Source organism: Amphiprion ocellaris, chromosome 6, assembly GCF_022539595.1.
Source record: "Amphiprion ocellaris isolate individual 3 ecotype Okinawa chromosome 6, ASM2253959v1, whole genome shotgun sequence".
Classification (NCBI taxonomy): domain Eukaryota; kingdom Metazoa; phylum Chordata; class Actinopteri; family Pomacentridae; genus Amphiprion; species Amphiprion ocellaris.
In genome coordinates, this window is record NC_072771.1 from 30,700,402 (window position 1) to 30,819,219 (window position 118,818).

Genomic DNA, 118,818 nt, shown 5'->3' on the forward strand with positions numbered 1-118,818 from the left:
TGAAGAAGCCTCTTGGATGAGAGGTGAAACGTCTTCAAGGAACCTTCTTAAAGTCCAGTTGGATTGATTTAAACAACTTTGGATAACCATGACCTGGATGAATGAGAAACTACACGGCTGTCTCAACATGTCTTGTTGAGTTTGAATCTGAATTTGCAGTTCTTCTTCTTCTTCCCTTTTTCTTTGGAATCTCATTCTTGCAGTATTTGCATTTTGTGTCTCACATTTGTGGTAGTATTTTTGATGTCAGGCTTTTTTTTCCCTTCTCACTCCTATATTTCGCTTAAATCTATTGTCTGTCCTGTTTATATGTACTCACTTGCTTCTGTGATTTATATTTTATTTAAAAAAAAACAAAAAAATCTGCTTTACTTTTATCCCCAGAGTGACACTAATTGGTGGAAAGGGACATGCAGGGGAAGGACAGGACTAATTCCAAGTAACTATGGTGAGTAGAAAATGTAAAATATCATTACATGTATGTGGTGATAAAAAAAAACAGTAACATGAAGCGTAACATAGGCATCATAAAGAGTAATTCAGTCTTATCAGTGAATGTTACAGAATATCCTGATTAGGCATTACTTAATTGTCATCCAAGTAATTGTGATTAATTATTTAATTATCTTTTTTTGATCATTTTATGCTTCTGTTAGTTCCAGATGAGCGATTTTAGCTCCTTTTATGCTACCTTTTTGGTACAGAACTAACTAATGGCCTCTTAAGTTTTTGGACTCTTTCATTTGGCTTACATTAAATTTAAATACATAATGTTAAAGACTTGATGCTCACTGAAATGCAGTAGGATAAATTTTAAAAGTTAAGTTGATTATGTATTGAATGTGACAGGTTTCACACTGAAAATCTTTTGTTTTTTTTAGTGGCTGAGCAGGCCGAGTCTATTGACAATCCAATGCATGAAGCAGCCAAACGAGGTATGATCATGTAAAGATTTAAAGATTTCTTTTTCTTTGTTTAAATTAATTTATCATCTTTTGTTACATGTCTGTATTTGGATGAAGCAATTCCTTTCATCCAAGACTGTTCTCTCTTTCTGGAGACAATAAAAGTATTCTTGACCTTTTTGTCCCTCTGTAAACATATCCTTTCCAATGTGTGTGTGTGTTTGTGTGTGTAAATGCACATATTTGTGTATTCAAACAGGGAATCTGAGCTGGCTGAGGGAATGTGTGGAGAACAAGGTTGGAATCAACGGGCTGGATAAAGCTGGAAACACTGCCCTCTACTGGGGATGCCATGGAGGACATAAAGGTAACAGAAAAAAAAATAAATCTCTTTTTAATGATAATGATGGGATGTTTGTAGGGGCTACAGCAGCCAAAAGTGAAAACTTCCTTTAACAAACACAAAAATTTTGTAATGGCGGGCTGTGATGTTTGAATTTACCAAAGATTTTAGTTTGACAGATTGTGAAACTGCTGAATCAGTGACTGAATAAATATGAAATTGTGACACACGAGCAGATTTGTTTTGAATCAGAAAGGAAGAACACAAAAACAGGAACTTGGTCTCAGCTCTCCGTTACTCTTGTACGATTGTTACGTGATAAATAACAATAAATCTGTTCTCTGTTTTTTCCCTGTCAGATGTGGTGGAGCTTTTGCTAAGCCAGCCAAACGTGGAACTCAACCAGCAGGTGAGATGGGTTTAAAACTTCATTCAGACATGAAAGTAACTTCACTCATCGGCGAAAAAAATCAGGGTTATAGTCCCACACTTGAAATCACGTGGATTTTCCAGACAGATCTCACATTGCAAAAAGAGAAGCAAGGTGATGTGGTGAGAATGGAAAACCCTGTACAGCCACGGGATCAAGAAACAGCGATGGCAGAATCAGCTGAATTTTCATCGAGTCAGACCTTAACGGTCGCGTTAACACTGTCTTTCAACCCATCTGCACAGAGAAATATCTATATCTTGTTTATTTAAATTGAGTAATGACTTTAAGGCACTAAAGCGTCAAACAGTCAGACTGCCAAAATGAACACTCCATAAGGTAACGGACTGATAACAAAATAAAAGAAAAATGTGGGAAAAAAATGGTGAGTCATAACAAATGCTTCTAGGCAGGACACAAGGGCTCATTCAGTGGTTTGATTAGTATAAAATGTATGGAATTTGTATTATATCATAGGCTATGCCCAATGGAATCATTAACAAAACACCAAATTATGTTTTAGAAGGTTGTTTTTAGAGTTTTAGGAAATGTCAGCGGTCTGTTTCAACATGCATTGAAGCTGCTCTGGAGGCTGTCTGCTAATTTATTTTGCCTGCTATCTGTACATGTGGAATCTTGAACTATTTCAGGAAGCTGAAGTCACAGGAACTACAGTCACAATGGCTTTTCCAACTATGGAAAAATGACAAGCTACTAAAACTCTGTCCAGAAAACATTTTTTTTTTTTTTTTTTTTTTTGTGATAGCACACCTTTCTGCCAATTTGAAAAAAGTAAATTTCCATAGCATCTTGGATTAGTGTCTCGTCAGGGTGTTTGTGAGTAATGATGATGCTTTGTGTTTTAGAATAAACTTGGAGACACTCCGCTGCATGCTGCTGCCTGGAAGGGATACTCTGACATTGTGGAAATGCTGCTTAACAAAAGTGAGTACAGAACCATATGTCCTATTTGATTCTGTAAAAAACGAAACTGACCAGAACATTATCTACTTGATTTGGATGGAAATCATAACTGAGCAAGCAAAAGATTTTTATCAAAGGAGAACCAGCTGACTGCACACATTTTGTGTCCTCACATGCATTAAGTTTTATCTTTCTGTCTTTTTGTATTTTTCTTGCTCTCTGTATTTTATTTTAGCGTGATCATGTTTGTTTCAGATGCGAGGACAGACGTCCGGAACAATGAGAACAAGTTGGCTCTGGAAATGGCCACCAACGCTCAGTGTGCTTCACTTCTCAAAAGGAAGCAGGGAAGCAGTAAGTACAGCTGCCACTAGGGGGCAGCCTCACAGCACTCACACATACAGTGTCATAAGGCCGAGAACAGAATAAACAGGATTTTAATTAAGCTTCCAACTAAAATTTACAGTCATTGGAAAGGAACTGACAAGCAACAAGCTTAGATAATCTCCCTTCAGATCAGCACCTGCATCAAGGGTCTGTTAGTAGTAAGTAAATAGTTTGCCATGTGTATGATGTCTATTTAATTCCAGAAACTTAAACCAGGTAACTGGAGGCCTAAACTGACACTTACCTCAACAAGTGGTAGGGTTCAGAAAGCTTAAAGTTTAACTGAGCTTCTGCACAGAGCTGCTAAACTTTATCAAACACAAGAGAAATGGCACTTTGGTGTGTTGTTTGACAATCTAATATTACATTTTTGTCCTGTGAATGCCATGTGGGAAGAATGTCACATTAGTCATTCGTGGTTAAATGGACAAGTAGTGATTGCAGGCTTCTTAGTTTATTGTAGAGCAGTTGTTAGGAGACATACTGTTTTGTCTATCTCCTATTGCTGTGTCTTGTGCAAACAGCATGCAATATTGATATCGCATTTAATTAGATTTTTTTTTGGTCTCGCAAGTACTTGTTTTAAAAGGGGCAAGAGATGAGAATGATGTTACACAACAGGATCCTTTACAGTAGATGTAAAGCTTCAGTTATATTGTCAATAGTTTTTAGTGCAGCTAAGCTATAGAGGGGTCACCAACCTTTTTGAACCCGAGAGCAACTTCAAGGGTACTGAGTAGCACGAAGGGCACCTTGTTTGATACAAACTTCCTCAATAGCAAACTTGCGCCATCATCTTTAAACAATAATAATCATAATGAAAATAATATGTAAAAAGACTGTCTGATCACATTTGTTAATTATTCCTTACAATAATTATTAACAACGATTTCCACAACAATGACGGTAGGAAACACACACACACATATATGGAAATCTGTTCCAATATTTAAAAGTCAGAGGTATCCCATCTCTGAAACTTTGGTAAATATCTTTCTTGGCAGTTTTGTATGAATCAGCATATTTGCAGCATTTTGTTCAAAATCACACCAGTTACATTTCTGTGCAAATTGTCACTTCTAACATTTTTAGGAAATCATTAACTGTCATCAAATCATGCTTCATTTGTGCAAACCACTACCTTTGTAACATTTTTGAACAATTCATGAACTCTGTCTCATGTTTGTACAAATTATCAGTTATGTAAGAAAAAAAATCAACTCTTTCCCATTTTGAAATGAATCCTATCACATTAGTACTAATCACCAGCATTTTCCACCAGCATTGCAACATTTTTAACAGATCATAACAACAAATCATTACATGTTTTCAACAAATTATTTTTCACATATTGTGTAATGGCACGGTGTTTTGAATGACAACATATGTTACCTCTTTCTTTGTCTGTAAATGTGTGTTAGTGGGAAGCCTGGCATTGCAGAGCTTATCATGTCTTACCTTTACCTTGCAGCTCACAGTTCAGATGGTTCAGTTTCCCAGTGATGTCCGTTAAAAATGCAAGGAAAGAATCCACTCAGTGTCCTCAAGCAGCAAGGTGTCTTCCCCTTTGGATTGCATCAACTCTTTGATTTCGGCCAACAGTGACAAAAAACGCTGCAAAACTGGTCCCTGCTGATCCATGGGGTTTCTGTGTGTAGTAACAGGTCATCATGTTCAGCTGACAGCTCCTCCAGCACCTCCTTCAATGTCCTGGTTGTTTGGCTTTGGAGCCATTTATGATCTTCACGACACGAGTCATCACATGATCAAATCCAGCCACTTTTGTACATACGTATGGCCTGCTGGTGAATGATGCAGTGGTAATGTAGGAATGTTGGGAAGTCTGGATCACCTCTGCATCGTACAATGAAGCCTGCATGCCGACCCGTCATGGAGGAGCCCCGTCAGTCGTCACTAAAAAAAGCTTTTCTAAGGGTACATTTTTCTCCACGAAGAAACTTTTCGTCGCGTTGTAGATGTCAAAGCTGCCTTTAAGTCCTGGGTTTTCCTTTCCGTAGTGCGCATCCAGTCTATGTGCGCTACCAGGTGGCTAGTTAGCATGGCTAGTTAGCATGGAAGCTTTGTAGCGGCTAAAGCAGACTCTCTCCACATTGTGCCGCTTTGCCGAAGCAATAGTCGCCCCGCAAATAGGACGCATACATTTATCTTTCACTGTCGTGAAAAAGAACTCTTCCTCCCAGTCATCGTGAATAAATAGTGTTTTCTCTTTCACTTCTCTGTCATGTTTTGGGGGTAAAAACCACGTCTAGCTTCCCAAAGTGTCTGCGCCCGGACGCTTCAGCAGAGTGACGTGTTGTTTGACATGCGCAGTGAACTTTGACTCGGACAAGGTCAAAGTTCATTTACACCGAAGACATTTTTTTTTTTTTTTTTTTTTTAAAGAAATTATCATAAGTATTGTAATTTGAAATCTGCATTAATGTAAGTATTTTTGATTTAAAAAGAACAGCAACTATAATTATAAGGAATTTCATGGTGATGTGTTATTTTTAGAATACGTGTTGCGGGCAACTCACATGGTCTCTGTGGGCAACCAGGCGCCCGCGGGCACCGTGTTGGCTACCCCTGCTATAGATGCTTAGAAACCTGATGTGCAATAGATGCAACACACAACTGGCAACTATTGTTTTAAGGCAAAGAGATTTTGCTGATTCATATGAGCCATAAAAAATTGCAACATTCATACCATTAACTGTCTATTTATCTTGTTTCAGACATCACCCGCACACACAGCAACGCTGAAGAATATTTGGATGACGAGGACTCAGACTGAGCCAGCCCGTTAAAACATCATCACTGTCTTCCATTGGGTTTGGAGTTTCATTATGGAGCTAAAATGGATTTGCTGCAACTGTAACTCCATTTTAGTTCAATTATTTTGTTCAAACACCTCAGATCTCAGCCCTCTGCGTCACGCCAGGGTGAATGTCAGAAGCATTGAATTAATGCGTTTTAGAGTTCGCCTGCTTTGCCAAGTGCATTTCCACATGCAGGGAATTTGTCTTGGAGCATCGGCTTGCGTACAGTGAGCCGAGGGGGCAGAATATATGTGGTAGTGGAAAAAGGACCAAAGCTCTAGAAAAACACATTCCAAACATACAGATTATGTTTAACCTATTAAAGTGGGAATTAAAGTGCCAGTGCAGATTAAAAGATTGATCTGCTCTGTATCTAGTTAAGTTTTCAAGCTACACTTTAATTACTGGACTACAAATCTGACCAGAAATAATTGGAAACACATTATCTCTTGCAGCCTGGAGCTTTATCACAACTAGACACTGTTTAGATCCATTTATGTGCATTGGGAAGGCAATGAACCATATATTTAACCATAATATTTCCCCTTTAAATGGACGTTTTCTTGCGTTATCATCTTATCACCTTAATTAAGGGCGTCAGTAATGTACATAAATGGGCTTAATGGGGGGAAAGTATATGTAAACTGTCTTTTATGGCAGTAATCTCATGACACTCACCTGTTACTGTCTGTACTGCATGTACTTTGGTCTGTGTCATAATATTGCCGCTACCTGCTTTCAGTTCAACTAAAAGAAACATTCTGCCCCGTGTAAAACAGACTTTACTCTATAATCTTTCAAGCTTTTGATGGTGTGATTTCCATCCTGGGAGCAAATTTCTGGTTTTGTTGTTGCTTTCTGACATTTAAAAAGTGCCTTAAATATGTGTTACAGAGTATGTTTGTCTATGTTGGTTGTTTTTTTTTTTTCAATGTGTACATGTGTTTCTGAGGTTCTAAATTTCTTAAGATGATTCTGTTCTAGATTTCTATCTGCTCTGTCTTCAATCTGCAATAAAGATTTTTAACTTAAAATGTCACATTGAACAGATACTGTTTGAAATCAGCAAAATAAATAAAACATAAAACAAAGAATATCATAAATTGTCTGTTAAAAGTATCTTTAATTACAGAAGTAATACTAGAGATTTACCATTAATTACTGAAATCCTCTCACAAGCCAAATTCCCCTCATTACAAAGTCTCAAGTGTTCAAACAAAATATGAATTTCCACTGAAACACTCACAAATCACTACAAAAATATGTTCAAAAGTCAAAGAATTCCTTTATTACAAAGTCAGCATGTTGATGACATTCCAAGAAGGCAGAAAGGGCAAAAATACATGAAGAAACCGAAAGTACAGCAAGTCTTTGATGAGAGATTCATGCTACATTAACTGCCAGACCAGAAAAAAGGAGAGAAAAAGCTCTGAAAACGTAGAAATGATTTCCTTTCCTCAACAGAAACGGCTACTTCAGGAGGAATAAATTCATCCTCTTTGATGCCAGAAAACCCAAAGAACTATGCATCTTGTGAAACTCAAACACCTCCCTGTACTACACAAGTACATATACTACGGAGGAAATGGAAGAAACTGGTATTTATCAAGAGTAGAAGTGCTGACGAAACAATTTCTACCCGTCAGGTATTAAAAAAACGGTACAATTATTCATCCGTGTTGGGAGAGCTTGGATAAACAAGAAATCTGGCCTCTTCCCTTGTAGAAAATGTGAAACTGTGCAGCCAAGTAAAAGAAAGTGACTAATGGAAGCTACTTAATATTTGTCAAATGTGTCTGAAGTTGGGTTCGCCTGAATGTCAATCTGAGAGATTCCTACAGCAGCAACTACTCAGTTAAAGGATGCAGAGGAAGGAGGCTGCTTCTTCAAAATAAAAAACATCCTTCCTCTGGTAGTTTTAGTAACACTGAGCCAGACTGAGCAGCAAACAGCAGGCAAATGGTGTCTGTTACTAGGATTTTCACTGTTTGGACTACCAGTATAAAGATACATGCTTTGACTTTACAGTACAAAAATGCTAATAAATACACTGCCCTTCAACAATAATCAGCAGAAGATATAAATTATGTCATTTGTGGCCGAGAGGGGAAGAGATTAAAGAAGCTCTGATTCTCTAATAGACCTGCAGAAATACAAAGAAGGTTCTGCATACTTGAACCACACAAGCAAATATATATATTTATATATAAATTAATTACATACTGTCACACATCCACACAAACATGGTCAAAGTTAAACAAAACAGCAACATTTGGTTCCATTTTCTAGCAAGAAGTTCAGTTAATTCTGCAAAAATGAGTAACATGGAGTAAACTAAAATTCGTATTTTTGTCCGATACATACAAGGTACAAGGCAGCAGCAGTTGTTAGCTTACCTAATAACATTTATTTCAATTTAAACGTTTGTGTTGTGATTCTGTGCCCATTAATGGCACAATTTGCAACACTAATCCATTTGCACAAAGGCAAAATTAGGATTTAACTTTCTGATTTTTCAACACGAGATATATCATGTTAAATAGTTGAAGAATTTTTTATTTCTCGGACAAACTGGAGGCTAGAAAGCACAAATTTACCAAAATGCTGAACTATTCCTTCAATTTCCCAGTTGTGAAATTAAACACTTCAAAAATAACTCATACTTTAAGGAAAATAGTTTTTTTCCCTTCCAGATATGATGCTAAATTAATTTCAGCAAACATTTCCAAATCAATATGCAGCAATATGGAATGAAAAACCTTCATATCTTCATAGGAAAACAAGCAAATCACAGCCAAAACGACAAATACCAGTCTTCTTTTAAACAGTTTCTCCTTTGTTCTGTGATTTATTTCATCTGACAAGAGCAGTAATGGATGACGATGCCGCCCTTTCAACAAGGCACATTTGAGCGTAAAACTTAGCCGTGTAATAATAAGGCCTTTTCAAACACATTGAGCTTTTAAGGGAGACCAATTAACAGAATCCCAGAATCATGTCAGTAATGACTGACTTTACTCAGTTTTTTTTTTTTGTTTTTAAGCCAAACTTAAATTAGAAATAGACATACAAAGGAAGACTTGCACTTTTTCTTCATATGGTGTAAAAAAAAAAAAAACAAAAAAAAACAGCTTACATTTTGTTACTGTCTCCAAAATGTCTTTTCACGAGCCAAGAAACACAGCCCTGCTTTTAGCTAGGAGACGATGCATTTTTCAGATAATACAAAAAGCTTTTTAACGGTTTGTGTAGCCGAGAAATAAAAGGTGAACATTTAATCCTTCGTTTTATCTGAGGGTAGCAAAACGAGACACATTTGACTGGACAGCGATGATATATTGCACTGATGTTTGCAATTTTCTTGAAACTCATGGTTAATGCAGTCATCTTGACATGAACACGTTTACAGAAATAATTCTGCATCATCAAAGGAGAATTCACAACAGACTTGAGAATTTCTGAAGCAAACAGAATATGAGAAATAACCAGAACTAAACAAGACAACATGCGTTTTTAGCCGTTAAAGTGCTGATCCAGCATGGCCTCATTCGAAACACCTGAACACGAACCCCTTCTTTCAACCCCTCTTTGAAGAAATAACATCAGATATGACTGAAGGACTAGAGTAAAATTGTGTAGTGAAGCTTTCACTCTGATCAATCAATGATATGACAGCAATTACAACTAAAGGGTGAGCGAAGGGAGGGAGCACAAGCTGGTATTCAGACCACTGAAATGAAGCAGGAAAGGTCCGTGTTCGACAGTAATACTGCCAGATTGGATGATCTCACTATGAACACACATGCATTCATTATGAAAACATGATTACATTATAGTCCTATTGCACTTTCAGTAGAACATCAAGTTATGAGTTTGAAATCCAAACAGACCTTCCTACTGATCTTTTCTGTCAGAAAAACATTGCACCAAAAATGCTATTTTTTGTGTGTTTCTGCTTGAACCATTCTTGTTCTGAGAAAATCAAAAATACTAACTATGCAGGTCTGAATTCCACCAGTTTACAACTTTACATCAAAGCAATTCAGAATGTGTCAGTTTCACAGATCAACAACTTAAAAAAAAAAACAAAACACTGGACTTAAGACATTTCAGACTCACAGCAGAAAGAAGAAAAACAGCCGATGAAATGATCTGAAATGGTTCATTTCATTTTACTTGCTTGACTGAAACTTGGGAAGCTGACAGACCAAATCATCACTTTATGAGTTGACGTCGGAGTTTGCAATATGCATGTGGATTTGGTCGAGTGTGAAAGTTCATTCTCAACTTTGGAGGCATCTGATCCAAAAAAATAACCCAAAAAGTCTTAAATAGAGCTTTTAACTGCAACTACAATTTCTTTTAAAGAAGACTGTAAGGTGAAAGCTCTGATAAATGAGACTGTTTCCAAAACATCCAAGTAAGTCAGAAAGAAAAGCCTGTTCAGTCCACTTAGATATTTTTAGAGCCGTCGTTTACCAGCTTTTAAGAAATGGGTTGCATCAAAATAAGCAATTTTGGGCTGCATTTTATTTTATGAGACTTTCTTTGCCTCTGGGTTCATTCCTCCTCGACTTCTATGCAACAAAGGAAAAGTTGCACAAAAAAATCACAAAGATCCACCTGTAGATTCAGAGAATGTGTGGAAGAACAAAGTCACATTGCAGACAGGTTCTCTCGACTTAAGAGCCCACTATCAAGCTACGACTAAGGTATAAAATAATGGAACTCTTTGTTTCAATAAATAAAAATTCTTAGGATGGTTAAAAATAAAATGAAATAACGGGGATAAAACACATGACATCTTGGATAAGCTGGACAAGCAGCTAATAAAAATTCCCTCCCAGAAAATAATTTCTTTCACAGATTTTTCTCTTCTTTTATCTTTTTTTTTTTGCAAAAATGAAAATATAGTTTTTTTTCGTGTTCTTTGCATGTGTCCTTTTAAAAAAAATTATAGTACCAATGCGTCCTCTTTGAAATATATCTACAGCTGTACAATAGCTCTTGCAATAGGTCAACAATAGGTCTTGCAAGTGAATTTATGAAAAAAAAACAAAAAATTTAGCGCTTCATTTTACATAAAAAAGCCTCTTTACAGATATGGGTTAAAAAGGGTCATAATAAACAATATAAAAGGAAGACAGAAAGACAGCATTTGCTAATGAGATTCTTGGAGATTCGTCTTCTCTTCGATGGCCTGTTTCACTATTTCAGCCAACTTCAAGCGGTCGACTTTATCAGAGAAGGCTCGTCCTGCAACAGAAATGCTGGTGGTTAAGAACTGGACAACTACACAAACAGTGAAAACTGATAATAATTAATGCTTTTAACTGTAAAACAGAAACAACTGTATTGTTCTGTAGTGTTCAGCTGAACCACCAGCCAATTGTCGAGTTTTTTTTTCCCCACTTAATCCATTATTGACTAAACTTCAACCACCAGAGACAATTAGAAAGAATATATTCAGTGTTTTCTGTTGATGTTTGGCAAACAATGGAGCAATTGTGGTTTAAATAATTAGGGCTGCTCAGTTATTTATGCGATTATTTTACCCATTAATCACTCTGTCTTGGAAATGTCAGGAAATGCTGGAGAAAATTCCTCCTTAGTTTAAAAAACATAATACAGTGGTCCCTCTTCTATCACAGGGGTTACGTTCCTGACCTCCCTGCGACAGACGAAAATCTGTAAAGTAGCGGCCATATTTTATTTTACTATTTTTATATATTTTAAGGCTTTATAAACCCTCCCCACACACCGCAGAGCAACACTATGTGCAGCGATCAGACGTCTATGTGAAATGGACAAGGTGAAAGCTGCTACACAAGGGAGACAGAAGACCGATGCTACGGACCGCATTTTATTTCAATTAAATATTCTTTTAATGCATTTTAATTATTACTTTGTATATTTTTTCTATTGTTTTGATTTTTTTAGGCTAGAAAATGCTTATTTTACCGCAAAATAATTAAACTAATGTAGAGATCGCAGAGCCGGTCGCTATGACTGAACTGTTGCGCTGCAATGCACCATGGCAGTTTGGGATGTTGGGGGTTTAAATGTCATTATTGTGGTTTCTGTTAGTGTTCCAGTGTTATTAGTGTTTGTGTGTTATTGTGTTTTTGTGGTTTAGTCGGCCTAGATGGTTTGGTTAGGTGTTATGTTGTGAGGACCGTGAGTGTGAAGTGTAGTGCGTTTGATGACTTCCTGCCACATTAAATGGTACCAACCATCCCAGCTGAGCCCCTGCAGTCCGTCTCTCAGCAGCTTACAGTCTCTGTTGAACCTCCAGGCTTCATACATCACCTCATTCAGCTTCTCGTCCTCGTTCTCTCCTGCACAAAGAAAGCATTCACATCAGAAGCTACTCTCCATCTCTTTGTCTCAGTGATATTTTGCACTGGGAATAAGAATAACTTCACAGTCATGCCTTACATAAGTTCTAATATATCAGTACCAGTCCAGCAATGTTTACTCATTATACCCCTTCTAACATGGGTGACTTCCTCAGCATTTCAGAAAGCCAAACTCAATTTGTAGCCAAATAAATGTGGGAAAATAGAACATAAATAATAGCTGATAATCTGTTTCTGGAGAATGTGTCTTTGTTTTGTTTCCATCATCATCAACTGGCAAAATGCTTCTTAGTTGAATAGAAATGGCTGAAAAGCAAATCTACTGAAGACACATTTCATTGCACTCATCAAGAACAATGGAAGTAAATCATTTTTAGAGCACTGTAATGCAGCAATTTCTAGCGTTCAGTGTACAAAGTATGCATTTTATAGGCATTCCTACAGTAAAATGCCATTTGCAGTGTGAGTTTACTGACCAGCTTGTGGTAGTATACACTGTGCAATGACATCTCGTAATTTTTCCAGCGCTACGTTGGAGTCCTCCCCTCCGTTCTCCGGATCATGAATGAAGAAACCGTCACTGGGCTTGGGGCTGTAACATGGACATCACAACATATTTTGTCAAAAAACCTTTTACCAAATACAAAGACCCCTTAAATCTATCAGAAACATACTATAACTTATGAGTTCGGTGATTATTTATTTAAATTTAAAATAGACAAAAAATGAAGTTCAAGAAGTAAAATTAATACAATAAACTCAACAAAAGCAATCATACCCCAGTAGCTTCCGCTTCCTGAGGATTGGGTTGTTGACAGAGTTTAGCGGCTTCAGGCTCACGTTCAGATCCTGAATTCTCATGTTGGCCAGCTGCTCTGCGTGGGCCTGCTGGATACCTGCGACCACTGCCTAGAATGCACAGAACAAACAGTAAAGCTGAGCTGATACTACTGCATTAAGGGGCTGCACCGTATCTATGGTGGCTACATGCATAGGTTCCAAGGGTAATCCCTAAGCAACACCATAGCTGACATTTGAAAAATGTATCTACATGTTGGGTCAACAGAGAAATCGCATGGGAAATAGAAGAACTGTGATCGATAGCCTGTGATTTCCCCTGCTCCGTATCACAAGTCAGTGAAAAAAGCACAACAAGAGCATATTATAGAGTTAGTATGAACTACAAATCAAAACCTGCAGCATAAGTACATAAGATTGCATTCCCATTAACCCTTGGCATAGATTATAAATCCATATTAATAACAGGAAGATGAGGTAAAGATACTACATCACAATAAGTATTTTGACCAACTTTCAACAGTGGTCTAGGCTGGTCAGTTCATTCAGAAGCAGCAGCAAGACTGGAGTAAACCGATGCAATCCAAGACTCACCTTGTCCATCATCATCTGTGCAGATGGCAGCACATTGTCGAGGGCCTCAGTGCAGTTGAGCCATGGATGAGCCAAGACTCCCTCAATAGTCAGCCTCTCCTCTGGCTTCACCTTCAGCAGCCTGCAGGGAGCAGATGCAGAAAGGAGGAAGCATAAATTAAGGGACAGAAAGAAGGATGAATGAGGGAGCATAACAGAGGGATGGGATGAATAAAGGTAAGGAAGATGAAAGGTGACATGAAGAGAAGCAAGGCAAGTGGAGATATTAAGTCTAATGAGTCTGCTGGAATGACAAAACAATGTAAAACACTTTCACATATCTAGCTGTTTGTGTTATTAAAGAGTCTGAGAAATAAAATCAACCTAATGGTTAACGCACAGCATGCATCCCTATCTCTCGTCTTACATTTTACTGCCTTTATCGCTACTGCAGCTATCAAATAAACAGAAAAAAACTAAAATATCTGTCTTACATGATTCAGCTGTTTGAGCAGAGAGAAAAAAGATAAAGACTTACTTGCGTACAATGTCCTTGGCCATCTCAGAGATCTGGCTCCACTCATCTTCAGGAAAGTCAAAGCTTCCCGTCATAATTTTCTTCCTCATGTCCTTTGGGATGGTGCGACTGTGGTGCTTGGAGTAGAATGGAGGATAGCCGCACAGCATTACATAGATAATCACACCGAGAGACCACAAGTCACAGCTCTGCAGACAGAAAAGAGACAGTTATCTAAAAAATACTTCAGCATTAAATCAAGCTTGTAGCACCTAAAAAAAAGTCAGGAAGGCCAGGAGTCTTGCCTTGTTATAGGTGTAAGGAGTGGGTGAGGTAGGTATAATTCCAGACTTTTCCTTCTGGTGTCTTCTTTGAGCCTCAAGTACCTGAACAAGGAAGACAACAAGATAATATGCATTCAGTTATTTTTCATGTACTTAAGATGTTCCTCATGCTGGGCTCACAATACAGGAGTAAACGTATTCGACGGATGAAATCTTTAATAAAAAATGACATTGTGCTGAGCACAGACATGTGTTATGCATGTGCACGTTATATATTTATACCAAATCGCATGTAAATTACTCTTAGAAAGGTCTGGTGATCAGTTGATCACTTTTGGCAAACCTTTGTTTTGCTAGTGTTAAAATAACCGTTCTGTCCAGGATTTAATTTTGAAGGAGTATTTTTAATGTTATGGGCTTTTATTTTGTAATCATTCCAGTGGCACAGGAAGTGTTTCTCTAAGAAGCGGTTTCGTGACATGACAAAGACGCTGCCGAAAAGTCAGAAAATTCACATAAAGATGAAAGAAAACGGTTCCACGCTGTTGCTGTCTAGCAAAGGATGTGTCTAAATTTATAAGCATCTAGCTGGAATGGAGACAAGCTCCTATGGTGAAGAAAGGAGTGAAGGACAGAAAGGTGAATTTGTCTTCAAAATAAGGCTGATGGCTGAACGTAAATAAAGTCTTTGTGAAACACCAGGAGCTTCACCATTGTCTGGCTGGGGTTTGCTACATACATGACTTAAATATGTAGCGGACGGCAGGAATGATGGGGCTCAGAAACACCCCATGGTTTACTCATTTATTCCTTGTATGATTTCCAACCGATAAACCAGTCAATTTGTTGTAGGATCACAATTATGTGATCATCAGCAGGTAACTGACACAGTGTTCACATCATGTTTACAGCGACACCGTGCCGGCAGCTATATCTCGCAATGGGAAATCCTTAACAAATCCGTGGATCCAGATTATAAGCTGCATCACTGCCAAAAGTTAATGAGGTGGTCCTTGTGTCATTTCTAACTTTCCCTGAAAATTTCATCCAAATCTGTTGTCCAAATCCGTTTTTGAGTAATGTTACACAGACAGACAGACAGACAGACAGACAGACAGACGTACGGCAATCGTCACATAACTCCGCTGTTCCTTGGCGGAGTAATTAAACTGGGCAGAACATTGTGAGGTGTGAAAGTCTGTGTAGTCTGAGCTGAACATTAGCAGTGAGGAAGCAACACATCTTTAGTGAACTCTATTTTTTTTCACCTGAGGTGCTACGTAGTAAGGAGTGAACTGAGGGGTCATCAAGTCTCCTTGATCAATTTTGGCAAAGCCAAAGTCACACAATTTCACAGGTGCATCCTGCAGAAAAGACAGAATCACAGAGTGAGACATATGAATGTGGAGCGAGGACAGAAACATATTTTAGCAGCTTACTTTAAAACATGTCAGGTTGTTTATATGTCAGAGGCTTCACTTGATGAGACCCATTTGGGATATCACTGAAGTCACTGCCAGAGCAAGAACTGATTTCAAAGTCTATCACAGCAACTATGGATTGGATATTTCTACAAAATCTTGGCCAATTGCTGCTAGATATGGCCAAGAAAACTTCTGTCTTCCCAGTTTGTCATAAAGTCCAGCAAAGTTCCCATTCCTTTGTAGTATATACTGTATTTTGTGTGCAGACTTAATTAGCTGAAAAGCATCACCCAGAATGGCTGCAGTGGTGCTGGTATACTTTTAAAACGGCAGTAATTATGTCTGAATATGAAATGAAATGTAACTCCAGCAGCTTACCAGAGAGTTGTCCTTAAAGAGCAGGTTCTCTGGCTTCAGGTCACGATGTGCAATATTTAGGGAGTGACAATGTTCCAACGCTTGACTGATCTACAGGGGAAAAGACATCAGACTGAGACACCAGCTACACGGGTGTGTGTGTGTGTGTGTGTGTGTGTGTGTGTGTGTGTGTGTGTGTGTGTGTGTGTGTGTGTGTGTGTTGAAGCCCTTTTAATCAGCCTCGAGTTGAGCTGCTGTGTGCTGCTTCTTTTGACCACATGCCCGAATGCAGCGTGAGCAGCTTGATCCAAGCAGGGGGCTGCTAATGACATGGAGAGGCCGCCAGACATGTAGTTACCCACAGAAATAAAATGTTTCACAGGAAAAGGCAGACGAAGCACGACAAAGCCCGGCCAGGATTAAATATTTACAACATCACATTCTGGAAAAGTAATAGAAAAACAGTCTGTAGTACACTGAAGTGCGTGCTTGTGGGTGTTTTCATCTACCTGTTTGGTGACCTGGCTGGCCATCTTTTCGGTAAAGTGCCTGTGCTGACTGATTCTGTGGAACAGCTCACCGCCCTCCATCATCTCCATAACGATCAGGAGCCTCGCTCTGTGGAAAAAAATAAATTACAAAACAGATGAGGATGGTCTCAGGGATCAGTGAAAGAGAGGGGACAGAATTAACATACAGAGCACATAAATAAGTGCTCAGGATTTTCCAAAAACAAATTCACACACAGAGCTCTTTACCTTGGGCTGGACTCATGCGGGAATTGGACACTATTTGCGTAAACCTCCAGAATTTGCACTATGTTTGGGTGGTTGGCACACATCATATGGAGCCGCACCTGTAATGGAGAGAATCAAACACTGTATATAAAATAATTCACTTGAATATTTTACTTTTTTTTTTTACTATAAAGCCATGTGAAATAACTGCAACACAGAACAGCATCATGTCCTCAACACAGTCTGTTTGTCCTAATAATACTCTGGTGTGGGGTTTGCACATTTCCCTGCTTAAAGGAAATGATAAAATGGCAACTTAACATGAAATCAATGTGTGTTTAAACAACACACAGTTTGTTAAATTGTTTCACCTCTTTGCTTTCTGTCATTATGGATGCTTGGATCATTTAGTATTTACTAAGTGGGCAAGTCAGCGAATACATATTCATACCAGTCAAATAAAACCAACAGATTTAACAAATGTAACTACAAATTATGCAGCAACCAATAAAGTGGAGCTGCCAAGTAATCACAATGATCCAAGTTATGCAGCGTCAGACAAAGCAAAAGGCTGTTTGCTAGATACACCAAATAAACCTTTAGAAACCCAACACATAAACCTAGTCATCATTATCACTTAAGAAGATGATATAAGAGCCTGGAGAATATGTTGTTCAGTAGTAATAATCTCTGTGTATTTGCTTGTCTGTTTTCGCAGTTCAGCAGCTGGAGCTTGTGCGAAGCAGGTCTGTGTAGCTTGTTTTGACTGCATGTCTCGCTGCTTAACTGCTGTATAAGCTGCTTGATCAAAACAGGGGGCTGCTAATGACATGGAGAGGCTGCAAGACAAACTGTTCACTGAAGGGAGACAATGCCACGGACAAAGAAGTCTGTACAAACAGACAGGAGACAGATTGACAAGGAAGGAAAAAGAAGAATTAATAAAGAGTGAAAACAAGCTGGCAAACAGAACAAAGCATATCGACACAGCCAAAGACAACAAACAACAAGCATTAATCACAAGCAGGACAGTGTTTCCTCTCACCTCATTTCTGGCCTTGGGCCGATCAATCAGGATCTTCAGGGCCAGGCGTTCCTGAGTTGACTTCTTTACACAAACTCTGGACAGAAGAAAATAAAAGTCAATAAATATCTCACACAACACAAAGTTTGCCAATGATGTGATCATATCAAGAGTAAGTAAGGTCGTTTCTGTAGTCAGGCAGGGATCTTCTCAATTTCTATTATCAGTCAGTTGTTCTGTTTGTCAATGATGATGCACTTATCCGAGTCACCTATTCTAAATGCCTGTCGGTATGACGTACTCACTGTGCCTGCATACAAAACGGCCACCAAAATATCTGCCAGTATTCTTGTCCAAATGATAAAAAAACATGATCAATATCAAGTGAAGTCTGACTTATTCATGTAGGCCTAAATCCACAAATTTATCTCTGAGGACATTGCATGTGTAAGAAATGCCAGACGGTTTCCAGTCTTTACAAGTACAAAACACGGATTTCAATGTTGAATTGGGGCTGTAATGTGTATCTTTCAACTTAACATGCCATTTGTCGCATTTAAATGTTGCTTTGAGGTTGATAAAATCATATTATTTGACAGTTTCAAATATACATTCTTTGTCAGCCTGTTGTGATTTGTTTTAATGATTCAAATATCTAGTTTCTTTTCTGGGGCAGTGCAACATATCACAAAGCAGATGCACAAAACAGAACAGAGTTATCCTTCAACTTAAAAAGGAAGCCTTCGACATGAAAAAATGAAAATAAAGGTCAGTCATTAACTCATTTACATTCCAGCTTCAGCTTAAATTAACATGCAACCAAAGCTGATCCCTTTCCTCTTCTTTTTCCCCTCACTGTTAATTCTTCCCAGCATGTGTTTATATGACGAGATCTTAATCATTTCATCGGTCCATTCTTTTACAGTGGGGGGTTTGGGATCTTACAAAGCTGCACTGTAAGTTTTGCAGCAGAGATAAGAACAACTTTTAAAATACTACATTTGTAATAGCTGGCAGCACTACCTGATCACCAAGAGGATAAAGCTGTGGATGTGAAAGGCAGCGAGTAACCCAACCAGTTTCCCAGTATTGCAGAGATTTTACACCAGAACGCGTAAACTACAGAACACCCCCAGATTAGGTGCAAATATGTGCCCACCTCCGTTTTACACTTCCAACACACAGTATAAAACAACCAGAAAATATTCCCTTTTGAGTGGCTGCAAAGAGGGAATTGTCTGCCATTTACTGCAAGAAATACTTCATCAATATGCTATTAATGCTGTAAAAGTACATTCAATTTCTTCTTATCAACGACTAACCATGTCAGTATTTATAATCTCTGAACATCTCTGTGTGAACAATGCTTAGGTGCAGAGAATGAGTTTGTAATACTTGTGTAGGTGTTCATTTGCAATTTTCTATGAATGAATTTAAGCTTTACTGACAGTTTCTATGTGCTTAGATATTGTTCTTCAGCTAATAAACATTTGCATCCCTCTTTTATAGTCTCAGTAACATGTGCTCTAAATTTGACCTAATACAGGCACAAGAACAAGACAGCAGCCGACTAGCTGGAGTTAAGAACTGTATTTTGTCAACATCACAGTTTGTTATGGGAATATAAACCTTGTCCGCATCTTTGTAACTAGAGTAAAATCAAGGAGAAAACCATCTGTGCATGTCATAATTCTCATGCGTTGTGGTTGAATTAAACTGAACGACTCCTGAGAAAGTTTGTTCAAACTACACTGTAGGATAGCACTAGAAAACAGATTAAATATGAAGCATGCTGATATAAATGATATTTTCTAAGAAACATAACTCTTTTCCACACTCTTCTCGTCTGCAAGGACTCAAATATTCACTTTAAGAAGCCACCTCTGGCCCTTGAACTCAGATTACACTATTAAAGCATTACTGCAAGAAACATTCTGCTTCGGCCAAAGTTCACTTCACTGGGAAGCAATACCAACCTAATGAATCACAGAGTTAGACAGAGGGGGGTTGGGATAGTAAAAGACCCAAATGTTCTTCTCTGTGAGACAGAAGGAGGTGAACGGAGAGTGAATAACACCAACAGCAAGTCTCCATAAAATCAGAGTGAAAAACAGAGTCAGAAAAATAGAGACAGGGTGAGCAAGAGCTGCTCGAAAAAGAAACTGTACAGCATGAATCATAGAGTGTGTTTACATGGAGGCCTGATGAGTCAGTTTCTCAGTATTCTTGTCACTTGAGGCCAAAACTACGCACATTAGGAAATAACAGGTTGCTGTCTCCGGATCCAGACTTGTGATGCCTTTTAAAGTGCAGAATGAGCAGAAGGAATCAGTGACAACCACTGCTATATTGCAGCCTGTGTCTAGCTGGAATCAGTAGGTCAGACAAACTTGCACAAAAGAAACTGCAAATAAAACAGATTTTGAAACTGCTGGAGCGGCCACTACCTCTCTGTGACGTTTTGTAGTCTACAAACAAAAATAATTCCTATGAAGGGATTATGCCAGTGATGTAGAGCAATGCAGAGGCTTCTTGCCTTCAAGGTCCACCAAACTTCATGAAGTTTATGTCTTAAAGTCACGTTTAGTTATTGGTAGTATTTCAGAAATGTGCACTTTCCTGAGACAGAATACTCCCCAGTTGTCAGTGGAAACTATTAGAAGAATGCAGGGAGAAGTGCACAGATAAAAAAAACTGCTGAGTTAAATTACTGATCCCTCATGAATCCAGTAGCATCAACTATTCAATCTGAGTCCAGCCTTTTAAAGGCAGGTTAGTTTCATCTGTACACTTTTCGAATAAAATCTCCAAAAGCCAAGGAATTAGACATGAATAACTTTTTTCAACATAGTTACACATATGTACACAAGATTTTCAACAACAGGCTTGCTTGCACAGAAGGTTTGGCTTGGATTCAAGGCAAGGATTCTTCAGTTACATGTGTCTGAGCTGACTGAACCACCACCAAGAAAAATAAAAATGGTGACCACGCAGCCGCAAGGTGTGACACTTGCACACTAGTAGTTGGTCCAGTCACTTACAGCAGGTGACAAGTCATTTCAAATTCTAAAATAAGTATAATGTGACATGGATAAGTTCAAGCTGTGCTCATGAACTGGTGCCACTGTGAACATGATGCAATAAAACCACAGGAGAAGTAATGAGCTGCAAACATGTGGGAAAGTTTTCTGTGGCAGCAAACACAAAGTCTGACCATTCAACGGTTAACAAATGATCTAAATCTGACATCATCTCTGCAGTAGCATCCACAACAGTGATTGAATCATGCACTGCAGGGGTCAGGGAATATAGCAATATTCATCTCGCAATCACATCAGGGGGTTTTAGAATATTCTGAGTCACAATACACTATTTTCAGATCAAAACTAAACTACAAAACAATCTCAATGGACCATGACGCTGCTCTCATAGCTGAACTTAAGCCAGCATGTCAGAATCAGATTTCTCTCAGTGTAATACTGCAGTCCAAAACTATGGTGGTCAAAAATGAAAGCTGATTTATGACAGTGACGTATCTCCACAGACACCAGCAAGACAAATTAACAGCTGATTTCTCAACCATGATGATGTGTCCTGCTTTGGTAGAACAACTTGTTCTGGTCATAGTTCAGTAAAATAACCTTGTTCCAAGTTCTGGTAGCACCAGCAGAAATACACACAGTTAATTCAGCAGAACAGACAACATTTTAGGACAGGAGGAAAGTCTTAATGCACTCACCTGACAGGTCCACTGATGCCAGCTCCCAACTTCTGTGTCCAGTTTATGTTGTACTCGTCCAGAATGGATGTCTCCTGATTGTAAGACAAACCACACCAGAAAATGTATCAGACATTTGAAAAGAAACAAAGAGGCAGACTTTTAGGATATACTGGAATCAATTACAAACCGTGGGTTAAGTTTTTGGAATTCTTTTACTTTTCACGAATGCCAGCATGGTTGATGTCATGAAGTACAAGCAACAGCTCAAGAGAAGGGAAATAAAAACTACTGCACAAGTCAGACTGCTTCTAATCATTGCTAAAACTCGGGAAATGATTTCCCAGCACCCAGAATGTAACTTCTATCTCTCACAATATGGATTTCTCACGTAATGTTGAAAAGAGCTTGGCAAATGTTACTGACATTCTACTGCAAGGGTGCAATGCATTTCCCCCCCAATGTGTTAGCACTGGGTTATATAACAGCTATATATCCATTATCATCTCTCTTGGTTCACAAAGGGCTAATCCTTAACACAGAGTATTCTTAGAAAAAGACAGCTTGGTGGCCATAAAATACATGCATCTGGGAAAGCTCAGCCACTGCTGCCAATAAAAAGATTTGGGGCACAATCCTGGAAGAAGGGAGACAACGTCAGCAATCACCCGAGCTGAAAACCCATCATCTGTTTGTACTGTAAGTTACAAAACCCCTAACTTAAGAACACAAAATAAACAAATTAGCCTTTTGATTCTTCTCCTACAAATATATTGGTCTTGGCCACTGCAGTACGATTTTGTGCCCCTGCCAGCAGCCACCATAATGTCCTTCCACTGCCCTGGCCAGTCCAATCTGCTCTGTGTAAACACAAAGACGCTGATGATAACTGGGATTCATTCACGCGGCATAGCACGAGGGGCTGGTATTTAGTACACAACTACTCAGCTGTCTGTACCATAAACTTCTTATCTTTGAATGACCCGACATCACTATGCCCGGGACAATAAATCTAACAATCAATTGTCTCTGTGTACTCTGAGCAAATTCTGATGGAAGACGCAGTATTTGTAAATACAAGCCAACCACATGCACTATCAATAAATCAGTAGCAACATATTAAATATGAGGCATGGTTTAACTGGTGATTCTTGTAAAGCAATCAAGGAGACAAGAACTAAGACACTTTGATCCAATGGGCCGAATTGATCCTGTTCTGGAGCAAGTTCCTTATTCATCACAGGTTACCATGATGATTTCTTGGTTCACCATGAAAAGGAAATTCAAGATAACAGAGACACTGCATGAAACCAAGAGTTTGCTAGTTCACCAACCAATCTGTCTTTACGGTAGAAGGCACAGTGGACAACCAGTGTGTGCTCCAGTACTCAACTTCTTCTCTCCCAACTGTGAAAGTAGAGGCCAGGGCCAATCAAGATCACATTTTATTGCTATCATAGATGCCAGCGCAGTGAGACATTGAGGAGAGCAAGCCAAGAACAAATCCCAGTACCGGGTCGTATGGAAATGTTGCTGGTTAATGACCATTAACGAGTGACCAAGACCCAAACTCGACAGTCATGTTCATCATGGGAAAACTTTCTATAATACATTTTACATATTTCACAAGTCCATATGTCACAACTAAATACTTGAGCTGTCATGTGTTGTATCAATCTATGGCGGTCTCATAAAACAAGATCCAAGTGTACTTATAGCGTGTCTTCATTGAGCAATATACAATTAACATCACGTTGACGAAAAAATTTAAGTGAAATACGTTCTCAGCTGAGAGATTGTTTTTAATCTTCAAAAGCAGAAATGCAGAGATAGAACATTTTCATCATCAATGTAGATCACTACCAAAATGTCGACCACTAGATTCACATCTGACTGTAAGATTACCTTGATGAACTTGTCTGCGTTGTTATCCTCCGACATGGCGGTCTGCTCTGGACAGATCAAGTCTGCCTCGGAAGTCTCAGACAGTAGAAACACAGAAGATTTCTTCTTACAAAGTTTCGATCTTGAAACCCTGGACCGCACCAAGGCTTGTTATATTACGACTGATGACAGAACAAGCCCATTAGGGTGAAATGATATTCGGCCACCGATTAGCCAAGTATCGTTCCTCTTGAGACCCGAAGCCCAGCAGCCGGTACGACTTAATGTGAGATCAGCCCAGCTCGGCTCACAACCTCGGGGTCCGACTCGCTCTTCCAGTCGCCTCAAACTCACTGTAGTGACCATGTAGAGTGCCAAACTGCGAGCAATGTAACCAGAAAAAGCCGGACTAGTCCACCACTTTTGGAGGTGCACCTAGCATGGGAGCTGAAGTGGTATTTTTAGCCAGCGCAATGAGAGCAGTGCCCTGCTAACGCTGTGAAGACACTGGGGACTGGCTGAGCGGTTAGCTCGCTGGCTAGCAAGTCAGCTGGTGCCACTTCATCTCACGGCCGAGGCAGATGATTACACAAAAAGGCAATCGTAAAAGAAAAAGCAGACCGATGAGACTACCTGAAAAACACAGATATTACCCTGGGGAAAAGCTCGGTTGATCTGACACAGCAAGCACACCGCGTTCCCAAAAGCACAGCAGCCTATTATGTCGTCGAGCTTTCTAACGCGCTAGCGAGCTAGCAGAGGCAAGTTAGTTTTCCAGCTCTGCTCAAATGCCACGAACGTTAACATTCTTCAATAAGACAGCGTGAGAACTATCGGAGGTCGTATGGAACAATACCACTATGACAGTAGTGGAGGGGATAAGCGAAGAATGTTTTCAGAGGTGACCAGGGAGATACCCGCATCTCTGGACTATTTTGCTAATCCCATAGCTTCTTGTCAGAGGAACACACAACCCCAGTCGGCACTACGCAGTAGAAGTCCGAGCAGAACGCCTGATTAAAATCATCGACGTTTTTGTAAATTTGGACTATTTGTGCATGTCCATTCTTTACCAATCAATAAAAAAGTATCATTCATGCTTTTAAGTATAGCTCTACTATCTATATTTTTTAACCTGAAATGTTTAACATTTTTATTCGACACGGTTGCAATGGGCAGACAGTAATGGGTCCTTACAAAGACCCAGCTTTCAATGCGGATTCAAGGGTTAAAAATGTGTAAGGGTTTGATATGTGGTTTGGCGAGCGACGGTTCATTTCTTTTCTGCAGTTTTTTCTAATTTCTAGCAATCGATCACAATAGCCTTGCAATACACAGGAGAAGAAAATAACACATTGTAAATATACTCAGGAATTAGATTCAAGTAAAATTCTGAGGTATTTGTATTTAGTTTTTCCATTTGATTCTTCTTAATACTGTACCCCAGTATAATCCACTGGTGATCATTTTCATCTGCTTAATGTATTTGACAACTGTACAGACTAGCGACATAAACATTATAAATATGTCAATATATTACTCAACTAAGAGTTAACCTTCATGGATCATTTCCTGAAGGTACTTTTTTTTTTGAAATCTATAAAAATGAATCATTACCAGAAAACAATTGAACACTTAGGGAACATTTCACAAATGTTCATGTAAGGTACAGAAAATGTTCACTACATGTCTTTAATGAATGTTCCCTGGCTGTCATTTTGGAAGGTTTTATTGACATCTGTGGAACATTTACTAACGGAATGTTCCCCTAACACATGTTGCCTGAAGGTTATTTTGTGAAAACTTCAGAAGACCTTAAGGGAACAGTAAAAGAACATTAGTCAGGAACAATATCCTCAACTCTATAGGTTCAGGGAACAGTCTGCAAATGTTGAAATCATGATTTTTTTCCCCAAAAGCAAATGTTCCAGGCACATCAAGAAGTCTTTCCAGGGAACATTTGCTAAAGAGTTGCAACAAATATTCAATGGATGTTCCCTGAATGTTCCATTGTTTGCTAGGTATGTCGCACTTTATAGGTTAAGATGATAATAATAATAATAATAATAATAATAATAATAATAATAATAATAAACTTTATTTCTATAGCACCTTTCAAAACAGGGGTTACAAAGTGCTTCACAAAGCATTGCAGCACAAAACATTAGATAAAACAGTAAAAGAACTAAAACATCAGACTGAGATAAGACTGAGGGAAATTTCCAACCTACCCAGCAGTATGTGAAGTAACAAAAATGAACCTAACCATCATCAGCTGCAGCAAATAAATGAATGAACACATTACTGCACTAGTAATACTTAAATTATCGTTATTTTTGTTGTCAATTCTTATGTATTTATTAGAAGTCTTTTTTTGAATGTTCCTATCCTGTTATTTTCCTATCTAGATTGTTTTCTTTTTTAATTATTGTCATTACTTTTTTAATTTAATCTAATATAGCCACAGCTTTTGAGATAATTGTCTTATCTTCTATGCCATTTTAAAAAAAGAAAAGAAATACATATATCATGCAATTTGTAACTTTCAGTTCTCATCTTTGCCTTAAAAAATCAAACCATTAACATTTTAAATGTTTCTCATGTGGTAATGTGCCATCACGTTTTAATATGTTACATAATAAATGATGAAATGAAGCCTGAACTTAAATTGCATTACAAATCGCAGTATCTGCCTGAGAAATCGCAATTAGATGTTTTCTCCACCCTGAATTAAGATAAAATGGAAAATTAGAAAATCTTTAAAAAATAAAGTATGCGGTTAATTTGGTAATAAGGATGACATGTCATAACAAAGTAGGTAATTCTTAGTGGAAACGATCTTAATGTTTGTAGCCATGCTGGTGTTCATCAAAATAACCTCAACTATAGTATGGGCTTGGTGTGAATGGGACATTTGAGTTGTAAGTTATACGTGTAATGTATCTATTATTATTGTATTATTTTGTTAGCTTCTTAGCTGCACTTTTAAATTTGAAAAACAAAACACCTAGTGGCTACATCAAAAATAAACAGACATGAAAACCAAAAAAATGGGAGAAAATAAGGTTTAAAAAAAGAAGCAATCACAAAATGTTTTAATCAGTCATATCAGAAGCTTAACTTATGTGTTGAGAACAAATGACAGAGTAAAGCTGTTTAAATAGCATTTAATACCCCCCACACACACCCCACCCCAGCTGCACAGCTTTAACCAGGTATAGAGGAAAACATCATTGTAGAGCTGCAGTGATGCATACATAAATTGATTACATGCCAGCTATTAGTCATCAACAAATTTGATAATTAATGAGAATTATTTATTAATAAAAATCTAAGTTCTCTGATTCCAGCTTATTAAATTAGGATATCTTCTGGTTTCTTTAATCTTCTATGGCAGTAAGCCTAATATCTTGGGCTTTGGTAAACACTATTTGACATTTTCTCCATTTTCTGACATTTTATAGATCAAACAAACAATCGATTAATCGGAAAAATAATCAACAGATTAATGGACAATAAATACCCTTATAGGTTGCAGCCACAGTTTTGCTCATGCTGTTTGGACAATTTAATTGTGCAACCATCTCAATGCATCTCTGTGCAGCTCTTGTGAAGACACACCACTTCTTTTCAAGTTGAGAATAAATCAAGTGTCGTCTTGGCGCTGCTAATTGTGATCAATCATGTTCTAATGGTTAGTTGCCATCAGTGTGCACACGTTAGCGGCGTGTAAACAGTGTCTGCGCCGGTGTGTAGTGCGTTCGCCGGCTCACGTGGATGCTACTAAACTGCCGTTGAAGATTCATGGACTTCCTGAAAATAGTTCCATGGTGGCTGTGGTAACTGTAAAACCAACGAGGGTTTATGTGTTTGTACCGGCGGTCTAGATAAAAAAAAGGACGCATCTGTCTGTTTAGCAGATAGAGGGTTGTCTGTAAACCCAGTTTATGAATGTCCAGTTAGATGTTATGAGCCGTTACGCCTTTCATATATCCCTCCGCTGTTTTTTGTCCCCTTTCAGACTGTTTTGGTCTTTTCGCTGTTAGCAACGGAAAGAAGCTGAGATAGCTGTAAACCCTATTTTGAGATAATCGAATTTTTTTGATAGGCTTACGCAACAAATTGACAAGAGGAGTAACACTCATGTTTACTTTGGAAGAGTTATTGGAGCGTGTTGTCTTTTTTAAATATTATTTTTTTCAGTTTTAATAGGAATTGTACAGATTGCTAATTTAGCTAGCAACTGTTAGCCAGCTAGCTAGCTGTTTAGCATAGCATCCTCTTCAAGAGGCACGTTGACATTAGCTTGCTAGCTTGCCAGATCTTCGGTTTGCTAACGTTAGCGAGCTGTCACAGAACCACACGCCGTCTCATCGTCAAGAAATTGCGGTGTGAAACTGGTCGCTTTAAGACACTGTCTTTTATGGGATCACCATGTCAATGAAGGCCGGTGGAAATCGCAGCAAGCCCGGCGGTGGCAACACCGCTGGTGCCGCCGCCTCCGGTGCCGGAGGAAGCGGCGGGGGAAGACAGAATCTGGGCAGGTCTGTGAATTTATAACGTTAACATAGCGAAATAAAAACACAGCAGCGAGGGATGACGTGGTCGTTTTAAGGTACTGAGACCCAGTCACCTCCAACAACAGCAGTTTGGAGAGATGACATTCTGGTTAAATGGTCCAAAACTAGTGCGTGTTTGTGAACGTTCTGCGGGCCTTGCGACGTGTTGGTCACCAACTGTAACGTTATGCAGTTCAGCTAGCGAGGCCTGTCGGCTTGCTCCCAATAATGTTGCAACTTCGACGTAACGTTACCTCCTCTTGCACGTTAAATAAAACATACCATCTGGTGTCTGATTACGCATTTCGATTTGTTTGGGTGGAGAAATACCATTTCCCACATGTGTGCAGCAGTGACGCCGCTTGCCAAGTTGCTGATATCAGTTTACCATCAGCTTGGAGTCAATGTAGCTAGCGGTAATTAGCCGTTTGACAGTCCATGCTTGTAATTCAGTGCACTTGCCTCATTCAGCATTGTAGCGGTTGGCTAACGGGACACATCCTGGCCACTTTACGGCCAGAGCGATAAAACAACTGCGTTTGTTTTCATTTCACTACCATGTAGCTTGGTACGTTACCGCAACATTGCTGCGACGGGGTTGCCAAGAAATTGATATAAAGCGTGTGGGCGCACGAAAGAAAGGGGCGGGTGTGGAAACGGGTGAGGAGAAGGGGGAATCATAGACCGACGGGCTTTCAACCTTGACGTTGCTGCTCGTGAGAAATAGTGTCCTTGAAGCATGACTTTTCTGTACATGTCGTCCTAAGACGAAGCTAACACACATTGTCGGTGCAGGAGCTGCATGCATATTGTGCTTTTTGGTGGTGTTAATTTCGCCAGGCTTCTATCCACCGGTCACTAGGACAGTACGCCCCATTCATTGCGTAGGTTTCATCTAGTAAGGCCGAGCAAAGACGCTGTAATTCAGCACTGGATCAGTTGGACTCATCCACGCAAAACCCGCACCATATTTCAGTTCTAAATGAGTCAGATTTTATTCAGAATTAAGTGTGTTTTAGTTGGCTTATTACTGATATACTACAATGTAGGGATGGGTGATCGTTGCTTATATTAAATCAAATGGGAAGTCCTGGCTGTGTGCCAGTTGCTGAACATGGTGCATTTTAGGACATGCTTGGAAAAAATGTAGGCTGCTGAGTGTTTGGCTGACTGCCCCTTGAACCTCATTCTCACCTGCAAAATATTGTGGAATTTGAGAGGAATTTCACAATCTGCACTGCATTAAAATGTCCCAAATATCCACTTGCAAGACAGTTGGGTTTAGATTAAGCTGAATTGTTTGTGTTTGGGATCAGCTTCCCCTTTCACGTGCAGCAGTAGTTCTGTGTCATTTTAGAGAGTTGCACCATTATCTCTGAAGATCATTCAGTCACGCAGACCTTGGTTTCAGTATGACAGGAATTACTTGGAAGCATTAATGATGACGGCAAGTTTGACAACAACACCAATTTTTTCTTTCAGGGGAAGACACAGTGGTAAAGGTCCTTCACCAGTAAGTAACCTATTCCCTCTCTGAAATCAGTGTAGAATGACTTCTGTCCCACATAGGCATGCATCATCAGATATTGTGTATCAGAAGAAAGATGCATTTGAGAATTCACACAACTGATAAATACTTCTTTTTGCTCCATCTGTTCAGAGTTATTTGAATTCAGTGTCACGTTTTTAAGGCATGCAACTTGACCATAGAGAAACCTAAATCCAGTGGTCACATATCTTTCTGATTTGTATGCGTTATGAATGGAACCAATGTCCAGTAGGTTTTACATGGCTATTAAGCCCTATATTACTTAATCTTGCCTTTCAATTGTGAAATTTCAGAGGTTAATTGTATCTTTTCTTTAGGTCATTTTCAATGGTGTATATGCAAATATGAGGATGGTCCATGTCTTGACTTCAGTGGTGGTATGTTTATTGGATGTCTGCCTTGTTAAGTTTTTTAAGATGTTTAGGTTCCTCTGAATTGTGTCTTCTGTGTAAGACGCGATGATCAGAGAAATGAGCAGTGTTGCAAAATTCCATAGATGGAAAAACCCATATGAATCATGTTTACTGTAAATGAATTAGTAACAGCCATATTTACTGCAGTCTGTCTTTCACCACATGCTGTTTCTTCACAATGTCTACACTGCAATAAACAAAGCCTGTTTGTAGAGACAGCTGGCTACATAAACAAAGCAGAGATTAATCAATCATCTGTCTACTTCATAGCAGATGGGTTTCTGAACTTGATTTTTGAACGTGTAAATTGACATTGGCACTTTATTGAATGATTGTTGCATACAGTGAATAACGATAGGCCTGTTTACTTATAGGGGACCAAGTGTGAGCTGAAAGTTAAAAATGGAGCAGTCTATGAAGGAGTATTTAAGACATACGGTCCAGAGGTAAGGATCATGCATGGTGTAATGTTTTTATAATAGGGAGCGAGATCTGTTACTTTCTCAGTAGCTGTACTGATGATTAAGCTTAACTGTGATAGCGCCCTGCCAGCACTCAATAGCAGCTTCACCCTGAGGTGGCTTAGACAAAGATTGCACTTTCCGTCTTTCCTTTTATGGTGGAGAGGTATGTTGCCTTTCCTCTTCCCTTTTAGGTTGAAGTATTCCTCAATCTTTCTTCTGTGGGGGAAAAAATATTTTGTACAAATGCACGGCTTAACCTGAGCAGTTGAGGGGGTTCCTGTTCAGTTCATATAGTAAAACTTGGCTTTAACTTCAGTGCTTGATGGGATGCCAGCAACATACATTATTCTGTGTTCACACCAAGATGTTTATGTATGTTATATCACCTAACTCTTTTACAAGGTTGTGTGACTGAAATGTGAATAAGGCTGGCACGATATCAAAAGAAAGAAACTGAATTTGGTGTGCTTGCACAGGCAAACAGTACTTTGTTTTGAGACCAAAACAAAGCTTCACATTTGGCTTTTATTACCACAGGGTGTGTAAGTCGAACAGTCAAACACGCTGAAATATTCACATGTTGCCCTTCTGTACACAGTCTCTTAGTACACACTGTAGTGTTTGGTTGCAGGGCTTGAGATTTCAATTCTCTTCCATCGTGTTATAGTAGTTGTAGTACAATGTATAATTTCGGGTGAATATGAGGCCTTGTCAGCTCTCAGTGCTTCTCAGAAACTGCTTCATCTGGCATTGATGCCAATAATTGAGCAGGGCTAAATAAACAGATGTTACTCAAAAAAAGACATAGAAGGGATTACCTTTTTGTTTGGTCTACGCAAGCATGTTGATTCTTGACCAAGATTGCAGATTTTTTATTCCATCAAACACACCAAGGGGTTTGATGGAATAGGTGCTCTTTTCTCCAGTTGTGCTTAACAGGATTATATTTATTATCCACTAATCTATAACTTATTAATTATTGATTTGTTATTATACAAAAAATAGTCATAGTTAAAAAACATAGTTGAGGCAATCTGCCACAATTTTGTAGGGGCCAAGGTAACGTCTTTGCGATGCTTATTTTGTCTGAAAGTCTAAAATGAAAAGATGTTTAATTTGTAAAAAATATGACCAAAAATTCCCATTTCGTTGCTGGAAAGAGAATGTCTTTTTTTTTTGTTAAATAAATTTCCTTAAAAGATTGCTAGATGAATTGTTGCCAGTTAATAAAGCTTTATGGGATAAAACAGTTTTGCAAGTTAAAATTTTTACAGTATTTCCAATTCCCCTTTAATCCAGTTCAACATAACTATCTCCCTCAGTGTGACCTGGTGTTGGATGCAGCCCACCGAAAGAACCCAGAACCAAGCATCGGCCCCAGGAAAGAAGATATTGTGGAGAGCATCATTTTCAAGGCCTCCGATGTTGTAGTGGTGACCTTCAAAGATGTGGACCTGAATTTCGCCAGGAAAGGTACTGCATGGTGTTTGTGTCTGCAAATATCATGTAGGTACATAAATAGCAGCCTTTATATACCTAGTTCTTATAGATACTGAAAACTCTTGAATGATGCACAATGTACCTGGATGAGTTTGTCACTCTGCATTCATTGTACACACAAACATAGACACATTCCAGAGTGAATGCACATCGGTGCACACAAGCAATGTATTGATCTTTTTCAGTCTCTATTCACTCCCTTGATGTCACAGAGACTTTGCCATGAGTTAAATCTTGTGTGTCTGCTCTGAGTGGCCGGTCATTGAAGACTAATTTGATCTATTGATTGGTCCGAAGGTTGCCCCAGCGCAGCAAGGACACTCAATAAAGGCTGAATGACTCTGCTTCATGTAATTCATCTTGACCCATATAATTCTCCTTCTGAACGATAATGGACTGTGTGGGAGTTTTATTGTCTGAAAATGAACAGGTGAAAAAGCGAGAGGGTTTCGCCACATGATTTGAAGACACTGGTGCCACTTTTAAAATCAAATCATTACAGCATTTTGTGAAGTGAATGGAAATATCACATTGTTTTTATGGGAAGGCAAGATATTTTAAACACCACTGCTCATCTGCATTTTAGCCAAGACGGTGAATTTAACAGTTTTTGAAAAACTACAGACTACTGCAGATAGTCTTCACTTAATAAGGGATTTGAAGAGTCTGCTAGACATGGCTCGACGAAAAATGCTGAAAACTACACTCAAGATGTTAAAAAGGAGACAGTTTATTCCTTTAAAGTTCATACAAAGTAGAGTCATAATCTAAATATGTAAGGTAGGAATCAACTGTTGGTGTGAACACCAGTCAGTCATTTTCTATGTCAGTCCATCTTCTGACTCTGTGTCGTCTGTGTGTCTCTCCTTTTCAATGGTCTAGTCTCCTCTGACACAGGTAATATTTGGCTGTTTTCTCCTCCCGCACATCTCTGTATGCACTCAGACATCCACACTTTGACTAGCCTTTCATTTAAAACACAAAATGAATAACATTTGTAATGGTTTGGGCATGATCTGTTGCCAGTTGTTGCTGCATTTTAATTCCAGTTTGATGATAGAATCTGCTTTCATCTAATCTAAAAATAAGAATCTGATATATGATGCAGGTCAGGCTTGCTCCATTTATTCACCAGATGCTTTTGTTATCTTTAGAATGGATGTTGCTTTCGGTGGAAGAATTGCCACATGACCATTGTACGCTGTTTAGCTAAGATCTTACCTGAAGTTGCTCAAAGTGAACATTAAGTGTTTGGTTTTATTCATGAGGAATCTGAAGATGTGTGAGAGATACATCACTAAAGTTACTATATTAAACATTTTAGTGTTAGTTTATTTGTTTTAAGCCAAAAGAACAGAAATCCTTCTATTCTTTTAGTTACTTTTAATGCTAGTTTTAAAGTGCTGTTTGAAGTTAAATTATAAAATATTAAATGCAATTTAAGCTAATTTTATCATCGTTGAGCCCCAAACACAATTGGGGCCTTTATATCACAGATCAGTAATGGTGCACTTGCAGCATGACCCACTCTTAAAGGAAGAAGGATATGATTATTATTTTTGTTTAACTCATCCCTCAAAGCATTATTTTTACTAATGTAGGGTTCTGCTGTGTGCGATTCCATTGAAAGCAACAGATTACGAACTCATATTAAGCACCAGCACTTGATTTGCTTTCTGAGTGTTGTATTTAAAATTAAGTTATGTACGGATGTTTCATTTTGTTTGGCCCTGAAGTGCTTTGAGGTCGTATTATTGACTGCAGTCTAAATGCATGTTTGCTTACCCCTCACAATGCCCACATTTGATCTGTAAATTTCCCTTCTTTTATGTACAATTCCTTCAATGAACAGTGTGCACATAGCATGCCAACAACCTCTAGAAATATAAACCAGTCCTGTCAGCCCAACTGCCTGTATTTGCACCAGTCTAGTGTTTCTGAACTTGCTCTGTGCCAGAAATGCTTAAATGCCCTTTGTATTGTGAGATGAGCTGGGATGGCCGAGTTATGCAACTCCAGGTGGCTGGTATGCTTTATGCACACAGTCCATTGGTGCCAGCTCTGAGAATGTGAGAGCAGACTTGGGCTAACATGAGATTAGATTTCCTTTCAAACATAATTGGGGGTTGTCTTTGAGCATGCCTGCCCGTGATTCACTTTGTTGACCCGAGGTATTCTGTATGTTTACTTAAACCTAGTGAATGAAAGACAGGAATGTCATCAGCCCCAAGTAGAGTTTTATTTATACATGCGAATGCTGCCTTTCAAGATGTTGCCATGGTGATGCTTAATAAATCAAGTGGGGATAATTGAGGTAGACACTGTGATACCTGAATTTAATTTCTGACAAAAGTTAGCCAGCTGAAAATAATGTAGCACTATTTCTCTTGATTTAATGAGTGCACTATGCTACAAACTATGATAAAGATTGAGGACTATTTTCCCCCCTTTTCTTTACAAGGTAGTATTCATGGTTTTGCTCATGCCTTCAGAACGATTTATCCCTCCCAAGGCCAGCTCAAGCAATAGCTCAAAATTTTTTTTGAAAGGATTTTTTCCCAATCCGGTTGGACCCATGTCTGGATGTGTGGGTGTGCCTGTTGAACCACCAAAACCTCCATATAGACCTTTGCTGTGAGAGTTTGTGGTAGAGGCTCGTGAGGCATGAGCGCTTCCCTGCATAAACAGTGAGAGTACAGCCATGTGACCGCATACCGTCATGAGCTTCTCTCTGCATTTGTGTATCGGTGTGTGCTGTACATAAATGTGTATTCTTCATGTATGTCGCAGACAACTTCACAGATGCAGCAGTGAGTGGTAGGATCAATGGTGAGCATAAAGAGAAAGATCTGGAGCCCTGGGATGGAGGAGAGACCCACAATTCTGACAGTCTTGAGTCTCTGGATACAGATGTGGTGAGAACACGGACACAAAGACATATATACTACCCTTTTTGTAAATGACATGAAATCTTCATAGGTCTTTATATGATGATAAACAGGTTGTGCCATCTGATACAGAGTGTTAATAATTTGTCTATAGGCCTGTTTTCAATTTTTTTTCTCTCTGCTGCTCTTTCTCTCTTCATATCAGTCAAACGGTTGGGATCCCAACGACATGTTCAAGTACAATGAAGAGAAATATGGAGTCTTATCTACATATGACAGCAGCCTATCCACATACACGTAAGCTTCTCCATGCTTTCCACATGCATTTCTTTCTCCTTACTTTTTGTTAATTCTTTTTTTTTTTTGCCTTAATTCAGTAATCTACATGTCATGCTCCTCGTAGAGGAGATACTGGGTGTATATTTTTTGATATCTCTGTTCAATAACCTACGATGTATCCTTTCAGTCATGTTTTAGTGTGACCTCAGACCCTCTTAAGTCCTCTCTTGTCTGACCTGAGCTTTCTTTCCCAGAGTCCCCTTAGAGCGAGACAACTCAGAAGAGTTCCTGAAGAGGGAAGCGCGGGCTGCTCAGCTGGCGGAGGAGATTGAGGCCAGTGCCACATACAAGGCCCGTGTGGCCCTGGAGAACGATGAGCGCACTGAGGAGGAGAAATATACTGCTGTGGTGCGAGGGGAACGGGAGACTCACACTCTTAGCCGGTAAGACCAGGATACAACCTTCAACAACCTTTAAAAACTTCAGGCTAGTACATACTTCTTGTGCTCGTGAGTGTGTGCCAGTGCACGCCATACAATTATGTAATTATGGACTGTGTTTTCAATCCATATGTTCAGATTTAATTTCTTCTCATTGGTAATTGACTCTTGATATCATCTACAATGTCAGCTCTTTTAAAACATAGCAGCACCACAATGCAACATTAACTTAGTGTGATTTATTGTGGTTTATACTTAAATGTTATCAGTAAATGTACTGTACATATGTTATGGAACTTGTCTGGCCAATTAAATGAATCAGTAGATTTATTGCTAATGTTAATCAGCTAAAGATTTGTTGGAACATACATCATTCATGTTTTGGTTTTATAATCAGTGAAAAGAGATGGATGTACCACTGTGGCATATACTATATATTTCTCTATACTAGCATGTCAAATGACACACGTACAGTATGTATATATTCACAATGCTTGCATACGGTGTATTTGTGGAGTAGAAAAACTCAGGCACAGCCTTGAGAAACATATTTAAGTCTTAAAGGGAGACAAAGTAGTTCCAGCAAATTCACTAAGTAGACAGCAGCTGTTCCCAGAATAAGTACTTCATTGGTAATTAAAGAAAACATGTTCATTTTGGCTGAGGAGAAGTACTTAGTCGAATGTAATAGAGTGTACAATTATTTCCTCAACTTGCATTGTGTATTTAGCTGAACCATCTGCCTGTATTGTTTGTGTGTATGTGTGTGGGTAGAGAGAATAAGTACATTCCTCCAAGTCAGAGGAACAGGGAGGCGATGTCATGGGGGCCAGGACGTCAGAATTCACCTCGTCTGGGTCAGAACTCAGCTGGACCCTCAACTCCTCGACCAGGACCTCACGACTACAGTCCCAGCTCTGGGGCCGACCAGAGGGTGGTTAATGGAGGTACGTTTAACACGTCACTCACAAACCTCTGCTGTTACTTGCTACACTCAATAAACACAATACTTCTGCAGAAGCGCAGTGGCCCATCTTGAATGAATGTAAAGCTAGTGTGTTTGGGTTGTGTATATCTGTTGTTCCTGTTAATTTTATTTTCTGCATTTATTTCACTTCACTCAATTAGGTCATTTTATTCCTGTCTTGCCATTCTTTCTCATGTTTATTAATCTCCCTCGTCTTTCTGTTCCTGCTATACCTTTGTTTTTTCCCCAGCTTTAACTGGTTGTCATCCTTGATCATTTGTCCTTGCCTCTTTTAGGTTCATCCCATTGGCCCTCACCCTGTCCGTCTCCTTCCTCCCGTCCCCCCTCTCGTTACCAGTCTGGCCCCTCCTCCCTGCCTCCTCGGGCGACCACGCCCACCAGACCACCCTCCAGACCCCCCTCTCGACCTTCCAGACCTCCCTCTCATTCATCCCACCCCTCTTATCCCTCCTCTTCATCCTCCTATTCCCACCATGGGCCCACGTCGCCAGCATCCAATCTGCCCAAACGCATGTCTTCAGAAGGTACCCACATCACTGTGGAGTAGACCTGGGCAAAGGCATGAGCTGAAGGTGGAGGGATTGAACTCAGTATTGAAATTATATTCCCAGTCATATTGAAAGCTGTCAAAAATGTCTTAATGTTTAATGAGGGAACTATTTTCTAAAAGACATTTGCCCAGGTCTAGTGTGGAACAACACAAATAGGTGAAATTGCTCCTTCAGACTGATTTTTGGGTCAGATTTGCAATTTCCATGCAAATGGAAATTGTGAGGCTTTAGTATTGCACAAAGCTGATCCTTTATCAGTGCATCTGACAGTTTCACCTTGGCATGTGGGTGCACCACAGTGTGTGCTGTGCTTTCTACTAGTAAGGCACCGAAAATTATAGTCTCTCTACGTGTTTCTTGACAGAGCATTCAAAGAAAGATAATATTTGCAGACAGCATAGTATTTTAGTAAAAAGAAGTAGAAGGCTGTGTAAATACGTGAATGAAGTCTTAGAAAGATGCTCACAGTAGTTTGAATGGCCTCTTTTAAAAGAAGACACATCATTGAAACCAATGTAATTCGTTGGTTCTCACATACAGTGCTTAACATTTTCTGATGCGTTGACTGTATTCCAGTACATTGGATTTGGAACGTATCAATGAAAATGAAAACTCAAAGCTTTAATTTGATTTTATTTACAACCGTATTGGCTACACTGTATGAATACATGTCCTTTTACACTTGGCTTCTCAGTTGCATCAGACCAAAGTTAACATTCGACTTGAAATCGAGCTTTTAGGCCTTTTGCTATGGACTTTTTCTGCTTAAAAGTACGGCAAAACAAAACACCCATCATTACTGTTGGCCACTAGTGTGATGTGTCGCACACTAGGACAGCAATAAAAACAAAGTTTAATAAGAACATCATCAATCAATCAATTGAATAATTTACTTAAAACTGGAAATGAGCCCTAACCTCTTGGATCTTGTTTAGAGTTGAGTGAAGTACTGGGCTGCATTGATTAAGTGCCATTGTTCAATACTAGTGGATCAAGTTTACTTTACGAATATATTTCTGGAAAATAGAAAAATGCTTGAATATTGTTCAGCCAAAGATAAATTTTGCATTGGGCTGTCACGGCACAAATTTTGCTAAAAAAGCAGGTCCTTTAAATAGTGGTATCCACCTCACCTTATCACCTCTGTTTTCCCTTTTCTTTACCTCTCATTTTACTTGGTTGTGGTTTGAAAAGTGTGGGGTGTTGTTTGATCACTGACAGAATCTCCTGCAGTTTCTCCACTAACACGCATGCCAGCAAATAACATGACTCTTTGACATGTCATTTAATCCTTAGAGTAGTTCAGTTCAGAAGTTTGGGTTTTTGAAAGCTTTTTTTGTTACACAAATAAGAAACCTTTACAGCATCATTATAGCAACAAAGCGTTGTTACTTCACTGCTGCTTTGTGCTTACTGAGTTCTATCTGTTTGTATTGTATTTTCTTCATCTACAGGTCCACCAAGGATGTCTCCAAAATCCCAGCGGACACCTCGTGCTCACAGAGTGCCACCCTGCCGAACTAGTGGAGTGCCCCCAGGAGTGGACTTAATTTCCCACAATGCCCCTGGTGAGGTTCCAGCGACTCCACCAACTAGGAGTAGCTCCTCTGGAGGGACGTGGTCTTCAGTGGTTAGCGGAGGTAAAATCTTTTTTTATTCCTTGTTCCTTTACTCTTTCTGTGTGCAAAGGTGATTAGAGATTATGGTTCCACACCACTGGATGAGATTTTTATCTTTCTAAGGTTCTTGCATTGTGATGAAACTCTAAACCTTGAAATACTTCTTTTTTTGGCTAGTAAACCAAGATGAGTGGATAAGATTTCAGTATATGATCATCAAAATCTAATGTCTTCATCCCCTCCTCAGCTCACAGACCTCGCTCCCCCCGACAGAATAGTATTGGTGGAGCTTCCCCAGGCTCCTCATCCCTCTCTTCACCACAGACAGCAACAGCTCCTGTGGAAACTGTTACTACACCAACATCAGCTTCCTCTCCTACTGCTGCTAGCCCCGCCCCCAACATGGTTGCTTCTCCATCAGGAGATGGTAAGTTTAAAGTTACTTCAGATGCATATCTATTTCATGAGAAGGGTGTGCAGGAAATGCCCTGCGTTTATGCTGGGAGTAAGCAAACTGTTTTTTTTTTTTCTGTATAGCAAAAGAGTGTCGTGTCCAGGAGACAAGGCAAACATCCCCCTCAGCAAACAAGGAGAACATCAAGCCTTTGGACAGCTCACCTAGTATCACCAGACCAGTCTGTAAAGGTACAGTGTACACTGGACAACATGAGAAATTGCTGTGTCAAACTTCAGATTGCTATGAAGCTCTATCAATAATATTGTGTAGAAAATACCATTTGTTGAGACACCCGTTTCTCACCTGTTTTTAATAATTTATTTGTCGTAATGTAACTTAGACTGTTGTGAGTCATAAAAATAGAACATTTTGGAATCTAAACTCATTTCTCTCCACTTACAGGACCCCCTTCTATGGCACCAGACCACAGAAAACAAATAGATAATTTAAAGAAATTTAGTGTAGATTTTAGAGTAAGTATCTTTCATTCATAAGGTATAGAAATAACAGTCTGACTTACCTAGCAAAGCATCAACTCCTGTTTCTGTCATCGCTCTTCCAGTTGCAGTCTAGTTCAAATCCAGACCCTGCCTTTGACCAGATGATGACCAAGCCTGTCAGAGATCCAGCAGACAAGCCTAAAGACCTTCCCCTGGACAAGGCCTCCACAGTGGGGCGGGAGGGCACTGAAGATGGTGTTGTAGTGATTGCCACTGGCACGTCCGGTGGCGCCCCTGCTCCATCCACTACCACCAGTAACACGAGTAAACCTGGCAGCCCTGCTGCACTGTCTCCATCTCCTTCAGCCCCAGAACAGAAGAGGGCGGGCCTGGATGTGACGTCACAGGGAGTTCAAACGACCGCCACGTCTTCATTCAGTGGACCCAAGCATGAAGAAAAGGAGGAGAAAAAGGAGGCAGTACAAGAGTGAGTCGAATGGATACCTGATAGAACTTTAATACATGTGGTGACTGCATATTTGTTATCAACAAATCCTAGGGCAAAGACCAAAACCAACACAGACTTGATCCAAACAAGTATTTTTTTGTGCCTAGTATGTTGTATTCTTCTGTGCAATAGAGATCCATTGTAGTCCAAAAACAAGAAAACATACACTCCAGAGCATTAAATGTGTATTAATCTGCTGCTGAAAATACAACAAAAAGTTTAATCTTGCCTTAGTAATGTTGCTACAAAAAACTACAATGCTCACCTGTTTAAGAAAATATGTACCTTTTTGTCATAAAAGAATACAAAAACGGGCACCCAGATAGCTCAGCCGGCTGAGCAGGCCACCCATAAACAGGGGCTACAGTCCCCGACGCAGCGGTCATGGGTTCAAGACTGACCCATGGCCATTTACTGCATGTCATTCCCCCACTCGTCTACCCACGTTTCCTGTCTCTCACTCTCTACTGTCCTATATAATAAAGGCAAAAACACCCAAAACATTACTTTAAAAAAAAAAAAAGAATACAAAAACTATAATCATAATCTCAGACTAATCCGTTAAATGTTAACTTCTTCACCGTTCTTCCCCTACAGTCAAGTAAGAAAATCAACTCTGAATCCAAATGCCAATGAATTCAAACCCAGGTTTAATACACAGGTCAGTATTCCCCACTGCTGCCAGACTGCACAATTTACATACCACAAACTGGCATTGTTATTCAACTCATTTTATCTCTCTGACTGTGTCTGTCTCTGTCTTTTGTATTCTTCTTCTTCATCATCAGCCCAAACCAGCCAACACTCCAACGCCTCCCCGGCCTCAGGGCCAGCCCAGCCCCTCCATCGTGGTCCAGCAGCCTCCGACTGTCTATGGCCAGACAGTCTGCTTTCCCCAGATGTACCCACTCACACCAGTCAGCCCCGGAGTGCAGGTGAGAGACACTCCTGCATGCTGAAGTGTGCAGCATGGAGACAGGTGTATTTACTTCTATTGAGTGCGGATCACCCTGAGCATCGCATTGCATTGGCATAATATGCAGGGTTCATTAAAACAAATCCCTAACAAGAGTCACCACGAGGTCTCCGAACATGTCTGTGTATGTCTGCCTTCCTTCATCAATTTTCCTTCCTTTTTCTGCCTTTGATTCACCAGATTTTTTTTTATTTCCAAAGTGTATTTTTAAAGACACACCACACATTACTTACAAAAAATATTTCTTCTTTAATACACAGAACATACACGTCCTATGTCATCACTTCACTTTCCTTTGTCATCTTCCAGAAACTGTTGCTTGAATTATTTTTGATGCATTCATTGAAAATGAATAGAAATGTTGCAGAAAGGAGTGTGTGTATAAAATTTGTGCATAATGATGTCAAGATAATATTTTACTTGGCTCTCAGAGGGCTTATTAAAAGTTCTGAGCATATTTTTGATGAAAGCTGTTGCACTTGTAGTCGCAAATCTGCATATTTCCTGTGTTGCTTTAAGAAAAACTTGGTGATCCAACATCAGACACGTGCAAACGATAACAACTAAAGAGTGGTTCTTTTTCCCTTTTCTCCCCCTCCTCCTCTCTCTCTCGCTCCATTAGAAAAGCATAATATGGAAGGTTTGTGAATTTTTCTAAGATTTCTATATTTATTTTTTAAATCTTTTTTTTTTTTTTTTAAAAGCCCAATCAGTACTGAGATGTTTTGCTTGCTTGTTGAATTAATGCCATCAGATGTTGGTTTGCCAACTTCTTATTGCAATTCATTTTAAACTGTCATCACAGATGGACTTTTAACTTCATCTTTTTTTCTATTGACTTCATCTGTTTCCCAAACAAATGGCTGCAAGCTAATAGGAGTTTAAGCCTCTTTCTTTTTACTGCAGTACTGTTTGTAGTAGAAATGCATGGTGTATAATGTTAAGGACTGCAGGAACGTAAGTGACAAGCAATGTTTAGTTTATAATCGTAGCTGTACAACACCTTTTTTACCCAATGATAGACAGGTGTAGAAAATGCATGTGACCCCAGGTAAGAGATAATTCTCAAATGTTGCTAATGTATTTTTTGTTTGTGTTCAGTGAGAGGATAGCTGCTGAAGCTAAACAGTTAAAAGCTAATTCATGGCTGTGCAGCACAAATAAGTTTTAATTGACTTATTTTTAGGTCAGGGCTTTTCATTCTTATAGGGAAGATGCTTAAGTTTCCTGAGAAGACTGAGTATAAACATGTTTTCTTCATCTGCCATCCTCATTTCCCTCACCCAGTCTCCAGCTATGTACCAAGTTCAGATGCCTCATATGACGGTCAGCCAGTCTAAACCCTACAGACCAGGTAAAGGTGAGAATAACTACCGCTTTCTTTCTCTCATTTCATTCCCGTCACTGTCTCTTTCTCTGTCTCCAAACTTTAAAATATATGTTTTGAAAATTACCCTAACAGTCACCAGAGTAAATTTTATCTTCAAAGACTTTAATGCATTCATAGCTTTATACATTTACAGCCAATATTTCTCTCTGAATGGTGCAAATCGTACTCCTCCCATTACTTTGAGGCAGAGACGTGTTATGACTTTTTATTGGTATTTACTGATGCTTGGCTAGAAATCTTGAAGTCTGTTTTGTACGTCTTTTCATGATGACCAGTTTTTTAATCTAGGGGAGTTTCTAATGGCTTAATTAACACGCCTTGTTGCCACACTGAAAATGAATTCCTGATCAGTGAAAAGAAATGGAGAGCGACTTCTGACAAGTTTCCTTACAGAAGCACACCAGGGAACTGAATCATCTGTAGAGCAGTCAGAAATTACCGAATGTTTTGATGAGGAGTCTGAAATTATTCACATCACTGCCTTAGGCCTCACAGGAAATCTAACTGATTGGTTGATGAATTAATGAAGTGTATTATTCCAGATGGGAATTGATTTGCTGTGTTTACAAATTTAAATAGGCACAATAGCAACACATGCTGTAAAGTGATAGTAAAGTGACTTCTCAATAGTAGTCACACTGTATAGCGTGTTATACCACACAGGTGAAAGGAAATATTAGAAGCTGATGTTGACATAAAAGGAGCGTTCTTCACCTCACTTTTACAAGAGAAATGCTTCAGAAATTATCTTCCCATGGGGCCTAATCTGCTCAAGTGTTTCTCATCTTCAGAGAATTATTTATCATGGACAGATGCTGGAAAAGGTGGCTTATAATATAATCAGTTCAGTAAATTTCACTTGCCTCTTAATGAACCAGCAGGGCTTCTGTCACTCCTCAGCGACTCTGTTTAGTTCAGATTCACTGAATAATAAACCCACTCTTCCCCATGTAATCTCTTAATATGACTCTCTAGTACCCAACATGCCCCAGCAGAGGTCAGACCAGCACCACCCGCCGGGCACGCCCACCATGATGCACCCAGCGACGGCAGCAGGACCACCCATTGTAGCACCGAGCCCCGCCTACTCTGCGCAGTACTTCACCTGCAGCCCACAGCAGTTCACCAGTCAGCCGCTCGTCCAGCAGATGCCACACTACCAATCACAGGTAAGATTTACCTTCGCGGCCAGGATCGGAACAATGCAACATTTAGCAGCTTATTCAGCAAGGCTCAGCCCAGGAGGCTCCTCTATTAAGAACCATATGTAACCATTACAGTTACTGTGGTACCATCAGTTAGTACTGGCAGTCTTTATCTCTCCCAGCTGTTCAGCAGTCAGCGATTTGTCTGACAGATGCCTGCGGTTCAGCGGCTTGACGGGATGCCAGCCCGATGCCAGTGTTTCATCACTTCTGATTTGGAGAGCTGACTGCACACTCCTTCCTCTTACACCTGAAGTGTTGTTACCTGTTTGCAAGCAGACTTTTATCAGACAACTGAGAGACGGATAGAAGTTTGACATAAGGTTGATGTAATGGCCTTGTATTTATGCGTGATGAGAATTTCATGCTATTTTTTTGGCATGAATGGAGCCGACTACACAATTCAGTTGAAAGAATAGGTTGAAATAATGGGAGAGAAAGGGAGGAAAACTGAAATGTCAGTATAAGGTACAAATTTCACTGTTGGACAATATAAAATCACTTGATAAATCCTCTCTAATGCAAAACTGTGAAGCTCAAACACTTTTTGAGCAAAACCACAAGGCACCAATTAAAATTTTTTAACAAAAGAAGTCAAACCTCAGGGGCTGCACAGTGGCGTAGTGGTTAGCACTTTCGCCTTGCAGCAAGAAGGTCCCTGGTTCGCGTCCCGGCTTTCCCGGGATCTTTCTGCATGGAGTTTGCATGTTCTCCCTGTGCATGCGTGGGTTTTCTCCGGGTACTCCGGCTTCCTCCCACAGTCCAAAAATATGCTGAGGTTAATTGATTATTCTAAATTGCCCGTAGGTGTGAATGTGAGAGTGCTTGTTTGTCTTTGTATGTAGCCCTGCGACAGACTGGTGACCTGTCTAGGGTGTCCCCTGCCTTCGCCCGAGTCAGCTGGGATAGGCTCCAGCCCCCCCCGCGACCCTAGTGAGGATTAAGCGGTGTATAGATAATGGATGGATGGATGGATGGATGGAAGTCAAACCTCTTAAGAGTCGCGTAATGTTTTAACAAAAACTGGTACTAAAGGCTGAATAAAATATTTACTAAAATTAGTAGAGATTTATATATAAGTTGGGAAACTTGATCAGATCAGACATTCCAAGCTGACTCCTAATATGTGAGGTTTTGTCCTACATTAGTCAGTACCAGTAAATTGAGGTTAGATACTGTAGCTCTAGGCAGCGATGAATCTTAGATGGACTCTAATGCTGATGTCTGTCTGTCCTTGTCTGTCCTCCAGGCGCAGCATGTGTTCAGTCCGGTGATGCAGGGCAGTGCCAGGATGATGGCGCCTCCTGCACACGGCCAACCCAGCCTCGTCTCCTCCTCAACTACACAGTACCCAGAGCAGACACACACCATGTATGGTACGTCACGCAACAGGTGGCAATGTGTAGGTAATGCAATGTGAATGTTTTAATACATTTCATAGTTACTGACTCTGATTCCTGTGATGCAGTGTCTCCAGGGCCAATGCCTCAGCAGTACCCCCACCACAGCGCCACCTTGCATCCTCACCCACAGCACCCCCAGCCCTCTGCGACGCCTACGGGCCAAGCACAGCAGGGTGGTCCTCCCCAGCATGGAGGTCCTCCTAGCCACCCAGCTGCCAGCCCAGTTCAGCACCAACAGCACCAACAGGCAGCAGCAGGTCAGCACTCCGAGGCTAAAAGCTAGCCTAAGTCTTTTTTTGGTTCCCGTGCTCTTCTTTTTGATTTTAATATTTTTCAAATGGGGCACTTTGGTCATGCATATGTGTTTCTGTGTGTTGAAGCAGCAGCAGCAGCAGCCCAGGCCCTCCACCTGGCCAACCAGCCTCCACAGCAGCAGATGTATTCTGCTTTGGCTCCTACGCCCCCCTCCATGACCCCAGGGCCCAACCCTCAGTCTCCCCAGGCATCATTCCCCTCTGCCCAGCAGACGGTTTATATCCACCCACAGCAGGTGCAGCACGGCTACAACCCCAACCACATGGCACACGTGCAGCAGGTAGGTCACGACGTGGTGTCATCTCGTTGGACAAACAGCCACAGTAGCACCAGCCAAGCCGCCACCTTGGCTGTGTTTCCTGTGCTGTATTTAAATGTGGGAGTGAGAAAGTCTTGAATCACTTCCAGCAGATGTTTAACTTTATGAATGGATCAGATTTGGGTGGTGATAATGTTGTACTTGCTGTGGATCTTTTGGCAGCCTGATTAAATTTAAATTAGTTTGAGGGAAAAACATATTTCATTCAGTGACTATAAAACAGTGCTTCTCAAGTTTTTTCTGCCAGGCCTCAGTTGATCATTTACAAGTTAAGTTAAAAAGGAAGTTTTTTTTCAATCTGTTTTTTGTTATGTGTGGAGCTCGATTCAGGTCGTAGTTAACATAGATGAACATCCAGGCTGGTGGAAGGGAGGCATCTCTTCCAAAGTGGTGAAAAACCATCTCCCACCACCTCTAAAGCTGTACAGAGTGGCCTGCTAGGTTTATATTATGTGTTTGTTGTGCATTTTGAGGTGTGGCTTTAAAAAAGTTAATTGAAATGAAAAAATATATTTTAAAAGTCCTCAATTTCACAAAAAAAGTTTTCACCTCCGCTTGAGGAGATTTTTGACTTTTTCGAAGTTTTTTTTTTCCAAACATTTTCTCCCATAGAAAACATTTTATTCACGTGACTTTTCTTTCAATTTCTTTTGTTGTCTTCAGACAGCGTGAAACATGAGAATAATCACAAATTAGACAACTGAAACAAAATTCATTTGACTTCTTTCCATTTTTCTCCCGTTGAAGGCAAAAAGTTTTGTTTTATCTTCTTCCTCAGTGTTTTTGGTAGTTGGAAAACAGCTGGTTTTGTTTCTGGCTTCTTCTACTCTGTTTATTACAGTTGTGAGTAATGTTGCCTGTTTCATGACTATCTGACAGTACTACTGAGGCTAATTTATTTGCTCCAAAGCCGTTAATGGAAACAAGCCTGATCCTTTTGTAAATTTTTGCACCTTTTTCGAAGTTGCATCAAATTCACTTGACAGGTTTGTGAAAACGCAGTTGCTGTGTGTAGACTCCCTGGATCTTGCAGTGATGTTGCCAAGTTTGGTGCTTTTTTCACTCTACAGAGGCTCTTTACTCCACAAAAAAACATGCTGGGAGGACTAAAGAAATAGCTCCGGCACTTCTAAAGTCACAATTTATACTCTGTGTGTGCTCCTTCAATTAGTCAGCTTTATAGATGCAGGTATGGGAACTTTAGACAGTCACACTAGTGATTTCCCCCTTTGCTTCCAGTGTTTTACTGAACTTGGCTGATTGCCTTCAATGACTATGTCTCCAAATGTATTGCACAAGAGACTAATACTGTTCCTATCTCACTCTCAAGAAGAAAGCATTAAAGTGCATTTCACTAAAAGTTGATCTTTTAACAAATGTACTCTTGTTGGCAGAAAGCAGACCGTATATTTAGGTAATGTACTACCTGTTGTTTGAAAGCCAAAATGCCTCAGAGCGCTTTTCTTACAGGGACTATACATCTTAGTCTCTGTGGTTATAAATGAGCAAACTTGTATTTACTTTATTCAAGAGCTTGATGGGATGACAGACTTTGAGCCAAGTTCCACAGTCAGTTAGTTTGTATATTAATATTAATCATGTGTTAGTGGGATGCTGTACTTTATACTTTCATGATGCACCAGTGCGCAGTTTCAGAGCGGATATTATTGGCTTGTTGTGGCCATTACAGACATTTTAACTTATGATATTAATCTTCCAGGTGCAAAAATGTAAACATAGGTTTTTTGTGCATAGAGGAAAAATCACCAGTGCAATCGAGAATAAAAATAGCAATTCAATTTTTTAAGCTTGTTTTGTTAATTGGGGTTTCATTTAATCAAGCATAATAGACGTTTTGTTTATCAAAAGGTCAGGAATAACAGGAATATGAATGGATTCTTTTTAAATCAGCTTACAATGAGTCATTTCCTCGAGCCTGGAAAAACCCCAGAGAAAGAAAATAAAGATATTTTTTACACTGATTAGTATATTTTTCTAACACAACAATATTTAGAGACCCTTGACTGCCTCTGGAGTAAAGAATATATGAATTTATTTTAACGTTGTTTTGTAATACTTTATTATAAACTAATGTCAGACCATATCTTCTCGCTGTCAAGCATGCATAGACTTCAAAAACATTAACTTGACTTGCTCTCAGGCTAAATATTATCTAAATCTACTGAACTGCACAGTTTAGAAAAGGCTGTGAGCTTTAACACTAAACCTGTGAATAGTTTTGTATCATCATCCTCCAGATTCACAGCTGGTAGAGAGGAGGGCCCTGCTTGGCCTCAGCCTCAAAGTCTGCAATTGGGGAAACTAATTTTTAGCTATGTGGCTAGTTATGCTGAACTAGTCATATCTAGTTTGTGTTTACATGGTTTATAGGAACAAAGTGAGGTTTGCACTATGAAGTGAATTAATGGGTTTGTACTGTATGCTGAGGCTAAAGCCAGAGTATTATAACACAAAAGTGTCTCTCTTTAAACTAACCTGCTCTTGATGAGGCTCTGTTCGATGTAAGATTCTACATCTTTCACCAAATCTTTAGCTGACGATACAGATTCTCAGCAGAGGGAGTACATTATATCAGCAAACCCATTGAGCTGTATGTTAGTAATCCCAGCGCAGCGCTTGTTAGCAGGTGTTTGATAAACTGCTTGTAGTGTCTCCTTTAGTGGCGGATTTTGTTGCACACATGAATAACAGGCCTTGCCGTCAGCAACCTGAGTAAACTAAGCTAAAATGTGGCCTCTAAAGTCAGAGTATCTCCATGTGTGTTTGTCAGCCGTGCCTTCATGTAAACAGGCAGTGGCACAAAGAGCAGAGGAGTGTCAGAGAGGCGGCAAAACAACCTTTCAGAACCGCATTTTAAGTGGTGTCCTTAGTCTGATGCATGTTCACCGTCAGTTGTTATTATCAGCTGAGAATCCATATTCAGAACAACAATACACTGCAAAAACTCAAAATCTTGCCAAGTCTATTTGTCTTATTTTTAATCAAAATGTCTCATCCCACTCGATTTAAGATAATTCACTTAACAAGTGACATTTCAGCAAGATGCAGGGACTTGTTTTAAGACGATGCATCTTAAGTATCTTGTTAAGTCAAGCAATCTTGAAAATATCTTGTTTTATGTTTTATTTTACAAGAAAACTCAAAATAAGTTCAACCCTCGTATCGTCCTGTGGGTCAAAATTGACCTGTTTTAAAGTTTGAAAATGTGGAAAAAATATATTTCCACAGTGAAACTTCTGATGTCCACATTTTTGGAAAATCTTTGAACATTTTTTGGTGGAAAAAAAAAAAGAAATGTTAAAAATGTTTCTTAAGACCATTCACATAAAAATCAACCAAAATCCAGCAAAATTCGCTGGATTTTGGTTGATTTTTTTGTGACTGTTCTTTAAGAAAATGTTAGAAGTTTTACTGATATATATGTAATCACTTTAGATATTTTTAGGATTTTTTTGGAAGATTTTTACTTATTTTTTGAAAATATTTACAAGAATTTTCTTGCCAAATTTGGGGGATTTTTTTTAAATAAAACTTTCAAGGGAAACTTTTAAAGAATTATTGGAATATTCTTCCTGAAGGTTTTGCAAATTTTCAGAAATTTGGGGAGGTTTTTTTGCAGAATTTTTGGAATTTTTTCAGACAAGGAAACAATATTTTTGGTGACCGTAAATGAGGACAACAGGAGGATTAATACATCTCAAATTAGGAGGTTACATGAAAGCAAAAATCTATTTTTGAGTGAAAAACTGCTCTTTTGTTAGCATGTCTGGCTTATTTTAAGACACCTAAGCTTGACAATCCTGGTAAAAATGTAGCTTAAAATAAGTTTTCCCAGCTAATTTTAAGATCTCAATATTCTAAATATCATATCTCTTTCAAGAAATCTTACCAAGCCATTTTTTCACTTGTTCTATTGGTAGATTTTTTTTCCACTTATTTCAAGGTAAAAGTTCCTTGAAATGAGTTTTTTTTTTTTTTTGTCTTGTTTTGAGAGGGGCATTTTTTTTTTCCAGTGTAGCACTTTATTTATTTTTTTACTGTTACGCCAATAATATATTCACCACCACTGATAAACTGTCTGCTGCAGCCCCCATGCTGCTCCTGTCGGCAGCAGACAAGCAGGAGCCGTGAATGTTGCGCCGCTGACGTCCATCTGTTTTGTCTTTTTAACTAACTTGTCTCTCGTCCTTCTGTTTGACTCTCACTTTCTGTCACGCTGTTTGTTCTCACCGTCACACACTCACTCAGGATTTATCTCCCTCCTAGGCCCATATGCAGTCTGGTATAGTGCCGTCTCACCACCCGGCTCCCACCCACCCCACCATGATGCTGATGGCCACCCAGGGTCCTCCAGGCGGTCCTCAGCCCCCCATGCCCCAGACTGCCCTCAACCCCATCCCTGTTTCCTCCACCACACATTTCTCCTACCTGGCACATCCACAAGGTACTTCAGTTAGTCAGCATAGTGAGGAAAATGTCCGTGTTGCTGTGTTTGTTTTCTGACTTGTGTTCATGCTAATGTATGTGTAAACTGAAGCACTATTAACCCTGTATGGGGCTGATTGGGTTGTTTTGACAGAATTCAGATTTTTTTTTCTGCACAATGTTGCTCACATTGAGAAAACGAGCTAATATAGAGATAGAGGATAATCTACCAGAGGAGCAGACTGAAGAAAGGCTGCACACATTTATGCCTTCTTCTTCGTCTTCTCCTTCTTCATCATCTTCTTCTTCGTCTCCATCTTCATCGTCCTCTACCACTTCTCCTTCTTCCTCTTCTCTCTTCTTCCTCTTCTACTTCTTTTTCTACTTCCTCTTCTTCGTTGTCTTCTTCCTCTTCTCCTTCTTCTTCCTCTTCCTCATCTTCCTCCTCCTCTTCCTTCTTCCTCTTCTTCCCTCTCCTCCTTCTTCCTCCTCTTCTTCATCTTCTTTGTCTCCATCTTCTTCTTCGTCGTCTTCTTCCTCTTACCTTTCTTCATCTTCCTCTTCTTTGTCTTCCTCCTCTTCTTCGTCTTCCCCTTCTTCCTTTTCCTCCTCCTCCTTCTTCTTCATCTTCCTCCTCTTCTTCTTCTTTGTCTTCTCCTTTTTCCTCCTCCTCCTTCCTCTTCTTCATCTCCATCTTCTTCTTCGTCTCCATCCTCTTCCTCCTCTTCTTCCTCTTCCTCTTGTTCATCTTCTTCTTCATCTTTGTCTTCTTCTCCTTCTTCCTCTCCATTGTCTTCTTCTTCTCATTATTCTTATTATTATGATGATGAGTTGAGGCCGTGGCAAATCACCAAACACTTTTTATAGTCTGCCCCTCTCCACTGATGGCTTCAACGGCAGCTGTGTTGTAGTAGCAGCACGATGTGTGTCAAGAAACAGCGGGAGCAGGTGATTCAGTGACTTTCAGCTTCCGTCCTGTTTATGCAGAAGATTATTAAAGTGGATGTCCATGCTCTATTTAGTTGAAGCATCTGGCGCTGACATTCTTCAGCTGTCGAGGAAAATGTGCAATATGCATAATGATGACAGACTCGCAAGTGGACAGTTGAGCTTCTCGCATTTTTACAAATAAAAAAAGCCCCAACATTTTAAAGGATGGTTTTGCATTTATCTAAAAGCAGTGGTCGCATGCCTAAAGTTAATATTTAAATTGAAAAAAAAGAATTTTGTGTTAAAAAGGCAGTCAAAGATGCACTCTTGATTTGGATTATTTAGATTTCTGTTTAACCCTTCTGGACCCCAAAACCAGCTGGTGAGTTGGAAAAGCATACAGTGTTTTTACAAAAATCAACAAAAGTGCACAATTTCTCAGAGCCAGAAACTGTAAAAACAGAGAGACTTACTGGATTTAAAACTTTCCAAGGATTCTTGAACTACTCGTCTGTCACATGCTGTTCGGTTCAGAAACCAAACTCAATCTAAGCTAAAAATCAGATTTCATCAAAATCACTTTGTTCTACATGTCTCATGTAAAAGTTTGCCAAGAGTAGTTTGCTCTAAGCAGATTCTGCAAAAACAAACAAAAAAAAAAAAAAAAAAAAAATCCAAAAAAATCTGCACTGTGATGCAACTGGGAAACCATTAGTTGTAGCTGTGACCAACAGTCATGGGACAGTCTGGGTCTTTCTGGGTGATCTGCAGACCACCAGTTAAACATGTAAGTAGTAAAATATCTACAATATGTAGAGGCTTTTTTTCCCCAGTATTGGCAACACTTGTGGACCCTTGGAACCTGTTATGTATATTCAATCAAAGAAAATCAGCATTTGTTTTTCCTTTTTTTTTTTTTTTATAATTTATGGCATTATTGAAGTCCTATCAACTTGCAGTCATAGTTGTGCCGTTTCCATAGAGGTGCAGAACTTTATGTTGCAGGAAAAAATGAGCCCACAGTGAGGTTTTAGCAAAATCACTGGAAGTGCTTGGGGTTCAGAGGGTTAATCTTAATGTAAACAGTTGGAACGGCATCAAAAAACTGGTTCGCTCTTCCTGTAAATGTGACTTATGTTTAAGACAACCGGTGAGTGTTTGTGATGTGATTGTGACTCCTTGAACTTTCCCTCATTTCGTCTCGTCCCTGCAGTGCAGCCTCATCATCAGCAGCAGCTGTAGATAGAGGGCGCCAGCGAGCCGAGGGACCCGCTCTGCGCCACGCTTTCTCAACCAGAGCCTTCATAACCAGGCGATGAAGAGAACGAGAGCCCTCCCTCTCCTCTCTTTCCTCATCCTCACCAGACATGCTTCACATCAGCTTTTCTCCCTCCCTCCCTCCCTTCCTCCCTCCCTCCCTGACTAGGCAATAAGAGAATGTTAACAGGTTGATGCAGTGACATGTTTTAACGAGCTAGAGAGTTTTAATGGACAAGATTGCTCCTATTCAGGCCCTGTTCACACACACGCTCACACACACACACACACACACACACACACACACACACACACACACACACACACACACACACATACACAAAAGCAAAACGCCCACACACACTCTTTCAGGGGTCCCAAATTGCAACTTAAGTCAGCTTGCCAAGTAAGACATGAAAGAGAGATTGAGAGTAAAGAAGAAGAAAAATTCAACTGGAACTTGTATTTTGTCTGCACCTTGTTATGAAAAAGAAATCTTCCAACTTTTAGACAGTATTAATCTTACTGTTTATTGCTGCTGCTATGTGCTGCGTTTGTTTCCAGACTACACGACAAGTTTCTAACCAAACTAAAAACGAAAAACGTGACAAGAAACTTCCTGTGAAATAAACTCGTGGCAGCCAAGAGGACAGGGGAAACGTTATTTATGAAATTATAATGGCTGAGGTGATCAGATCCCACTTCTCACCTGACCCTTATGTAACTTTTAAGTTAAAACTTTTACTTTGTAGATAATATAAATAATTTAAAAAATGAGCAAAAAAATTTAAAAACAATAAAAAAGTTTTAAAAACTGAACAGCTTCCTGTGGTTTAATTGTGTTGTGGGTTTTTCCATTACAATTAACATGACGTTTGTTGTTTCTCACGCAAACCCTGCTGCTGCAAATACACAATTTTGAAGGTATTTATACCTGGAAGCAAGTATTTGAGCTTCAGAGTCTCAAGATCTCTTTTAGAAAAAAATAAATGAGAATAAATTGCATGTGCTGACAGGTGAAATAAATAATGATTAATTTGTTAAAAAGGAACCCGTGAAGGGGGAAGACGCAGCAAGTGACCAGTCAGATCTAAGCAAACCTGGTAAGTAAACCTCAGAGATTAGGTTAAAGTGCAGTTTATTTTAGCATCAATGTTTATATATTACTTTCAAAGTAAGTTATGTAGAAAAGACATGATCAAAACGGCTGCAACAGATTCAAAATTATGAAGCTACTGTTTCCAAGGTCTCCATGGCGACTAGCGGTTGACAGATATTTAAATGTGTGACTCCATCTAAATATATATTGCGGAAAGACAATGCCGGGAGAAACAACACTTTTTCAAAGCACTAGTCATTTATGTTTTTTTTTAATTTGGGTCATTCTGCTCTCAGCATTCTGTGTTTATTTTACTACACTTGATCTGTTACACATTAATGCCAAGGAGTGCATATTTAATTTGATCACTTGCAAATTAAAACAAAAGTTTTTAATGCTTTTCAAAAAAAAATTTTCACGTTAGAAGGCATCTGGACTCCAGATGACTTCTAACATGAAAATTAGCAATCAGATGATTTAGCATTAAAAGTATATTTCACAAAAGTTTAAAAAAAACAGTAGGTACTAAGCCACTTGAGATGTGTATATGATTTAATAAAAACTGAATCAAGAGTTAGGACTTTGGCGGTATTCATCTTTGGTTCTACAGAAGGGACTTTATGTAAGTTTACTTGTTTTACTATATTTAATTTACTGTATTTCATTTCTTCACTGTGTGATCCATACAATTATTATATTGGATATGAACTTTTTACAATAATAACTTATTAATTACTATTATTATTAAGGATTATGATAACCATAATGTGAAAATGTAGACTATTGGTGTTAAACACAGACTTTTGAACCAAGGCTGATATATGGCTGCTGATGTAAGCTAAATGAGTAAAAAAAAAGCATTTGTCTCTGTGCAAGCTGAACCTATGGTGGCTATACATTCTCCATACATTTGTTTTTCTACTGAAGAAAGTAACATACGAATATCAAAATAAAGCTGACAATACTGCTCAATATATATTTAAATTACAAAATAACAGAGGTAAATTACTAAGACTGATAAAGTAGGTGTCAATATAAGCACACTCACCGAAGCCTATGCTCTCTTCACCCTCATCTGACTCTTCCTCTGAGTCTGACTCCGTCCACTGTTCATCCTGTTCGTCTCCTGGACCTCCTGGTTGGGCCTGAGGAACGCCAAGGTCTTCATGTCGAAGCATCCGCACGCACCGTTATCTGTCACAACAAGCAGCACTCTGTCTTCTCCTATATTCCATGCATCTAAAGTCTGATCGACGCAGCGGGCAATGGCCTCCCCGCTATGTGGGTGCTCCATTCAGTGCAGGTTTAGCATTGCATGGTGAACTTTACCTCCAGGCGGATAGTAGAAACAAGCTGACACACCCATGAAAGATGCTGTCAGTCCTCGCTTGCTCCAGCCATCTACACATAACATTAGCTTTCTCGCTTCCTTTATGATCTCTTTAAGTTTCTTCTTAGCCCTATCCATTTTAGCCCCAGTAAGATCATTTACTCTTGCAGCTCCGGGTGTTTTGACTTCCGGTTCGAGCGAGCTGCTGAACTTCCTAAAGGAAGGCTGCTCACACAGTCGCGTAGACATACCTGTCTCAATGAACAGGTTTACCAGTGCTGCTTCTCGCTTGTGGTGTTCTTGTGAGTTTACTGACCAGCAGCTATCGGGTCGCCGCTGGAAGCACTGGACAAGTGTTTTCTGTGATGTTGTCTCGGGCTGCACGATGTTGCCTGGCCGGGAGTTGGACTGTGTTTCCGTCGAGGGGGGTCGGGCGGCTTCAATGTAAGCTAGGTTAGCTAGGTAAGCTAGGTTAGCCTCCTTATGCGAACTTTTTAAATGCCCTTTAAGATTCGTGGGGTTTTTACCTTTCAGAAATGCGCCACAAATTTCCCCACGTTCCACCACAAGGCATTTGCTCTTATCTGACACACAGTCATACTCAAAATAATCCCAAATAGGACTGTGGCGCTTTCTCCCGCCTCTCGCTGCCATGCTGCGGGTCATGCAGACCCGCCTGTCTGTGACCGGATGGACGGACGGCAACACGGAGACACACACACGTCACGTGATGTGCTGTTGTCTCCTGCTGACAGTTCACAAATAAGAAAACTACAGACAATTTCTCTATAATTTTAGTTACTTTTAGTTTTGTAAGGACTCTATTACACTTTCAGTTAGTTATCGTTTATTAATAAAGCTTCGTTTTTATTTTTATTTCAGTTAACGAAAATGTTTTATCATTTCTAGTTTTCGTTATTTCGTTAGTTTTTGTTAACGATTGTAACCTTGATCTGGAGCACTTTGATATCTGTAAGTTTTTAATTTCACCCAGCGATAGTGGTTTACATGAACACGTTTGGGATTTTCCAACACTTTATGTAGCGATTTAAAGAGGAACAAAATGAGAGCATTTTGAAGCTGGCTCAGTCCAAAGTTTTGATTTCTTTTCTGGAAATGAATGCAAATTAGCACATACTTGGATACATAATGTATCATTTCAGAAAACCTAAAAAGGAAAACAGTAAATGTCTTAATGTAATCCGAGTTAAACTTCTCACCCTAATTATCTTAAGTGTTCATTCATAGTTAGTTAGTTAATTTAGAACCTAACTGGGATATATTTCAATGATACAAGAGAATGATGGATTCTTATTTCACTTTTAGAACAAAGTACAAGAAACTTCTCAAATCTTACAAGTCTTCCCTTAATTTAAGTATCTTATTTTGACTTTTAATACATTTTTGCAGACTTATAAGCACACCAGTTTTATTTCCTAGTATCAGATGCTCTAAAAACCCTGTCAAAAAAAAAACAAAACAAAAAAAACCCCACCATTTATCTGTAATCTATGGTGTGACAAAAAAAATTTAACCACAGAAGGAAACAGGAGACTGGTAAGGGTTTTTTTTTTGGTTAGGTTTATTTTAAAAAAGTCAAATATACAGTTGATATATATTTAATATAATTTAGATGCTTATAACTGAAAGGGATGCAAACACAATGACAGATGGTAGAAGCTGTTGCGGTTTTCATTGGCTGTCGAGGGGATGTTGGGTTGAACTGGAATGTTTACAGTGCTAAGTTAACAAACAGGATGAACAGTATTGAGAACACATTACATTCATCAACTGGACATTTTAAAATAAACATACTGGAAGGGGGCGGAAGGAGACGAGAGGTGTTTCTGGAGCAAGATGCTGAGGATCAAAGACACCTGAGGTACACGGGGATCTTCTTTAGCATTAACTCGATTCTTGCAGGCAGAAGCCGTAAAGCGACAGAAAAACACGGCGGCTCTGGTGGTGAAAGTAGCAGGTTTTCTGGGAACACTTTTTTTTCCCTTCAGTCTATGAGCAGGTGCAAACGCTGAAATTCTCACTCACTGAATTCATCGACGGAAGCCTCTGATTGCTCCCTACGTACGTTAAAAAACTGTGAAGCACGGGGCATCTCTCATATTGCACTACACACTCAACGCCCTGAGCTTCGAATAAAAAGGGGAAAAGCAACAGCAGCTTTCTGGCAAAGGCACAGTCATTCTGCCAAAAAAAAAGAAAAAAAAGAGTGATACTCGAAACAATTACTGTTACCGTTGCTTTCATTTAGCAGAGATGAAACAAGAGAGGTGATGAGGGATTTGTTTAGACTCTGGCGCATAAAAGGCAGGAAGACCAACCGTACTTTTGCCAAAAACATCCTTGTTTTTGTTCCCCTTAAAAGATGTCAGTCTACAATACAATAAAGAGAACGACACAACCATTGTAAAAAAACAAAAAAAGCTTTTCTCTTAAAAAAATAAAGCAGGATATTACATGTTTAGGAGACAGAATCAGGTGTAAACCATACATAAAGCACAGATTCACTGAAGGCAAATTGAAAATCATCTGCTAAAGTTAGTGTTAAAGCGAGTTAGAAGACAAACAGACGAATCCTAGCACACTATTTCCCAAAGGCTGCTAATCGAACGAAAGCTTCAATTACAGAAAATCTGATATTTCATTCATCTTTGGTGTGTCACGTCCAAACTGCTGCTTTTATGTTACCAAATGTTACGATCATTTTCTGCAGGGAGAGTCAGAAGTGCGCAGAAACGACATAAAGTGTGGGTTATGAATCAGCTCTTTGGATGCTTTTGAGGAATCTCAGATTAATGAGATGAAACACCACAAGCAAACTGGTGACTGGATCAAAATCACTTGCTTTGGTAGAGGATTTATTTTTTGGACGTCAAAAAACCTCCAATAAATGTTTCTTAAGTCAGCAAGAAAGGTCACACCTGAGCTGACACCTGTTGCAGCTTTAAACTGGTGGTTTAGGTGTGACGACGAACTCACACGGCCCCCGAAAAGATTGCTAAAATCCAGTTAAAGAGCACAGAAACATGAAGCTGGAGGATGGAATTTCAAAGCTTTTGCAAACTTTGCTCTCATTAAAAAAAACATAGAAGTTCTCCTACATATAGTGTAGCTGCTGTGATGAAGTTACACAGAAAGAAAAATAATTAATGCTATGAGTGAAGAAAAAGTAGAGCTGGAAACATGATGCAACTCCTGCAGAAAATACATGCTAATACGAACAGAGGCACTTGTGTTTTTTTTAGGAGCTGCATCGTGTCATCGCCTACTTTCCTGAGCCCTTTGAGGGTTTCATCCACATTTTCAAACCATGGCAGACGTGATTTGAGCCTGGCTTGAAGTTTCCAGCGCTTTGACCCTCACAACTGAAAGGACAAATCATTTAGACTGAGTCGAATGCCCGCCTGGTTTTTGGTTTCGGTCTGTACGTGCAGCGCTTCCCCTCTCATGCTCTTTGGAGTGAAGCTGTTCAAGCTTACGTCTTCTGTTGGATGTGTTTTTCTGATTTATGAGCACAAAATGAAGACCGGGGAGCGCCAAGTCTCATTTTTACACAATCATTTTTTTGCCACAAAAAAAGACAAAATGGAGTGGAATTATTATAGTTTCATTTGTTCGCCATCGATCACTTATAATACCTGGAAATAAATTAACTTTATGTACTGTGTCCTGTGTTTCGAGAAGCTTCTTCTGTCGTATGTCTACACAAAACAACAGACAACACAGCAGAAGTACACTTTTCTGGTATTAATTTAGAGGGACAAAACTCTCAGAAGTACGATCCTAATATCCATCCATTTTCTTAACCATTGTTCAGGGTAGCAGGGTGGAAAAAATATATATATTATTGCAATTATATCACTCCAGGTTCCTTGATTTTGTAGCAGAAATTATTTCTTTGAGGCCATTTCAATTCATTTTGTGCACATAACACTTGATTCTTGAAATTTAACACTACAGAGACACCTGATGACACAACTTTACACACACACAATTCCAAGACTGAGATCAGCATTTAATACACTGAATGACTGAACTTCTACTCATCTCACATCCACCACAATGGACACATGCAGACACACAACACACACTGAGCTTCAGGTAAAAAAACAAGTGCTGCTGAAAAGCTGATCTTGAATCATTTCTGTGGTTCTCTGCAATAGCTTCGGTGAAGGTTTGAAAAGCGGTTGCTGGATCAATTTCTGGGAAAAGCTTCCCGGCTGACTTTAACCAAGTTTTCCCCTCTTTTTTTTTTTTAACTTTATTTTTTATACTTTTCTACAAAAGAATCTGTGTATAGAAAAAATACACAGTTTCCAAAGTGCACTGAAAGCGATATGCACTTAAATATATAATAATAATGCACAAGAGGAGGAATAGCTAATGGAGCGTAATAACACTCGAAAATAGAGTGTTTTTGAATTCTGTTTGTGTAAAAAGTTGGGTTTTGCTCCACACTGGCATCTTTGTGTGAATATTTTAAAGGAGTACTTCCTTAATAATTTTTTTTTTTTGCAAGCAGTGCTCTCCCATCAGTTCAGGTTAAGTGCCAAAGAAATGAAATTAAGTGCTCCGGTATGAATTTACCAGAATAGAAATATTGAAAAAATAGTTTTTTGCTCAGGCTCGAGGACTTGCTGCTCATGTGACTCTTCCTCTCTCTCACACACGGAACCTCAACATCCATAAAACAAGAATAATCACCTTAGTCAACACTGTTATAAAACTCCTACAAATACATTCACTGTGGACACTCTGGGTGGAGGCTGCGAGGGTCTGACTCTGGTAAAACACACACCCAGCACAGATATGAGGAGTGTGTGTGTGCATGCTTCGACATACGCAGACCTACGCGTTCATCGGACAAAGAAGCGTTCGCTCGAGTTCACGAGTCTGCTGTAATCAGGTTAGTTAGATCTGAGAGTGTCACGCGCCCACATGGAGCTGTGGGCGGTGTGTGTTTGTGAGCATGTTGGCTTCACAGGTGACTGTCGGAGGTGATGGTGGGTCAGAGCAACATGTACTGGTTGTCTATCGCCCGCTTGCGACTCCGGTCAGGCTCCAGCTCATAGTCTGAGTCCCGCTGAGGGATGATGGGAGTGTGAGGGTTGGCGTGGCGAAGCAGAGGCCTCCTCCCCACCGATTCGCTCCGGCGCAGAGGAGGCGGCGCCAACGGAGCGGGGTTGGGGGCGGGGTTCGTGCGAGTGAAGGGGTGATTTCCCGGCTGGGACGCGGAGCTGGGGCTGGAGGTGGTGGTGCTGCTGCTGCTGCTGGTGGAGCAGGAGGAAGGGGGCTGACTGGAGCTGCGGGCCAGACTGCAGTGAGCCAAGCTGGGCTCCGAGCTCCACCGATGGAGGGAGAAAGGGACGAGGAGGGCGCCTGAGAGCTGACCTGAGGAAAGAAAAGAGGAGAGGAAATGAGAGTTCTTGCGTCTATATCGAGCAAAAACTCCGTCCTCGACATTTCTGCTGCATACCTGCTTTTCATGACAACAGCAGAGGAGTGCACTGATGTAACTAACCTCCTGAAACCCAAAAGGTTTCAAAGACGTTTCATTAAAAAATAAAAAAGCAAAAAAACTAACAAAATCAGCAAATTTGCTCCAATGTTAAGAGCAAGAAACTGTAAAAACAGGAAGAAAGGTTGGATTTTCAACTCTCTGCCAGTTCATTAACTCTCCATGTGTGATTTCTGGTTTCCAAATCTGAGCTTCAAATCAAGCTCAAATGCCTCAATTTAAAAAAATTGTTAAAAATATACCATTTGGATTAACCACACTCCGAAAAAAAAAAAAAACTTATCGCCCACCTTTGCAACCAAAAAGTCTTGATTGACTCAGCTGTGACTAACCGTTAATAACAAAAAATCTGGGACTTTTCAGCTCAACTGCAGGCTGTGTTTACACAGAGCACACAGGAGACAAGTATGGAAACACATTCAAATTGTATGTTGTAAAATATCTATAGTATGTAGAGCCACCTTTTCTCTTTTGCTGTATTGTTAACCCATTTGGGCACCTGGAAAATGTTGTAGAGGCTCATTCTGGGTTTTTCAATTTTTGTAAAATGAAAAATCAAAGGAATTATCTTTATTCATTTATTTTTTTAATGATTTAAGGCATTTGATCTTTGTTATACTACAGAAAATACATCTTTAAATTATTTTTCTCATTCTAGCCATGATTGTGCTGTTTCCATAAAGGCGAGGGACTTCATATTGCAGTGAAAAATGAGCTCACAGTGAGTAAAAATGTGACAGAAGCAAGAAAAAAAACACCCACAAACTGTGTAGAGTTCAGAGGAATAAAGTTTATACTGAACCTTATTTTTGAAGTTTAGATTATTGTTACTTTTTGGAATACTAAGACTGGTTGATCAAGATAACTGCTAAGAACATGGCAACATCACTTGATCAGAAAATAAAAGTAAATTATTTCTCAAACAGTCGGATATAAACATCCATCCAGTCCACATTTGACCTGGCACACTTGCCATAGTTGTGCATCCAAAGTTTTCTGTGCAGTAAAGAATTCAGCAACATTATATGTTTTCACTCTTTGCAATACTTTCAAATTAAGTGATACTGATGAATCTTTTTTGCCTTGTAACCCCTTAAAACAAAGCAGCGTCTCATAGTTTTTTTCAAAATGATGCAGAACTTTTCAAACAGGCAGTAAAGAGAAGTCAAGAAATGTTGAGCCTCTTGTGTTTGTTTCCCAACTGGACGCTGAGCTTGAGACATTACCACAACCTTTAAATATTATTCCGAAAATTAAAAAAATAATTTGTTTTTCTGTTTCATAAGGGGACAAAAATGAGGGCCAAGTCTCACCCTGTGATGGAGGGCTGGAACCCGCCACTACGAAGCTGGACAACGTGACGGCGCCTGCGGCTCCACACTCCAGCGGGATGGGGAAGAGGCGGAAATGACTGAGCATGTCCATAACAGAGGGGAAGCGCAGGTGCTGCACCCTGCACTGACCCCATTCTGTTAGAGAGAGGCGCAGGTGCTGCAGGGAGACGGACAAGAAGAGCGAGGAAAGAAAACATGGAGAAAAGACAGTGAGATTTCCGCACTTATTGAATCTGAGAGCAAGAGCTGAACTGTGCCAACTCCATTTCTTAACCCCAGCGGTCAGCGTTTGCACTTGTTTATGGTCGTTGTCATCAGCGTGGTGTCTGCCTAATGCTTCCTCATTTAAGTGCTGACCACCGTCAGCAAATGAGGATCGCACCAGTTTGATGTGCAAAAAGAAGAACAATGTGGGTTTGGAAAAGGAATTTATTTGTGTTACCAAATTCTTCGGTGAACCACTTCCGCATATGGACTGAGCTGCAAATGCGAACGTGGCCTCAGTCACACAAACAGCTGAAACTGCGAGTCCGTACCTTTGCTTTTCCCTGGTAGTTGAAGGTGAGGACGTAGTCTCCCCTGCGGGTCTCGCTCTGTCGGACCAGAAACACTCCATGTCCCTCCGGTCCAGAGCTCTGGACCAGGTGGGCGGCCTTGACCCGAGAGATGGGCCCATGGAACCAGGGATAGGAGAACAGAAAGTGATCAGTCTTCTGGACCTGCTCCGGTGGGGTGAAGGTGACGGGAGCTGGAGGGGTGAACAGAGGAATAAAGTTTTTAAGTAAACAGAGCTGGCTGTGAGAATCAATATATTTGCATTGACTCTCTGAACCTCAGATTTAAAGTGTTGTATATTTGCTCCTGGCACATTTCACTCACTGTGGGCATATTTTTCACTAATATTTGAAGTTGTGCAGCTCGAAGAAAAGAGCACAACTATGACTAGAAGTAGAGAGAACTCAAAAATGTTTTTCTTCAGTAGGATGAGAAAGTTGTAATGCTACAAATCATTTTTAAAAAATTGAATGGCTTTGATTTTTTTTTTACTAAATTAAATATACTGTGGAAGTTCCCACTGGTGCTACTAATACTGGGAAAACGGCAGCTGTACATATGTGACATATTTCATAACTTAGATTTTTCATTTGTTTCTATAATTGTGTGAACACAGCCTGCTATTGACTGCAGTTCAGCCAAAAAGTCCCCGAATTTTTATCACGTGACTGTTGGTTACAGTTAATGGCTTGTCTGTTGTGCTGAGGAGCGCAGAATTTTTTAGTTTTTCCACAGAATCTGATTAAAGGAAACTGGAAATTTTCAACAACGTAGAATAAATTGATTTAGATCAAACATCACAATTTTAAGCTTGGGCTTGATTTGTTTTCCCAACAAAAAAATGAAAGTCACACATGATTAGTTAATGGAAAGTTAAAATCTGATGATTCTTCCTGATTTGTACAGTTTCTGCCTCTGGTAGACGGTATAACCCTGGTGTTTTATGTCATGACTTTCAAACCCAGCGGTGGGTTTAGGAGTTCAGAAGATAACAATGGGTGAAATGATTGCATGCAATGTGAACAGTGTCGCTCATATTGACAAACTCAGTGAATCGTCACACAGCTCTGCATGTCCTCTCGGATCTACAGGACGTTTGTTTCTTTCAGCTCATTGTTTGGCTGTCTGTCCTCCGCTTTACTATTTGTTTCTGACTCGCTGCTCTCATCAGAGCTGCTGTCAGCCGGAGAAGGCCACAAATAAGCTATTAAAAACCCACTGCACCCTACATACCTACCTGAAAAAATACCAGAGCTGAAAAGAGACCCAAACATGACTCCAAATAAATGTTAATGTGAAAAGGAGACAGTTTGCTGTATCATCACCTTAAAAGATGTTAATTATTGTATTTACTGATTGCACTGCTGCTCCAAATTGTCCAAAATAATCTGAAATTATTAACTAATCCCCCACTTTTAAAAGACAATTCCTGTTTATTATAATCTGGATGTATATAACACAATCATCCATCAGTTTCGGGAATAATTTTACTATTTTTTGTTGTTTCTCTTTCAAATAACCGCAGCAACCTGCTTTTTTAACAACCTGTGTCATGCTGTGGCTTCCTACCCGCTGATTACGATGGACAACAGGATTTTGCATTGTTTTTAAGCAGATAAATCTTCCCATCAATTTGACATCTGGATGTCAACATCCACCACTGGGACTGTAAACCTGAGGGGTTTTGAAACTGAGACACAACTTCACCCTGACAGTCAGAGGCTGTGTCTGATTTTTATTTAGGAGCATCGTCACCTCATGTCACTACTCACTCTGACTTCCTGGCTCTGAGCTCCCTCTGTGATTGGTTGGAGCAGAGCTGTCAGCCGGGGAGGGGAGGGGCTCCAGATCCACGTTGCCTGACCTGAAGGACAAGAGCAGATTTAGATTACACACTTTATCACCCACAAAACATGTACGTTATTCTCACTCTGGACCCCGGTTAGGTAGGCAACAGATACGTTCATGATTAACTCCCTTTGTAGTTTTTATTTTTTACAATTAGGTTCCACCATTTATGACAAGAAGTTTCTCAGTTTGAATTTGTCCTTGAACATCAGCATCTTCTTTCCAGTTTGTGACCAAAAGCTGTTGAAGCCGCCGCAAAATTCAGCGTAGATGCTTCATTTAGTAACTGTTACTATACCTGTTCTCAAGAATAAATGTGTTATTGATCAATTGATGCTAACTTTTGTCATAAGCAGGACAGAGCCCAAGAAAGATGTGTGTATGTGTAATTGTATGGCTATCTTTGCAAGGACCAGCTTGTGTTTGTCATAGGGGTCAACAGTTATGTTCAACCGTGGGCCAGTGTTTCCAGCATTGCATAATAACGTGCAGACATAGATTTACAGGTGCACATCTACTCTGTTTCTTTCTATTTCATTTTAAGTTTGTTTCAGGATTACATTTGAGTATAGAAGCACATTCTGAATGCAGAAATAAGGGCTAATGGAGCCTATTTAACCCTCTGAACCCCTAAAACCCATCCATGGGTTTCAAAGGAATGCTATCTTTGAAAAAGGCTAAATTACACCTTTTATCAGTCAGAAACTGTCAAAACAGAAAGAATTGCCAGATTTTCAACTTTCTGACACACATCAAACTTTAAACATGACACATGCCATCAAAAATCTAAGCTTAAAACCGTAATATTTCATCAAAATAACTTAGTAACAGTGGTGACTATATCAAGCAAAAGCTCTAGCATCCTTGTCAGTTCTGCTGCATTCCTGCTCCATTACACAACAGTAAAGGACAGTTTTAATTTTACTATCCCTCAATAACAAAGCCCTCTGGCACTTTTGAAAGGTATGTTATTGAACAATAAACACTGCCAAAATTACACTGATTACTAGAGCAAGAAACTGTGACAGGAAGAATTGTCAGACTGTCAACTTTTCAATGGTCCATGAACTAATCGTGTGTCACTTTTGTTTTTTGGGAGATTAGGTTTAACTAAATATAAGCTGAAAATCAAGATGTTTCCTAAAAATCTCACACCTCATTAAAAAAATAATTGTTAAAATAAAGCGTTTGCCTCAGTCACATTCAGTAGATAACAAAAACATCTGTGCTTCTTGGTGCGGCTGTGAAGTCATGAGTTGTGGTGATCAGTTGTGAGAGTTTTAGGCTGGAAACTGGTGTACATGATAATTACAGTTTTTTTTTTCAGTTTTTGTGAAAAAAAAAGTGAAAGAAAGGCAACTTTGTTTTTTTTCTTTTTTATGATTTATGCCACTATTACTACGTTATACTGCACAAAATGCAGTATGGTTGTGTTGTTTCCATAGAGGTGCAGAACTTCATATTGCAGTGAAAAAATGTAAAAATCTGACAGGAGCAAAAACAACCAAGAAACTTCTTAGCGCTCAGAGGGTTAGTGGGGTCAGATTTGGCTCATTTGCCACCACTGGGCTAGAAAATACATTATGCCAGTGAGGGTCCTCACAACAATAGACACACAAGTGTGCATGTGTGTGTGTTGTTGGGGGAGTCTAGTGAACATGGAGGAAACAGCAGGCTGCAGGAACACAAAGACACGGAGCACAGACAGGAAGTGAGTCCAGTTCACCAGTTCAGATCTGAACTAAGACTTACTGTTCTTCAGTTTCACTGCTCACACTCTCACACAAACACACACAGACGTACACACAGTATGTGTTTGCAGTAACATAGCTGAGAACGGGAAGGTTAAACAGGGAAGCCGGAGCAAATCCTGCTTAAATGCTGACTTGAGTTTGCAGCGCTCCGAATAACAGGAAGGCAAGTCTCCCTTCTCCTCACTGTGTGAGCGAGTTCTTGTTCTTCTATCTTTGTGACAATCATTTTGAGTTTAAGTCTCGCTAAGCAGACATTTCAGCCAGTCAGCAAAGCTTTACGGATTAGTGTCAAGCCGTCAGTATGCTTGAAACAAACTACACCTACAATATCCGACCACATCTAAAGGGAAAGTATTTATACCAGTCTTACTGCCTCCTGGAATTCGGTGCCTTTTGTTTTTTTGTGGGCCTTTGTAGTCTCAACAGGATGAATCACACAAATCATGGTGCTTGCATTTGCACAACAGGCCTTTTTCACAGCAGGCAGTTTGACTTGTCAGGGTAGGAAAAGCTCAGGTGTTTCTAATAACACTAACAATAGCTCAGTTCTGTATAAGTGACAGTGAGTCGGCATGCATCCTGTCAGGACCCTGAAAGTGAAGCAGCTCAATGGAATTTATTATTACAGTGAGTGAGTTTAACTGCAGAAATATTCACATTGCAAAGTAACGCAACAAAAATGTAGACGTTCATTTAATTCATCCAAAGCAGCACCTTGGAGGAAATAGCATTGCAGCTAAAGCCTGAGTCTGGTTCAGATTTTTTTGCCAGGCAACCCTACTTGAGGTACTCATCATTTACTGAAATACAGCTCCAGAAGAGAGGAAGCTTTGGTAGGAGTTGAGAGTGAGAAAACACAGGTGCATCCAGCACAGAAGTCTTTCATCGAGTGGTATGATGTGTAAATGCTTAACCTTTGTAGGTATTACTTTGATTTGACAGGGTGAAAGAGCAGTTCAGCACATTTTACTTTAGGCGATATGTCAACTTTTTGCCAAAGCATCCTGCAAGTCCATTCAATTAAATGAGAACTCGGCCTTAAATGATAAGACATGTACGTTATTTGCAGCACCAGAAGGCATGTACGATCACAATTAAGATTAGATGAACACCTGGCATGTAGTGATGCTAATTTTTCCGATATGGAAACATTTGTATTGAATTCAGACAAAATTAATGGCATCCTTTGTCTAAATTAACCAAAAACGTGTGTCTTTTTTAGTGTGTGTGTGTGTTTGTAATTTCAAACATCTGCAGAAACAAGAAGGATCCTGAGATTCTCTGAGTTTCAAACCTCCTCCACACGTGCTTTTGTAGAGAAATACACACTTGCATACACACAGGTTGGATCGATTACTCTGTAACAAGAGAAGAAGTTCAGTTCTAAGTTGTGTTACATTAGTGAGTACTCCAATGAGTATTACTTGTATTGAGTGTTTCTATACACACAGTCTGACATTTTGTCGATCCTCTGCATGGCTTCATACCTCACCAAGAGTGTTTTGTAGTGTTTTGTCTACCTAATGTTGTTGATTTGCTAATTTGGTCCCGTTTCCTTTATTTTTGCATTTCTATTGTGGGTAAGTAGTTAAATGATTTCTTCTTTTGTGTGTTTTGTGTGTTTTTTTGTGTTATTTCCTACTTTGCTGTGCTTGAACCTACAAACAAATCGAACCCAGTTAAGTCCAGTTACGAAGACAGATTAAAGATTTTCAGTTATCCTTGTTTTTAAAAATCTACTCACCTTCATAACTACTTCATTCCTGTATTTGATATTTAGTGCCTGTTGGGAGGAGGAGAAATCCTTGCATTTCTTCTCCCCCTGTAAAGTTTGAGCCAGTATTGGAAGCAGCCTTCAAACAGCAAAGAAGACAATATCTCTTTGTGGCTGAGCTGAAGTTGAACAGCCATCACCACTATTTTCACAGCAGTGCGGAGCACATATTTTACGAAATTTTTAAAATTGACCAGATACTGCACGCCTGTCCTGTGTCACAGATTCCCCCCCAGCTAGATCCGCTCTATGCAGCTTGACGTGGCGTCTGTCAAAAATAGACCAAGCGCATATTTTCAGAGCAGAGTGCCGCTTCTGAAATGTGCTGCGGTGCATCTAGTGGAATCACAAGCGGCCTCGATCAGTTCTGTAAAGCAGCTGCCTCAGTTAGAATCCACGGGTTAAAGTACACGCTGCTTCGCCTTGAAGAAACAACTAATATTTGTTCTGGTTTTGCTGCATTTCTAGTTTTTTTTACCTTGTTACGTGTATATGGTGTTTTCTATAAACTAGGCGTCATATCGTTTGCAAAATAAGCAGCCAGTGCCATCACTGAGCAGTTCCACCTTAAAACAGTCAGATTTAAATTGCCTGTATTTCATATAAAGCAAACCTAAGGAACCAATTATGCCAACTTACAGGGTTCTGTATCACTATTATTCTTCAGAATCAGTTTGCAGTTGTAACGTGCAGCTAAATTGCTCCAGTATTCAAGCAGAGTTTTAGGTGAGCTGGTGTGCTTGAGCTACAGCAAGTGGGGAGAGGTAAAAAGGAAAGAAAAGTGCCCTGCATAGATCTGCATATTCTAGGGGAAACGCCAGCGTAGACTCATATTTAAGACGTTTTAAGGCAGGAGGGTATCGTTTCCAAAAATATAACTTTGATGCACAGAGATGAGTTTCTAGAGGGTTAATCAATTTCTTCATTTCCCTTAGTGACATGTATCCTTTAAGATTTAATTTCCGGGGTCTTGAATAGATGCCAAACACCTCAGTGAACAATTATTGTAAAAAACTAAATTAGGTGACAATTATCATCATATTGCTGCATAGCAGTCTAATCTGTTCTTGGTGGATTTAGTAATCTGATCTATGAAAAATAGTTTGATCATTCAGGTAATTAGAATTATTTTCTTTTTACAGTCCTCCAATAATTTTAAGCGTTTTTTTTTTTTGCTTGTTTTGGTTTTTGAAGAGGTGATAGGAAATGAAAGGAGCGAAAGAGAGCACGTGTAACAAAGTCTTCTGTTAAGATCGAACCAGAGATGTTGTGATCACAGTAACCACCAGGCCTCCAAGACTCCCACACGTCTCTCACACTTGAACTCGGTTTCAGTTTCAAGATTACATTTACTGCAGCTCTTTTCAAGCCCGAACAAAACATTGTCCACACAAGACACATTGCCTCTCGAGGGTTTTGTGTAAATATTAGATTGACTGATGAGCCCGATGACTGATTATTTCCAGGAATATTCCAAATATAACAAAACTCAAACTTGCTCCAGTCTGCAGAGCCCGAAACGAATGCATGCACAGACTTACACAAGAGCAAATGCAAACGGTAAAGCTCAGGAGTAGACAAACAAGCACCGGCGCACACACTCATTTATCCACACATTCACGTTATACGCCAAAAAATATTCTTACTTGCATTTGCAAACACATACCAGAGCACGAGTAAACATCCAGCACACCCACAAACACTAAAAACAGTCAAGTGTTAAATATTTTCGCTTAGAAGGAAAATGCTGCATAATGAGGGCCGAATACCAACGCAGGCTGCTGTTACACTTCTACAAGTTAAAATTCTGCATTTTAAAAGTTTCCTAATGAAGCAGTTGGTTTAATCTGTGATGCTGTGAAATAAATATTGAGAGGAAAGAAGAGAAAACACAATTCTGCTTCACAAATTTGCATAATTTCTTGGCACATGTCCCTGCAATCTTGAATTTTGTATGAAACATTGCAAAATTTTACCTATTTGAGCCTATTTTAATGAAACCAAGATCATGTTTCACAGACATTAGAAACATGAACTCTCAACTAGATATAAGCTCTAGTAGCTTATCATGTGCTTTTTGTGTAAATTCTTGTATGACATGTAAGTAACTACAGCTGTCAAATGAATAAGAAGTAAAATACTTCCCTCTGAAATTTACAGGTGTAGAGGATTAAAGTAGCATGAAACTGACACTGAAGTACCTCGAAACTGTACTTCAGAAGAATGTTCCGGTGAATTTTACTTTCGGTAGCTTTCAGTTACTGAAGTGATGTTGTGGTTTTCACTTAAGACACACACATAAAAAAACTGCAGTATCTTCACTTTACTTTTTCCTACCAAAAAACAACATTTTGGAGATCCCTCAAATTTGAAATCCCTTGTGTTCGACTGTGCTTTGATATTCGGGTCATATAAACATGTATCTTTGTGCTGACGTGTTTCTCACCTGTTGCTGATACATTCTTTTAGCTCTGTGGTCCAGGAGCTGACCTGCTGGTCGTTGTCCGTCTCGAATATCAAACTACCTTGATTAACCTGCAGACAACAAGATACTTTCAACCATACCATCCACATTACATTAGCCGGTAAAGTGTACTACAAAAACGAGTGGACTAACAGTAAACTGAATTGCTGTTTTGGCAGTGGCTTACCAATTTTAGCTTATTTGAACTACAAAAAAACAGGGTTACGTAATTTGTCATCTTAGACCTTCTGAGTTTACCTCCATTATAATGATTCATAATGCAACAGGAAAGACAACACACATTACAGTATATAAATAAAACTATTATGAAAACAGACATATTGTAGATACACAACATAGCATTAATAAGTTGAAAATAAACACAACTTGCAACCTACAGTATTAAGGGGTTACTGCTAAGAAGTCTAGTAGGTCGTCTGCTATAAGAGGACATTTCCTCAAAGAAAAAAAAGCAAAAGCTGACACACTCTCCACAACATATGTGTGAAACTGTTATCAAATACTTGCTGATGTTGTTGTGAAAACTTTGCAGTTCCCTTTATTACTGTGACCAAGGGTTGATGTTTGCTACACTGGAAAGCAATAATTTTCACAGCGAAAAAATTTATAAATCAATAAATTTTCCATAAAAACACTTCTGTAGGATAATCCACTCCTCAGTTGTACTCAGCAAACAAAGACAGTTCAACTAAAATGCTGCAATACATGCATTTTTATAAGTTTTCTAAGTTATCAAGGGCAGTAGTGCAGCAAAAAGGAGTGTGTTTGGTAAAACACAGTTGATAGAGCATATGGATGGACAGCAGAGAAATCTCTGGATATTTCACTTTTTAAATTTTTTTTAAAGATTAAAAGTGATGAAATTTCGGTCAAACATCCTTTCAGTTTTAACCAACAAGGTCTAAGTTGGGGCTATTTAGTGAGTTTTGCATCAATAAAGTGCTTATCCCGTTTCAATTTTCTGTTGGATTGAATGTATAAGATCTCAGTGGTCAGAGTCTGTGAAATATGATTTGGAAAATCTGGAGTTCAGAGAGTTCCTGTGGAAGTCCTTTTATTTCCATCTGTCTGAAAAGCTGTACATACCTTTAAAACAAATGTGTTTAAGTTGTCGGGCATCTCCAGTCGGTTGCAACGACGGACTTCTTGGATATCTGAGCAGTGAGTCGTCAGTTTGGGACTGGAGGCCTGAAGAACACAATAAAGACATTGTTACTGATGATGATAGCAGATGAGGTGCTAACCTCATGATTTGTTCTACGTAAAGATACAGAAACAGACGGAAGGAAGCAGAACCTGGAACACTCTCATGAATAAAGGTAAATAAACAGAAACAATATGGCAGAACCTGTAATGAAGACACAGGATAAGATTATGACCATCCTGCACTGAGTCGAACATGAGGGCAAACCTTCGAGATAATGAATAAACTCTTGTTAACAGGGAAATGTTTTTAAAAAATGGGTTGTGTAAATAATAAAACAATATAAGTCTTCAAACCAATTATATCTAAGGTGGCTCAAGCATGAGCTGAATTCTCCTTATGAAGCATGAAACGGGCTACTTGCTGGTAATCTGTGAAGAAACATCATTTGGTAAAATGTCAAGACTGAGAAAGAAATAAACAGTTTTCCAGAGGAACTGGGATGGTGTTTCTGGGAAGACATGTTTTTTCTTTTGATTATCTGAGCAGTACAGGAAAGAAAATTCATTCACTTTGGCTCCACAAGGTGTCTCAGTGACAGATATCTCAGGACCTTGGCAAATGAAACCCAAACTATCTGCATGGATGGATACCACTCTGGAAAGTACTGCAGGAAAAAACTAATGTTTGAGGAGATTTAGGTGAATTAGCTTTTTAAACCTGCATCTAATTTGAGGTAAATTGTGGGCTCAGTATTCTCGGTTGAAATACAAACTTGAGTGCTGAGTGCTCCAGCAGTCAACTCTCACAGTCTTTATAGATTTATTACTCAGTGTACATCAATGCAGTGAGGTTTGTACATTTCTAGATCAATGTCCTTGAATAAGAAAGATATCTGCATACCTCCTTTCTTCCAGTTTTATTCAGATATGTACTACGTTGAAAAAAAAACAGTTTGCACTTGCTGCTGGTTGCTGACGCCACTCGACTGAAGCATGCATTATTATGAAGCTGATTAATTAAGCTACAGATTCCAAAGCACACAGTTTATTCACGGACTCGTACATGTGTGCAACACAGATACTGTTTGCTGTCTTTACACTTAATTAATGGGAACCAGATGGTGCACAGAAAGCCCGGAAACCAGAGGCAGTTTGTGTGATGTGTTCGAGTGTATGTATGTGAACACATGCACAGTCTCTACATGCCCGTGTGAATATGCTGCTAAGCCTCCCTTAGTATGAGAAAACGCAGTGAACTGAAGAAAAGCATGATGGAAACTCTCGTGACGGAGCTCCAAGGTTGACCACAGCAGAACAAATTGTATTTAAAGAAAGCTAGATGAGATACGAGGGGCTTCCTGGTGGCTGTTTGACCTGAAGCACACAGCACTAACTCAATGTGTCAACCACCAGAGTTTTGCATAAGAAAAGACACTGAACTTTCTACGGGTGTAAGAACACTTTTTAAAGTCCTGCTCCACACAGGTAAACCTGAGATGCAGCTGGACAGAAGGATGTTGGTGTGTGTGAACATCTGTGGGCGCACAACGACAGACACATGCACCCAAAGTAATCATACGTTACTAATACAGCGATGAAGAGCTTCGATACAAACAAGCGCTAACAGAGCCGCCGGCATAAACACACACAGATTCACACACACGGATGGATGACTCGGCCAGCCATGTGTACAGGCCTGTGGCATGCTGGGTCACAGGTCGGCTCGAAAATGAAGCCTGGCCAACAGCTGATAGAAACATGTGGAGACAAAGAGAGTCGGCAAGCGTTGTTAACAGTTTTGGAACCAGCGTGTGTGTCGTATGTCTTAGCTGTACATGCTTTGTTGTGTTTGACAACTAAAAATGTCAAATCATGGCGCAGAATAGAGATGTGTTATGAGGACGGGAAAGGCTCTCGCTATCATCTGATGAGTGCTGATTATTGTTGCCGGTATTGTTATTATTTTTTATCCTTGAAGGTGCTTGTGGCATACAGGAGAGACTGAAGGAGACAGAGGATGCAAAGTAGTTCTAAGATAAATTAAAACACAGGAAACAAAAGATATTTGTCCTCTGATGACCTGAAGCTCACGGTGATTGTGTGGATTAGCTGGTTAAAATATAGTTTTGATAATTGGCTGCAAGCATCATCAGGTTACCACTCCTTAAATCTGGGTATTTGTTGTATTTTTAATGTAAATTTAAAGGATTTGGACAGATGGTTTTATTTTAAATTTTAAACTCACAACAAATTCATATTTTTCACTATTTTCAATCACTTCAAAATTAAAATTCTTATTTAACAGAGTAGTTAGTTCAGAGAGCAAACTTTTAGTATTCGTTCAACACCATTTTCATCAGAAGTCAGAGAGAATGAAGCAATTTGATATCAGTAAAATAATGAAAGATGACAATACTTACTGTGTGGTAGCGCTACAACATTGATTATTTTCATTATAAATAAATTCAGTGGCCCATTTCTTGATTATACAAATCTTTTTTTGGTTCATAAAACAACAGAAAAGCAAATCACAATTGCACTACAATCCAAAGTGACTGTTCACTATGTCTTTAGTTTGACGAACAGTCCAAAAGATTAAAAAAATATAATTATACAGGAAGAAAAAGCAGTAAATTCTTACAGATAGGAAGCTGGAACCATCAAATCCTGAAAAATGACTTATTCATTGATTATTAATGTAGTTCCTAATTTTTCCGAGCTATGCTAATCAATTAATCCACCAGTGTTTGCAGCTGCGCTAAAATTTCATTATATAAAGTTAAAATCTTTCTCTGTGACAGATTCATTTCGACTATAAACACAACAGCTTTATATCATCACAGTTATTACTATCATATTATCACCACCCAGCTCGGGATGGAGCCCCCTAAAATGAATATATTTAAGCTACCATCAATTAACGTGACTTGCACCGACTTCCCAAACAAACAGAGCGCACAGTGGAAGCTAACAAGATCAAACCCTGTGGGACAAACACATGCAAGAAAGCAGAACAAAGAAGAAGGAGAAAAAAAAAACAGCGGAGGGGGTGAACAGCGTGAGAGAGCAGAAGCAGCAAAAGGAAACAGACGAGACAGTGAACGCCACGGCGTTGGGTGGGAGAGAGGGAGGGATGGAGCGCAGGGAGGACGGATTCCAGGCCTTTGTGCACCGGATGAGTTTGAGTCCATGTGACAGTGTGTGAGCCTGAGGAATGTCTATGTTAATCCTGTACACACACATTCACACATAAAAACAGACAGGAGCACGAACATCAAAAGAGTAGATTCTATTATTGCTCTGCGCTTCGACCACAGTGTCTAATATTATCAATAAAAAACACGATGACGCACAGAGAAGAGGGATATGACTCATTTGGTGAGATCTGAGTCAGTGAATGAGGAACTGACGAAAAGTGAACTCACACCAAAGTGCTGCCACAGCTGAATTTTAGGCCAGGGTGTTCAGGAGAATTTGTTTGTGCTGCTTCAGGTTCAGGTTAAAACTTTTTTAAAAAACTCTCTTCTGTGGAAAGACTGAGACAGAGTGAGAAAGATAAATGTACTTTAAGATGACGCTTCTTCGTCTTTTCCTTCACTTTTTCATATGTGATGCTGCTGTTAAGTCATTTTTAGTCTACTGGTGTACTGCTGCACATATTCCTTGGACTCTGTGTGCCACATTTCTATGTTTTGTTTGCTCATTTTTCTACTTATGTATATAAAAGATGTTGTATAACTGAAGGAGGCATTAGGCAAGAATGGGAATTGGTAGCCTTGACATTCTGTACGTAAAAGAGAAAATAAAACTCTTCCTGCCCTTTATATTTGGGTTTTGGCCTGCTGTTCAGCCCACATCAGCCAGACAAAACCACACATTTAAAGACGTCCCATTATAATGACAATTTTTCAGTACTTTCTAACATTTACTAGACTACATAACTAAAGACAGCAACAGGCAGATTAATCGCGGTCACAGCCTGACGTGTGAAATGTGAGTTAAACCTTCACCGTCATAACTCCACCGGATATGCTACAGCTAATGATATCTGCTACTCTCACTCTGTGTTTGTCGGTGAGTATTCGAGCTGAGAGTGACTCATTGAGAGGAATTCATTGTGAGAACGTGAATGAGTTTCTCACTAGGAGCATCTTTGAGGAACCATGTGTGTCTGTGAAGAGAGAAAAAAAAGAAGAAAAAACATACACCAGATGTCTGACTGGTTGAGCAACAACATAACAGGATTGGTTTCTGTGAATCAGCTTCATCAGGGGAGCAAGTTCAAGCTCACAGCACATTTCCTATTACTGCAAGACACCCGCACACACAAGCAGAAGCACACAAATACTCAACTTTACTGTGTTTTTCCCCCCTTCTTTGATTTTCGTATCTGCACTGAACTCTTTCAAGATTATTTCCTTAAACAAAACCATCAAGAAATGTGGGGAAACTGTGTGACCATTCATGAGCTGTGCAAGTGTTCATGTTTAGAAGCTTTCAAGCAAAACCAGAGGCATACTCCCCCTATTTCTTACTGCTTTCCACTGGTGATGCCCTACCAGATTCAGACGGTGGCAGGTAGGTGTCTTGCAAGCATAATAAATGGATTACAGTATGAGGCTACAAGATAAAGGCTGATCAGGCCTCGGTATGGAGCAATTGTTGGCATTTGATGTTGCAGAAGCAAAGAAACAACACTGAAGAGAAGCAAAACGAACACAAAAGGCACACATATTCAACAGATGAATGCAAAATGTCCACAAATAACTCAACACGACCACAAACAATCACAAAGATGCAAAATTACCAATAAAAGACACAAAATTTTATGCAGAACGGCACAAAAACTATGCAAAACAACTGAAGAGAGACAAAATGATGCACAATCAGATGATCAGAAAGACATGCAAAATGGCCATAAAGAGAACCTAAACAACCACAAAATGGCATAAAAATGAACACAAAACAGATGAAAAACAACAGAGTCAAAAAATGATGACATAAAAGATCCTGAAATATAAGGAGACTAAAATAAATAAATAAAAAGACACCAAATGCAAGAGAAATGCAAAATAACATCCCGCCCCTGATTTGGAGTTAGAAATACCTCTACTTAATAATATTATTTCATACTAAAACACTCAAAGCGGTTTATTTGGCATTTACTATTACACTGAATAAACTTTGTAAACATGGCTAGTTTATAATTGCCAGAACCAGAGATTGTATGTCGTACCATTACTACTAATTTTACAAATGCCTCCTTCCTGCCATTTAAAAGCGTCCATGCAGGTGTGTGAATGACACCTGTTTGTCTGGAAACTACACGGCCTGACCCTTTACTGTAGAAGGTGCCACAAACAAAAGCTGAGTTCTTTCAAACTAGCGAGACACAAACAGGTCCAGACGTACGCAACCAGAGAGAGCGAGCATAATGAGTCTGTAAATATACAGTAAAACCCTCGGGGGAAGCTCTTCATTGAGGTCTTAAATTACTGCTCTCTTTGTCTCAGCAGCTAGTAGCCGTCTTGTTTAGCAGCAGACCTCAAATCTATGTCCCATTCTTCACCCCGCAACTGTGGAAGAAGTGACGGCATGTCTCAACACAAGGTTACGGCAGCTTCACTGTATCAATAATTATTTATTCAGGACAACTTTTTAACATTTAATGTCTCCTTTAGGGAACAAACACAAGGACATCATGTCCACATGTTGAACTCTGTAAATCATTGATGCGTCTGAACTGAGTATGAGTGGAAACTGATTTTAAAATGGATTTGCCACAAAGTAGAGAGAGTTTTATTAGTCAAAAAGAAAAGAACAAAAAACAACAAGCAGGAGCAGAGCACAACTTATTACAGAGATCTGACAGCTGACTGGAAAGAGCAGCACATCTGTGTTTTACTTGTCCTTTTGGTTTCATGACTCCGTTGGCCTGATTACATGGAATTTTTTCTCGTTTTGTCTAAAAATGTAACTACACTTCGCTGGTGTGGACAATCTGTTTTGACTGTCGTGCTGCAGAATGAATTCTGGACCAATCAGGCTCGAACTCTAATCATCACAGGTTTTACTGTTTTCCTTTTAGTTTGCTTTGAGGATGAAAGTCATCTTGTGCCACAATTTTCAACAGAATCAGTTATATCTTTCCCTTGTATGCATATGACATTTATATGCCAATATTTTGTACTTTTTTAACTGACATCTCTTCTCATTTTTCCAAAACTGATTCTTTTGAAACTTTTTAAAAAATCGAATTTTTTTGGTCTTTAACAATATTCAGCTGCACACCACGAGTTTGTATTTGATATCCAGATGATGGTGAGTGGGACAGAATAGGATGTTTAATTTATCAGAGGGTTAAATATCAAATATTCATTGAGTTGAGTAGCTTAAGCAAGATTATTTTTTAAAACTTTTTATCACTATAAAGTGAATATGAATATTTGAAGAGATTCCCAGCTTTGTAAAAATCTAAATGCCAGATTAAAGACAACATATTAAGTGTTAATGGTAATTATTCTTAGTTACAGTCCAACTTAAGCAACCTACAATAAATTACGTGCTAAGTGTTTTTTTCTTGCCTCAAAAACATAAACGGGCATCAGCAAAATCAGCTCTGTGAAATATTAAGCTGATGCTGATCTGTCCCAGTAATATTATGACCCTGCAGCGGCTTTCAGTTTTCACTCCTGGTTCTTTTCAGATTGAGTCAACTTTCACTACTATGTTTCAACATCAAACACATTCACACACACAAATATCGTGAGTACGAAACACAGATATGCAACAATTGCAACACGGCCGACATCCTGGCAGAGCAGTGTTTTGAATGATATTTGCTGCAAATGATTTGAGAAGCAAATCTGAGATCTCTATGACAATTAAATATAGTTTTATGAGTTTGATTATAAATGACGAAACTGCATCTGTATTGTGAGATTTTACAGCATTTGTTTTTTCTCCATGTTTTGACATTTTATACTCTAAATAATAAACTAATCAAATATATCAATAAAAAGTAATAATAGAATTCATTAAATTATTGTTGAAAATAATTCTAATGAATGAGATTTATCATAGTGTGCTATAAATTACTTTTTTTCTATTCTTGGCCACTTAATTTTGATGGTTAAGTTACATGAATGATCAGTATTTAGGCCAAATACACTAATGAATAAAACCAAAAAAAAAATTGAACATTTTAGGAATGAATGTCATCTGTAATATCTGCGTCACACAGGTTTACACACTCGGCAGCAGACGTAAACAGCCGATGAAAGTAGCGCACAAACAACAAGCAACAGATGCAGCCATGCAGCCTCTCACCCACACAGTCACAAACACATCTACAGTTTGAGCGCACACACCCACACACGGGTGACACACAGGATGTTTGGAGTCCAAAACGATCTTCCCAGGGTCCCTTTCTCAAGGCCGTCGCCACGGCAACGGACTGACACTCAACATTCCTGTATCCCTCCAAGGGTCACCGTAGCCAACGCTGTCCGGGGTGCACACATGAGTGAGTGACTGTGTGTGTGTGTGTGTGTGTGTGTGTGTGTGTGTGTGTGTGTGTGTGTGTGTGTGTGTGTGTGTGTGTGTGTGTGTGTGTGTGTGTGTGTGTGTGTGTGTGTGTGTGTGTGTTTGTGAGCTAGACTGACCTTAGACTCTGCAGGGTTACCAAACCGGTCTCTGGAGAGATTTTACAGAAGTGTGTATGCACAGTTTTCTTGCAGACACACACACATTTTAAACAGCTACAGCAACACCCATCGGGGCCTCCTCAGCCAGGGGAGGCCATGACCTCAATCACAGTAACCAACACATCTGTCTGTACTTCCCCTGGTTTCAGGTTGGGATCATAGATGTGTTTCTTTAGTTTTGTTGCTGCATATACATGAGGGATAAGTCTTATTTTCAATGCATCCCATGCAAAGCACCAAAAGCAAAAGCCTCATTAGCTGATCTCCGTGTCACCAGACCTCCACTGGTGTCCAACAACTATTGAAAACACACCTATAAACCACACTATTCAATATTCCATCCAAATGTAGCTCAAAGTTCAACCAAACTTGCAGAAAGTCAGTATAAGAAAATGAAAATCCCATCCACTACACTTTGTGCACTTAATGCTCCATTAAGCCACTGCAGAACCAAAGTATGCCTCTGGATGTAACAGTTAAGAGTCAAATGGATTAAAACTGTGTATTTTCATCTGCATAGTGCACATGCTACATATATAGAGTGATGTTTTTTTGCCAGCTGTGTTTACATTTGTGCTACGTCACATTTTTCTTCTGTTGACACACCCAACTTTTCCATCTCAGGCACTACTTTTTACATTTCCACTCACGACTTTTTCATGCGCAAATTGAAAAATTGCACTGGAAATCCCCGGTTACATGGGGTGAACGTGGTCATCTGCAGTTAGTCTGAAAGATTTTTCCAAAAACATGACCGATATTACTGGCTGATAACGACCAGTCAGAGATATCGTACAAAGCCTCTTTGTTTTTGTACTGAAAATAACAGCACAAAAAGATACTTGGGTTAAGTAAGAAATGGTGTCATCACATGGTTTATCCATCAGACTGGCTCTAACCTCATTCTTTAAAATATTCTGCTTGCACTGCACCACTTGTAGCAGAGCAGGTATCACAGATGGTGGTGCAGTCACATGCTGTCTTTACAGAAAGCTACCAAGTAGTTTGTGAAATACATTGCTGGAAACTTGATAAACAATGACCCCATCATTTTTCCGGTCTCAGTATTATCATAATATTTATCTATGTATCCATCTATCTGGCTATTATAAAATCTGTATCCCTATCAACCACAAAAATCCAGTATAGGTCCGGTTCTTCTAAAAATTACAGTTCCCTGCTGCTGTTTTAGGCAATTATTTCAGCTTGCCTGAACTTTGAAATCATTTAATATACATTTCATTTAAATACACATTTAAATCATCAGCAGAAACAAGATAAGTAACACAGGATGACTGGAAACTAGGAAAAGTATTTAGACATGATCTAACACACTGTTGGTTGTAGTCCTGTCGTGACATTTGTTGACAATAACTATGCAAAATGGCCAACTTTACTCTTTACACTGATCACTGCTTCACATGCCAGTACAGTGGGGGGTATTTTTAACCAGTCGATGTTACGGGGTTGTTTTTACAATCTGGTTTCAGATTATAGCTCTGCTTCGATCGTTGCTACTGTACACAAATTCCTGGTATGTTTGTAAAGAAAAATGTGTTCCTATTTTAATATGTTTATACAACATCTACAGCTGCAGCTAATGGTGATCTGCAGCAGCTGGCATTGCTTTCACTCTCCACTGTGCTGCCAGACTTCAGCACCTGTTGCTTGTGTCACACAGATAAACACTCCTGAGGTCTTCCTCCAGAGCTGCTGGGACAGAAATAGACTGATCCCAGATCGCTCCTGGTTTGCTCATTTGTGCAGGGTCTCCTTTGGTATTCAAAGCACAACTTGATTCAGAAAGCAGATCCAAAAAATGATAATATTGTAAAAAAAAGGAAAAGTTTAAGGCCCCACTGGGGATTACATGCACGGAAAGCAGCTGTAATCACAAAATAGCACATTACCAATGCATGAAAACGGAAGCATCTTTGAAAATGCAATTTTGGGGTCAGCTATTTAAAATAGCTTGGTTAAAAATGTAGCTGTGATATTATGTAAAATAAAATTCTTTCAGTAGGGCTGCACATTTAATTGAATAATAATCACGGTTTTGGCTTCCAGAAACAGCCCGTGTAGATATCTTACATTACAATTCACTATTTTACTCTTTTAAAGGTAATTTTTAGCCACACACCTGCCTTGAGTTGCTGTAGTAGCTGTGTGTGGAGACTGGAGGCTTCTCGATGCACAGCTGTCCAGCTAGCATCTACTGTAGCCTGTCAGTGAGGCGTTTAGGGAACATCTGTAAATTGTAGTGGCCACCAAAAAAATGATATTCAGCAAGTAGGGCATTGTAAGTAAAACTTTAGTTGTTTTTGGGTTTTTTTAGCCCTCTACAAGTTACACTGAATTTGTGTGAAAATGCAAAGATTTGTACATTAACTGGAATGGAGCACAACATGGAAGTGAAAGCAGTGCTCTGTTCAAATGAGAATGTGCATTAAAATATTTGTGCATCACTAAAATCAATAAATAATTGTGATAAATTATAATGGCTTCAACACTGATCTAAATAATGGAGATGATCCTTCTGGCTTTAAATCATGCAGCCCTAACTCTAGGTTTCACTTGTGCATTTTAACGGTTCCTGGTTTTTTTTTTGTTTTTTTTCTCAGCTCAAACCAAGAAAATATTAAAAAACATGCCTCCTCTGAGAAAAAAAAAACTCTTACAGCTACCTCTGTACACACTAGTTTCGGAATCAGACTCAGAGATGTTTATGATACGTGTTCATAGGTGGAGTACATGCAGCAAAGAGATCACTAGAGCTGATCACATTCACAATCAGCTCTATCTGTGGCATCTCATGGAGGATGTGGGAAATGCACACACACATACACCGAGCACTCGTTGTGGGGTTACCAACACTGATAGAGATGACTGTGTTCTTGGAAACCTGTCACAAGCTGTAGCCCTCTGTAATGAATAAATGTGTCACTTCACTGCGCTGCCCTCCTTGCACACTTCTCAGAAATACTGATACACAAGCAAAATGTGAAGTTAAGAGAGCATACTCAAGATTCACAGAACTGAGAGCAGTTCCTCGTAAATGAATTAGCTGTGGTTTTGCACTCGAGAAAAGACCAATTAGCAAGCCTGACGGAGCAGAAAAAAGACGAAGGGAAAGCGGCAACATCTTTCTCAGGTCTTTCTCAGGTTTTTTTCTCTCATGAATATAATCAAAATGTGACAGCAAAATCAAAATGACAGCTAATTTAAGTGCAATGTAGTAGAATTTTTGCCACCTTACTAAGCACAACCTAACTCTGACAAATATTTTTCCAGCAGATAATCTGAAGGGCTTTAAAGTCATGAAAACACACACTAATATTTACCAACAACTTAATAAACAAGGGAAGTGTAGGAGGCAAAGCAGAAGAATCAGATCAGAGAACAGCACGTGTTGCACTGCTACATAGCAAATTTTCAAGTTTGTACATAAACGACAACATTTCTTAGAATCAGTTCAATTGCAAACTATTCAGACATTGCACATGATGCATAGATGTATAATTGTGCATCAGATTATGTGTTTATTCTCATGCTGCTTAAAGAATCAGCTTATGCAGGCAACAAAGAACCATTTCCTCATTTAACTCTCTTGACATCTCTTCTTGTGCAGGCCGTTTCAGGTACTTTATCCCAGAATCTTTTGAGATATTCACCAGTGAGACATCTCTGGTGACTGAAATACAGCAGAGGAGGATGGTATTTCATTTGTTGTGCATTTGGCATGCATTAAAAAACAGCATTTGACAAACTCATTTGAAACAAAGTATGTATCAGTTACTCAAGATAATCCACAGGCCTGACTGAGAACAGTTTTCGTTGGATCCTTTTACTACTGAAAATGTGAATTGTTTTAATTGGGACTGTTTTGTCACTGAAGACAACTGACAGCAAAGTCTACAGACACACTGGTTTTGGAAAATTATCTTCCTTTGACAATTCAATCTCAGTCGTACAGCACTACAAACACTGTATTCCCCTCCAACACAAGTGAAGGCAGCATAGTGATCCTAAACCTAACAGCAGCGTCTCTGCATGAGATATCATTTCCAGGGTGTCTTGGTAGTCTGATGATCTGGGATGTTGACCATACGGTCACTACTTGCCCAATTTGAGTCCCACTGGGGCTTCCTCTCTCCCCTCTCATTTCCTGTCAAAACTTTAATGTCGCTATCAAATGAAAAGACAAAAACAATCCCCAAAATACTTAAAAATAGAAGTATAATTTCCAAACTCTCTGTGGAGAAATATCTGCTGATATGAATGACAAGATGTTACCAGGTCATTATGATAAACGATTATTTGTTTGACTCTGACCACTGTTGCAGTGTGATTATTTATTTAATGTCCTAATCCTCAATTACCCAATTCACCAAAGATAAGTTAAGTAAGACACACTGTCGTCATGAGTGGAACACCTTGTTCTAATGCTGAAATATCTTCAAAAAGAACTCGAAGAAGCAGATTAGTTTACCGAGAATCAGAAAATAGATCATGTGATTGTGTGTAGTGGTGAGCAGAGCGTGAATCTCTCCACATGCACACGAGCGGTGTTCGTGCAGCTGAGTTTCCAAGTACTTAAACCGATTCTTTTTTTTTTTTGCATCAATGACCAATATCGTGCAAAAACATTTTTACATAAGCATGAGAAGTTTTTGTGAGTGAAGACTTTTTTTTAAAAAATCTGCTTCTTGCCTAAAGACAAATGAGGAAAAAGCTGCCATAAACCTTTTTCATGATTACAGCGTTCACTTTGGGAAGTGCTTGGTGTGTGTATTATAAATTGGTAGCAGGAAATATAGACACAAGTTTGAGAAAGTTTGCACAACATTCCCTCAGCAGCGGATGTAAAATTGTGTGCATGCATGTATATGTGTGTAGGATCTCACTTGTGTGCTACTAATCCACATGTGTGAGACGTGTGTCAGTTATGGGTGTGTGTGTGTGTGTGTGATGGTCAGTTAAGGGTGTGTTGTGTGTCCAGTAACTGTGCACATGTGGAAAAGACTAGTAAACATATTCTTCCCCAGCATGTAAAACATTTTTCTTTCTCTAAAATCCAGTCTTCCAGTCTTCCCTCCCTTCCTGCTCTTTGTTTTTGTTGTAAATTACTCACTTGCAACTGTGTGCAATTCTTAAACTAACACATCAAAATTTGGCCCTGAAATTGGACACACCAATCACTAAGGACTTGTTAGAGCCAGAGCAAACTCTAAATGTTTACAACTCCGGAGCAAAAGGGACGATTTAGTCCTTAGTGAGAAGCGCTACAGGCACAGATAGTGAAGAAATGCTTGCTGTTTTTGGCCTTGTAATGGAAACCAGGCCAAAGAGTTGCCCAGAAAGTGTCGGGGGAGGGAGTTCAGCAGAGTTAGAGATGTGACTAAGAAAAAGAGTCAAGAGGAAGAAAATAGAAAAGTGTGGAGTGACAAGGAGAAGCCAGAGGAAAGCACCAGATACATATGTTTAAATGTGGCTACATTTTTTTTAGACTGGCCTCCCCAGAGTCCTGTCTTAAACCCCATCTATAGTCTGTAGACTGATGAAGAAACAAGTCTGTCAGAAATCCATCAAAATGAGTTGAACTGCACCAATTCGTTCAAGAGGAGACGTTAAAGACAACCAGACGCTTGTAGACAGCTGCCAAAAGTGCCTAATTGAAGTGAAATGGCCAAAGGACATTTATCTGAATATCAGAATTGCTGTATGTATATTTTTGACCCAGCAGATTTTGCCACATTTCAGGAAGATCTGCAATAAATCTATGCAAGAACCAAAATGCATGATTGTTTTTGTGACAAAGACATGCTTTTCAACCATTCAATCATGGAAGATTAAAGGATGCACTGGGCACTCCAAACTGCCAGGGTCTTTAAAGGGTTAGTAAACTTTTGTTCACAACTGCATACAGACATGAACACTTGGTTCTGCAGCGTTCACCAATTTAACCTTCTACAGCCTTGTACAGAAAATCTTCCAGGGATGTTTTTGTATTTTTTATTTGAAAGCAACACGCCTCAACACATAGATGCGTGAAATTAATCTTACGTGTACCTGCACGGGAGTATATTTTGGGCCTAATCAATCAGAGTGCCTTGTAATAAAAACCTGATCATTAATAAAGTTACACTGAGAGCTAATGGTGTTTACATGACTTTTAATAAAGCATACACCTAATCATACTGCAATTGTGCTTACTCAAACCATGACATAATTGTGCTTAGTAACACAATAACGTTTGCAGGTGTGTGTGTAGGTGTGTGTTTGTAGGTCTGTGTGAATAAGAAGAACAGAGGCCAATAGAAAACTGTTGGGTGAGGGTGTTGCACAGCTTGGGGGCTTTCCACATGCTACTCAGCAAGGTCATGTGCACTGGCACTGTGGTTGTACGTTGCACACACACACAACAAAGAGGTTATGACAGCGGGAAAACGCACACATGCGAGATGCACAAACAATTAAATATTAGCCACCACTGAAGGGAAGCCATGTGATGACCTGCACATGTCTAATTTTCATTAATGCAGGCAAATGGAGCAAGACAAGCCCTCCTGCAGAACAAGACACAGAACTAGAAAGAGGCAGAGCAAGAGATCTGACAAGCATCTTGACCACATGACTCTAACCACTCCACTTCCTTTAGATGTTTCTCTAGATTTTTGTCACACACACACACACACACACACACACACAAGGAAGCGCACATGCATTTTCAACACTGCCAGAGAAGTTTTCCACTCTGCCCGAGAAAACACGTTTTCTGTGGGTCTCCTTTCGACTAAATCCAAACAAAAACAGAAGTGACAAATGATGTGAAAAGCTTTGTTGCTCACCACATCTTAGCTCAACTTCTCTTGCTTTTCTGTCAATTTTCTTTTTGGCATATAGCATGCACTTAGACCCTTCTGACACCGCAAATTTGGGAAATGTGTATATAACGATATACACAAATGTTTCCAGTTTAACATCTTTATCCAGACATTCACTCATCATCGTTCCTGTCTAGTCGCAGAGGCAGCAGACTATGCTAGAAAGCTTTGATTTCTTCTTCCCAGTCATAACCTCCAGCTCTTCTTTCAAGATATCAAGGCATTTCTCAGGCCCAGTGGGATGCGCTTTCCTTCCAGCATGTTTTTAACCTGCCTTGTGATCTCCTACAACTTTTACTTGGAAACATTATCCTCAAAGACAGTATCCCATTCATGCCAGAGCCACCTCTACTGGCTTTGTCTGGTTGAAATACCAGAAATTTCTCTCTGGGCTCCTTCTACATGCCACAACACCAAGCAAAGCAAGCAAATTTCTGCAGTATTAACTCACATCTGCTTGTAAATTTCCTACTCCATCTGAAATTTACTAATAATAAACATACTCTGACCTGAAAAAGACTTGATTTTGACGGAGTACATGGGCTCATACTTGGTGGTGCTGGCTCCTGTCCCCACAATGTTTCACACTCCGCCTCAGTTCATCAGAAGCAATCTTGAGTTCATCAAACCGTCTAACCTCCACTGCTGAGCTTGCTGTTGAGATTTGGCTTCTAAAAACTGGCAATAGGGCAAAACTTTGGCAAGTCCCAACAAAAAGGTGGCTGATGTACAGCTCAGAGGACACACACATCTTTTAATAAAGACAGCCCAACAACTTTCACTCATCGAATTCCACAGTACAGGACCGCATTCAGACAGTCTTGAAGAATCAGTGCACCAATTTTTTTTTGCACCATCATCTGGCAAGGTACTGCATTGATCAGTCACATTCATGCAAACACACATTCCTTGTAGATGACTTTGTGAAGTAAAGGCCGTATTTCTACCATTTACCTTGCATTTATCATGACAACAGATAAAATAATAGCAGTGCAGTTGTAAAAAACTCTCAATTCACAGATCCATTACCAAAACATGGCTTTCCAGACTGTATTTCATCGTCACATTGGTATCTGAAGCTACCTCAAACTAAGCGCCAGGCAGCTTTGTTTGAACGCAGAGATGAACTCAGTCTGAGCTCCCTCTAACTCAGTGACGTCCACCAAAGACCAAAGATAAAATGTCTGAAAATGCCTGTGAACATTATCAGAGACTTGAGCTGATCAATTTTGCAAGCCTGCTATACTTGACCAACTGCCCGAAATAAAAGATGTTCAACTTCCTGACTTCTGAGAAACTGGAACCAACATGTTTGGTTGATCTTTCTTGAAAACTGCCTAAAAAACCGGAAGCAGTCTTTTTAACAGCTCCTATCATGTTTCAGTCTTGGAACCATAGATATCACCCTAGTTATTTTTCTAAGTGAAGGTGGGTCTCAATTCTCCTGTCTCTAAGGGCATTTGTGCATAAAAACTTGATCAGTACATGAAGACTCCAAAGAAAAATCTCAAAATACAGCTAAATTTGTGCCTTTAAAGTCCATTGATGCTTCTGCTGCACTAAGGAGACAAAAACTAGTAGCAGATGGAAACATCAAATCTGTGGACATCAATGAAAAGAACATTCTTCAAATTAATACATGAAACAATAATACAATATTTCTGCAATGTGTTCCACATTATGTTCCCTGTTTTGTTGTTTGGTTCTCTTTCAAGTACATCGTCTTGTTACGCTGTCCTCTTCTTGAGTGATTTAACAGCCAGTTGTAGAATTATTAGTACAACCAGCTGTTACATCGCAACAAAATACCTCCAGTAGGGGATGGAAAGGCACATTCATTTGGGTTTTTCTTTTGCTGATTTTCCCACAATTTTGTTAAAATGAACACTACATTTAAAGGGCAACTTCGCCAGTGTTTCTTCCATAATGCAACTTTTTTCCTGCATGGGCAAGCTAGTTAATGTAGACATATTCACTGAGATGGATCTAGCCTAGAAACTTGGTAGTTCTGCTCAGAGCAAAAGCTTTTCAATCATAACTCTGTAGATAAGTCATTGCAAACTATATCCAATATTCTATTGTAAGACCTCGGATAGGTAAGATAACAAAAGCATCACAAGCGTCTTTGTTTTGTCTTTCTATGCCCATATTAGTTGAGAGAAGTTGAAGAACAGAAAATCATCTTGTGATCTACTGTATTTTGCCTACAACATCTGACAGATTTTACTTCTTTGAAGCCTTTGGTTATATTTACACCAAGTGCTTTCCTTAGAAATTTGTGGTTTCAACTTGGTAGGATCTCTCTATGACTCACCGTATTCCTGACAAGAGTCATTACTGCCGACTTTGACTAAACACTGGTTTTCTACTTGGTCTTAATCCCTCAAGCCTACTTTCACGCAAGTGTGGTATGTGGGGACTGTTAATTAAGAAACAAAATGCTAAATTATATAGAAAAACGACAGAATATGGGCTGAAACACTATGGACGCTGGCCAATTTAAAATCCACCACCATCTAAAAGGTTTACCATCTATGAGCTCTTGCTTTTTCCCTGACAGTAAGTTTACTACAAAGTAGGCTAATGGCACATTTTGCTGAGAAAGCCTTTATTTTATTGTGGTTGGAGAAACTTAGATGAACATCAGAAAACTAACTTTTTGAAAAAGTGGGAACCTGTGGCATGATCTAGCTTTCTGATCACCAACACTAGACATCTTTTACACTGTTTTAATCCAAGTTTTGCTAATTGAATTATGATGGTGTCATATAATTTTATGCTTTCTTAGCATTTACACTTCATTAAAAATGCTCCCTTTGCGTCCCCTGTACTTTCCCACGACTGAGTTTTCAACACTGGTGAACTCAACACCTCACCCTGGCAGTACTGGTTCTATGTCTAACCCTCTGAGGTATGAAAACACCACAAGAAACAGATTTTGGAAAGTGCAAAACAAGACTTCAACATGATGTCATGTCATAACTGATCCATGTAGCTGTAATTAGCATATATATATATAGAGCAGGGATTTGCATTAGCAGTGACACCATCTGTTTTTGTGAACAGTTTCCAGTTTATCAGGTACGAGCTAGAACATTCCCCAACTCTTCTCCCCATGTTTCCTGTCTTTCTCCTCACTGTCCTGTATAATAAGGCCAAAAAATAACTTTAAAAAAAAAGAAGCAGTTTTAGAGATGTTCAACTTTGTGGGAAACTTGGAGGCTGTAACCTGCTAAATTGTACTGTGGTACACTAACCATGTTACCAGTATTTAGTTTACCCTTATTGATATAAATGATTGAAACAAATGGTATAGCTGAATCAACAACTCCTCTATAAAACAGCTTAAACAAAAACTGAAACTTCATGATGAATAGGAACTTTGTTGCAGTGTAATCGTAATCCTGCTGGCTCTGTAGATACCCAGTCATGGTGAAAAAACACTGCCTGCTAGCACGAACCTAGCTGATACACAAAGCACAACAAGTGGTGCTTTAGGACTACAGACTGAGACCAAATAGGAAAAGCTGAAAAAAAAAATAGGGCAGCTAGAACAAATAAAATCAACCTGCACTTTCACAATAATCACCGTTTTTTCAATCATCTCTTTTATGATTATCTTTGAATTTTAGACCATTAACTGGACAAAGCAAACGATATGAAGATGCTATCTTGGATTCTGGGGAATTCTGACAAGTATTTTTCACTTTTTCCCCTTAAATGAAACAATACCCAATAAATCCATAATAAAAGTTAGTTGGTACCCTAATTTCTGCATAACTAATCCTCAAATGACTTCCATGGCAGTGAGAAGCATGACTGTTATGAAATCAAGAACCTAATGTAACATTGCAGACCTCTGCTTCCTTGAGGTCAGGGCAAATTTAAGCAAAGAACAGAGTCACTGTGGCTGTCAAAACATTTCAGAACTACATTTACTATGTCAGCCAATCACAGATGCTGTTTGCAGAGTGACTTTCAAACTCAATGGCTGCTTAAGAATTTTCCAGACGCCTCGCTATCCAGAGTTTTTTTTTTTTTTTTTTTTACAAAACGTTGTTCAGATTCTCATGGACTGGACAAGATTAGGACCTGGTGATATGAAATTAGAAGGAGGGGGGACAAGTTCAGGCTGGTCAGCAGAGAGAAGCTAAAAGGCAGAACATTTCAGGCAGCAAACGCACAAAAGTTTGAGTAATCTGGTTTAATTAACCAAAAAAGATAAACATTAGCACATTTGTGTCATTCTGTATCTGTCTGGTTGAAACAAATGGATACGGTGTGTGATATATGCACCGTATACACACATGTGGTAAACACCACATTCAGTGAATACTCACGAATGCATGGGCACCCACGCACATTACATGACTCAGTCAGTCACTTCAAGGCATAATTCTAAGGTTTCATGAAACTCAATCCCTGGAAAGAGGAAAAGATTTGACTTGTGGGTGAGATACTAAGACTTCTGTGATGTAAAATGAAACTTTCTCAGAGACAATCTGTGCTCTAAATAATGGCGTCAGCAGAGACAAAATGGCCAACTGAAGTTCTACAGAACTACACACTTGGTTGCTACTTCCAGGATGTCGAGACCAAAACAAAGCAGCAAGCTGGAAGCAAAAGACATCGCTGTAATTTCTTGAGGGTGATATTTCCAGCATCATGTCTTTAAAAGTTTGTTCGACAAAAACTCCAAGATCCAAAGATATTCCATTAACTATCATATAATAAAAAAGTAAAATGATAATAAATAACTAATGAAGTACTAAAATAGTTAATTAATAGCTAATTGATTTTCTCTTACTGTTTTAACCAAGGTTCTTTTGAATGTTGTAGTGAAAGAGCTTCAACAAGTCACAGTTACGTCCTTTAAATGCTGGTGAACGTTTTATGATTGTTTTGTTGCTATAAGCATCAGGGCTGCAATACAAAACTGAAATCTCAAATAACATAATAATGATAATATAATAAGCATGTAACTACCCAATATAGTTACTGGAAATGAAAGAAAGACTTTTTACGACAGCAACAGTTCCAATAAAACCTCTACAGAGTGCATATTACCCTCAAGAACTGGAACATCGTCTCTGGAAAGACACACTGATGTTAAGCCTTTTAAATGTCAGTTTTCAGTGCTTTGAGGTGTTAAAAAAAATAACATTTTTGGTTGAGCTTGTTTCAGTGTCGAAAATCTGCATGGCTAAATGTGACAAAATATGTATCCTAATTGATTTGATTTGAATAAACTGAGCCTATATGTGCAACCAGGGACTATTTTCACCAGGACAATTTGTTTTTATGAACTCTCATCTTTTGTAAGAATTCTACAGGCACAGAGTTAAAGAAAAGACCTGCAGACACCTTCATCTCTCTCCGTATGTCCTCGTTTTTACTAGCTTGTCAACCTAGCTGTCAGTCTGTCTTTCTACATGTCTCCTGCTGTTGTGTTTCCTGTGCATGTCTTCGTTGGTTTCATTCTGCTTCTCGTTCAGCTGACTGAGGCCCATGTGTTCAGGGCTTTAGTTGTGGTATGCAACGAGAGCCAAATTAACGCTGCATGTAGCCATATGAGAGGCTGAAGTACAATCAGTAACGCAGAACAGATGGACACCAGCGTCTGCTGTATGGAAAACTATTTTCCACTGATGTTGCATACTCCTCTCTCACTGTCAGTGCAAGAGGGGAAAAAACATGAATGAAAGAGAAAGATAAATGCATAAATATGTATCACACACAGAAATGCATTTTGACATGCATATAACTCCAGCTATGTTGCTTTAATGACCCACAACTCCACATTAAATTTTCTGAGAAGGCCTGTTAGTGGCATTTCTTCTATTTTCTTTTCTCTGAAGGCTTAAGATAAGGTATCACATGACCCTGACAGGATGGAGAGGCAAAGACAAAGCTTTTACCATATATGCCAACGTACATAAAAAAAAAATATGTGTGAGAATGTACAGCGAGAGCACAAACACATTCAGACAGAGAAGGACAAACTCCAAGAGCAACATGATACACAGTGTAGGCACATGCACACACAGGCATGAAATGAAACCATGTGGGAAAGATTAAGGCTAGAAGAGCTGGAACAAACACATGCAATGGCACAAACACACACACACTTACACACAGCTGAGATGAGATGAGATGAGAGGGGTATGATTAAGATGAAGTTTACAGGAGGTCTGAGGAAACATATCCGCCATCAGACTGTAGAAGTCCGTGGGAACTCACACTGAAAGACAGAATACCACGATTTTCCTGGCAAGACGTTAACCTTGTCTGTAACCTTGACTACTGAACGTCAGATGAAAGGAAAATCTGGGCTCGCTGCTGAAGAAACAGCTTCCTTGGTTGAGCTAAATTCAAGGCTGACGAAGGTAAAAGATAATATTAAGACATGAAGCAAATGACACACTGAAATATAATGAAATAAGCCGTATACTACAATTCTTTATTATGTCGGCTAAATAATCTAAGTTAGCACCAGGAGAGGAATAATCTGGGTCATGGTGTTAGTTTGTCCTTTTGGAGGTGCTCAAGGCCAGAGTTAAAGGCCGAGACAAAGATAGAGAATTTAAGGATAAGGACTCAGACAACACGGTGGACACTGTGGAGACTTCTGCTCTTTTCAGCTGACATGACAGGATTCACTTCTGCAATAACACAAGAAATTGCATCGCCTCAGATTTGTTATTTTGCCATTCTATCTGCAAAACAACACACAGACCGAAAACCTGCTCATCTAGCTGCCACTGAAAGAAGAATGTATGGACAGTGTCTCATCATTTTTTTCCCCCAGCAAAACAAACACTATAATAAGGGAGAATTGAAGCTTAATTTTTCATCCATGACTACCAAATTCAGTTAGGTAACTACTGTTGGTTATGTTTGGATTGTATTGATGACTGCACAGCTAAAATAAAAGTTCAAGTGTCTTAAATGTTTTATTGCGTATTACAGTCTGTTTTTAGATTGATCCATAGCTTCAATGACATCTTTGTAGTTGTCTTTCTGCCCTTTTTTTCATAACAAGTAACTAAACTTTATTAAACAAATCTGGTTATTCTAGTAATTTGTTGACAGAATAAATGCAGGCACTCACATCTAGAATGCAATATATATATATATATATATATATATATATATATATATATATATATATATATATATATATATATATATATATATATATTTTTTTTTTTTTTTTTTTTTTTTTTTTTAAATTTATTTTTTTTTTATTTTAACACATTAGCAGTCTGATAGTTGAACTGACTGGCCATAGTTTTCCCTTCACGTATTTCCACTTCCATTCTCCTGCAAAAGTCGGGAGGTGTTGTTTTGTGGGTCATTGCTATGCTTTCACCTTCACTTTTTATCGGAATTGATAAACTGATTGATTTGTTATGTTCAGTGCTAGTCAATTAAATATTAGCAAGTGCACATTTCATTTTATGTAGATTATTTAAAATATTTTGTATTATTGCAGTTACATTGTGAACACCGAGGCAGTAAATAGCATGATGCCTGCTCTGATAACTCTATAGAGATGTACAATCCTGTACTACAAAGGGCTTGTCAGTGTGTTGGCTTCTGATAAACCCTTAATTCACAGATCAGTCACTGAAACTGGCCTTCCTGGATCTAATTTCATCTTTACACCAGCACCTATAGGCACACGTACCTATAGAAACGCTAAAGCATCTGCTTCCATTTTTTTTTTTTTTTTCAAATACCATGTTATTTTTGGTCTAAATGTGGACTAACAATTCAGATCATGTAGAAGTGAAACTGCACTCAGTTTTAACTAAAATTATAGGACAGAACAGACAATTGTTAGGGCTTGCCCCGAGGAGGACTGCGCCTTTCACAGCAGAAAACATGTTTACTGTTGTCTTCTCCATTTTAAAGTCGCCGTGATAAAAATAGCCAATGATAATGTAATGTGTTGCACAAAATCTGACAGGAGATTATCTTGTAGGTTTATTGCGTTTTTGGGCTAATACCAAGGAACTAGTAGCTGCGTCTTGACTGCTGCTTTCTCACGCGAATGCATTATCAGTTTCCATGCAGCTTGCTCTTTTGTGCTAAATGAGCTCACTGATATTACTTCTATAGATAGATAGATGTGTGAAACCCAAACTCACATGCACAAAAAAGAAAATGCATCAACACAATGCATAACACAAACAACCCTAGCACATTGCAGGCTGGTGTGTTTAAATAGCATCATTCAGGGCGTTGATATATGCTTTTCCTTGCGCATGTTAAAATATGAGCATGCTAGCGCACCGCTCTCCTTCCTTTTAAGGCCATTTTCTGGGCCTTAGCTCACCGCCCTGCCAAGATTACACAAACACAAACACACAAACACACACACACACACACACACACACACACACACACACACACACACACACACACACACACACACACACACACACACACACACACACACACACACACACACACACACACACACACACACACACACACACACGAGAGGGAGAGCACTCAGAGCATCAATGCAGCTGGCTAACTAAAGCAGCACTGCAAACTGCCAGGCAAATCCTGCCAATGCCTTCTCATTCTGAACAAACATGCATACACAAACACACACTTGCACATGCACACACACACAACTCTGGCTCTATCATCAACTGAATTACCTCACGCACATGGTTAGTACTGCAGCTGGCTGAGGAGTTGAGGGCTGCTAAATATAAAGCACTACAAACACACATACACCCTCAGACACACACATGCATGCTACGTCTTTTTCACGGCTCTGTTTGTGCCTGAAAATGCATTTGCACACACCCCGATGAGACTGAGTTCTGCTTGCAGTGACCTTATAGATGGTGGCCACTAGGACAGCAGTCAACCTAGCTGCTCTGATTACTGGTTTGGGGATATCAGGGACTGGGTGTGCAAGCACATGCAGCCTTGCAGCTGGCCCCATCTGGAAATATTGCAGGGTTTAATGCCATGAGGTCTCATGTGGGGAACCAAGCATGCATTTGAGAAAAAAAAACACATCCTGCTGCACTGTGATTAGCTGTCAGCAAGCAAAGTCAGGGAAGGCAACCTGATATGTTTTGTTCCAAACTTCAAAATGCAAGGTAGTCACACTGATATATTTTACATGCGACAACTATACATTTTTTGATTGCTAAGTGGTTGTATTAATTGTGAAGTAATGAGTAGAAAAGCTGCGACTGGATCAAGCAAACCCCAAACAAACAGGAAATAGTGTGGGAGGCATATCTTCTCACTAAAGAGTAAAAGAAGACATGACTGTTACAGTTTCTTTAATGTAATTGTGCACAATGTGCCACAGTGGGAAAATGCTGAGATCCATTCATGTATAGAAATTACTGTATTATAAAGACGTGCAAGAGTAATCAGTAAGGCACTTACTAATCTTAATCTCTATTTACAATTCTGAACATTAACTCCATTTCCTCACTATTATCATCAGTGATAAACAAATGATGGAGTTGGACGTAGCGTAGTGCTGTTGCTACTCTGCACACAAAGCAAGAGCTGACATGATGCTCTGATTAGCTTTCATTAGACCAAACTGTGACTTAACTAATAATATCACTCTTTAGTGTTTGCAGCCTGATTAACACCAAAGCCTGTTCATCATTACAGCACGCTCTGTAGCTGCACATGAAAAATAAATCAATCACCGTAGGCAAAGGTGCGATGAAAACCGCCCATAAAACGAGCAGTTGTCTTAGGCAGTGATAAATGTCATCATGGCTTTTGTCTTGTTTTGTCATGTGGCAAACTGCACCAAGGAGAGCTTCTTAGATGCTGCAAAATACCATTTATGAAAACAAAACAAACGCAGGCAGAGACAAGAGATGATTTTTAAAAAGGATGGGGGGAAAACCCCTGTGAATAAAACAGCTGGAAACAGGAAATGACTTTGTGCCTTTGTGTGTACATGCTTGTGTTTGTGTGTGTTAATTTAGACTATGTGACACTGCTTGGCAACTTGTATTAACCAACCCTTTAAAGGCTTCTGTGGCTTTCCATCTAAGATCTACAGACTTATCTTGTACAGATATGACACACAAGATGAGGAACCTGCCAGTTGTTAAAGGTTTCAGTGCTGCGCATAGTTCTGAGAAGTTAAAAAAAAAAGTTTGCAAGAACTGCAAACACACAATCCTCTGAAACACAGTCCTACGAAAGCACCAAGAACAACTGTAACTAAAAATTCTTAGACATTGAATATGAAACGCGAGTGAAGTGTTCATGTGTTTGACTGCAATTTTTGCACTGTTTCTTTTTCTTATCTATTCCCGCACTGCCTTTATACTTTTTCTTTGGAGCTGCTGTAACGGTGAACTTTCCCCACTGTGGGATCAATAAAGTTTATCCTTATCCTTATACAGCTAAAATAAAAGTGTAAAACACAGTGTATATATTTCTAGTTTTGGATTTGCCTACGAGTAAACCAGCCCAAAATGACAACTGTGTATATTAGAACGTGACTACACAGCTCTACAGTGGGACTTATTTTGCACTTAACACTGCTGGATTACGCTTTTTTTTGCAAAGTCAAATCCAAACTCATCTACAGGCACATCCTCAAAGAATAGTTTTACTTCTTACAAGGATTCAGGATGTGCTTGCAGATGGACTGTGTCAGATTTGTGGTCGGTAACCCCTAAAAAACACTCCTCCCAGCATCCTTTAACAACTCCTGTATCTCAAGTTTTTGATCCATACATGCACATAAATGTAAAAAAAACTATCTGTGGTTCTAGGAGGGGTTACATCCTGATTCCCTGGCAAACAAATTCCAGCGTAGATGTGATATAGTGCACAAGATCGGTCTGCAGGGATTGCATGGTATCAATCTTCTCACCTCATTTTCAGAAAGCAAATAAATCATTTCTAGAAATGTTTGACTGCTCCTTTAATTTGTGATGTCAAGGCATATATTTCAAAGTAAGCTGTGTAACTGTCTAAACACTGTTACTGTGGCCTGTTGTCTTAGACACACCCTCCACTCACTCCATCTGTATTCAACAGAGACTGTAAGAAACCTATGACAGGTGTACTGTTCATACAAATACACACTTGAGTTATTGTTTAACTATTAAAAGTATGTACACAAAGTTATTGACATTAATGATGTTATTGCAAACATATGAATGCAACATATTGATTGCAGTGTCCACTGAAATGGGTGTGAAGGCTCACCAACTTCCGCTTTGTGACCAATGTTCGGAAGCTTTCTATTCTAAGTTATCGCATTTTCTTCGGAGTGGTAAGTGTAAGTGATATTTTTGTCATAAACAAAAATGTGTTACTTGTGTTATGTTCAGTTTTACAATATTTTAATTACTTTACAACAGTGTGCCTTCTTATGGGAGAAAAGATCTAACCTGAAAAAAGATTTTAACCTCAAGTGACTTCCTGGTTTAAAAAAAAAAAGCAAAAATGAATCTGAAAAGCCACTGTTGGTTTGTATTGGACAGCAAACTTTGTATGTAATGGATATAAAGTGTATATATGAGCATGTGTTTCTACCTTTGGAGGATCATAGAGCTCCAGCTGGTACCTCTCCCCTCCTCCTCTTCCTCCTCCTCCACCTTGAGCGTCTCTGATCCTCCTGACCAGCAGGCGGCAGCGTTGCCAGTGGGGCTGAGAGTCTGAGATAGTGTCATCCACCAGCAAGTACCTCAGTTGGCCCTCTTTACAGCGGCCGCTCACCTCTGACCTCCTCTGCCTCATGCTTCTGCTGCGTAACCAACGGAAACGATCCAGGAAGTGAGAGAAAACTCCAGTCATGGGCCGTTGCGAAGCAGCTAAAGGCGTGGCTTCAGAATTCAGACAAGAGGACGAGTGGGAGGAAGAGGAAGAGGACGACATCTCCTCGTTATTGGAGGAAATTCCGCCCACTCTGTCCCCATTATTTGGGGGGTTGTTGTTGTTGTTGGTGGGACTGGGGTTGACAGGAGACAGGTCCTGGGATGAACGAGGGCTAGGAAGGGGCCGTTTCTTTAAAAGTCGTCTTACGGTCTGCTGGATTTGGCTGACGGAGAAATGCGTGACGTCCGCATGTCCGAGGTTGGAGGCCGAGGAGTCAGAGGAGTACCGTTCAGACACCTGACGTCGATCTGTGCCAGAGATCTCCTCGTTGCTACGGCTACGAATCAGCAGGGACCCGCTGCCAAAACTGCGAGATGATGAGAAGGAGTTTCCTGCAGAGCATCTCAAAGGCTGCTCCTGCTCCCGACTCACCACCACCGGCTCCACTTTTGGTGACACGGTCAACGGAGCAGCTCCTCCACTTGGTCGGCCCGCCTCCCGATAGTCCTGTACCCCAGATAAAGATGTGATTCGCAATCGACCGATCACAGTCTGTGATGGAAGAGGTGAGGCCGCTGGAGGTGTGGAGGAAGCACTACCGGAAGCGGTAGAGCATGTGTTATGGCTGAGTGGAGTGCCATCTTTGTCGACCTCGCAGCAGAAGTGCTGTTGGAAGAGATCGGTGAATTGCTTGGAAAAGGTCTCCGGTGGGAGCACGTCATGTTGTGGCCGCTCTCTGGCGAAGCTTCGGTAATGTCCGGCCAGCTGCCGGGCTGCAGCGATGGCGTGCAGCTCACAGAACTCCCTCCAGCCTCGTGCGGGCGCTGCCACACCTGGGCCTCCTCCTGCTGTTGTGGTGTTGGCTGGATGGATAGTGTTACCATTCATTGCAGTAACCAGACTGGTTGAGAATCACTGCTGTGAGACAAAAGAGAAAGAACAGAAAGAGGAGAAGAGAAACGAATCATTGGAGAGGGGGAAGGGGTCAGCTTGGAGACAAGAGTTTAGAAAAAGAAAAGAGAAAAAGAAAGAGAGAAAACATGGAAGGACAAAAGAGAGATATGGAAATGTAATTAGATCAAGAAAATGTGGGGTATTATTCAAGAACATGAGCACTAAAGATGGATTTTGCAAAACAATCTCATCTTTTTTTTAACTACTTGAAAACTGGATGCAATTCAAACACTGAGAGAGGATAGTCAAAAGTCTGATTTTATCAGTGCTAAATCTTTAACAGCACAAACTGGATTACATGGTTCTTTAAAAAAAAATCTCCAGCAATGAACCATTCATAGAATATCTTAATAGATAAGGATGACCACAGTTCATGCAAAGGACAATCAGTTCACATTCAGTTTACAGAAAAATTACTGACTGAATCAAGAAAAAAAAAACTGCAAGTGCATGTATTGAGGAAATCCTATCCTGCAGTGAAGATGAATAAAATGAAGTGAAAAATGATGATAGTCAGTCATCAGTGGAGTCAATGAAGATGACTAAATCAGTTCCAAACTACACTGAGATGGATGACAAAGACTGAAGTGTTTTGAAATGAATGAAAACAGTAATAAGTCAATCAAACAGACTGTGAATGAGGACCTGACTGAGGAAGTACAGTTAGAATATTTCTCAATCAACCACGCTGCCAGCATGGCCATTTGTGTGTTTGGGTGTTTACATGTGACCCATTTCAATGTTCCTTCTGCTTTATTTTCTCCCAAGGTGTCAGTCATGGCTTGAGGCATGAAATTTGACATTATAAAGTAAGACCATTTAAACACCTAACCTGATTTGAACCAATTACTTGTATTTTGCCCACTTTGACATCAAAGTAAAGCTGTAACTAATGGGAGACTTCTGAACCTCTTAGCGTCATCTTGTCGACATTTTGGTTGTATTGTTGGTGTTTTAGTCTCTTGGCTACCAGGACATTCCCTCCCCCATTTCTCTAGGTGTTTTGGTGAGATTTCCCTTGCTTGAATTATGGCTGTAGTGTTTGGGTAGCCTTGGGCAGCCTCTCCTACTACACCATTTCTCTGCTACTTGTTATTCTCGGTTCTGTGCTTCGTTCTACTTCCCTGCTTCTGTTGATGCACAGTGATACAGCGTGTGCTCATTAGTTTTATGTCTGAAGGCTTTCTTTCTTTTATAAAAATCTGTGGGTTTGCTTATAATAATATGGACATAATTATAAAAGTTCTGATCTGTTTCACTTCACTGCACATGCTCTGACCTGTCCATCGCAGTTAACCAACATGCTATCAATATAATTAGACGGAGATAAGGCGGTGGTTTAAAAGTTAGTTCTAAAGAAAAGAGGAAGGATGCATTCCTAAGTACTCAATAAGAGCCCTACCCTTGTCTCGCTTTTCAAACACCCATGTGCTATTCTCTGATGTGTTTATACTTTGCTGACCCTGAGTACACTCAACCCATGGTTACAGAAGATTAGTATAAGTAAGAAGACACATTCAAAGAACCACAAGAGGTCTCAGCCGACACAAGAGTGGAGCTTCTGGGTTTGTACAAACAGAAAATAACTGATACAATAAGTGTGTTTACATGGACATGTGTGTCCCAGCTCTGCCCAGGTTTTATCCCACTTTTGAGAAAACCAAAGATGCTGGCTGGAGCACTGTCAGTACTGCACTACAATTACTGCCTCATAGTTGTAGGCCTCTGCTAAACAGTCAGGTTGCAGTTTACATACAATATATGCTGTGAAGACTCTGAAGTGTGAGTTCACTAAGAGAAGCAACAATATAGGTCCATCCATCCATCCATCCATCCATTATATATACACCGATTAATCCTCACTAAGGTCACCGGGGGGGCTGGAGTCTATTCCAGCTGATTTTGGGTGAAGGCAGGGGACACTATGGACAGGTTGCTAGTCTATCACAGGGCTACACAGAGAGACAAACAAGCACATTCACATTCACACCTATGGACAGTTTAGAATTATCAATTAACCTCAGCATGTTTTTGGACTGTGGGAAGAAGCCGGAGTACCCGGAGAAAACCCATGCATGCACGAGGTGAACATGCAAACTCCACACAGATCCCAGGCTCAGGCTGGGACGCAAACCATGCAAACCACAGAGCCACTGTGCGGCCCAACAATATATGTATGTGTTTAAATGCTCCGCCAATACAGGAGATTCTGATGACAGCAGACAGTGCTTCAAATACGGATGTTGCTGCACATAAAGTACAAATTCTAAACTGTGGATGTCTTACACACATGGTGAACACGGCAGCACAGAAAATCTACACAAGCAGGACACCTAAGATAATTCAGTACCCAACCAATTGTAAAATATGGTCACAATCCCTCCTTCTCTTGTTGAGTTATGGCATTGAAAAATGACCAAAAAAGTGAGTACCAAAATCTTAATAGTTTATTCTTTCATCCAAGTGAACATTTGTGCCAGATTCGAAAAAATTCCCTCAAGGAGTGTCAGAGATATTGCACACAAAAGAGGGGCAAATGGACAAACAACCAAAAAGCATAATGCATCTCGCCAAAACTTTCGCCACCGCAGAGGCATGAAAAGTTAAAGACATTTGCTCATTTAGACAAGACAAAAGTGTTGAAATGCTGACCTAGTCAAGTCTTTAGGACAAATGATACATCACATACAATGCACCAAACACACAGATGCAGTCTAATTATGTAAAGTTAAGCTTCGAGAAAAGTCTGAATAACGATTTCAAAACTGCAGGTCTGCAAGCTATTAGTCAGTAACTGGGATACTAGTATTCATTATGCCTATATGCAGAATCAGATTACTTTATGTTCACAAGTTAAATGTCTCATTCCAAATATGATCATAAATAGAAAAAGCCTCTACACACTGATGACACATTAAGTGTCATCAGTCGCAGATCTCCTTTCCAAAACACTGTGATGTAGCAAAACAAAGAACTTCTAATGTGCTTATATGTAGCTGTAACTTCATCCAGTTATAAAGTACAGAGTGATGGGATTATGCAGTTTAAAGACAAGCAATGGACCAGGGTACAATATCCCAGCTTGAAACACTTAAAAAAAGGAAAACATCGACGTCTAAAGAACCAGAAGGCGAGTAAAAACAAGACATCGGCATGCATTATATAACAACTACATTTCATTCTTTTACTGCTCTACACATGCTGTCCATAATGGGATTGCAGAACAACAGGTGAATACACCCATAGTAAGGCATAAATTGCAGTAGTACTAACAAGGGTTTATCATTTTGTGCCTAGAGTACGTACCATCTTGCTCCCGTGCAGCAGAGAAGCGTCTATTCTAAATACAGGAAGCATGAATGTATGTGTGCATATGGGTGTGTGTGGGTTGGTGTGGGGGGGCGTCACAGACCGTGGTCCAACAGATCACAGAAAACCACAAGAAACAAGAGGTGGGGGGTAGAGGGGGGTCGTTGTGGTCGGGCCAAACATGGAGCAACGTGTCTCGTTATCTCTCGGCTAACATCTCTCCGCCGTGTCCAAAGCGGCGACATTCGGAGATGAAAATTGGTAAAATCCTGACATCATATCTCTCAGTGAGGCTTCATTTTTTTTCCCCAAGTATCACCGAACATACCAGGGGACACATGCGTCAATGAGGCAGCGAGAACTTGGCTTCATGAAATATTGCGTCACTAAAGTTCCTGGATGTGTCCTGTCACAACAACTAATTCCCTTCCTGTAGTTTTCGGAGCATGCTCAGTGCATGCCCCCTCGTGCCCCTCCAGCTGGCCCCCCCAGAAGCCTGTTTCTATCTGCCTGGCCAGCCCAGCGATGACTCAGCACTGGCTGACTACAGAACATGCACACACACATGCACACACACACACACACACACACACACACACACACACACACACACACACACACACACACACACACACACACGCATGCAGACACACACTTCCTCTCACTGTGTCCCTCTGGGGGCTTGGCCGTCTCTGTTCCCAGGGTTTTCCCTTTCTTTCATCCTCTCTGTCCTCTGCTATGAGTATCTCCAGATGTGTTTGCATTCATGCTTCCTTTACTTTTACCTCAACTGAGAGGCACATTCAAGTTGTGAGGGAAAACAAAAAGGCCAATACTGTCTAGTGCCTCCTTTCTCTGTTCTTATCCAGGACCTCTAACCTCATCTTGGTGTTTTGTTATTGTATTATTGTTTTGCTAGACGGCCTTCAGCAGGAGATGACAGAAAAAAAACAGGCCAGTTCAAACACACTATCTTGCGAATTGAAAGACATTCCTGCACAACAGAGTCCAAGTTCCCGCATTCCTGCCTTTCTTCCTTCCTCACCTTACTCATCACTCCCTCCGCCTCCTCTTCCTCTACAATGCCTACATTCTTCTCTGTGACACACTCGTGCTGGTACAGTGATTGCTTTCTTCATCCCTCTCATGTGCTCTACAGAAATCTGGCACGACTCTTTTCCTGCACCGTTGACAAACACAGGCAGCCTGTGAAACTGCTGCACTGAGCAACTGTGGCCAAGTGACAAATGTCGACATCAGCCTCAGTTTTTTTTGGGAGACGCTGTCTAAATTCTTATTCTTCTGGTCGAAAAAAGTTGAATGCTACCGAGTGCATGACTGCGAAACTAATGATGCTGCAGCTCAACGACTGTTGTTGAAAAGAACAAACAGGCAGTGACATCTACCACACATTTGCCTTTTATTGGACAGACAAACGCGTCAAACCCACGAGAGAAAAAAATAGGAAAGCAGCTGGTGACAGGCATTTAGAGAAAACTAGTATAATCTCTTTTTTTCTGTACCTCTGACATGAGATCTACGAACTGGAAAAATAATTAGTTAATGAATCAAATTATCGAAACAATTTGCTAATAACCTAATTTTTTCAAGCATCATAATGTCTGTTAACCCTGATTGGAACTTTGCATTAGAGGGAAATTTAAATCAATCAAGATGTCGCTTTAGACTTACAGTTTTGCAATTTTGTAGTGATTATTTAGGACACTTAATAAGTAATGAAAATAATTGCTCTGATGCACTACTGCTGTGGATGTTAGGGATCAACTCAGCAATGTAGTTACTTTAAAATGAAGGTCACACTATGATACAAGATTGAGATGGGTTAAAAAGTCAGCTGTTTAGCCAAGTCTGGATAAAAGATATTAAATGGGTCACAGAAATCGGACCTTCCCTCATGACTGCTGCTCCAGAAGTACAACTAAACCTTTTTTTCACTGGGAACAGCCTCAAACTGACTTTGATCAAACAGGAAGGAAACAAGATGCGTGAAACACACTCATGAATTGAACTTGTTAGCACGGCTAACCTCATGATTATAATCAGCTCACTGAGTTGATTTGTAGCACAACACAACCTTGAACCAACCTCAAGACATGTCGGACGTGTGATGCTGCGGTACAACTCGTTCCCACTAAATGCCCAGACACCAAAATGGAAGCGACAGCAGTATGCCTACAGTAAACAATATCCTGGCTGTGGCCTACTGGGAGCAGGGCCAAAGGGAAATTTCCTTGAAACCAGCGTTACTTTTGAAATACACATACACTACCAACACAAACACTGTGCCATTAAGAGTTGAAAAACGAAGAGAGACGACATTCATTTTTGTGCAATACCAAGAAATGAAATTCTACAAAGATTGAGTGTTATACAGCATGTTGACAATTATCTGTGCTGCTGGTGGGAGCCTGACTGCAGGGAGGTCCTATTTATATCTCAAGGGTCTGGTATCAGCTCTTGCACAATACTGTGTGTTCCCTGTTGTCCCCAGTTGGAAACAGCTCATTTGATGCACTGAACACACACATGGGCACAGAAGTGGTCTCTCCGCTTCCAGGTCAAGTATTCATAGCAGGCAGCAACCACTACAGCTGCATGCTAATGTCAGTGTGGCTGAAGATGCAGAACTTCTAATGGCCACTAGATGCTGACTGCATATATGACAGAGATAATAATATAAATCTATCCGCCGCTTAATCCTGTTTAGGGTCGTGGGGGCGCTGGAGCCTATCCCAGCTGGCTTAACCACTGTTGGGTTAGAGGGAAGGCAGGGGACACCCTGGACAGGTCACTAGTCTATCACAGGGCTACACATAGAGACAATCACACTTACATTCACACCTACGGGAAATTTAGAATTGCCAATTAATCTCAGCATATCTTTGGACTGTGGGAGAAAGCCGGAGAACATGCAAACTACATGCAGAAAGATCCCAGGCCCAGGTCTGTACACGAACTAAGGATCTTCGAGGTATGAGGCCACGGTGCTAACTCCTGTTTTTTGCTCCTGTTTTTACAAACAGTGTCCTCAGTCTTTAAAGTCCTGCACCTCTATAAAAACATCTCAACCATAGCTAAAAGTAGAGAGAACTCAAACACGTCTGCTGTGCTGTATTACAGTTATAATTCCATAAATCATTAAAAAAAACTGAGGTTGAACTCCTATGAATATTTTTTTCACAAAAATTGCATGGAATTAACATGCACAACATTTTCAAGTGCCAATAAGTGTTACTAATGTAGGAAATTGTGGCTGCCTCTATAGACATTTTACTACTTTGTTTGCATTTTGAATTAGTTTTGATATGTGCTTGCTCTCTTCCAGTTTTGCACAGTTAGTTAGACAAACTAACCAATCTGAAAGTGTCCTCTTGGGGTCTAGAAATATCTCATAAGCATTTTTCACAGGTTTTTGTGGACGAATAAAGAAAAAAATGCAAATTGTAAACCTAAATCACTTTCACTGCAGGTGTGAGGGGAGTTATCCCATGTGCAAAGAAGTCGATTCAATTTCAAGATTCAAGGATCTCGAAACTGAATCTACTTTTTTGTGCAAAGAAGTAGACGTGATGAGATTATGAACTGGATGGATATAAAAGGGAATATTACCTGAGCTCCTGTCTCCCTCATAACTTGATGGCTTCTGACAGCAGAAGTGAACTAAACTCATTTTTAACTGTTAGCTGGACACAAAAGCAATATGAAGATGTCACCACAGGAAGTTTTGCACATTTTATGACATTTTAAAGACAAAGCAGTTAATTGACAAACCAGCAAAGCATCTGTTGGATTAATCAACATCAGAAATAATCATTAGTTGCCTCCTGGCTGCGACTAAATCTAGCATAACATGAGCAGACAGTACATCCAACCTTAAGTGTCCCTTGTAGAAAACTATGCATGACATCACAGACACTATCTCCATGTTTTTACAGTCACACTTACACACGCCTACACATCTCATTGTTTGATGAGTTAAACTCTTAACACCTACAAAGATGCAGATGTGTGAGCAACTAGTCTGAGAATGTGTGTACATGTACACCTCCATGTGCTGTTTGCTTGTTCATTACTGCAAAAATGCGATGTGCTCCTAACGCTCATATTCATTAAATAAAATGCAATTTACAGCAAACCACATCCGTCTGACCTTTATATAGCCCTGGCCTTATTACCCAGATCAGCCGGATCCAATCTATTGCTTATGACTCAATTAATCTGCATGGCATCAAGGCTCGCTGAGACATCAAACACTCCAGCTTTTCCCGTAAAAGCTGGAGTGGAAAAAATAAATACATTAGAAATAAACGCAGCAACATGTGCATCACAGGGTCTGGGATGAAAAACAGATTTTGTTACCACCTTTGAATTTTCATTGTCTGAATCACCGAATGAATCACAGAGCTACGGATAAATTTACAGAGCAGGGAGAGAGTACGGGATTGTACGAGTGCCGGAGTTTTATTTAAAAGGGGAGAGAGGAAGGAGAAGGCCGTGAGGAATCGAAAAAGAAAAGGAAGAGGAGGAGACAGAGAAACAAGAGTCACAAGGACAGAGAGAACAAGGGGATAACGAGAGAGCAGGCAGGAAGTGAGAATAACAGGCAGGAGAAAGGCAAGAGGAGAGGAGATGATGCCAGGTTTGTGGTAGAAGGTCCAGGTGGCAGAACAAGAGAGGAATAGAGACCAAAGGACCCCTGCTCTGCTCTGCTCTGCTCTGCTCTGCTCTGCCTGGGCAACAATCACGGCAACAGGAAGCCCTGCCCTGGCAAGCAGCGACCGGTGCACACATGCAAAGACACCATGCACACATGCACACACAGCAAACTGACATGCAGCCTGATGTCAGCGGTGGAAAGACTAGAATATCAAGCACAAGAGCTGTTAAAATATTTAACTGTGAGAATGAAGGAAATGCACAAGATCGAAAAACACAAGTGCCTCCTCTGAAAACTTCTCTTCTTGCATGTATTCACCATAAAAACACTAAGGTGGCAACATTTTATGAATTCCCCTTGTAAAGTCTGTTAATAGTGTCACGGTTGGGTAATCACATAACTAAATACTCGCTACAATAATTTGGGACAACTTATGTTTAACTTTTACAATTTCTAAGAACCGAGGACAGATGGAGGCTGCTGGTACACTTAATTTATAAGCACTTTTTCAAACACTACACTGCAAAGCAAAACAAAATTAAAAGAACAGTTGAACAACACAGTATGCTTGTTAGCTTTCTCCAAAAGTTAGATGTGATCAAACTAAAAACATGTGCATGTCTGCAAGCTAGCAGCCAGTTAGCTTTGTTTATTACTTGAAAACAGCAGAAAAGCTAACCAGACTTTGAGTAGCACTGCAACAAACTAGTTTTTATTTTAAAAAATGGTCATTTGGTGTACTGTTTGGTCCACGGATGTCCCGAGAAGCAGCTGGTACCAAGTCGGTGCCAAAATTCAGTTATTGGTACCAAGTAACAACACCAACACTGGGCTAAAGAACTAACACCTGTGGAATGATGGCGGTAAGTACAGCTGCACCAATGGGAGAGAATAAAAAACACGGCCAGACAAGAATCAAGATAGTTCCCATTTGTCTCAAATTAGCAGGGATACATGCAGCCAATAGCCAGTACACTAACAGTGTCACAGAGCACTTCAAAGAGGTAAGAAAAGCAAAGAGTTAAGTTTGTCAAACTTATCTAAGCAGTTCAAAGACAGGCATTCAGACGGCACATAGAAATCAAGTTGAGCAATTCTCAGTTGTTAAGTTTACATTAACAACATGTCATCAAAAAGTTCATATACTGAAATGCTTCACTTAGTTATCACACTGTGACAGAGCAAGGCTCCTCAAACAACATTCACAGAAGCTAATACAGATAGCTCATAATGTTCGCAGACTAATGTCCTTTAGTTTTCTGTCTGTAAACACATAACGTTGTACATGTGTAAATGTGTTAGTACAGTGTATGTTCGAAAATAAGGGTTTATCTTAAATAATATTCATTCCATTCATATTATTTTTAGAATCATGAATCATGGAATTTAAATGGTATTGGTAGTGACTACCACATTTCTGGTACCGTCACATCCCTAGTTTGGTCTGTAAAGTCAGAAAAAAGGATCAACCTATGTGGTTTTCTCACTGCCAATACTGAATTGTTACATGTATTTGGAACTCAAAACCTTGCAAAAATGCCTTTGTTTCTATAGATTACTGAAGATCACAGAGTAATGACAGAGAGATGCGGCTGCAATGGAGCCAAAGTAGTGCACTTGGTAGTAGCATCTGAAATTACATTACTAGCAAATGGTTAAAAATTAACAATACCAATAATTGGAAAAATACTGTATATCAGATCCAAAAATAGTCTGTTGATTACTAGTCAGGAAATATCACAATCACTTCCAATTAGTTTTCTGTCAGTCAAACAATACTGACTGCTTCAGTAATAAAGCATTACAAACTTAGGTAAAGTGTGCACATTTTTAAAATTGGGAAATAAAAAACTCGAAAGCAACATCATGATTGCGGTGGCTATAACAACATGCATTCTACCAAGCCTCATCTTTACCTGAACATAAACAAAACTAAAGCAAAATGCAAGACGGACATATATGAGCATAAACCCACAAGCCACTGTTCTGTTTTCAGGAGAAAAATGCCAGGAATTCCCACCAATACAGTCACTATTCAATATTGTTATGACAGACAAAAACAGCCTGCTCCACTGGTAGCCAGCACACCAGTTAACACGAACTGACACCATGTGACCTTTTTTCATCCCTTTCACTTCATGTTTTATACTTGAGTGCAAGTAGCTGCTATACATCAAGCAAGAGTGGCACAATATGACATTAGCTACATGCAAGTGAAAGGGATTTCTCACAATCTGCTGCCTGATATATCAGCTGTATAAAAGAAGAGGTCAACATGAAAAAGATCTACGGTTGTGGGGTTGGGACTGGCTGAGGCTCGGTATTCCTGTTTGTGTGAAGTGAGATGTGAAAGAGCTTTGATAATAAACAGAGCAGAAAGCGAGACGCACACAGCTTACATAATTGAAGAACATATTGTAAAGGAGGAAGTACCACTGAAACACGAGATAACTTCGGCTTTAACTTCCCAGAGCCTGAGGAAAGCGTCAGCTGATTCAGGGTAAAACAAGAGAGGGAGAGCCTGCAGCTACAAGGCGACTAAACACAGCTGGAGTCTATTACAAAAAAAACCCAAAAAACATGTGTATCTGTAGATGCATAGGTATCACAAAGATATGGACATGTTTAGTTTGCTTGTAAACCCTATGCTAAAAGCTAAAATACGTGCAATTGTTGCTAGATGAGAAGAAATAGTCAGAAACCTTTTGTGTAACACATTATGTAAAAACAAGTACTGACATTACACAAAAAAGCTAAGGGGAGAGAACAACCTTTAATCATCTGTGTTTGGCATTTACTGGCACTTTTACAAAGAAAAGCAGTAGGAAACACTACAGAGGGTGACTTTTTTGTTTTTAAAAAAACATTTTGCTTTTAATATTCTGCATCTTAAAACTGCAACTATCTTTAAACAAAAGACAACAGCAAGCAGTAAAGTGGTGAAATTGTGTGTTGCCGTTTCTTGTTCTACATTTATGTAAAATACTATTGGGTGCACAGGGTTTTTGTTTAGGCTAGAGTATTCTCTACTTCAGTCCTACATTCCCACAACAATAACACAATGCTGCTATTCTTAAGGCACACAAAAATAAAGCCCAGCCACTTTCTGGTTATTTCCTGTGGTCTGGGAATGGAGGCAGGTTGGGAAAGTAGCAAAATTAAAGGCTGCATCTATGACGATAACAAGGCTTTCAGTACTGTAATGGAAAACAAACCTGGGGTTTACCTGAAAAGAAAAAAGTATACATGATAATTATGTGTCCAGTAAGTCCCAATAACCTTGTAAAATTCTGACTAACAAGCATCCCTCCAGCTGTCCGGCATCCTACCAATGACTAATACAAAACATCTTTGTGCAGCGTGCAGTCTATCATTATCCTGCACAGACAGACCCTGGCATGTCAAGGAAATACTAAAATATAGGGCTCCCATAATGACAGGCAGAAAATGAAAAGAGGGGTTAAGTTTTGGCTCGGGCTGTATGGAGTGATGTGTGAAGAGGGGAGACTCAGGGAATGAGGTCAGCACCGACTGTCAGGCATCACAGACACTAGAGGCCTCAGAGCTGACGAACTACAACTGATCTGTAATATACCACTCAATCACAGCTGGGGAAAAGTCAGGCCAATTTATCATTTTCAATCTTAATCAAACCTCACTAAATCACAAAGGAACAAAAACCGTGGAAGTAGACACACTCATGCTTTCTCAAACTAAATAATAAATAATACCAGATATAAAGTGTTCTACAAGTACTTCACAACAAAGAAATAAGGAAGCAAATTATTCAGCTGCCTCTCCAAAGAGTGTCTTGTCTTAAAGACAAAGTCCAACTTCACTGGCTAGAGCTAGTGACGGTTGTCCCGGGTGATAAAACAACATTTATATGACATGATACAAAACAACACTTAACCTTATAAACAAAAATAAGGAAATAGTTCAATAGAATGTTCAGACGTTTCATGTCAATGCATCAGATGGTAACAGTCACAAAAGCACATAAACCTAAAGTTTGGTTGCAAAAACAAAACAGAAAGACATTGACAGAATTATTTAAAATAGAAACACAGGAAATCCACAGCTTGGACAAGCTAGACCAGACCTGGGCATCCTACGGCCCACAGGCCACATCCGGCCCGCCGAATGACCCTGACTGGCCCGTATGAGGTCACTGGAAAATATTAAAAATCAGTGCAAATATATTTCATCACAATACATGCAAACAATACGCCCGCACTGCTTTTATTTTGAAAGATCTGCTAAGTTAACGTTTTTTCGCGCGTGCTTTCCATAGTTAGCATAAGGTTTATGCGCTGATTGGTTTGTTGGTCAGCTTCAGCCCGGGAAGATGTCAGCTAACGACAAAAAAAGAAAGATTGATTCCGAATGCAGAGTTTTTAACAATGCACGGACTTCCAAGTATTTCTTCACTGAAGTCAGAGGTAAATCTGTGGGCTAGTTTGTGGCGAACAGATCGCGGTGCTCAAGGATTATAATCTGAATCGACATTACGAGACCAAACATGGCGGAGAAGTACAAACATTTGACTGATGCAGAGCGGGGAGAATGTCTGAAGGTTTGTTAGCTGAACTGCTAAAGCAGCAATGACTTTGTTTTACCAAAGCTCACATCAAGGGATGCAGCAGTCAAGACGAGTTTTGTTATATCCTACAAAATCGCCAAAAACAGTAAGCCATTCCCTGATGGAGAGTTTATAAAAGAATGTCTGGTGGACTCTGCAGCGTTTATATGCCCGGAGAAGAAAGGAGCGTTCGTTAATGTGACCCTTTCCAGGCGAACCGTAACGAGGCGGGTGGAGAGCATCGCCGAAAATCTGGAGCTTCAGCTGCACAACAAAGTGGACGATTTTGACGTTTTCTCCTTGGCTCTGGACGAGAGCTGTGATGTCCGTGACACAGCCCAGTTACTCATCTTTGTACGTGGACTAACAAAAAACCTTTGAGATGACGGAGGAGCTGGCAGCTGTGCAGCCAATGAAAGGAACCACGACGGTGAGTGATTTGTACACTGAGGTAAATACATGCGAGCTGGGACTAAAATGGGAGAATTTGGTTGGTGTTACAGCCGATGGCTGTCCAAATTTGACAGGGAAAAATGTTGGACTTTTGAAACGGATGCAAGATAAAGTGACAGAAATAAACCCAGAACAAAAACTGATATTTTTGCATTGTATTATACATCAGGAGGTGCTGTGTAAGTCAGTGCTAAAAATCAACCACGTGACTGATGTTGTAGCTAAAGTAGTTAACTTCATCAGGGCAAGAGCATTGAATTACAGTTTGTTGTCTTTTTGGAGGAGATGATAGTGGTGAACATGGTGACCTTGGTTACCAGACAGCTGTCAGATGGCTCAGCCTAGACAAGGTGCTTAAACGAGTTTGGGATCTGAGAGCAGAGATTCAAGAGTTGGGCATTGTACATCATTGTATTGTGTAATTTACTGTTTTTATTGAGATATATATTGAGCAGAGCTTTTAAGTGTACTGGTCCGGCCCTTAACAACCGTCAAAGTTTCTCATGTGGCGCCATATGAAAATTAATTGCCCACCCCTGAGCTAGACAAAGAAAATGTACAATATCTTTGACTGAAATATTAAATTAAGGGGTTCACTGATTATAAAAACTGCTGCTTCTTTGCTTATTGATGTAATCACAAGTGTATAATCATTTTCAGTAACATTAAATTATTCTTTTCCCTAAAGCCAAGAACTGCAAATTAATTCTAAAAAGCATTTTATTTATGAAACAACTCATGTTTTTTTTTTTTTGTATTTTTATTGTACAATTATAAAAAAAAAAAAAACTAGACCTGACTGTTTGAAAAGCTCAGAATTTGAAAACTGGCACCATGCAGTGAACTGCCCTGCACAAATCTGTCTGGTCAGTGTTCTGTGTACACTGTGAAAATACAGAGCAATTGAACATAGACACAGAAATGTTTCCACACTTTGAGTTCCTGCAAAATAAACAATGACTGGTGTGCATATTAAAGAACATTAAACGCGCACACACTGAATAACTTAGCAGTTTAAGTCTGTTTCTCGGCTACAAAGCCATCCAAAGCTGACCTCAACTTCTTACTGGAACCCCTAAACACAGGATTAGTTTCTGAAAAGCTGACAACAACAATCCATCCTTCACAACTCGGTCAAGTCAAATCAATACAATTCAGCCAATTCAAGCATTTAAAACTCCAATGTTCCAGCTGGGGAGAGTGCGACAGACAACTCTGTCTGAAATCCACAAGCACTTTATGAATGACTCATCCCTACTTGTAATGTGTTTCTGATTCATTGTGAATTGTGTAGAAGCATGGTAATATTTAAGATGTGTGATACTATACTGTGTGCGTGTTTGTGTGTACTGTGACTGTGTGTGACTATGTGAGCGTTGTTTAGGGGATTTGGCCGAGAGATAATTGACTCCTTCAGTCACTGATCGGCTGTGAATCATCTGACTTCCTGGAAAGCTAATTCAGGCATTATAAACTTTTCCACATTGGGAATCATGAGGAGCCAACTGAGTTTCAGTGTTCGCTCTTACAAAATACCTCTTTCTGGTGCACAAACATTACAAAAGAATCCTGTTTTTCTGCAGAGATAGCAAATTCTGTGCTTGTGTTGGGACGAAACTTGTGTGACATGATGCAAATTGGGTATTTTGCGTGAGAATGTGACCCTACTTTCACTTCAGCTGAGACATGACTCCCATTTCTGCGAAACACGTCAACAGAAAGCTATTTGGTATGTGTATTTATGTAAGTCTTACTTTTATGATCAACTTATAACAATTGTTTGGTTATTAACTGTCAGTAAGGAAAAAAAGCAACAAATCTTCACATTAGAGGACCTAAAACTATTCAGTATTTGCCATTTCTACTTGGAAAATGCAATCAAACAATTAGCAAAATAGTTGCAGATATAATTGCATTAGCTCTGTACTGTGCATTTGTGGAATGTCAAGGAACTAGTCATGACACAAAAGCAAACATTCAGGCTGTTTTCTGACGTAAGATCGGACAACTTCAGAAAAGTAACAAAACTCTTCACCCCATCATACATCCTCCCAGTGTACACATGCACCCACACAATAACACATTAACGTCTGCAAATGCAGAACCTACAAGTGCACACATGTTTCAGGCAACATCCTCATACTGCTGCAGCTAAATGGGGCCTATAATCAACATTCTTCCGACAACAAGAACAGGGGCACATTGGGGTAAACATGCGCAAATACACACACACAGTCTCTAATTATTGCTGCTTTGGGGAAAAAAAACCTCACAGGCACGCATGTGTATCCCCCCAAAACACTTGCACAAACACATTCACACACAGGCAAGAACTTAACTGTATTGTATGTGTGCGTGTTTGTGGTGAGAATCCACAGCTAAAGCTGAGATTTTAGACGTCGGTGGTTGAGTTTCTGTGCAAGTCAGGTTACATAAACACACACCAGCTGCTCAGTAATGTACGTGTTAGTAAGGTCTCCATTGTCACCAGGAAAAAGCTTAGTTTTTCTTCTATTTTGTGCCCTGATTTGCGTCTCCTGTCTCTCTCTGTCATTTTCTGTTGCAGAATCTGACTCCTGTCTGCATGCCAGGTCATCTCCCATGTCTCTGCTCTTTCTCCTTTGCATCCGCCTCCTTCCTCTCTCCTCCCCTCCCCACAGGGCCACTGTGGGTCAGACCTCTCTCGTAGTCTCATCAGTGGATTTCTTAAAACCCCTGGGGGAAGCGGAAGAGCTGGTGTCCAATCATATCTCAGTTAAAGACATGGGACCATGACATTGTCTGATCTATGGCTGATAGCCAAGGCTGCAGGATTCACTACTTCTTCCTTCATTTTTCTGTCTACACAATCTATGCACTATGCTTGAAAAACCTGCTGAAAAACTACTTATAATGTCTGAATTCCAAGAAGCTGTACACTTGTCTTTCAAGGAAATGTCTCAGAGTGCTTCCAAGATAATATTGTCTTGTGGTGCATAAAATCTCAAGCCAAGTAATCATGTCATGTTGGAGAAAGTCATGTTATAATCACGCTGAACAATGTCATGCCCTTCTCTGGGGAGAGTCCAACATTTTTTGGTGACGAAAATGCAAAGCAGAGTTACTACTATACAAGCAGAGTTACAATATTCAGATGGTCTGTCAACAGTTGTTGTATTTTTTAGGTTTTACTGTGCAGAATAGGGCTTCTCTAGTCCATACCAGAGTGAGCAAAAGAGAAGTGAAGACAGAACCAAAACATCCCAGTTTCAGTAATCAAGGAAATCTGTAGGGAGGTTAACACTTTTCTGAAAATTATCAGGATCATTTGTGGCTGCACGAGCTGATTAGGAATCTGGAAATCCACCAAACCTTTTAAAATTACAGACAGCATTTTGCCTGTTGTGCTTAAGTGACTAAAGGCGTGACAAATGTCACATCTAAATGACTGAATCATCAAAGAATGCAAACCTCAGCTGGGTGCCGGGATTACTGCAGATGGTAAAAATACATATCTACACACACCACATTACCCTGTGAGTGTGTTTCCATACGTCTTACATCATATACACTATTAAAGAAGGCCTAGCCAGATTAAAAGCCTAATACATGACACAGTGGAATGGTGGATGGTCGACACGATTAATTTGTCAACCATCAGAGATTACCGTTTGCACAACAGCAGTTATTTAATTGTATTTTGGCCATTGTGGGTAATAGTCATTATACATAATATTCTATAGAATTTCAGAGTATTGTATGTCTCCTAAGTGGTTTGGTATTGATGATGCGTTAATGTGTAAGCAGCATTTCAGTGTTGTAGCTTGCTGAGCTGGAGCAAATTTTAACTTTATATAGTGTTGGATAGTTAAACCTACATTAAAGCACTTTTTCTGCAGGTAACTAGCAGCTAAGTTGTCAAATAAATGAGTACACAAAAGATCTCAAAATGAGCTGACAAAATGTGTTTGGAAGTAGAGCCTAAATGATGTATTGATTGATAAAGTTTTTCATTATAAGCTGATAAGAAAACTTTTTTTACAGAACAGAACGCAGAAAAAGATACTTGGGGTATTTTAGAAATTGTGTCATCACATAGTTTGCTCCAGCTAAGTGGCTCTGACTCCACTGTTTACACAAAACCCCTGTCTGCAGTACATGTAGCAGAGTAAGTATCACAATTAAGCAGATTTTAGTGCGGAGTCCACCGGAGTCTTGCTAACTAGTTGGTGAAATAAACTGTAAAGGTAATCTGCAGTGCACCAACCTGTACTTACACACATATTAGCACTTCTATGTCTGTGAGAGGCCGCATGAAGCATTCCTTTGACCCTTAACCATCGCAACCAAACACTTGACCCTAAAGCCAAGTCGTAACCCCTCAGTGTCCTCACTTCTGAAGCTGAAACTGATCCTAACAAAAACAGACCAGAGCCACAAAAAGAAGTGAATCCCCTCCAAAACACACACACCAACACCGAAATTATGGCTTTGATTTACTGACACACAACAACACTGGAGTGAAACCAAGTCGCTGCTCCGCAAACGTTCCTGCTCTTCATCCAGCAGTCGAGAGGAACGACCACCGACCCGAACACAGGGATGTTCAGTAGAGCAGCGCAACCGGCAGCGGCGCTCACATTTCAAACACGTATTTTTTTTTGAGAGAAATGCTGCCAAGAAACTTATTTCAACTTTTTAAACTACTCTCATTCCTGTCTGCAGCACATGTAGCACACCACATATCACAACTGGTGCAGAGTCAAGTGATGTCTGACTAACTTATTTGTAAAATAACAATTTAATAGCAACCTTCCCTTCAATTTTCCCTTTCCCAACATAATTCTGTCCCTGACAATCGTCATGTTGCTCATCTTTATGACATCTATTTGCTGTCTGAAAATGCTGCACAGCGACTTATTTAACACCTGACTCCATGTTTGGCAAATAAACATGATATATGAAGAAGAAGAAGAGCAGATCTGTCTCCATTGTTTGCACTACTGCCATCCCATTCAGCAGCACATGTAGCAGAGTACATACAAAGTCATGCACTACCTTGCAAAATAAACTGTGGTAAAAGTTTCTTATTTAAAGGCGTAGCTCCATGTTTGGCAAATTAACACAAAATATTACACATAGCTTGTCCAGAAGAGCAACTCTGTCTCCATTGTTTGTGCTACTGCCATCCTTGTTGGCAGCACATGCAGCAGAGAACATATGAACAGATGAACAGATGGTGGTGTGGCGCTAAGTGGTGTCTTGCTAACTACTTTGTAAAATAAACTGTGAGAAAGTTTACCATTCAGAGGTCTGGGTATGTGTTTGGAAAAATAATAATTACTACACAACCCCACTGTTTAAACTACTGTCATTGATGTCTGCAGCACATGTAGCAGAGAACATATCACAGCTGGGCAGGCGGCGGTGCGGAGTCAAGTGGTGACAAACTGTAGGAAAGTTTATTACTTAAGGGTCTGGCTCTATGCTTGGAAAATGAACATTAATCACTTGCACAGTTGCTTCAACTTCATTGTTCAAGCTACCCTCATCCCTGTCTGCAGCACATGCAGCAGGATATATATGGAGTCATGCAGTGTCTTGCTAACTAGTTTGTGAAGTAAACTGCAGTAGAGTTAATAAACAATGTCCCCATCCCTTGTGTTCATCAATATCACATCTGTTTGCTGTGTGCACACTTTTATTTATGCTGCAGTCACTGCATGTTGGGCAAATGAACATAAACTATGACAAATAAGTTTTAGTATTGCGTCATCACCATGGTGACCACCGCTGATAAATTTGCGCCAAATGGTGGTTAAAAAATGCACATACACTTAACTGCTAAAGCACGTGTTGTGTACACAGACTATGACAACTATGCTCGCTGATAGACTGAAAGCACTGCTTCGTGATTTGACAGGACTCTGTTTTAAAGTTAGAAATGTAGTTTTAGGGCCATAAATAAATAAATAAACAAATCTGCGCCAGCACCGAGAGGCAGGACCCTTTAAACTCCACAAGAGCACACTTTTTTTCGACGGTTATATTTATAGAAAAAAAGTGTAATTTCGGGCTGCAGCTTTGTCCACATTGCCGCTGCTTCTAGTTTCTCAACTTTCTGTATTCGTGCCCGTGTGGTCAAATGGAGAGTTTAGGGATGTAAAAAAGCAGTTTTAAAGCAGAAAGGAGCAGAAGTTGACGGGGTCTTAACAACATACTCACGTTCTCCGTTATCTCGGACGGGCACCCACCGCAGCACGACGACTAACCAACAAGTTGGACTTCGCATAACGGAAATGTGCTGAGAAGTAAATTAAGTCTAAACACTGTCGGCGGGCGACAGCAGGAGCTGGACCTGAGATGAGAAGCTGCACGCCGAAAAGCCCGTCGTTTTCTCTCTCATTGTGGCTGCATGGGACTGCTCCTCCGCAGAAAAAGAGGAAAGAAAACTTTCAGCCACGAAACTTGACGCGGAATAAAAAGTGGCGAGTCCTCGTTTCCGCTGTCAAAAAAAAAAAGAACTGCGTCAATGTAGCGGAAAATTAAAGCCCGCTTCCGCCATTGTCTCTTCAAAATAAGAGCTCGTAAGCACCAGAAACCAAAGGTCACAGTTATAACGTGCAAAATACACTTAACTTTATAGCTATGGTGAGAGTAAATGGAGAGAGTAAATAATGTCTAGTGATAGCAAAGGTTTGTCTTTGTGAAACTTAAACGTTTCTTGTAGCTGAATACTTGTGATTAGAATTTTTTTAAATTTTAGTATGGCACATAAAACCTTTAAATTTTGCTACACTGAAAAAACGATTTTTAAATGAACAATTTACTATCAATTTCCCCAAGAAACTATGTCTTTTGCATTTATCTTATATGTTTTAATCACAGACAGCACAGCTAAAATAGAGACGTGACGAAAGTTGTCTTTGCAAACTGCAATCAGTTTTTGTCTTCATGCTGGTTTAGTACCAGAAAGTGAGTCTCTGCCAAATAGTGAATCCCACATGTATGTAGGCAAAGTTCCTTGTGCAAAATCATAATTTAATTAAAAAACTACTACAATAAACAGTGACCAGAAATTTAGACTCCCCTGTGTAATGAAATGCAGTCTAAATGCATTTCTGAACATTTGTGACAGAACTGATTTTAATCTACGATATGACTGTACTTTGTGGTGTTGGGTTGTCATCAA

At 39.7% G+C, this 118,818-nt stretch overlaps 4 protein-coding genes across 14 annotated transcripts in view; 2 read left to right on the forward strand and 2 right to left on the reverse strand.

The window, feature by feature from the left end:
- ostf1 (osteoclast stimulating factor 1) overlaps positions 1 to 6,847 on the forward strand; it is an 11,794-nt gene extending 4,947 nt beyond the window's left edge. Inside the window, exons 4-10 of the mRNA XM_023264432.3 lie at positions 385 to 448; positions 882 to 935; positions 1,165 to 1,272; positions 1,608 to 1,657; positions 2,545 to 2,623; positions 2,858 to 2,956; positions 5,725 to 6,847. Coding sequence (XP_023120200.1) covers positions 385 to 448; positions 882 to 935; positions 1,165 to 1,272; positions 1,608 to 1,657; positions 2,545 to 2,623; positions 2,858 to 2,956; positions 5,725 to 5,783 — 513 coding nt within the window. The 3' untranslated portion in view covers positions 5,784 to 6,847. The remainder of the gene's footprint in view (positions 1 to 384; positions 449 to 881; positions 936 to 1,164; positions 1,273 to 1,607; positions 1,658 to 2,544; positions 2,624 to 2,857; positions 2,957 to 5,724) is intronic.
- Positions 6,848 to 7,069: 222 nt separating this feature from the next.
- Positions 7,070 to 24,443, reverse strand: mapkapk5 (MAPK activated protein kinase 5). The gene is made up of 14 exons (XM_023264416.3): positions 23,505 to 24,443; positions 21,621 to 21,694; positions 17,903 to 17,978; positions 16,879 to 16,976; positions 16,630 to 16,738; positions 16,142 to 16,231; positions 15,608 to 15,703; positions 14,361 to 14,441; positions 14,077 to 14,264; positions 13,560 to 13,680; positions 12,946 to 13,076; positions 12,644 to 12,759; positions 12,042 to 12,146; positions 7,070 to 11,064 (listed from the first exon to the last, which is right to left on the reverse strand). The coding sequence occupies exons 1-14, from the start codon at positions 23,538 to 23,540 to the stop codon at positions 10,970 to 10,972; spliced, it is 1,416 nt and encodes a 471-aa protein (XP_023120184.1). The 5' UTR covers positions 23,541 to 24,443; the 3' UTR covers positions 7,070 to 10,969.
- Positions 24,444 to 27,323: 2,880 nt separating this feature from the next.
- On the forward strand, positions 27,324 to 53,198 carry atxn2 (ataxin 2). Of its 9 annotated transcripts, none has more exons than XM_035945540.2 (26): positions 27,324 to 28,027; positions 29,525 to 29,555; positions 29,909 to 29,968; positions 30,379 to 30,450; positions 31,791 to 31,941; positions 32,851 to 32,865; positions 34,759 to 34,883; positions 35,062 to 35,153; positions 35,390 to 35,578; positions 36,350 to 36,522; positions 36,839 to 37,087; positions 38,569 to 38,754; positions 38,981 to 39,160; positions 39,271 to 39,378; positions 39,593 to 39,663; positions 39,753 to 40,117; positions 40,736 to 40,799; positions 40,927 to 41,073; positions 41,737 to 41,754; positions 42,402 to 42,468; positions 43,480 to 43,673; positions 44,959 to 45,085; positions 45,178 to 45,369; positions 45,493 to 45,707; positions 50,034 to 50,211; positions 52,336 to 53,198. In XM_035945540.2, exons 1-26 carry the CDS (start codon positions 27,918 to 27,920, stop codon positions 52,362 to 52,364), a joined length of 3,408 nt encoding a protein of 1,135 aa, XP_035801433.1. In that variant the 5' UTR covers positions 27,324 to 27,917; the 3' UTR covers positions 52,365 to 53,198. The 9 variants fall into 9 exon arrangements, with proteins under 9 accessions (XP_035801433.1, XP_035801437.1, XP_035801432.1 ...); XM_035945539.2 differs by having other exon boundaries at positions 27,326 to 28,027; positions 42,402 to 42,474; XM_023264421.3 differs by having other exon boundaries at positions 27,329 to 28,027; positions 42,402 to 42,474; positions 45,496 to 45,707.
- A 3,168-nt stretch (positions 53,199 to 56,366) lies between these two features.
- On the reverse strand, positions 56,367 to 118,132 carry sh2b3 (SH2B adaptor protein 3). Of its 3 annotated transcripts, none has more exons than XM_023264456.3 (8): positions 117,852 to 118,132; positions 97,390 to 98,586; positions 71,181 to 71,282; positions 70,056 to 70,144; positions 64,006 to 64,097; positions 62,215 to 62,426; positions 61,658 to 61,835; positions 56,367 to 60,217 (listed from the first exon to the last, which is right to left on the reverse strand). In XM_023264456.3, the coding sequence occupies exons 2-8, from the start codon at positions 98,557 to 98,559 to the stop codon at positions 59,835 to 59,837; spliced, it is 2,226 nt and encodes a 741-aa protein (XP_023120224.1). In that variant the 5' UTR covers positions 98,560 to 98,586; positions 117,852 to 118,132; the 3' UTR covers positions 56,367 to 59,834. The 3 variants fall into 3 exon arrangements, with proteins under 3 accessions (XP_023120224.1, XP_023120226.1, XP_023120225.1); XM_023264458.3 differs by having other exon boundaries at positions 97,390 to 98,589; XM_023264457.3 differs by having other exon boundaries at positions 97,390 to 98,589; positions 117,848 to 118,132.
- Between the last annotated feature and the right edge of the window lie 686 nt (positions 118,133 to 118,818).

Bases quoted from the DNA above. Each gene is read 5' to 3' on its own strand.
- mapkapk5 (XM_023264416.3), bottom strand. From the start codon at position 23,540: ATGTCGGAGGATAACAACGCAGACAAGTTCATCAAG. The intron at 14,442-15,607 runs GTGAAAAAAAAT...TTCCTTGTTCAG, and splicing joins CTTACTACGTAGCACCTCAG to GTACTTGAGGCTCAAAGAAG. The intron at 12,760-12,945 runs GTATGATTGCTT...TCCATGTTACAG, and splicing joins AGGAAGCGGAAGCTACTGGG to CCCCAAGCCCAGTGACGGTT.
- atxn2 (XM_035945539.2), top strand. From the start codon at position 27,918: ATGTCAATGAAGGCCGGTGGAAATCGCAGCAAGCCCGGCGGTGGCAAC. The intron at 34,884-35,061 runs GTGAGAACACGG...TCTTCATATCAG, and splicing joins AGTCTCTGGATACAGATGTG to TCAAACGGTTGGGATCCCAA. The intron at 39,664-39,752 runs GTAAGTATCTTT...TCGCTCTTCCAG, and splicing joins AATTTAGTGTAGATTTTAGA to TTGCAGTCTAGTTCAAATCC.
- sh2b3 (XM_023264456.3), bottom strand. From the start codon at position 98,559: ATGAATGGTAACACTATCCATCCAGCCAACACCACAACAGCAGGAGGA. The intron at 61,836-62,214 runs GTACGGACTCGC...GTCTCCCTGCAG, and splicing joins ACTACCAGGGAAAAGCAAAG to CACCTGCGCCTCTCTCTAAC. The intron at 60,218-61,657 runs GTGAGACTTGGC...TTCTTTCCTCAG, and splicing joins TTCCAGCCCTCCATCACAGG to GTCAGCTCTCAGGCGCCCTC.